Here is a 144,179-nt window from a genome sequence, read left to right on the forward strand (position 1 = left end):
TGGAAGCTGGCCGGCTGGTTTGGTCCTTGGCAGGATGTCCCATATACCTCTTTACTTACAATAAAAAGGATCATGATTTTGAACTATGAGAAAAGTAAAAATGACCAGATAGCTTCAGAGGACCAGCATTTCATGTCATAATCATGCATTGAAAAAGATAAATATGTGACCTCAAGATATATATATATATATATATATATATATATATATATTTTTTTTTTTCAAAAATCTGATGAAGATGAACCCACACAAGGAATCATCAAGGAGGACCTTGATGTTGGACGTGCCTTCTGCTTAAACTGTATGCTTAAGGAAGCAAATAAAAATGCATGTGTACAGAGATTCAGCATCGCTGATAACCGCATAACTCCTTGGGGTGATGTAGACATACAGCCTCTCTGTTTTATAGGCCCTGGATTTTTTTTCACCTCTGCCTCGTGCTAGTACAGGAGGTTTGCATTAGCAGCACTGTTTGGGGAAGTGGTGGAAGGGCTGCAGATGCCAGAATCTCAGTAAAATTGTAGCCATACCAACAGATAAATGTGCAGGCACAGAAACACAAACACTAGAAGGCCACATCTTCATGAAGCAAAATATTAAGTATCAATTAGACAGATATAAATTAAATTCTTCATACAAAACCAGCTGTAACTACTTTATTAAAATTATGTACAGCTTTACAAGATGTTACTTACATACAAGATTATCGAACTACAGAAAGAAAAGCTTACAAACTGTGTTCATTTTACAGAATTTACATATCATACAATTTTAACAGGTATTCAGAACTCCAAAGGTACCAAGCCCCCCCCCCCCAAACATGTGGATCTAAACCACATGCTGCTGAACTAACATACAGGTCTACCTCAGAAACATCAAAGCAGTGAATATTGAATAAAGACAGGAAGATTTCCTAGTATACTGTGAAATTCATATCTGGAAGAAGCCAGTGAAGAGTGTGCATTAAACAAAACTGAACTCATTCTGCAAAATGAATTGCAACTGAATAGCAATATCAAAAACACATTTTTATTATAGTATCTTGCTATATCAAAAGATGCAGACTCTCATGGACAGCCTCTTGATGGACACAGCAGGGGATGCAAAAAAGAATGCATACTGTTGTTATGCAAGTGCTAATGCTGTTTGGCTTCGAAATGGTATCCCAAGAGTACTTCATCAAGTAAAAAAAACATGCATACACAATCTGTGCATGTGTGTGCTTGCATATATTCTCGCACATACATACACATTCAAAAGCTGGCAATTAAATACTGCACATATAAAGAGATGTTTTTAGTTCAGACTGGCCAGTTTTTTTGAGCTCTGTGCTAGATGTCAATGAAGAAAAGGATGATTCAGAATGGGTTCTTTGCATTCCACAAGCACTGTTGACTTCTGGCAAGGTAACTGGTGCACTTTGGCACCTCAGATGGTTGTATTTACTTGAAGATGGTAAGACATAACAGCCATGAAAGCATCCTGAATCTGTCCTGACGGGGAGGGTAGATGAACAATGTGCACAGCAAACAGGTACTGCATAGCTACTGTCCAGAAGCAAGACGACACCATAGCCAGTACTGCCAGACTCCATTCTAGTCTTCGGAGTGTCAGAGCTCACACAAACGTTAGGTTCCAAAGGAGGTGGGTTACATATGGGGGAGATATGCATCCATGTCATATTAACTGCACCCGAACTAGTCTTAAAGTGGGGATTATCTAGTCCAGCACCACCTACAGTCAGCTGGGAGCCGCTGGCCACCACTGAGGGTGACCGTGCAATGGCATGCTTCCCAAAATTAAGACCAACTGCTTCAGGGCTCTCAGAATGGAAGACACTAGTCCGTGGACACTGTAGGAAAGACAAAAAAAAGAGAGAGAGAACAGGAATCATTAATAAACTGAGCTCAAATCATATGACATCCCATTTAACATGTCACTTGATCACAAAATCTCTACTAGAAACAAAGAATCAATATATTTACCACTATTTTCCTACAATCAGGACTACAGACTGGATAGATAAATACCAAACATTTGAGACTATGGTAAGTGATGAAAATTTCAATAATGCCCAACTGCTTAATGCCAGTAGGAAAAGATGGTGGAGTCCTATTGACTGCTAAATGGTTTCTTAAGTCATAAAGTGCCTTGCTTGAAGATCTGCTGTCTTTTGCTTAAAGTAAGATTACCACCAACTGGTACAGCACAAACTCCAATGACTAATCTTGACACATAATGCTGGGTCTAATAAAATAAATTAATTTAAAACCTTGCATGAGGTTTAAACTGTTATGCACAAGCACGATAGTCATCTTATAATCAAAGCATTTCATTCCTAATGATGCAAGTGTGCTCACTGCTGCAAAATAAGCACTTCACTACTACACAATTTATGATTACATCTACTACTGTGGTTACACTTTCAGTCCTCAGTTATTTAGCATACGTGTTTGTCCACTATAGAGATGCTACTTTTTCTAAAATTATGGTTCCCTCTGAGACTCTGGCCCGCTCCTGACATACTAAACTCAAGGATCATTACAAACAGCTCTTACTCTAGGCTGTTTTTAATTGGTTGTACTACATATATGCCAGAAAAAGATATGGGTGTATTTACTGTAAAGCAGGATCTGTAGAAAGAGTTCAGGCTACAGGAACAAGTAGCTCTTAAGCCACAGGATATTAAGACCACTCAGCACACGACTTTGCATATGCAGCTTCTAGCCTCATAATTTACTGTTCTAAACTACTTTCCAAGTTCTGCACCAAGCGAAGGCCATGGAATAGAGGATGAGATTCTTCCTGCAGGAGACGCTCTAGTGAGGGATCCAGTTTTATGGCAAGGAACAGTACCCTATTTTTAAACTAGCACTATACAGCTTTGGAAGTAGAAACAAGACAGAGTTCCCAGCTCAGTATGAAGTGGTTTGTCCTACGGAAGCATCTCCTTGACAACAGTCAACTAAAATGAAGACCTTGGCCTAGAGATCATGTGCAGCTTGTAAAGCTTCATAAAAGCAGTAAGGAAAACTCAGGATGCAACTGCACAAATGCATTTGCATAATGCTTCCTTAGATGGCGTTTATGAAAGCATTACAGAAGTCAGTTGTGGATAGAGAATTCTGACAGAATGCGATTTAGGGAAACCTCTGCAAACTTCTGCTAAACTGTTAAAATGCAAGACAATGCAAACAGAAAGCCACATGGAAAGGCAATAAGCAAACTGACACATATGAAACAACCAATTAAATACTGTACAAAGTAAATACTGTACATTTCATTCTGCCCTTTTTACCTGAATATGTGTTAAAACTGCTTTATTCTCTACTGTATATAACTTTAACTTAAGTTTGTAAATAGGTATTTTTTTCTCTTGTTGGGATTCATTCTATTCACATGGGCTGTGTCGGAAATTGTTCTACTGAAATTAGTGCACTACCTCAGAGGAGAACGTCCTTAAATAAATAAATACTTCTCCTTAGCAATGGGAACAGAGTTTATTATCACTGGCTTTACTGTGTTTATGTATTACCTGTGGATAGTGGATTCTGTTTCCTGGGAGGGAAATTACTACAAAATGCACTATGACTCAAATTAGCCTCTCTAGCTAACTTTGGCATGAAGTGAAACTCTGTGAACGACAAAGGCAGGGACAGAAAAACTCTTTCCAGGCAATCATTTTACTTCCACAGAAGTAGCAAACTGAAAAGGAGGCAGAATTAATTTCTTCCAATATAAAATAAACATCCCATTCAGGAATAGAATCCCCAAGAGGAAGCTGAATAATATGTCATGGAGAAACTCATTATAGACTTTATGACAACCTAAGGATATACCTTGGTCTGTCAGAAACAGCAGCTATGTGCAATCTGATGAAGCAAGTGCTGTATCCAGAATCTCATAACTGAAAAGTTGCTGAAGGACCAGAGACAGAGAGGAAAAAGGGCATCACACCCCCATAAGTCTTCTCAGTGGGAGGACATTCAGAAGCAAAAATGATGGACACCATAATATCCAAACTGTCATCTCAAGAGAGAGGAACTCCAGATAAACTCTCCTGAAGGAGCAAGCCAACAAATATCTGTTAAACAAGAACTAGAGGAGTTAAGATAAATGAAAGAAACATGGGGAAATGTTCAGAAATCAAATTTATTGGAGCAAGTAACGAGCCACTAGAATTACAGCCATCTTCACAACGCCTCCAAAATAAACTTCACTGTTCACAGAAATGGAAGAAAAACATGCAACAGGCCTTTGGGCCAATTCTCCATTGAGGGTTTTTGTTGTCGTCATGTGGGGCAGTACCTCTGCATCTTGTGTTTGTGGAAGAAACAAAACAGATCACAGACTGGTGATCCCACCTCTAAAATACAATTTTGGTTTTCATTGGACTCTGCCACAATTCTGAAGCATAAGGATTAGACCAAATGGAAGCACTTCGCTTCCCCAGGAAATCTGAAATGTACAGTGCAATGAAAAAGTATTTGCCCCCTTCCTGATTTCTTATTTCTTTGCATGTTTGTCGCACTTTGTTTCAGATCATCAAACAAATTTAAATATTAGACAAAGATAACTCAAATAAACACAAAATGCAGTTTTTAAGTGATGACTTTATTTATTCAGGAAAAACAAACTATCCAAACCTACATGGTCCTATGAAAAAAGTAATTGCCCCCCTTGTTAAATCATGAAGTAACTGTGGTTAATCACATTTTTGGGAAAGCTGAGTTCAGTTTCACTAGCCACACCCAGGCCTGATTACTGCCAGACCTGTTGAATCAAGAGATCACTTAACAGAACCTGTCAGCCAACGTAAAGTAGGCTAAAAGATCCCAAAAAGGAAGACATCATGCCACGATCTAAAGAAATTCCGGAACAAATGAGAAACAAAGTAATCGACATCTATCACTCTGAAAAAGGTTACAAGGCCATTTCTAAAGCTTTGGGACTCCAGCGAACCATGGTGAGAGCCATTATCCACAAATGGAGAAAACATGGAACAGTGGTGAACCTTCCCAGGAGTAGCCGTCCTACAAAATTACCCCAAGAGCACAGCGATGACTCATCCAAGAGGTCACAAAAGAACCTGGAACAACATCTACAGAAATACAGGCCTCACTTGCCTCAGTTAAGGTCAGTGTTCATGACTCAACCATAAGAAAGAGACTGGGCAAAAATGGTATGTATGGCAGAGTTCCAAGGCGAAAACCACTGCTGACCAAAAAGAACATAAAGGCTTGTCTCACTTTTGCCAAAAAAACATCTTGATAATCCCCAAGACATTTGGGAAAATATTCTGTGGACTGACAAAACAAAAGTTTAACTTTTTGAGAGGTGTGCGTCCCGTTACATCTGGCATAAAGGTAACAGGATTTCATAAAAAGAACATCATGCCAACAGTCAAACATGGTGGTGGTAGTGTGATGGTCTGCGGCTGCTTCTGGACCTGGACAACTTGCTGTGTTTGATGGAACCATGAATTCTGCTCTCTACCAAAAAATCCTGAAGGAGAATGTCCAGCCATCAGTTCGTGACCTCAAGCTGAAGCGCACTTGGGTTCTGCAGGACAATGATCAAAAAACACCCCAGCAAGTCCACCTCTGAATGGCTTAAAAAAAACAAAATGAAGGTTTTGGAGTGGCCTAGTCAAAGTCCGGACTTGAATCCAGTTGAGATGCTGTGGCATGACCTTAAAAAGGCAGTTAATGCTCAGAAACCCTCCAATATGACTGAATTAAAACAATTCTGCAAAGAAGAGTTGTCCAAAATTCCTCAACAGAGATGTGAAAGACTCATTGCCAGTTATCGCAAACGCCTGATTGCAGCTGTTGCTGCTAAGGGTGGCATACCCAGTTATTAGGTTTAGGGGGCAATTACTTTTTCATATAGTGCCATGTAGTTTGGACAGTTTTTTTTCATTAATAAATAAAATCATCACTTAAAAACTGCATTTTGTGTTTATTTGGGTTATCTGTCTAAAATTTATATTTGCTTGATGATCTGAAACAGTTAAGTGTGACAAACGTAAAAAAAATTAAGAAATCAGGAAGGGGGCAAATACTTTTCCATTGCACTGTAGGTAGAAATTCAGTTGGTCTTGAAGGTCCAGTTCCAGAATATTATGACTTCCTCCAACATGAAGGAATAAGTTCCTCCTTTCTTAGTACTGTGCCACTTTCCACTATGCTGTCCAAATGAATGAAGACATGGCCTGCTGGAATCCCCTCTTACAGAGAGTCATAGAACTACTATCCTTTCTAGGACACAGACGTAAAGTTTGGATTTCCAAGTGGAGCAGAAGTCCTTGGGTTTTATCCACACCAAGTCCTTCCCATCCCAGGAAAAGAAGCCTCTATTTTCAGCATGGCAACTGGAGGTGATGGATAAAAGGTCATGACTGTCAACAGAATGGTAAAAGGATTCCTCTAATCTACATGCTTCTTGTATGAAGCACAACTCTTGACAGATCCACTCTAAGGGTTTGAACTCTGGGACCCTTAAACTAGGGATCCACTGTAGGCCCAGCATGGGATACCTCACAAAAGGAACCATCAAAATTAAAGCCACGATGAGAATGAATATTACGAAGTGCAACAGGTGTCTCAAAAAGAATCTGTAGACAGCAGAGAAAACTGTTCATAATGTCTTGCATTCTCTCCTGGGATTAAAAAATGTACTGGACATAGAATTCTTCGGCGTTCACTGCAATTCTCAGAGTGAAAGATGAAAAAAAGTCTCATTTTGCAGGATAAGAAGATCTCTGTTGCAAGTCACTCGAGGGAACTATCTAAAAAGAACAGCAATCATGTTCCTAGTAAACGCATATGGGTGGCTACTACTGACATCTGTTCTGTGAACGTCATTGGGATAGAAATAATGCCAAAGGGAAGACTACAAAATGGTAATGACTGTCTGTTACTTGAAAGCATAAACTTGTTGACTGGTTTCTGATCCTCACATGCATGTAAATATATTGAAAATCCCAAAATTTCTTCTCTCTTCTGGATAACTAAAGATTTAGAATAAACTGTGAGGTTATCATATAAAAGTTCTTAGGATAAGAATGGAGAGACCTCTCAAATCTAGAATTGGTCTTGTTTTGTATTATTAAGAAATATGCAATAAGTTTCAGTCCTTATTGGTTTTGTGGGACTTCCTGGCTTCTCTTTTCTCAAACACATCTACACCTCCTTTCTTGACCTGGTCTTTTGTCGATGAGAAACATCTTGCAAGGGTAAAGACATAGTTGAAGGAGGGAGGGAGGGATAGGACAAGTAGTTTTTACAACAATGTTTGGTTATTAAGCTCCTTGTCCACATTTTGAAAGTAATGACAAACCAGGCCAAGATGATGAGAGAGAACATCTCTGGATTAGGAGACAAGACTTTTGCTTACTCCAAAACGGCTCTCCATGGCTACCCTAAAAGAATCAAGGGCTTTGGCTTCTGGGGCAGCATCCTTGTTAAGAACCAGAAGGAGAAGCCCACAGGGGCTCTCCACAGCTACCCTAAAAGAACAGAGGACCTTGGCCTCTGGGCCAGCATCTTTGTTAAAAACCAAAAGGAGAAGCCTGCTGAAGCACAACAGAATCTTAATGTGCGGGCTAGAAGTTTTTGTGGAATTCTGGAATCTTTTGATTATTTGTCCTGGTATAGGCACACCATAGAGGGCAAAATTTCAAACAAACAGTACTAAGAGTTTGCCCTTTTTCTTTTACAGCCTCAACCGAACCATTCAAAAGTCTACATGTTCCTAGGTTGTTACTAGGCAGGTGGTCTAGGAGACCACTGAAACATCTAACCAGTGTAACTCAACAAATTAGTAAATAAAAATAAAATTAAAATTAGCTTCCTGATCAAGGACTGCCCTGCTATGTACTACAGGACTGAATGTGCGAATAACCAGTCAGTCATTGAGGGTGCTTTTAAAGGCAGTTAAGAGGAAGTCTTTTTTCAAAGACAGGGTATCCTTTGGGTTAGATATAATTAGCCTGCCTACAGTTACTGTTTATGTTATGATGAAGACCGAAATCTCTGAATCAAGTACATGTAGTGCTTTCAGTTCTCTGAAGGTGAAGGAAGTCTAGTAGGGCAGGGTCTTTAACGGCACAGAAGGCTAAGTAAAGATGACTGCAAAGACACCTATAAGAGACTGTACAGAGATAGGGCTTTTAGCCTGGCAGACTAGCTTGGGGAGTGGAGTCACCTCTAGAGCTGACCATGTGTTTGAAGTGGTACATGTCAAAAGAGGTGCCATGTTTCATGATGGGCCTAATCAAGGCAATTGTGACTTCTTTAGATGTAGAGATTATGCTTTTAGTAATTATCTACGCTGTGTACAATTACTTCCTTACTACTGTTGATAAATGGTGTACAAAGGAAAGGTTTTTAGTCAGTGAATGTGTCTAATTTCTAGTGATTTTGTCACTTTTAAGAGGGGGATCTCATGAATGTGGTAAGCAGCTGGATACATGTTTGCAAAATTAAACTATATTAAGTTGTTTCTGCAATGAGCTTGAGTCTGTGGTTATTAAACCAGTGCTTGTATGGTGAAGCCCTTTTCTTGAAGGAACTCTGTGTATGTACGAGTGTTTATAAAAGTGTCCAGTTTACAGTCATCAGCAAGCCTTTTTAGCCACAAGCCATCAATGTCCACCTTCACATTCAATAAATAGATTCCAGGGAAGAGGGTGTCTAATGAGCCTTGTGGGACATACTGACAATATGTTGTATGGAAAAGTCACTATCTACCTTCAACATGTGCTCTGTGAGTAGGTGCCTGTCAAGTGTTGAAAGGGTTAAATGTTTACACAGGTAAATCATCAACAATACCAGCTTAAAGTACTGCATCAAAGGCCTTAGCAAAGTCTAGGTGGGCAATACAGACAGGCTGTTCTTAATCTAGCTGATTTCTCTGAATGACTTACCAATGCCATGGACAGAGTCCCCCAGGGCTCTGTGCTAGGTCTGCTCCTCTTTGGCATCTATTTATCGCACATCAAGATCAATCTCAAGGGCTACTGGCTTACCAAGTTTGCACATGATTGCAAACTTAAAGCAATCATAGAAACACTCTAAGATACTAACAATTTACAGAAAGGTCTAACTCAGACAAATGACCGGTGTCAAAGCCACTGCTTAAAATTCAATGCCAAGAAACAAATAATAGTACCTTTGGGAAGCTGGCAACCCTGGGAAACTATCTAATCAATAAAACACCCCTAAACGTAGACACAGTAGTCAGGGATTTAGGGATTCATGTAAATAGTAACCTGTGTTTCAGCAAACACATGTTTAAGTTACTAAGAAAATTATTGTGTGTCACTCAACTTATAAGTAAGGGCAGGGCATCTAGGTACAGAGGTGTCACTATACTCAGCCCTTTTCATATCCATCATTGAGTTTAGCACTCCCTTTGGCACATACCTGACCAGACACATGCAACAGCTGGAATGTCTACAGAAGTTCTTCCACAAAAAGAACACAAGGCATAAACAACACCCTGTGCAGATTGCCTCAAAGTCCTATCCCTACACTCTGATTCCTACAGACTGATGAGAAGAGATTTATGCTTGGCATACAAGGTATCCTTGGATACAGACCTGAAGGACCTTTTGCATAGCCACAAAAATGAACAGCATCAGAACTGCAAAATCTAAAGCCTTAAACTTTGCGATTTAAATTGGACATGTTGAAGGGACAGCTGGCAACCATTTGAAATGTTGGGACCTGCCAGAGTGAGTCCCAAAATATGGGGACTGAGTGACTGAAAGAACGGACTTTCATATACTAAGTACAAGATGCTATTCCTCGGAATATTCCCTTTTCTCAGATTTATGGTAATCTCAGAGTTGGTATATTTAAGTTCAGAAGTATAGGGGTTTTCGGCCCTCCCTCAGATTTTTGAAAGTAGCTTTTTTCCTGTGTTTTCGATTTTTTTTTTCTGGCTTGTCAGCACTCGACATTTCCAATTCCAAAATTTTAGTAAGGAGCAGGTATATATTTCAAAGAATTCCCATTCATGTGAAGCAGAGCTCTACTTTCTCCCTATTCAAGTGTAACCTGGATCAGTGGATGGGAAATCAAAAATCCACCTCTGCTCTGACACCCATGTCACTGACGGACAGGAGCAGTAGTGAAATTATGCCTTGCCATACACCCCTTAAAACAGTCTCCAAGGCAAAATAGTCCATGAGATACATTTGGTTTGCATGGCTAGGCTTATAAAGGCTCCAGTGGTCATTATCCTAGTATTTACTTTTCATGAATATGCATACTGGTTAAAGGTTTGTAGATTACATGTATAATTACTTATGAGTTTGACTACACACTCTATGACCTTACAAATGGCTCTAGTGAGACTGGTGGGTCTGCAGTTCACAGAGCCTGTGGTTGGGCGACCTTTGTCTACACTAATTATAGGGGGAGATGTGTTTGGGGTATGTGTGGGTGGGGTGAATTCAGAACTGAATTTTTCAGGACACTAGTGATGGTTTACTGATCTTGAATATGAGGTACCATCTAGCAAGGAAATACTAATGAATTTCCTGACACAGCTAAAACAACCTTATGATTATCCTTAGAATAGGTAGCAATTTTTAGTGCACTGCCAGCGTTATACTGCATAAAAATGCCTTTGAGGGCTTTACTGACTGTGAAAGAATGTGATTTTTTATGTTATGTGAAAAGGTTTTTTTCTGCTTTATTGTAAAGCCTACTTTATGCAAGAATTCTACTATATGGTAGATTTTTGAATTTCTCACTATACTGCTCACGGACAAGGTCAGATATCAAAATAGAGCAATTTAAATCCAAGTAAAATTCAGAGGGAACTGTAGTGACCAAGGTTGTTGATCAGTCACTGCTAGTGTCTCCTAAAGGAGGGACAGAAATTTTGATTTTCTGTAAGTTGAAGGATTCATTTTAACAGGGTGGTCATGGAGTGGTCTCTGAATGCAGTAGGGTTTGAAGATATGGCAGGACTTGATGTAAAGCAATATGTAATAGTCTAGTGGTTGGACTTGATCAGGGAAAAGGTGAGGCACTGTGAGGTATAAATTAGGGCAAGGTTTGTAAGGATGTAATTAGGAAAATTTGCTAATGCACTGGGACAGGAGACAAATTGGCCCAGGGAACAAGCATTAACAGTGGGCTTACTGGTTACTGGAATTATAGATTTGTTAGTTAATGGATAGGGGATTTAAGTTTCCTAGGATTGTTGTACTGGGTTAATAGGCATCATCTTTAGATCAATTATTTATCAAGGTCACCATGGTCCATGGAGGGGATATCTATTAGCAATGATGTGATAGTTTACCTTATTTGATGTTACAAAGGTTTTCCAGGAGTTGTAGCTTGGTATGTATTCAACAGGCCTTCAAACTCAGGTAATTTTTTTTTCTTTTTTTGTTCAGCCTCTAGTTTTTATTAGTGCCACAATGATACAGACCTGGTAAGAATTTGCTAAGCCGGTATGCCCAGAAGGCATGCTCTGCATAAAAAAGGAACTATGGGGGAAAGCATGCTTTGACCAGTATGTGGAAAACTTAAGGAGAAAGATGAAGGCCATGCCTGGCCAAATAAGCCAGCCTGTGCAACTGTTAAAGGAAATTATTTTATCTTTGAACTGTAGCATCATTCTCGGAGATGGCAAAACTCTGCACAAGATAAGTGCCTTTCCTGCCCTGGACATAAGAACAGAGAAGTGAGCCACGTCTGTCAAGGATCATTCACTCCCACATGGTCAACTACAAGGTTGCATACATACTTGGGGAAATGTGGAGATCTGAGGGTCCTCGTTACATGAAGCCTTGTGTCAGGCAGAAAGCTATCACCCTATTCCTGTTCAGCCTGTTAAGAGGAATATTATTGTGCCTAGCTATAATGTCAACTATTGTCAGTTCACAAGGCCATTAGTTTACAGAAGCCATGATTGCTGCAGGTCAGAAGCCAATAAAAAGCAGAGCTAATGCAAGATATAAAAAGGAAAAGAAAATAAAAAGAACAAAAAAATAGATCTACAGTGTCTGATTGAAACAAATTCTTTAAACTCGGCTACTCAGCTACAAATTCACAAAAATACAACCATGAAGGCAAAGCACACCTAAATACTTTATATTTGGATAGTTCTGTGCAACTGCAGTCACCAAATATTAAAACTGCCTCCCATGCATGCCCCGACCAAGTGGCAAACTCTGCCCTCCACCATGTTACTTGCATATTCTCATTCTAAAACTGCTGCAACTCTGAGAAAAGTAATCACTAAAAGAAAAACCCTTTAAAAATAATCCATTTCAAACTCACCGACATCACTATATGTAGAGCACAATTAAGAATAAAGAAATAATGTATCAAACTATCACACCTGACAAGCAAAATGACAGCAAAGAGGTATTAAACAGCTGACGGTTAACAGGTAAGACAAAATATCAAGACAGAAAAAAGGAATGAAGATGATTCATCTCAAAATAGCCTAACTCATACAATACAATACAAACATTTCTTTGCTACAAAGATCATGAGGCATGTTAAAACACTACACTATGCTGAGCATGGCTCTTGTCGCATGGGAAGACCAAGTGGGAACACTGTCTCAACCAAGCCCAGGTGCAGTGAGTGCCCACACACCAGCAGACAAGTGACAAACTGTACACAACAAATGAAGACAACAGGCATCCTGAAGTGCAGCCACAATCTGGTCTACAACTGCAGTCAAAGCATTTTATACAACTTGTGCAGCAAGCTCTCCCGTTTTCATTTGCCTGCAAACAGTCTAGAAGTCAAAGTGCTCCTGCAGTGTAATAGAAATTGTAGTCCTACTCCTAAACCCTTGTCCAGTAACACCACGGAGTAGTCTACATCTCCCACAGACACTCTGCTATAATGAGAACTGTGTGGGTCTTCACAAGAGAGTGAGGCTGGCAGAGCGTTACAAAGCAGTAGGTGGACTGGTACTTTAAGGAGTAAGGACTCAAGAATGAACGACTACGTTTTTTTTTTTTTTTTAAAACTTTGGCAGGTGACCAGATATGGGCTGTAGATGGCTGTGCAAGGAGTATGTTGCTGTGGCTGGCCAACAACTGTGAATTTGTGTAAAAGAAAGCTGAAATACATTACTTTTGCATTATTTTAATCATAATTGGACATTTGAAGTGTATATAGTCAAGAATGTGTTATGACTGCTGGGTGAAGGTTGGGTTTGTCTGTGGATGAAAGTAACCCTCCTGTTCCCAGTTTAAACAATCTGTCTTTTCAGGCTTAGTGTCCATGCTCATAGATTCATACTACACTAATGACCACTACGGTCTTTACAAGCCTAGCTGTGCAACCCAACCCAGTTATGTCCAAGAGTTCCCTGGGAGACTTTATATGGTGCAGTATGTTAAGTGAAGAGGTAGCTAAGGGTTATTGGGGGTGGGGTACTTTAGTTAGGGATTAATTTACTTACTAAAAACTTATGTACAGCAGAGGCATGGAGGCCAGTCCAGGAGGGAATTTATGATTTTTCCATTTTTATTCCGAACAGGGCCAGGGATGAACTCTGCTTCACACAGATGGGAAGTGGCGATCTTTTGAAATACATACCACATCACAATCAGACATCAGCATTGTACACACTAAGTAGCTATCTTTTTTTAGCTCCTTTATTAAATTATCACTTAATATATTTTATATTAATGTATGTTTGCCTATGTCTTAACATGTTTCCAGTCACATACATCAAGGTTCTTTTCTATAAGCATCATCAGTCCAACATTAAATTGCTCAATTCCTTTCTTCCCTTAAGGTTCTCTCCTCCTGCGGAACAGTATACTGCATGTATTTTCTCCACAATTTCCATTTATTTCTATGTAATTTGCGCTTTTCCTTTTCTTAAGATCCCACCTCTAGTTCTTTTACCTCTGTTACAATACTTGCTTCACATACAGTTGTTTTAGATTTGGATTTTGAGTTTCTAGTAATAGCTTTTTGGCAGCTACCAAAATTAAACTTAGCAAGACCTTACTATGTCTAGGCAATTCATATTATGTGTCCCATCTCAAAATAATAATTTCCGTAGCTACACCCATTTGCTCACCCAATATTTCTGACAGAATACTCTGTAGGGAATTTTTTAAATCTGCCAACTCATTACAATTCCAAAATAAATGTTTCCCATTACCTCTTTCTCCGGGTATAACAATACCTATGCAAACACTCCCAAACAAAAATCCTAGACCTTCAAGACTTTGTTGACTAAGTAGCTATCTTTGGTGGTCTGTGCAAGATGTGTGTAGAATAAACTGTTCGTTAGCTCAGTAACTATCACTGCCATCTCACAGTACTTAGCTCTCTAAATAAGATCTTGGCTGTGGCTCCTTCTGTGTGGATGCTACATGCCCCTCCTCATCTCTGTGTGTGTGTGTGTGTGTGTGTGTGTGTGTGTGTGTGTGTGTGTGTGTGTGTGTGTGTGTGTGTGTGTGTGTGTGTGTGTGCATTTATCAATGTGGTTTGGTTTGCTCCAACAATCCAAAGACATGCCATAGGTGAACTGCTGTTCTTCAATTTACCTACAGGAAAGCATGCAGGGTATCTTAGTGTACATGTGTGTGTGTGTCTTGTGCATCTTATGACAGGACTTGACTTGCCAAGAGCAGTGGCAGTATGTGTGTGCACATGTGAAAAGAAAATGGCACGTTTTGTGACAGGTCTGGTTTATAAGGACAGACTCAATATGTGTGTTTGTGCGTGTGTGTGTGTTAATATTACTGAATTTTTTGAACACAATTTTGTTAGGCACATGTACAACTCTTTGATAGAAGTAAAAGTAACAAGGTCATTATTGTTCAAAAATAAGGCATAAAATCAAATGCAGAGCATCTAGATTACAGTATCTGGGAGCCTGGTGGCCCTCATGCCATATGCTTTATAAGTGGATTTTACTGCTGGCTTAGTAGGAGCCTCTACCTTGGACCCCACATATTCTAAAACCAGCCCTGCTTACAAGTAAGTGGATTAGATTGTTGATAGAGTTTATGTGGGGATGTGTGGTTATTATTTCTTTAACTGTACTCATAACCAAACCTCAGGGGTGTGCACAGGAGGTCACTATAGTTTTGGGTGGGGGCTGGGGACAGTGTGGTCATTACTTCTTTAATCTTCCTCACAACCAAACATCAGAAGTATGTGAAGAAGGTCAGTCACTATATGGACAGTGTACTGTTTAGAAACAATTGGGTGGAATAAATCATTGTGACTGCTATGTTTTTTTCCCCACAAAAGACGTAAAATGTGTATACAGGTGGCAATCCTTTGGGGGTGAAAAGGCATGCTGTATATACATGTCTGACAACATTACTTCACTATCATCTCAGTTTGACATCACATAAGGTGGCAGTATTTGGGGGGGGGGTTAAGGAGTGAGAAGGCATCCTATACTAATTTTCATTGTGCATATACAACCTATACCATTTCTTAGAGGGACTGTGACTGACAAAGATGAACTACTACCTCCTGTAGTGTGTATTAAAACAAATGGGACTTTGTGACAGACAGGACAGTACTTATCTGCTATCATAGTCATACCACAATTACATACAAAACATTAAAACTTGTTAAAAGTCTCCTCCTCAAAGTACAACTGAATTCAGTTTTATATAAAAAATACAACTAAAATCAAGCTGTCATTAAATATGTTTTACTGTGACCATTTTTACTTGATCACAATCAGATATCTCATGTATGCATAGATGCATTGTGGGAGTAAGTGGGGGGGGGGGGGGCAAATTAAGATATCTGTCCTGGGCCCCAAAATTCCTAGTTGCAGTCCTGTTAGGAAAAGGGGCACAGTTAACTGCCTGGGGAATTTTTATATGCGGAGCAGTCTAATATATGCAGAGCAAGTTGTACTGGTTTCCACAGCTAGAAATCTATGATACCACCTCAGCCTTTTCCACACTTACTGCTCCCTCTTGCCCCTACTAACACAAAGAAATAATACATACAGGAGTACACAAACAATCTTAATGCATCATCTCTTTATTCTGTTACTCAATTACATCTGTGGATTTCACTTAAAGCTGTGAAGGTGGTTATCTACTGCAAATAATATAATTCACAATGTTAAACCGCTGCTGATACAACATATTTTTGTATTATGGTAATGGGTCACTTTCTAGAAGCTGGTGGAGTGCCTTTGATGCTTTGCTCTCTGCTACTACAACTGCTTTCTTAGTATCTTTGTTAGCCAATCAGTAATCCTTCTTAGCCTGGTCTACCTTGTTTATCTTCTACTTTTTCCTGCACTCCTCCTTTTGATGACTTCCATGACTTCTGTATTCAACCACCAGGTTTCCTTATGTACCTTACTTCCATACATGGCTTGACCACATATCTGCTCTACAGTCCTCACACATGCTGTTTTGAGGCTCTGCGATTCTTCATCTCCATCTATTTCCTCTTTTTACTAAGGTGCTAAAGCCCTGAGTACTTCCTTTAACATGTGTGAAATATTACCAGGAAAAACGTTTGGGTAAGTACCTCTATTAAATGAGTTCTGAGATATTTACTCAGACTGTTTGAATATTACAGCATACGATGAAGTATCAACCAAATGTGATGTTAACAACAGGCTAAACTGTACTATACCCAAGTGTCACAGCAACACTAAATTATGGTTTTTACTGAAACAGTTTGAATATTATAAAATATAGAGAAGCTTCACCATATGAACCTGTTAATATCAGGTCTGAATTGCAAAATGGTGAACTATTAACCAAATGATTAAACAATTAATATCATTATGTGACTGAATAATTATAGTAATTGTTTTATGCTTTAAAACTGTAAAAATCATATGAAAATTTTCAGAGGCATAGCTAGGATGGGGTGAAAGAGGCAGCCGCCCCTCGCATCAGGTGTTATGGAGTACAATCAGCAAAAACAGATATTGCTGTAGTGCAATACCAGCATTCAGAAATGAATGCCAATTGTACATCTGAGGTCACAGCTTTGTGTGTGGTATCTTAACTGTAGCTTGTTACACATGTAGTAAATTCTTTGTTACAGTTTCGGAGCAGAAGAATTTTTTTTTAATTATGCTTCTCAAGTTAGAGGTGGGGGTGGGACATAGCAGGGAACTGTACAGGGCACCAGATAACCTAGCTGTGGTTACAACAATGTTCAGACCTGACCTGAAATGTAATGAGGAGTATTAACCATACGATTACACAATTACTCATGAAGTATTACTTTTAGTGAAACTGTTCAGATATTGTTGAATATGCCATTGTTTTAAAAATATTTAAGTGTTAATATCAGTTTAGAAATGGAAGATGGTGATGCGATAACCGCATGATTAACCAATCCCTTAAATTCACTAAAACGTGTACCAAGCGTTAAACAAAAGTTTTCAAGTATGTTACAATTTTTGTTTTCTGTTAGGCGGTGTTCAAAGCTAATGGGCCTTGCGCCTATTAACTATTAATCTGCTTAGAAATTTTAAAATATGTCGAGATAGTAATCATACTGAACTGTCATAATCTGTCTGAGAAATGATAAGTGTATCCATTATATGATGGAGCAAATTTGAGACCTAACAAATTGTCAAACTATTATTAAGAATTAGCCACATGGGAATGATACAAATTATAAAAACATTCGGGATTACATAAAATAAAAGTTTGTACATGTTTTCTTTCTGAATGAAGACAGTATATCCTGAAAAAAAAAAACCATCTGACAGAACTTTTTGATGTGAAATCTAAATAATAATGAGATAGTATAGAGTACAGTCCACAAGCTACATATAATGGAAGTAATGAGGTGACTGTTTATTCTGAACTGTAGGTATAAGCTAAATTTAAAACAAAATGTTGAATTTGTCTAAGAAAATTAACAGTTAAGCTGTTCCAATTGTGCTTAAAAGTAAAGAATGAAAAGTGGATAAGGGAACAGTGGAAGGAAAACTAGTTGAAGATATTTAATAGTCTTAGGATTTCTTTCAGTAATACAGAAATTGAACGAAGGTTTGGTTGCCCTGACATGGGAAAACTTTTTTTAGCCACAGTCTGTATATGATGGCAAAAATGTGGAACATATAGTAATAATATTTACACTGGTTATGCCAAGTATATTTACTTGACTGGGCAGGAGATCAAAATGGAAGTTTTACAGAATATGAATTTTGAAACTGCAGACATGACAATAGGCTCCTTATCCTCTGCTGGCTGGCCTGATGGGTGGACAACATTATGCCTTGGTTAAAGTAAAGTGTGATACAGACTAGATGAGTGTGTCAAGTACAAACTAGAAGTGAGGAGTGGAAAGTATCGGAGACGCACAATGATTATATTAGTCATGCTGACTATTTTATGTGACTAGACAAAACAGCCATGTGAGATGTTTAACAAATACTGGTGGCAAAAGGAATGGAAAATGCTTTCCCCTTCTCCTTTGTTGAGTAACGTGAGCAACTGAAAGCAGTGTATTGAAAAAAAAAATGTTCTTGAGACTATGTAAAAAAAGTGTGCAACACAAAAAATGCAAGGCATTTGGACATTGGTGTAAGTAGCAAGGAATAAATAAAGTAAGATGTAGAAGGGAGAAAGAGGAAGGAAATGTATACAACAGAAGAGCAATCTGGGAGGTTAAGTGGAGATTTCAACAGTAAGCTACCATAACCATTTGAGAGACTAAAGAGCACCACACTCATGACTGGAAACCTATAGTGAACAGTATTAAGATACCCAGAAAACTAGAAAAAAGAGAACTTTAAATGAAGGCGTGGTACTTTAAAGGAAGATGGGCACAAAGGAATTTTATGAAGGTTTTTGAAAATGTAGGTGGTTAATGGGATTTAAGTGGAAGCATGGTGCATCCAACTTTCTCTCCTACACTCAACTGGAATCCCATCCAAACCTAGTGTTTTTGCCCTCTGCCTGTCTTCTTATTGCTTCTAACAAATTCTTTAGTTCAGTGGGGCTAGTCATCCGATTGCCTGTTTGGTGTGTTAATTTTGGAAGTGAAATATGTTGCAGACAGCTGACTATTTGCTTGTCAGTAACTAGGTCCCCCACCATGGTATACAGCCCTATGAAAATTGCCTAAGTAACCTGAGTATCTCTCCCAGGATTAATTATCTCTTGTTCCTCTATTAAAGATTGATTTTGAAAGATGAGTTACGTGTTTTACATTAATCACCAGAAACCACATGGAGTTAAACGAGTAAGCAAAGCAAAATCATTTATTCCTATTTTCTTAAAATTTGTTCCTCTTCCCAGATATTTTGTCATCTTTCTTCTCTTGGTCAGCTGCTCTAATTCCCCTGGTGTCCAGTTACCTCTCCTTTGCAGTAGCTGCTTGATTCCTTCTTTACCTTCTGAAATAGTTTTCTATCTCCTGCTCCGGACTTCAGCTGAGTACTGCCTTCTTTTGGTTCTTAATGCCTACTTCACTAAATCCTATTCTTATCTGGCTCTTCCCCCATACTCACCACTACTTTGCCCCACAGCACTTCCCTACCAATTGCTTATACTTCACAATTTCTACACACATCTCAACTGTCCAAATTTTTGCATAGTGTCCAGATTTTTACCTCATATTTTTGGTCTGTTCCTCATAAACTTTGCTGGCAAATCACTGATGGTCAAAGCCACTAAACAATACCATATATTTAAGTTTAAGACTTCATATTATTCAAAAAATGCATGCCAACACAAATCCTGTTATTCTAGCAACTGCCTTAGTTTATACGAGCAATATTTAAAATCTGTCCCTATTTTTGGGCATTTAAAACCCATTTTTTTAGGCTTGGTCCAGATATCTTGGGCTAAAAAGTTGATTTTCTAATAGGTGCCATGAAATTGACAGTGCTCAGCTACACTAATTAATCTCTGTCCTTGGATATATACATGCATGACATGACAAAGCTAGTGTATCAACCAGACAATGCCTACCCTGAATGAGTGCTCTTCTACTATATGGACTCTGCTGAGTCGCAACCATACTCTGCATCTGGATGAACAGCATGCTTTTATTTAGGCTCAGACCTGTGTCTGCTAAACAAAGTATTGTAAAAGTAACCAAAGAACTTTCAACATGGGGTAATCATTGCCCTTCACAGCCCTGATTTGCATCTTCCACCTCTGTTACAATGTTTCAGTCCCCTATCATAAACATCACACCTTGGCTAAATACCATTATTTGTGTCAAAGTAGCCCTTGATATTTTTAGCTCCATTCTGGGAGGTATGCACACTACTACAAACGCGACAATCTCATTCTGACACAAAACTTTTATCATCATCCATCCCCCTTCTTTATCAATCAACTCTTTCTCCACTTTCAGTGCCATCACACTAGAAGCATTACCCCTCCAGGTCCAGAACCCAAGTAACGAGTCAAAGCCCTCAGAGTACTTACATTTTCCTAATTCAGCATGCTCCTCTACCTCTAAATTTGTCTTCTGTAATTTGTCTAAGGATGGGTTATGTTTTTTAAGCATATTTCATCACTTTCCCCCTTTACAGAGTTGATCAGAAAATTCACATTCCAACTTAATATGTTTACTCCTATCTCCATTCTTCAGATTCACATGTAACCTAACTATCATCTTCCCAACTCATTCAAGGGCCCAACCCCCTATCATCCCCACATCAACAATCACCTCCTTGATAAGCCAGTTAACCACAGCAAAGCGATTATTAGTACTGCCCTAGTTGCTTCATAAATCTACATCCTTGGTGGTACAAATAATGTTAACAATTCATATGCTGTACAAAAGCAGTAACTAAGAATTTTAAAATTAAGAGCAAAATGAATTAATCGAATTAAACATACGTACACTTCACACATTTCTCCACCCACGGCAAAAACCTCATCTCTATGTTAGATGCTACTGCTTTGTCTCAAGACATCAATTGTCAGACGCCCAAAGAATCGATTTGCTCAGCAAGAGGAAGACTCCATGCCAAACCTTTCCTCAGACCACCAAAGATGCTCATAACAAGTCTCTGGGAAGAACACCACGGTACCATTTACAGTGAAGGATTAAGGCTATGAGGTGCCAATAAGCTGCTTCCTGCAAACCAAGGCTGGGTTTACTCAGTTTGCTGAATGAGGACATTTTTGAGAGAAAGCCTAAAGTGCTGCAAATGATGAATTAGAAGCGGAAATAACTACTGTAGATGAGAGATAAGATAAAGATAACAAAATAGTACAAATGGAAGCTCAATCGGTTCTATGTGGATTTCAAATGTTTTATTTTGAATATCATGTATACTAAGGCAATTTATTAAATATAAATATAGTTCTGAAGGGGTTCATGGCGGTGTGTTATAATTTTTGTTTGTTAAAAATAAAAACCTTTTAACTAAGAGTAAGTTTCCACAGGCTGCTGAACTGGTAAACCCTCATAAGTCTTTCAGAAATATTCAAATAAGTGTACAACCTCTAAGCTTTAGGGCATCACAGAGAGAGTCTCCTGGATCTGCTAGCTAAAGTGATTTTATCTGGACTAATCCTTTATATCTGTCAGTCCTCTCACCCACTGGGTCACAGATGGGATACAAGACCTGACTCAAGCTTTCTGGATTACCTCTGTTTTTTGTTTGTCCTTGGCACCCGCAAGGAGTTATCCACTTGAGAGAATCACTATAAGTAGTTGACCAGCAATATGGAAACAGTTAATTCAAGACTTAAAAACCTTCTGAAGACACTACCTAAGCAAATGTAACCCAGCACACACTGGTCTTACACATGGCTCACCAAGAGACAAAAACCAACAAGATCCTACAGACAAGTTTCTCCTCCTTGAGGAACAAATAAAAAGACTGAAAGGACTATACTGGAAAGAGATTTACCTCGAGAAGAGTATTGAAAAAGAACAGATTCCTAGGGGAATAAAGCTGTTCAAGAAAGACAATGTGGAACAACATGAAGGAGGACTTAAATCAGAGAGTGGGACACAATTTTAAAGGATGCTAGTCCCAAGCTGATTGGAATCCTTCTTAGGCATAACAAAACCCAGCAGGATTCCACCATCAGCAACATCCTAAACCTGGAGAATGCATGCAAGGACAGCCCTGACTCCCCTTCCACATTTTTGGATCTTGAAAATAGAGCCACTGACTTTGGAAACAAAGTTAATGAGAAGACAATGGAAAAATCAACAGAGACGTAAGAGATGAGCAGGTACCATAAAACCATTACACTGCAACCAGAAGAAAAAGATATCCACCTAGGCATAATAGTGGGGAACACTTTGCTGGTAACTGAAGGCACGACAAATCCAACCACCACCCCAAGTATGAGGATGGAACACAAAGGACACTGGCAATACCTACTGCTGACCAGTGAGATGTAGAAGACAATAGGCAGAATTTTCACCAAGGCCACCAGTTCCCAGGACGAAACCTAAGCGTGCCCACCACTAGGATGAGGCAACAGGTCATGAGGATAATCCCACAGAGGGAGACACCCACAAGCTGGAACTAGCAGATCCCAAAAGAGAGGCACACAATGGACCAGCCTTTCACTCTGACTCAAAGGTCTCCACAAAGGACACCAACAGAGGTGTAGGCACTGGAAATGGGCCAGGGAGCTGAGGGACTTGGAGAAATGAACACAGCAGAAGGGACCCACCAGAACCAACAACAAAACAAGGACTAAGATCTTGCTCTAGTTGACTCAGCTAGAGCAAGAAATCTTAGATAATGATCTGAACTTTTACAGGGATAACTTAAGATAGTACAAATGGAAGATCAAACAGTTCTATGTAGATTTCACGTTTTACTTTGAAAACTATGTACAGTAAGACAGTTTATTAAATATAGTTCTAAATAGATAGCTCATGGTGGATGGCTTTTGAATACTGGCCAAGGCACTGGCCACCCTCATAGTGCCTTTTTTAACAGACGTATCTTGGTAGAAACTGTGAAAAAAGATAAACTGTACGTGAGGAAAATGAATGTTAAAAAGTATTTTTCCATGACGAAAATAAAGATGGAAGCAGCCCTGATAGAAATGACAATGGTACAAAAAAGGAAAAAACAGTGACTTTTACCCCCCTATGCACCCTATCTAGAGTGAGTATGAAAGCAAATGTGAGGCTGATATCCACAGTGCCATTAGTAAACCACCTAGGAAGAAGCTATACAACATTAGCAAAAATGAAATGTCTGCTATAAAAAATACGAACAGAGAGAAGACTCAGAGTTGTGAAGGCAAATAAGGGGGGGAAGACATCCTAAATCACAGATACAGACAGTTATAACTACAAGACTGACTCCACGCAGTTATAACTGCAAGACTGAGGTCATGTTTGGTGAATAACAGGTTTTACAGTAAATGCGATTTTAACACTGTGAATATTGCTTACAATAATTTGAGAGAGCAATTAAGAATGCTGTGGGAGGATGCTGTACAAAATGCCAAGCTTTTTGACTTTTTGGTCACCCCCCCCCCCACCACCACCAAAAATATCAAGTTTCTTTATGATCCCAAAGCCCTACAAGAATATCTATGATCCTCCTTACAGACTAGTAGTGGCAAGTGTTGGTTCCATAACTGAGAACATCCATCTGCCTTGATGCCCAGAAAAAAATAATGACAGAGGCCAAAAAATCTTTAATTTTAGACTCTCTGGATATTACGGGTAAAATTAGATTTACTCCAATCAGCAATTCCAGAATACTGGTCACAATAGCTGTGAAGCACTTTATATTAGTGTTTCCACACAGCTACAGTATTAAAGCTTTAACAGAGGCATATGAAAAGGACAGGAATGTGTTATCAAAAAGAACTTCTAGGAAGGTTATTGTATCTAAACCTTAGGAACGACTACTTCATGTTTAACAACAGGTTTTGTAAGCATACTACTGAAATAGCTATGGGGTAGGCCATGGCCCCACAGCCTGGTCAATCTAGGTCTTGGATAATGGGAGGAGGAGACAGTGTACCAAATCAAGAAGTTATGTACTCACCATAACGTTCGATGTATGTAGTCCATCTCGCCTCACATTCTTACCCGTTGGTTCGGAGCCGAATATCGGCTCCGACTCGGCCGATTTTACTAGCTCGAAGTCTTTCATTGGCTGGGCTAAGCAGGTATCCCATGGTGCACTGCTCCATATCCCCAGATCTAGTTTGCTGCGAAACTCATTTGTACTCCCAGCACACATCACATCCAGATAAAGAATAAGCTAAGCAAGGGAACTCTGCAGATAACAACCTAACCTCCAAATCCTCCAGGAAGGGGTAAGGTGGGAGGGTAAGTAAGAATGTGAGGCGAGATGGACTACATACATTGAACGTTATGGTGAGTACATAACTTCTTGATGTTATCTAGTCCTATCTCGCCTACATTCTTACCCGTGGGGCAGCGTCCCTAGCACCTACATCCTGGGTGGCTCATAGGAAAATACTCCTGAGAACTGTGGAGCCAAAGGAAGACCTGCCCCTGGAGACCACGTTCAATTTGTAATGAGAAACAAATGTGTGAGGAGAAGCCCAAGTAGCTGCAGCACATATATCATCCATTGACAATCTGGCTTGATAGGCTGTAGATGTGGAAACAGCCCGAGTAGAGTGAGCCTTGACTGGAAATGGCAGATCTTTACCTCCTGCTTGATAAGACGAAAGAGATACAATTAGATATCCATCTAGATAGGGTGGCCCTGGAGACCGGGGACCCCATTCGGTTTTCCGAAAAGTTGGTCAGACTTCCTGATATCTTTTGTTCGGTGCAGATAGAAGAAGCGTAACTGTCTGTGTACATCCAAATGGTGAAACCTAAATTCTGCCTTGTTAGAAAAGTGGGGAAAGAAGACAGGCAACTCAATGGATTGATTTAGATTAGACACTGAAGCCACTTTAGGAAGGAACGAAGGGTTTGGTCTAAGACAGACCCTGTCCTTATGGAAGATTAAGTATGGGGGTTTGATAGAGAGGGCTTGAATTTCTGAAACTCGCCTTGCTGAAGTGACTGCTGTTAAGAAAGCTGTTTTCCAGGTCAAGAATTTCAATTCGCAGGTAGCTGCAGGCTCAAAAGGTGGTACAGTAAGGGCTTGTAGAACAAAATTGAGATCCCAGGGCATGATTGATTCGGACACCGGGGGACAGAGCAACAGAGTACCCTTCAGGAATGCCTTGCATAGTCTATGCGCCATGAGACTAGGCTCATTCGCTACATGAAAATTAGAGATCGCTGCCAGTTGAACTTTGATGGTGGCTGATGCGGAACCCTGATGGAAAAGCATAGACAAAAACTCCAGGACTGAAGCGATTGGAGCTGTGTAAGGATCAATGCCTCTGGTATGTGCCCAGATAGAAAACCTTTTCCATTTACTAGAATAAATCTTTCTAGTGGATGGTTTATGAGAGGACAATAATATATGAACCACTTCTGGTGAGAAATTATGAAGTCTGACTAACGATGGAAGTGGAGTAGCCAGGCTGTGAACCGGAGAGTCATCAGGGAGGGGTGGAACTGTCCCGACGTGTGTCAGTAAATCTGGTTGAGGATCCAGAGTCCAAGGAATGTTCAGAATGAATTGCTGAAGAAAGGGGAACCAGACTTGGCGAGGCCAGTGTGGAGCAATCAGAATCATTCTGCTTCCCAAGGATTGCGCTTTCTGAATCACCTTTGACAGCAAGGGAAACGGAGGGAAAACATAAAACAGACCGGAGGGCCAATCGTGAAACAGAGCGCCCATGGGTGACTCCCCCCATGGGGGGTACAACGTGAAGTAGTTGCTGCATTTCGCATTGAGGGGGCTAACAAAAAGGTCGCAGCAAGGCTGACCCCATCTGCTGAAGATTCGCTCTGCAACCAGGCAATTCAGGGACCACTTGTAAGGCATCAGAATAGCTCTGCTTAGCCTGTCCGCAATCACGTTGGACTTCCCCGGAATGTGCATTGCCACCAGAAACAGTTGGGAAGTTACTGCCCAATGCCACACTCGCATGGCCTCTCTGCACAGAGGGTAAGACCTGGTTCCCCCTTGCTTGTTTAGATACCACACTACTGACATGTTGTCTGAGTGTATTGCAATCGCCCCTAGAGGAAGAACACTCTGAAGTGCCTGCAATGCAAGTAGCACTGCTCTCATATCTAGGACATTTACATACAGATGTATCTTGTGTTCTTGCCACGTGCCTTGGACTGTACTGCCAAGATAATACCCCCCCCCCCACCCCATCTGGGAGGTGTCCATGGTCACCGTGGCAATCGGGATGGGTGGAACGAAGGGTCTTCCCCCGTCCAAATTGTTGGTGCACAGCCACCAACCGAGGTCCTGCTTGCATCTTTCCGTGAGCAAGATGGGGTGAGACAGTGGAAGTCTTTGGAGAGACCATTGAACAAAGAGGAGCCATTGGAGAATTCTCATGTGCAATCTCGCTAGAGGGACCAACATGATTGTTGCTGCCATGGACCCTAGGAGCTGGAGAACCCATCTTGCCTTCGCTTGTCTATCTGTTGTTGTAAGACTCTGATCCTTTCCTGCGGTAAAAATGCTCGCATTCGAATGGTGTCTAATTCTGCTCCTATAAAGGTGACACACTGCAAGGGCAACAAAGCAGATTTTTCCCAATTTATTGTTATACCCAACTGGTGACATAGAGTGATGGTAGCGTCCCTGGTCTGAACTAGTTGATGCCTGGTGGGGGCGGTAAGGAGCCAGTCGTGCAGATACGGAAACACTTGCAATCCCCGACGTCTCAAGTGCGCCGTCACCACCGCCATACACTTGGTGAACACCCTGGGGGCTGAATTGAGACCAAAGGGCAGGGCTCCAAACTGGAAATGACTGGCTCCCAGCCAGAAGTGTAGGTGACTCCTGGATGCCCTGTCCATTTTCACATGGTAGTAAGCATCCTTGAGGTTGATGGAGCACATCCATACCTCCTCTCCCAACAATGGGAGAATCGATTGTAGTGTGACCATGCAGAACTTGGACTTGTGTACGTAGTTGTTCAGTTGGCTGAGATCTAGTATGGGTCTCAGGTACCCTGTTCTTTTCGGCACCAAAAAGAATCTTGAGTAAGTCCCTAATCCGATTTGGTCTGAGGGGACATGCTAGATGGCTCCTTTTTCTAGCAGCTTTGAGACCTCTGAGGCTGCTTGATCCCTTTAACTGGGTGCAGCGTCTGGGATTTTTCTGTTTGGTGGGGGGTCTGATGCAAGTGGAATGAGATAACCTCCAGAAATTATCCGCAATACCCATCGGTCCTGGGTAATGCTTTCCCAGGCTTCCAGATATAACGAAGTTCGACCCCCGACTGGCTCTGGATAAGCACAGCCGGGCACACCCCCAGGAAAGAGAGTAGGGAGAGCCACAAAAGGAATCGCGGTCTCCCGAATTGCGGGGGCCTCCTCTGCTTCTGGGGCGACGTCTCCCTGAATAACCTCCCCCTCCACTGCCTCTGGAGGGGGGTTCACCTTGTGCGGAAGGAAAAAAACCTCTGATTTCCTGAACCACATCTCCCCCCCCCACTGCGCCTTGGGATAAGGCCTAGAAGGAAGGGAAAAACGGAGCCCTACGGCAGACAAGATCTTTCCCTCTTGCTCACACCTGGTGAGGGTGTCTTTCACTTTGGTCCCAAACAAAGAGGAACCATCAAAGTCAGTAAAGGAAGACTTGAAGACCTCCGCAAAGTGACAGAGGCGCAGCCACGCTTGCCTTCTGAGGACGACCCCTGAATTTGCTGCCCTACTCACTCCCTCGGCTGCATACAAAATGAACCGCATGGATGAGTTAACAATGGAGTTGAGGGTAGAGACCTGGGCGTTAACCAGTCTGAGCCACCGCCTCAGGAACGTTACCCGCAAGAGTATCTCCTAACTCCTTGAGGAGATCTCTCTGGAGCCAAGTGAAGTGAGACAGGTAATTCAGCGACCATAAGGTAAAGGTTGCTGACAAGAGGGTACGCTTCCCGTACCGATCCATGGTCCTAGACTCCTTGTTAGGAGGATGGACGGATGAAGAAGACTCTGCTACTTCCTTCTGAGTGGCTGCCGCCACCACCATGGCATCTACAGGGACTCCTTTAGACAGAAACTCTTTGACCTGGGGGGCAGAAAGAAACTTGTTGGAACGCCTGGGTATGGGCTCCACAGAATCTGAGTTTTCCCACACTCTTCGATAAATCAGATCAAGGAGTTTGTCGAAGGGTAGAGACACCCAGGAGCTGAGCACTAAAGGCCTTAAGGAATACTGACTCCTCCTCGGAAGGGGCTTTGGACGACCAGTCACCTCTTTGTTTCAGTATCTCCAGGATATCGGAGAAGGAAACATCATCATAGGATGACTTGGGGGATCCCTCCAATTCCTCGAGGTCAGTATCAGAGGTGAGGGACTCATCCTGGGAGTCTATGTGCTTCCTCTTGCACATTTTCTTTCTGGGGGGCTCCTCAGGCCCGAACTCTGAGGGACCCTCAGACATTTGGGGACCACTCGTGGGGGTATCCCTAGGCCCTGGTGCTCTGCTGTCCATGGATGGGTGGTGATCAGAAGCTCTCACCGGAGTGGTGGGGGACAGAGTGACTGACCCGCCTGATGTAGCTGATGATCTGGCCAGCGCAGTCTGCATAGCCTCGAAGGATGAGCGACCAGTCTCCAAGGCCATGACAGGGGTTGGAGTTCCCCGAGCCGATGCACCGAGAGGGAGGCTCGGGACCGAAATAAGCCCCGAGATGTCCCCCTCGGGCTCGACCAAAGAATCCTGAGTCCCGAACCCCGAGGACGGAGCTGTCGCCAGTACCGATGGAGCCGAATGGGGAATCGGAGCCAGCCTAGGAACATCACACAGCGTGGAACACTCCGGTTCTGAAGACAGAGATGCGCTCGGAGGAGGAATGATCGAAGACGGGGTCGGGATGGGCTCCGGAGCAGACTGGGACAGAGCTGAAAACAATTTTGCCAAAACCGGTGACTGGAGGAGCCTCTGAACTACCCTATCAACATCCACATCCGAAAGGGTCCTGGAGGATTTGGAAGACAGGGATGGCGAATGAGATCTCCTCTCAGGAGAAGCTGGTCTGAGACTGGGCGATCGGCTCTTAAGATGATTGGAGCCGACGCCGGTTCCGTCAATACCGACACTTCCTGCGGCCCCGAGGACAGTGGAGCTGAGGAGGTCGATGCAGTTTCTGAGGGCTCCGATGAAGCTGACGGAGCCGGAGATCTCGTTTTTGACTTGCCAGATTTTGATTTTCCACTGGAAGACGAATCCATAGCCTCTTCAAAAGAGGGTTTTAAGAGTCCCTTTAAAATTAGCTTATTCTTTCTCTCTTGGAGAATTCTGTGACTGAACGCATGACAAAAACTGCAAGATTCTTGCAGATGGATGGCTCTCAGGCAATAGACACAAATGGAATGCCCATCGGTAATGGACATTTTGTACCCACATTTAGAGCACTTTGTGCTCCTTGGGGTCTTTAGACATCTTAACTACTACGCCAACAAGGCAAAAACTCAAGTCTGAGAACAATACACAGGTGCTCACACTACAAAAAGCGGGAATTACACTAAACAGTGAACCACACTAAACAGTGACCAAACACACACTAAGGAGCAATTACAAACTCTCAACAAGGGATGAAAACCACAACGAAAGGGAAAGCCTAAACCTCTAACTTAAACGGTCTACACCATACTCACACAGAAGGCAAAAAGAGGGGAACTAGGCCCTCTAACTGAAACGGGCCTAGCCCGAGGGAACAGTCAGTGGGATACTATACAACAATCACACGATCACACGATCACGACTCTTAACAAACCTAGACAAAGTTAGACAAATAGCTATGAAAATAGCTTTTGATATGAATCAAAACTTTTCTTAAGACAAGAAAAAAGAGGGTACTTAGCCACAACCAAGCGAGACCACGTCCAAGCTACATGAGCAGCAAATGAGATCTGGGGATATGGAGCAGTGCACCATGGGATACCTGCTTAGCTCAGCCAATGAAAGACTTTGAGCTAGTAAAATCGGCAGTCGGAGCTGATTTTCAGCTCTGAACCCACGGGTAAGAATGTAGGCGAGATAGGACTACATAACATCCCCTATTCTGCATCAATGAAATGCTATCTACATTTCACTGATGACATCTTTATCATCTGGGAGGTGTTAAAGATACACTGAATAACTTTTGCAATCATATCAGTAATTCCACTAGTTTCCTCAGATTCACAACATCTCATACCAAGTCCTCAGTCAGCTTTTTACACATAACCATACCCCATACCCAAACACAATGAAAACAAACGGCTCTCCAATAACCTGGTCAGAAAATCAACCAGGGTTAATATGTTGCTGCACAGTAAAAGCATGCATCCCAAGATCAATAAGAAAGATGTTACAAAATTTCAGGGGATGAGAACTGCACATGTCTCTAAAGACTTTACTGATTTCATCACAAATCTAATCAGCCTGCACCACAACTTCTTGGCTAGGGGGTACAGCAACAGATTACTGAACTCCATCCTCAAACCCATCAAAAGGAGGCAGAGGACCCCATTCTGATAGATGCCCCTGAAGACTCTTAAGGATCAACAGAAACCAACACCAGGACCCACAGGAGCACAAAAGAAAAAGAAGCATGGCTCATACTTTTACAGCAGATTACAAAACAAGTAGAAAGATTATGAACAACAACTTGTTGGTGATTACAGACATATACTAGAAAAACCTCTAGGACTCCATCCTTGTTTTGTTTTCAAGACAGCCAGGAACATTAGGGACTGACTAGAGTGCAAATTCAAACCTGAGGCGGACAACAGAGGAACGTACTCCTGTGGCCCCCATTTCTGCACTTACTGCAACTGCATGAGCAGGAAGGACTTCTTTGTTTGCCCAGTACTCAGGAGAAAAATCAACAGTACTTGTTCTGGGAACTGCAACACTGCTTATGTGACATACTCCGCACAGTGTAATGGGTGCAGTTGTTTTTACATGGGGAAAACTGTGAACAAGTTAAAAATCAGGGTGGCATACCACCTGTTTGACATGATTTCCCAGAACATGAAAGTTTCCACGTCTACAACCTGACAAGCTGACATGGAAAGGAAACAAAAATGGTATCCTTGAAAAAAATGAAGTTAAGCTGGCAGGTCAGGCATGACACAACCATCTTGGCCAAAACTCAAGCATTTCCATCAAACGTGTGCTTGCACTCAGGAAACTAAAAAATAAACCATACAGCTAAAACACTTGCACTACTTAATCTGGGATATGGACATAAACTGTCAATTAACTGTGTTCACTGGTGTTAGCTCAATTCTTCAGAGCTGCTCTTGGTTAGGCTACATTGCCTGAGAGTTACAGACAATCTGCTGCATCTGAAGCCATCCACTGCTAAAATAATGAAAATAACTTTCACTCTAAAGGACAAACAGTGTTCAGATACATGACGTCTGAATACCCATGGCTTTTTATTTTTTTTAATTCTTTATTGGTACATTCAGGCCAATAAAGCCAAACCCCACTAGCTGTGGACATGCATGTTTCAGCCTTTTAGTGACCTCATCAGCACAGCTGAAGTAGACAGCTTGAATTCAATTTAGAAGCAAAGAGTTTAAAGCTTGATGTCCATAAACATTAAAGTGCCTGCAAAATATCCCAACTAACATCCAAACCAAAGAGAGAAAAGATCACACAACAAACATTCAGTAAAAACTGCAAGAAAGATTCTGCAAAGCTAGTGTATTCACTGTGCGATACCTTAAACTTCCTATTAATGAAGACCCATGGGGTACATGTAAATGAACCCTTAAGGACATAGCTTTTCAGCTACATATATGTGGAAAAAACCCACATAGTCTGACGTTCATAACAAATGTCTAACACCAGCCGGACTGACTGAATAACTGTATGACTGCAGAACGACGGCATTACTTAATGGGAGGCTGTGGTACAGAGGCAAATGGAAACTTGCCTTTTCCCCACTCTTGTGCTATCTCTGTGTTGGTATATATAATTTGCAGGGATTATAGGGGAGTGAGGGGCTTGCCCCTTTCAAAAAAAATTGTTTTTCAATGTACTGAGTTTTAATTCTTTGGATTAGAGCTTTTGATGTTCGTTGTGTTGTTGTATACATAACTATACATGTATGTGTATAGTTATGTATAGTTATGTATAACTATACATGTATGTGTAATTATATATATATATATATATATATATATATATATATATATAAATATATACATATATAAATATATATATATATATATATATATATATATATGTGTGTGTGTGTGTATGTATACATTATATATATATATTTATATATATGTATCTACACACACACACACTTGTACATGCATATTTTCTTTCGGCTTTTCCCAGTTAGAGGTCGTCACAGCAGAACAACAGTAATCATCCCATATGGAATACTCTACTATTACCCACACTTTTCACTTCCTTTACAAAAAATAATTAAAAAAAGTCACTTATGTTCACAACCACTATCATGAACACATAATTAAAGGTTTGCTCATACCTCAGATTTTTTTTCACCATTTTTGTCCATGTGTTAACCAAAAAATCTATCCAGTTATTTTTTAAAACTGATTAAGATCATTTGCCTGTTCTAAAAGCATGAATACTGTAGGGGAAAAAAAAGAGCGTACTTAAAAAAAAATCAAGTTAACAAACTGCATATCAGCACCTTGCCTCAAGATTTGAAAATATGCAGCTATTGTACTCATTCCTCATAGTTAAATCACAAACTTTACTCTACCAACCCCTTTCCCTGCTTTTTCATACATCCAAAGACCCAGAAAAATCATCTGCAAATCATCTCAGGCAACTCGTCTAGTACTACAGCTGTATATCGGACAGACACCATAGGCGGAGGAAAAGTCACAGCAGAACCAATGCTCTACTGAACTTCAGTGACCACATTTACAGACATGCACATTTTGGCTAACTTATATGTGCTTGTGTATGTGGAACTAACAACGACTTCTGACTCAGTACCACAAAGGAGGAACCTATATGATGAGTGTACAGCATGGCATTTACCATCATTTATAAAACAGCTTTACAATTACTGGGATATTTGGAACTTAAAAGATGAGTATTAATATTAATCCAGGAATTCCACAGGGATTATTAGTACTCTGTCCTCTTCTCTTTTGGACACTATTATATATCAACATGTTAATATATACATATTGTAGTTTGGATCTCTAACAAGGACATCAGAAATACTGAAAAAACCCTTACCACTGCTATATCACAAGTATTCTCTGGCTGCAGGAAAACAGACTCATTGTACATTTATAAAACTAAATCTATGCTCTTGGGTGCCCAACAAAGGATGGAAGATCCAGAGTGCTGAATGGATTTTTATATGTTTTTCCCAAGCAAAAGCAACATACAATACAGTCAGTTTCTCTGCCTAAACAGCTCAATATATAGCTTTATACATTTTTGCCATTCAGTACACATAACATGACAGTTTTAAAAACAAATATTTAAGTACCTGTAATTCAGTCTTCAGTTCCTTATCAAATAAAGGGCAAACTGCTAACTGGATGGGAGTTTTCATCTATATCTTCAAAATGGACAACCTCTAAATAAAATGTGCTACTTCAGTACCTATTTGCCTGCAAGCAAGCACTGCCTTTCCACGAAGAAAGCACACAGACTTATCATCCCCCTCAAGGTTAAACTACTAGAAGTCTCTTCAGTTTTTAAACTGCTCTGCTTACATTACTGTCCTTCCCTTTGCAGGATACTGACTCCGTGCTCTTCCACTTCATCATACTGTGTCCTTAAATGTCCCAGGTTATCCCTCACAAGCACAAGTGCTGCCTTTTCACCAAATGGTCCAAATATACGCAACCTAATTTCCCTCCATTAAGGCAACAAAGCCGCACCAGATCTTTTCTGCTCCAATGAAGTCAGAGACCACAAGTGTATGTTAAACTGCAGTTATGTGAAGCTCTGTCTTTGTACAGAGACCTCATATGCTAGCCCCAGTCAAGACAGATGCATACTTTGCAACAATTTTGATTATGCATTGCCACTCATTCTTACTGTCATATATTTTCTCTTCTCTTGGACTGAAGCTGTTAATCGGCTTTGGGTCTGGCCTACTAAAGTATCAATAATATCAATCAATCCTTCTCTTGTAAAAATTTGGGTCCTTGAATCATAATCTTCCTTAAAACCAAAGCAATGGTCTCAATTCAGTACCAAAATACCACTAGTTCATCCTTTCTCTCTCTATTCAGCACTCAAAATAAATTGCTCTCATCAGAAGTTCTCTTTTCAGAACCTGCTCTTTCCATAGCAACTAATTCTCTACCCTGTCAGTTACATTAACTATGTATCACTTCTCTCCAGATCTTTGTCTTCACTAAGTCAGTTTCCCCTTCCTGTTCCATCCCCTCCAGTCTTAACTGTGTTATGATAATCTCAAACAATCCTTTCTCACTTGGTCTAGTTTATAGTATAGAGGGATAGTATTCTGACTGCAGCCACAGTCAACCAAGTTCAGTTAATGAGCTTGGCTGCTAAAGAAGTTGGTCAGAAGTGATGCAAAAGGGTTGTCAAGGTTGGCTCACCTATCCTGGGGGTAATGGGGTGGTTTGCCCACTGTACGTCTCCCATCTGATGGAGGACAAGTGTCAAGATAATATTTCAAGGGCTGTGACAGACACTCAGGTCTGCCAAGCACTGCACAATACTGTAGTCAGATGTGTACCATATGTGGAAGTACACAAGCACCACTGAGCCACTATCAGACAGGCCCTGCCTACCTGCTTTGATAGTATGTCTAACGGCCACCATTAGGTGAAAGGCAGAAGGGAATGTTATGAAACACACACACACTCTTGTGCTCTGGCAGGTGATGGATAGATCACTGAATCTCACTTTCCTCTCCTAAAAGAGGAAAATAAATAGGACAATAGAGAATGACACCTAGATGGCCACTGTGATTGTAAGAGAAAAGGAAGGAACTACAAAATACTTTCTCACATTTTCAACATCTTAATAACAAGAACTGCAAATCTCATGTTCTGAATAGCTGCCACTACATCTCCACATTCACATTTCCCCAAATTTAGTAATCCAGTGTCAAAGACTGTAGCCAGTACTCTTAATCCTTGAAATGTCTTGTAGGTATAACACTATATAACTTTTTTAACTCTCACATTATATATCATAACTAAGCCATTTCAGTGGCATAGATGGATAAAGCCTTAACTATGACCCAGGTGACCAGAGTTTGATTAGTGGCTTGGGCAATTAGTTGGCAGGAAGAATTGGGCATTCCTATCCTGGGGAGGATACATACAGGCTCCAATGGAGTTCTACTGATGGCTGGAACTCTGGGAAGGTTGAAGTCATGTTGGGAGATGGGATAGACAAAATTTTGCTCGCCCCCTTAGGGCGGCCAGAGGGGGTGCACACCACAGTTTCCTATGCTCAGCCAGTCACAGCATAGTGATAGGTACATAGGAGTGGGATGATAGGCCAAGCAAAAATCCCCAGACCCCTCGGATGATGGTAGCACTCCCAATGCTTGGTCACTGAGTGAAAACATAAGTTGAGCCCTCTGCAGAAGATGGATGGGCTTATTAGGCGGGGAGAAAAAAATGAATGACCAGGGGTACTGGAAGAAAAGTATCATCACTAAGTGAGAATTCCTCATTACAAGTCCCACCAAGTTTCCCTCTGTACTAAAAAAGGACCCTCTGAGTTTCAGTTTTCTAAGTGTCTTGGTAAAATTCCCCTACTTTCCCTGATCAACAAAGGTGGCACACTGGGTTGGGTCTCCCTTGTAAAACATACATAGGCAATATATTCGACAAAGTAAAAAAAAAATGAAAATAATTTCAAACACATCTCATTACAGACTTCAAATTCCACTAACTTACACGAAAATGAAAAGATTGTTTACATCCTGCTCAAATTTATTTGATAAATTCACTAACAATGTTATTTTCAAAGACAGAAAGGAATGTATACATGCTGTATTACTTAGATATACTTGAAAATTAAGTTGCTGTAGTTCTTAGCTTGCTGTAGAACCTTGTGCAAGGACTTGCTTATAGATAAAATCAGCAATTCCAATAAACTCAACATTATAAAATTCAATACCTTGGCTTTATGGTGCTCAAAGTCCTCTATGCTGGTATCTTGTGACAGTTTTGTCTTTAAGGACACTTTAGGAAACCACAACTTCAACATCATCTCAATCTGAAGCAATGTTCTAAGATAGCGTTCCCTGTAACCAAAAACAATAAAAATTATTTACAGAAATTACATGTGAGATTATCATTACATTGAATCTGTGAAAAAATGTTCTGGCTGCAGGATAGGCATGACTTGCACCTCTAGCACTATGATCACTTGGTACTTAGAGCTTCCTTGGGCTGTTAACTTCACACTAGGAACATCTCATGGCCTCCCATTAGGCAATTCTTGTGGAATCCTTCAGTTTTTGCTGCCCTTCCTTGCAGGAAACAAGCCCTGAAAGGGTTAGACACCACTCATTTAAATCAAGGAAGCTGTAAAACTGCATTGATGGGTAATAACCAACAAAATTTAAAAGCATGCAAGATTTGTCCTGTAGCCAAGTGTCTTAACACATTTCCAGATTTAATCGCGTACACAACTTCTGTATTTAAAAACTATGGCTGCAGAAAAAAATCCCCAACAGAACCATTCTGGGTAGAAGCACTGGTGAAATTAATCCTGATCGATGCAGCACAACATTAATCAGGAGGTCATAACCAATTTACAGATGGTTGACAGTTTTTGCACTAATTTATCCAGAAAGGTGCTGCAGAAAAAGTTCAGTGAAAATTCCAAAACTCTAGAATGATTCTTAAGGACAGGAGGAATGGGTTTTCATGCTTCTTAAACCAATCACTGCAATCTGAAAGCTACTTAGAAAATGCTTTCTGACTTTCCTGTCTTCTATTCCTTTGGCAAAGAAAAGAAGCACCTGATCATCTTTTTTTAACTGTTATGTTTTTACAGTACAACATCTCAAATGTTTAAGGACACTTGGTCTGGAAGCAGACGCTCGTCCTAAATGGAACAATGGGGAAGAACAAGAAGGGAATGCTTCAATACACACTTCATGGCATCTCAGGCAGAAGGACATTCTGGTATGATGGCACCCCCTATCTCTATGAAACACCAGATTTGGTAGAGAAATAGACAAGGCCTGTTGCTCAGACACAGCTACCAAAAATTATCCTCTATGACACATTTGCAAACTTTGCTGGTTCTGTAACAGACCATTTACTAGGTACATTACTAGCCACAGTTCTGGATCTATATTGCTTTATTTAATTTTACATCTACCCTTTGACAATTTATAACCACCTATTTTAATTTTTTTTTGTTTTATGTTTTTGTTTACCAAGTTTATATTCTTGTTTTATGTATTTTATTACACTTATTCATTTGTACAGTACTTGGATACGGACACTTAAAACTGAAGCTGAAGTTACCTTAATGTCCTCAATAAAGGGTGCAAAGCAGCAGGTGTTTTGTCAAATCACTACTGGTGACTCAGCAATCCAGGATGCCTCATCCACAGCAGCATATGAAAAACAGACCTGTTGTGAAGACAGTGCTTGCTCTCTTCTAGACATCTTGGGTAAAGACTTATGCATACCCCTAACCTTTGGCTCCTCCAACTTTACTTTCCTGCCCTGTCTTGCTTCCTTTCTTCTGATGAGAGCAGTCCCTTTAATATCAACTTATTTTTGGCTGCTGCAGGGTTCTGGAGCCAAAGTGTGAGTAAATTTCTCAATGTGTTTTAAGTGATCCACCCCCAGGCACACTATGCATAAATGGTGGCGATCCTGAGGGGGATGTTGTGTCTGCATCTGGAGCACTTCCTGTAGTCAGCAGCCTTAATCATCCATCCACACGATTTCAATAACACTCTAGCCTCTAGAAAACCAGTAAACTGTAACCACTGTAGTCAAACAGTGCATACAGCAATAGCAATCACCAATTTGGTCAGTATTTATTTTTAATTTATCTATATTTACTGGGAAAGTCTGATTGGAATAAAACCCTTTTTCAGTGCAGGCCCGTGGAGAAAAGCTCCACATCTAACACCAGTTTTGATATACACAGAAAACATCCTTACTTTACATCATTAGGAATACAAGATACAAGTAAGAATCCGTGCATGAGAGGAAATAAATACAACAGCATACATAAACATAATTGAAAAAAGAGTATTCACATAACTTTGATAGGTATATACGGTGTTGAACATATACTAGAAATAGACACAGGCTTGTATACAGCACAGTGAGTGAGATATAAATCTGAAAAAGATACCAGAATACTGTCTACAATTTCTGGCAGTTAAAATAATGAAAAGAGGAGGCAATTTAACTACTGAAATATTAGAAAGACGGAAGGTGGCTGATAATAAAATACAGTAGGATAGGTCAGTAGTAAAGCAACTATAAAAATAGTGTTACATTTAAGATTAAGAAGGGAAGTAATTAGGAAAATAAGAATGGTTGGGGCTACCTGACTGCTATAAGGAGTAATTCATTTTGGATAGACAAGGGACAGTGAGATACTGGTTGATCTAATTAAGAGAAAAGTTGTGGAGATTGAGTACTGTCAACTAAGACACTGTGACTAACATAATTTGTGTAAACAAGTTACTTCTTGTGGTTAAGGGAGTATCTTTATGGTCTGATGCAGAAAAGGGGAAGTGGGAAAAAAGTATTTGGAGAAAAGGTAGCAGACGTAGCCAAAAAAAGTATTCTAGCTGGGAGCCGAGTAGTAACGGAGCCATTTTTTTGTTTATATTGTTTTAGTGGCAACTTGAAGGTATGTATCTTGTCTGTTTTATTTGCAGAGGGATAGAGTTCTATTTAGTGACTCTCTGGTAGTACAGAGAAACCCCAGGTGAGTTGCTTGTTTTGGACATGGAGAAGAGTGATTTACTACTTGACAACAGTAGTCTAGAACTGGAGTATGGTCAGACCACATTTTTCAATGGTGGGCATTTTTCATGAAAATGAAAAAAGTTGTGGACTGTCTTGAGTTCTGAGTATATAAGGTAGTGGGAAAGGTCTAGCCAGTGTAAATCTGTAAGGGGTATGCAGTGGTAGGCTTCTAGTGGGGTATTTGGTGCAGATTTGGCTATTTTATTGTAACATATGTCAAGTTAGTTTTAAGGCTGGTAGTAAGATTTGTAAAGATTGGGGATGCATACAGAAGGGATGAAAGTACGACAAACAGTAACAGTATAACACGAAAAAGCTAGGGGAATCAGCATAAACCTTGAGTTGCTATAAAAAAAGTGGATGGCAAAGAGCAGTCTGCTGAGACCTAATACAAGAGTGGGGAAAAAATCTGAGTTCTGACAAGAAATTTCTTAAAAATAACCATTAGTGAAGAGAAATTTGAAATTATTACTGTTTTGACAAGTCTTGAGCTGAGAGATCTGAATCTGTAGCTGCTGAGTGGACAATTACCTCTAGAAGAGAAAGGTATAAAGCTGCATTATACCATGACCCCCCATTAATATTCCAAAACATGCACGCTGATTGGCCAGCGTGCACGTTGTAAATCAACTTATACTAATGGAAAAAGGTCCGGTCGCCCGGACTTTTTCCATTAGTATAAGTCTCTTTTAAAACACTGTCTCGCTATGTTAAAAGAGTTTAACATAGCGACACAGGTTTAAAAAAAGCAACGGAGATCTCCGTTGCTTTTTTTAAAGCTGTCTCGCTATGTTAAACTCCTTTAACATAGCGACACAGTGTGTAAAAAGCAACGGAGATCTTGCTTTCTCCGTTGCTTTTTTTTTTTCAAACCTGTCTCGCTATGTTAAATGGGTTCAACATAGCGAGACAGCTTTAAAATAAGCAACGAATTCTCCGTTGCTTATTTTAAAGCTGTCTCGCTATGTTAAACCCATTTAACATAGCGAGACAGGTTTGAAAAAAAAAAAGCAACTGAGAAAGCATCTCCGTTGCTTATTTTAAAGCTGTCTCGCTATGTTAAACCCATTTAACATTGCGAAACAGTAAAAAGCAACGGAGATCTTGCTTTCTCCGTTGCTTTTGGCCACAGCTCTGATGTACTGCGTAGGCATGCGCAGTACATCAGAACTGCCGCGGATGCCAGACAGCTGCGGAAGGGCAGCAAAGAGGCATTATACAATGCCATTATTTAAGAAAAGTAATTATTTCTTTTCTTAAATAATGTCATAGATAATAATAACCCACTTCTGGGTGTGGGTAATGTGGGATTTACTCACGGTTGTCTTTGTTTGGTCCCTCGGGCTTCGCCCTCGGGACCAAACCACGCCAACCGTGGGTAAATCCCGCATTACCCACACCCAGAAGTGGGTTATTGCTATATTGTAGGAGTTAGGGGTGGAGTTTGAGTTTTGGAAAAGTGATGCCAAAGACAGTTTGGCCTGCAGCAACTGATCCTTCAGTTTGAAATGTACAAACTGGATCAGGAGACAAAATATTATGTAATAAATCCAAGGCTAAATAACAGGTATAAACAGTACAGGTGTTAGAAAGATGAACTAGAAGATTAAAAATAACAAAATGCTAACAAATTAAAACTTCCAGTAAAATCTAAAATGAAGTACAAAGTGAGAAATGAAAGATAATACAGAGAAAGGAGAGTGTAATGTTAAAAAGCTGTGAAATATTTTTCAGTGTTTAAGAGTAAAAATGGGTTTAGGGGAAAATGCTCCAGTTTTAATTTATGGAATTCTAAAATGGTAAAGGAATATACCTTTTATGACAATCTAAGCCAAGGAGGACAGTGTAGATACAATTGTAGTAATCATCTGGGAAAATATACCAAGGAAGAGGTCAAGAAGCATTACATAATAAAACATGGATCGTGGCTGTAAAAATAGAGAATATTAACATCTCCATTGTGTACTAAATAAGAAGTAAAATAAAAGAAAATCTGCATGTTTTATTATAAAAAGTATATAAATTTACTTTGTATTTTATTTATTTTGGTAAAAAGAATATATTGGGTTTTGAAGTAAATGACTGAAAAAATAAAGAAAATGGAGTGTTTCACAATGTGCTCCTGATGTAATAAAGCTTTAATTATTTGCACTCTTTCCATTTCTCATGCTGAAATATTCAGCAATAATGCAATTGCAGAGGCCAAAATGTGTTGAGATACTGAAGGACAAAAATGAAGCCATGGAGATGGACAACTGAGAAATCAAAATACTTTCTCACAAGATGCACTGCTGAAACCCTAAGTCAGCCAAATCCCCCAAGTAGACAGACCATATCAGACATTCACTAAGAAAGACTCTGCTGTTATCAGAAAAGCTTCTGAAATAATTGAGGAGGTTGTTAATTTCGGATCTATATTACATTATCGAAAAGTAATTTAATAGAATGGGATTTTACATCGAAATGCTGTTCATCGAGCTGTTTATAGTGAGATGACGTTACAGTGAAGATCTGAAAATTTGCCCTTTCCTCACTGTAGTGTGACCCTGGAGTTGGTATATATAATTAGTGGGGGTATGGGGGGAACAGCCCCCCACAAGAGCAATTTCAATAAACAGCACTTTCGATGTAAGTGCCGTTCGATTAAATTAAGTTTTGATTATGTAATATAGACCCGTTAATTCCAACCAAACAATGTCAGAACTAAGCAACTCAAAGAGGTGACAGTTGATGGAAGGCACAGGACAGCATCAAATGCAGACACGTGTAACTGCAGAAAAGCTAAACAGCTATTATTGTACATACATGTGGCCAGAAAGGAACAGAGAATGTGCGAGTGCTCCAAACACACCTTGTTAAAAAGTACTTTGTAGATGAACTTTACCATTAAAGAAAAGGTATAAAGTAAATCGGAAGGTAATCTATGGACTAGAGCATCCATGGCATAACCACACCCAGAGAGGGAAAATCAGTGAGAACTAAATGGGATACTTACTGCTGGACAGACAGGCTAAGATGCTACACACTGATTTGCCTACTAGACAAAAATTCTGGTTACTGTAAGGCTCAGAGACCATTCACTGGGCATTAAAAAGCAGTGGCAGAGGACTGTCTGCTAAGGAATTAAGGCTCCCCAGAAATGTAACTAGCACCAAAAATCAGACTTGATGGTCCAACATCAATTTTCAAAGCTTCTTAAAAAAAGAAGTGGGTAGGATTATGTTACCATTGCTTGCTGATGGATGACAGTCACGTTGTCCGAGTGGACAGCTATGACTCCGCAATGCAAGACGTCTTAAAAGTCAACAATGCCAGAAGAACAGCTCTTATATCTAAAATATTTATGTGCAGACAAAGCTCCTATGGAGACTTGGCACATGGACCATCTACTTACTGTAGCGTTCACCCCACCCCAGTGTAGGCACATCCACTGTGACTGAAGCCTGAGGAGTCTGCAACTGTAATTGCCTTCCAGACACTACAGGAGTGGGATCCAACCACTACTAAAATGTGGTCTGTATTTACTGGATATATTGATTGATAAAGGAGAAAAAGACTGAAACACAGACTACTGAATCCAGAAGGTCCAACTATGTAATCTCATGTGAATCTGGGAAGGGCGGTATTTCAAACGTTGAAGCTGCTATAAGGCTTAAAGTTTTGATCCAAGTCTTTGCTGAACAGACAGAAATGAGAGCATCAATTTCACCACTCTGTATACAGAATGTAACCTGTCCTAGAAAAGGAAGGCCACGCTATGGGTTGTATCTAGACAGCAATCACTAAAGAACAGGGTTTCAAACGGAAGAAGATATATACTGTTGTGAAGCTCACAGTGATCTACAAGGAATGAAACAATAAAAACAGAGACTTCCATTTCTAGATCATCAAAATTAAAATGCCTCCACCTAGCAAACCATATTCTATAAAATTTGCCAGTTCATTACTAATTCGGTGAAAAAAAAATGGTTCTGGCACCAATCCTAATAAAAACTTGAAAACTTTTAATAAAAATAAAACAATGATAAAATAAAACACACTGGCTCATAAACCGGATAAGTTCTTTCAGTGTAATACCTTTTTCAAATGAGGATTTCAAAAAGGTATTACACCAAAAGTGCTTATCCGGTTTATGAGCCAGTGTGTTTTTTCTCTGAATTTTGTACTTTGATGTGCTCTGCCTTTGGTGACACTACCTACTTTTTCTTTTTTTGTTAACATTACTAATTCCACGGTGGTGCAGCGGTAGCGTTGTTGCCTCACAGCAAGAGGTTCTCCCGTTTGATTCTCGGCTTGGGTTGGGAGTGCCTTCTGTGTGAAGTCTGCATGTCCTCCCAGCGGTCGAGTGGGCGTTCGAAAGACATGCGTTGAATGGGCGTGTCTTCATTGAAGGTTGGGCTGGCAACTCGCCACCATAAAAACCAACTGCCAATCATTAGCAGACCGGAGTTCCGCTATGGCTACCCCTAACCGGGAAAAGCCGAAAGACAAACAACTAATTCCTCCACTAATGAACACCACTGCCTAACTCTTGCAAAAACAGCTAAATGGCTTCCAGTACATTTGAGAGCTAGCCTCCTATTGGGAAAAGTCCTTTCTCCTGAGACATTTCCCCTATCATTCATAAACTTTTCACTAAAACTCCTACATATATTCTCAGGGGTCTCGCTCCATCTCAACCTACCCTACTAACTCCAAAAACTAAACTTCATTGCACTTATCATACGTTTTCCATTCTAGCACCTAAACTAAAGGACTCCACTCCTCTCTCAATCAGGGACTTCCAGAAGTACTCAGACCTCAGACAACAGCTCAAGGAATACAGGACCTTCCAAGATGGCTGCACACCAACTGACAGCTTAATTTTAGCTCTCCCACTGTGAAAAGAAACTCAGAAAAGAGAGCCAGTTAATTTGTCTTTCTGGGTAAATTTCAGTAACTTGCTAGTAAATGCACTGCCTGGATACCAGCAAAAAAGAAATTCAGAGAACTTGAAGGGTGAGGAGAAAACACTGGCTGGGAAAAATACTGCAGCTGTTCAGCAAAAAGACGTTCAAGCTCCAGCTTTCATAGAAAGACATGACGTCCGGTATGCTAGAGATAAAATGTGCTCAGAGCTGACTAAAGTAAATGAAACACGGAAGGAGTGTATCAATTTGAAACTGGAAAAAAATGGATAAAGCTTTAAACAGGTACTCAGATGAGCTGACAAAACATTAAAAATCAGATGTCGAAATGGAGAAAAGGATGGCTGAGTATGAGATTGTTCAAGAAAAGATATTTAAAAAAATGGTAGAACTAGAGGCCACACTGCGTAGAGAAAATCTCAAATTCTTCTGTATCAGAAAAGCTGGAGGGAATAGACTATTAATTTTATGAAAGCACAAATAAGCAACTGGGCTAATATAGGACATCAGGAGTAGTTAATTGTAAGGGTACATTGTGTATATGCTCCAAATCTGGCCAGGAAAAAGCAACCAGACCTTTAACAGTAAAAATGCAATCTTACCAGCTGAAAGAGTGTATTCTGATAAACCTGTGGCAGAAGGACAACGTACTAAAAGTGGGAGACGGTAGTGTGTTTGTGGAAAATGATTACTCACTGTACACCAGGCAGAAGAAGAGTAAATTTATACCAGCAATCAGAGAATGTCAAGAGGCAAGTGTGAGATTCAAGCTGCTGTATTCTTTATGGATTTGTTTACGAAGGTCAGATCCAGGATTGGCCTCAGGTCCCCTGTCTTTTTTGGCACTAAAAAGAACCTTGAGTAGATTCCAGATCCTGTTTGGTCTGCTGGAACCTTCTGGACGACTCTTGTTTAACAGCTTTACGATTTCTTGTGCTGCTGACTCCCTCTGACTTGGTGGAACACTGGGAAGATTTTCTTTGGAATGGGAGTTTTGAAAAAGGAAATTGGATATGAAGCTTTGCACCCAATGGTCATTTGTAATGGCTAGCCAGGCACTTAGGTGCAAGGATACGCATCTCCCAATTGCCTCCGGAAAGGGACAGTCAGGCAACTGTTCAGGAGCGCTGAAAGGATCTGTCCAAGAAGGAATCTCGAGATCCTTGGTTCTGTGGCCCTCCTCTGCCACGTGAGCAGTGTCCACCATAATGGTTATTTCCCCCTCTGCCTCTAGGGGAAAACTCTCCCTTTGAATCATGGAAAGGCCCTGGCCCTTGTGATTTCTTGAACCACAATTTCTTAACACCACATTGGTTCTGGGAAATGGTCTTTGTGGAGTAGAGAACAGGATTGCAAGGGCAGACAAGGTTTTCTCATCTTTTGCACATCAGGAGAGAGTATTTTTCAAAGCTGGTCCAAACGGTGATGATCCAAAGGCAGCATTGATGAATGACACCTAGAATGGTTCCACAAAATCACAAAGTCACATCCAGGCATGTCTCCTTATGGCAATGCCTGAACCGGCAGCCCCTGAAGAACCTTCAGCAGCATGTGATATTAACTTCATGGACACGTTCAAGCTGGAGTGTAGGGTTCTGTGCCTCTTGAGACATGGGCCTCTCTCTGCAACCTGGTAAAAAGTGAGCCAAGTAATTTAGCGATCATAGTGTGAAGGTTGCTGATGCATACACCCGCTTCCAAATCTGTCCAAAGCCCTAAACTCCATGTTAGGGAGAAGGATAATGGAGCTCTGTTTGGCTAGCACCTTCTTTGTGGCTGCCTCAATAACCACGGCATCTACAGGGATACCTTTTGTCAAGTGTGGCTTATCTAAAGGAGCTTTGAGGATTTTGTCAGCCCTTTTTGGTATGGGGTCCACAGTGTCTGGCTCCTTCCAAGCCCTACAGGAAACAAGGTCTATAAGGTCATCCGCAGGTGGAGGTCACCCAAGATGTAGATGGGCCAGATCTAAAGGCTTCCCGGAACACAGACTCCTCCAAGAAAGGGCTTTTGGTAGACCAACCATCTCTTTGGCGTAGGATTTCAAGGAAGTCTCCGTCCGAAGAAAACATCATTAGGTGGAGTTCTTGGGGACCCTTCCCCTTCACCAAAGTCTGTGTCTTCTGTCAAAAATTCCTAAGGGGAATTTAGGTGCCTCCTTTTACACAATTTCTTTCAATGGACCTCCTCTGCGGGATGTTCTGGGGCGGTGTCAGACCACAAGGGCCTTTTTAAGCCTAGTCAAACATCCCAAATCTCTGACAAGTTCTGATACCATGGATAAGTGTAAGCAGGTGGGGGAAGGAGCAGTCAAAATCCCCATCTGCATCCTGAGGAATCTCCTCATCATCCTGTCCACCTCCACTTCAGAAAGACTCTGGGAAGATCTAACGGAGGATGAAGTGGAGTGAGGTTTTGAAGGTTTCTTTGGGGTCCCCTGAAGAAAAGGAGACCTTAAAGTTGGAGACATGACTTCCAGGGAGGAATTAGGAGTTCGGTGTTGTGGAACAGTCAAAGTCTGTACCAGATCTGAAGGCTTCGGATCTGACAATTTCAATGTTTTGGGAGGTGGCTCAGTTGTAGCCCTTTTCAGATACTGGGCAAGAGAACTTTTCTGTGCTCCCTGGGCTCCTTTTGCTTTTTAGCTGGGGTTTGAGCCCCTGATTCCTTTGAAGATCCAGTGATGAAGGAAGAAGTACTCTGAGGAAGAAGGCCCTTCAATATTAACTTGTTGTGATAGTAACTAATAATTCGAGCACTGAAACCCGCACAGATGTCAAAATGTATGTCTAACAGACTGGGGCCTAGAAAGTACACTTACTCCCTATGGACATCAGACTGTGGAATCTTGTACCCACAGGAAGTGCATTTTTTTAAATCCAGCTGGCTTATCAGAATTATCAGTTGTTGTACTACCATAAGCAATACTACAGGTATTTTTTTTTTTTTTTTTTTTAAGAGAAGAGGAAAAGGAGAGAAGAAAAAGAAAACTACCAGCAATAGTAGAGGAGACTTATACCAGCTAGTATACACAAAGTTTTTTTAGAGAATGCAGAAACCCAAAAATTAAAAACAAAAACTGTTTAGAGTGTAAGGAAGGGTGATAGAATAATACCAAGAAAAAAAAAATTGCAAATTTAAACTGTAAATTCACTTACGACCCACAAGGAGCTAAGAGAGAAGGAAATCCTGACTTGCTTGAAGCGTGGCAAGGGAGACCTGACGTAATCTGGAGGACAGGGCCATTATGGGTAAAGGAAGCCATTCTTATTTTGATTTTGATGTATGCTTCAGGTCATTGTCGTGTTGAAAGGTTAAATTCCTCTTCATCTTCAGCTTTCTAGCAGACGCCTGAAGGTTTTGGGCAAAAACTGACTGTTATTTGGAACTGTTCATAATTCCCTCCACCTTGACTAAAACCCCAGTTCCAGCTGAAGAAAAGCAATCCAAAAGCATTATTTTGCCACCACCATGCTTCACTGTGGGGATGGTATTCTTTTGGTGATGCGAAATGTTGTTTTTGCACCAAATGTACCTTTTGGAATTGTGGCCAAAAGGTTCATCCTTGGTCTCATCAGACCATATCACATTTTCCCACATGCTTTTGGGAGATTTGATATATTGTTTTGCAAATTTTAGCTGAGCCTGGATGTTTTTCTGTGTAAGAAAAGGCTTCCGTCTTGCAATCCTACCCCATAGTCCAGACATATGGAGAATATGGGAGATTGTTGTCACATGTAGTACACAACCAGTACTTGCCAGAAATTCCTGCTCCTCCTTCAGAGTTACTGTAGGTCTCTTGGCAGCCTCCCTGACCAGCTTTCGTCTTGTCTTTTCATCAGTTTTGGTGGGACACTCCAGTTTTTTGCAACATCACTGTTGTCCTATATTTTCTCCACTTTTTGATAACTGTCTTCACTGTGCTCCATGGTATATCCAATGCTGTGCAAATTTGTTTGTACCCTTCTCCTGACTGATACCTTTCAACAATGAGATCCCTTTGATGCTTTGTAAGCTCTCTACGAACCATGGCTTTTGGTGTAGCAGGCAACTGAGTAAATGTCAGGAAAATCCTACTATGAGAGCTGAACTTTATTTGGGGTAAATCAGAGTCTCTTTAATTGATGGTAGGTGTGTACCCAAGAAGACTGAATGTTGTAATTAAATCAAAAGGTGCTTCAACAAAATATTAGTTTAAGGGTGTGCACACTTATGCAACTAGCTTAGTGTACGTTTTTTATTTTCTACATTTTTCCCCTAACAGATTTTTTTTTTTCATTTGAATTGTACAGGTTGTAGGTCACATTAAAGGTGGGAAAAGTTTTGAAATGATTTATTGTGGTCGCATTTTTTTATATCACAAAATCTGGCATTTTAACAGGGGTGTGTACACTTTTTATATCCACTATATGTGATGTTGACAACATGAGGCACAGAGAGGCATTTTTACTTACTTGTGTAGCCCATGAGTGGTGGTGAGGGCAGAAATAATAACAGTTATGGCTACAGTTTCTATGATTATGGAAAGTGAAGCTCCTCTGACAAAATTCAAAGAAGCTTTGCTGGGACATCAAGATTTATTTCTCTTATACTAGACAGGTGGGTAGTACTATTTAGAACAAGACAGAAAATGTTGTTATGTAAGTGGTTTTCATGGTAAATTGTTATAGTATGTGAAATGAATGGGATTACTTAAAGATGGGGAATTAACAGCTAAAAGGCTGCAATTGGGTGAGGCAGGTCACGAGGTCAGGTGTTGGGAGAAGCAAGTAACTTATACTGGGGATGACAGGAATGGCAGTGGGTGGCTCCAATGTGGACACAAGTTCTATTAGTGTAGAGAACGGTATCATTATACTTCAAAATTACTACTATATACAGTTTAAGATTTAACTCCTCTCTATATTCAGTAAACAGCCCAAGTGCAGCGCTATACAGGCTGAGATAAAAAAAACAACATTACAAAGGCAGGACAGATCGGATGGGACTTGTTGTCACCACAGAAGGGCGGTCCAACTATGCAAAAATTACAGCAAGTACAACCAAAATCAAGGACGTACAAAGTAATAAATGAAGCAACGGTTTATGTTATGATCCATTTACCTGGTTATTTATATTAAAATAAATACTCTACTGCGGTAGCGTTGTCGCCTCACAGTGAGACGTTGTCCTGTTCGATTCTCAGCTAGAGCGTCTTCTGTGTGGAGACATGTGTGAATGGGCGTACCTTCGTTAAAAGTTGTGCGTCAGGGCCGGCAACTCGGCACATAAAAATCTACTGCCAATCATTAGTGGACCGGAGTTCCGCTGTGGCGACCCCTAACCCCTAAAAGCCGAAACACACAACAACTCTCCTTGAAAGCAGTACACTAAAGGACCTTTGCATAATCACAACACTAAAAGAGCTAAGAAACACTGCAATACAGATGTTATGACCTTTTACTGGAACAATCAAAATTTTAGCTACACTAGTTACCAGACTAACAGAAGCCCTTTTACAAGGAGTTATTAAAGCTACTACTGTTACATGCCGGCTTTAATTCTCATTTGTGTCTAGAAACAGAGAAGAGAATACAATACTTCACTCCCATTGTCTGCAAGACACAAAAATATGAATGCATAAATACAAAAATCTGAATGTGAAAAAAACTCCCTTACGTTCAAAGCTCAATCATATAAACCTCAGAAACAGAAGTAATATTTTGAGCGTATGTCGTACCTCTCAACCTCTTAGCACAAGAAATCTGGATAAAGTCTAAAATAATGCAGGGACAAAGGCCCAAAAAATAGGGACAGAGTTTAAATATTGCTCTTATAAACTCAGAAAATTGACAGAATAACAGGATTAATTTTAGTATGCATTTTTCTAAACGATATGAAGTCTAAAACTCAAATGTATGTCATTTTTAGTGAATTCAATCTTCACTGATTTGCCAGAAAACCTCAAATTTTATAAGGAACAGACTAAAAACAGGAGGTAAAAATCTGGACATTCTGTGAAAATCTGGACAGTTGAGAGGTATGGTGTGTGTGTGTCTGTGTGTAAACTTGACAACTTGAAATAATGGTTTATCACCTGTCATAAAAGTGGAGGTGCTCTCATGATACATTACCATCTATGCTCATTAGAGAGACACAATACATGTACAAATCATCTGTTCTTAACACTTAATGACAGCATAAATTGCAACAAATAGAAACGTGCTGGAAGATTAATTAAATACAGAAAAGGAAAGCAAAATATAATTTCCTTTACCCACTCCTTTCACTGACCAGAGATAACAACAAACGTGTTTACTCTCTCTTCCTAGACCTTTCAAAAGCTTTTGGCACTCTCTCTCATCCTATGCTCCTCTCCAAACTCTCAGACCTCAACCTGTCTACCATAACCCTTTCCTGGTTTTCTAGCTACCTCTCCAACAAACAACAATCTGTTTAACGGCTCTCCCCGCTATTCCCCTTCCTCCCATAAAGATAGGGGTTCCGCAAGGCTCTATTCTTGGTCCCTTACTGTTCAACATCTTCACTATTCAACTCTTTATGTCCTGTCCACAATCTACCCTCATTCAATATGTGGACGACTCCACTATCATCTCTACCTCTGATACCCTCTCTGCCCTGCACATCCTTAACCAAAACTCCTTCCACTCTATTGAAAAATGGCTCAGTAATTACTAACTAATTCTCAATCCCAAAAAGACCAAACTCCAAAAATCATTCACCGACCTCAAACCCACCTTCTCCATAGCATCACTTAACACTGTCATCAACGTTGAAACCCACACTAAGCTTCTAGGAGCCATTACAGATGATCAACTCATATTCGATCTACATGTCCACCATTGTATTCAGAAAACACAACAAAAACCTGGTTTACTCTACAGAAACAAAAACTACTTACAAAGTACTCTTGCATCTCTCTTGCCTATGCCTACCTTCTACCCAGCCTCCTCTATAGCTCACAAATCTTAACCAACTTACAGACAGGTCTACTAGCTAAACTCAAAGCCACCTACATAGTAGCCAGGTATCAGCAAACCAGACCTCTTTCTCTCATCACTGAATTCTCTCAAAGCTTTAAATTGGTTAGAGTTCCCGCATCAACTTCAATCCTCTCAACTACTTATCATTCAAACCATCCTTTATAAGCCCTCCTCCTGCCCTGACATCTCCTTGCTCAACTCTCCTCATACTCTGGCTAGAAACATCAGGAGCTCTGACCAACTACACAAACATATACAAATCTAAAAGATCAATAGGCCAAAACGTATATAGCTGCACTCCTGAACTTGTTTGGAACAAACTTCCCTTGACCATCCGTAAAATACCCCACACACAAGAATTCAAAAAAGTGCACCTTCTTAACTCCTGGATATGTCATTGTAAAAATCCTCCTTGAAATTCCTCCCTTAAAAACACCTCTGTTTCCCACTCTCTCCAACCTCTCTTACTTCTGCCTCTTCACTACCCCTCTCACTTTCACCCACAAATTGCTCTACTTCTCACCTCCTCACACATTTTCTTCTTCCTCCTGCTCTCCCTACCTCTATCCGTAAACTCCCTCTCACTGAACTTCATATCCCTCCCAGTGAACTTTCCCAGACTATGAATTCCATATCTCAACCATCACTTCCTTGATTATATATATTGTATCCTGTAAACAGTTTGCCAACTGCTCTCAATAGCTTCTGTATATTGATAACTAACAGCATTAGCTTTATTACTCACTTGTTAAACTAGAGTACTCCTTACTATATTTTCTCTGTAATGTAATCATTAATTGTTACTTCTGTAAATGTATGTACTCTTGTGGAGCTTTGGGCTCTGGCTCAGTCGGACATTCCAGTTCAATAAATAAAGAAATACATACATAAATAAACAGTCTGTCTTAATGTAACATACATGCAAGAGATTGTAGTTCAAAATAACACACACACATATATATATATATATATATATATATATATATATATATATATATATTATATTATATATATCTATTAAAAGAAAACAAGACATCTTAATTTATTAGTATTAAATTGACATAAAATACATGTGTGGTAGATGGTTTAGTTAAAAATACACATAATAAATGCCAATAATGTTAAGAACATAGTGTGGCGTTATGAAATAAATCAGAACTGCCAGGAAAATAAGGTGCTGCTTTAGAATCTATGATGCCTATAAACTGGTAATATAGACATGTGTCAACAAAACATGTCATAAAACAATAAAAGAGACATTATATGCCTGGCTAGTATGCCACACACAGCTGTGGTTAGCTAAGAGAAAGGAGTAAAGGACGGTAAACAGTCCGTTTAGCTGTTTTGGAAATAGAATATGTATTAGCTGACAGTTTGAAGTTCAGCACCACCAAGCACATGGTTTTGTGTTGCACTGACTACAAGAATCTGCATGACTTGTTAGTCCATCGTTATTATTATTCAGAGTACAATCTTAACCTTATATGACTTCTCTGCATGAATAAAATAAAGGTTTCCATATTACTCAACCATATATGTGAATGCTCTTTTGTTAAAATGTTTTTTTTTTTTTTAAACAAGGGACATAAAATTAAACCTTTACAATTCCTGCCAAACATTGGAATCTTAGAAATCCCAATGTCATGCATTAAAAGAACCAGAAGGATGTGCTTACATAGTTAAGCATCAGCTATGGTTAATTGTAATGTGCAAAGAACTGTAAAGCAATTGGTTAATTTAAATGAACGGTCTATTCTCTCCTACAGTTTAAAATCAACTGCACATCATTAAAAAAAAAAAAAAAAAAACAACTTTCCATATGATCTTTAATGGATGGTGCCCAAAAGCCATATAGATATATATATATATATATATATATATATATATATATATATATATATATATATATATATATATATATATATTTAAATCACATTATTTAAAAAATTCTTTGAAACTATATTCAAGGGCACATTAAAACTTTCTAGTGTTGCAAAGAAAGTACAGTTGTGTAAAATATTACCATAACACTAGATGTCCTTCTCTTCACTGTTGCAGTATTCTTCACCTTAGGGATCTCCTGCAAAGGATAGCTCAGCATCTGACCAGTATACTAAAGCCTTTATATCTTTTATGCGTCATATGTGACACATATCCTCCAGCAACAGGATGTAGGGCACAAAGGTGATGTACGGATGAAGATATCCAAAACTGAACTGCTCCAGTAGAGAACAGTCACCATAGGACAAAGGAGGCTATGCACATCCAGAAGAAAATGCAGATGGAAAAGGGCGACCCTCAGTCAGGAGGGTAACCATATCAAAGCCCAAAAGAAAAAGGGGGGGGCAGTGGAGGGAGGGACCAAATAATGCAAGAGTGAAGAGAATGACCTCTACTGTTACGGTAAGGTTTTACACAACGGTACTATATCTTAAATTACTGTTGCAGTATTCGTCATCATAGGGAGAGTACAAAAGCTCAGCAAAAGGAGTGGGAGATGGACGGCTAGGACAAGCCATTAACAAACCCATGCAGCACCTTTAACAAACTGTTTAACCTCAAAATAAGAATTCAATGGGGGGATGCAAGGGTAGACAGGCAGAAATAGCTGACAAATGTGTGTTTACAGAAGAATATGTCAAGCCAGACTGAAGCAACTCCCACAAATAAAGAACCTGAAGGACCCCCCCACTGAAAAAGAATCCTCGCTATGAGCATGGGATCGGACAGAAAATCTTTTCCATTTGGACATATAAGACTTTCTGGTTGCAGGTTTTCTTATCTCCTGTAAAACCCTCAGCACTCCCTCAGAAAAAAAAGGATCAAAACCCCATTACCCACAGTGTCAGCTGAAGAGTGAACAAGTGAGGATGGATGAATGACCCCTTGTCCTGTGTGAGGATGTCCAACTGTTGAGGTAACATGTGGTGATTGCCCCTGGCTAGATGCATTAAAAGGGGGAACACTTGCTGTCTTGGCCAAAAGGAATTCACTAGCAAGATTTTTGGGGAGTCCAGCTGAATTTTCTGCAGAACTCTTGGAAGTACAGGAAGGGTAGGGAAGGCACAGAGAAATCTCCTTCCAAGGAAAAGAAAAGGGTGTCAGTCTTCCATATCAGATGGCATGGCATTCTGGAACATAAAGAAGCTGTCTGTCCACAGGGGATGCAAAAAGAACTACCTAAGGAATACCCCACCAATGGACTACGTCCAGAAACATGTCTCAGTGACGCATCCATTTGTGAATCTAGGTTTTGTTTTGGACCTGTTCAAGAAGTCTGCCACTAGAATGTTGTTCTGAAGGAATATACACTTCCTGAAGAGTTAGCTAATAACGGACAGCCATATCCCAAGCCTGAAGAGCCAGCCTGCAAAGTAGGTAAGACTTTGCGCCCTCTGCTTGCTGACATACCGCATCACTGTGGTGTTGTCTGTGTAAACTTTCAGGGGGCCTGGAAAGAACATGAAGTGAAAAGCCTGAAGGGCCAGAATCAGAGCTCTCATCTCTTCAATGTCAACATGGTCCAACTTCTGATGGGAGTGTGTGTATGGGGGGGGGGCGCAGAAACCCTGAGCTTTCAGGTGACCACAGGAAGCCCCCCCCCACCCATGTCTGAAGTATCGGCGAACAGTTCTTGAGAATGAACCAGAGGCTGAAAGGGCAGGCCTGGGCTGAGGATATGTTGCTAAATCTACCACTCAAATTTCCGCTTGAGGCAAGGAAGGAGTGGCACTCTGAAATCCAGAGGGTGGCAATAATGAAGCCAAACTGACTTGAGGTACCATTGAAGCTTCTGCATATACAGACTGGCAAGAAGGAGCATTAGAAGAGACCATAAATCCTAGAGTCCAAGAAACTCTCTGGCTGGAATGGCAGGCGGAGGACGAAGAGACTGAAAGAAAGCTGTCAAGGACAAAACCTTTGGAAATGAAAAAGCGGCAAACATTGACACTGCCTGAACCCTGCAGCCCAGTTATATGTGATCCGAAGAGATAGTCAGGACAGACTTTTGTAAGTATATAGTGAATCCCACACTTTAAAGGAGAAATATGGTGAAATCAACAGCCTGTAACAATCAACTGGGAGAGGGTGTCTGAATCAACAAATCATCTAAATAAGAAAAATCTGAATGCTTTGTAGCCTGCAAAAGGCAATTACAGGAGCTAGACATTTTGTGAATACCTTTGAGGCATTTGAGAGGCCAAAGGGAAAAGCAGACAACTGAAAATGAGAGGAAGAAACAGAGAAACATAAAACATTCCTGAAAAGAGGATAAAAAGGAATATGAAGATAAGCATCCTTCAGATCCAAGAACACAGAAAAGCCAGGGGCAGCAACAGAGGAAAGGGTTTGAAGAGGAAGCATTAAAAAAGGAGGAACCTTAGGAAAGGTGTTGAGCAAAGAGAGATCCAGAATAGGCCTCCAAGTGCCCTCCATTCAAGGAACCAGGACCATTTTGGAGTAAAATCCCTTTCCTTCTTGGGAAGGAGGAACAGGGTGAATACTTCCCTGGTCCACAAGGGACCTACGAACCTCTGGGAAAAGAGGAAGCTGCTCTAGAGGAGGTTGAGGAATCCCTGAAAAAGGAGGGAGAGACTTCCACACCATGACGTTGCCCTGATGGAGGATGGACAGAACCCAGGAATCTGAGGTGATGAGTTGCTGTAGTTTGGAAGCCCGAGGGATGGGAGAGGGGGCAAAATTTCAGAGAAGCAGGTTTACCAGAAAAAGCCGGCTTCTGCGCCACAGCAGCCTGGGAAGACTTTGCAGGAGGAGCTTGCCTTCTACCCTTCCTACATTTAGTGGTCTGATGAGGCTGCCTGCAAACAAAAGTAGACTTGGTAAGACAGTTCCTCTGGAACTTTGGGATACGGGACACAAAAATAGGTTTAAGGTTCCGCAAAGCTTTATCTTTTTCTTGAAGAGACAAACCTACCGGCAGCAGCAGTAGTTCTAAAGAGATTATTATTATGCAAACCTGCATCCAGCAATTTGGCCGTAATGTCTTTAGGTAATGACTGTGGACAAAGCCAAGAGTAATGTCTCATGTCAGAACCAAAGGCAACAGCTCTGGAAGGGGCATCAGCAGCGTCATAGCTACACTTGATTTTGTGGCAAGCCACCTGAGAGATAAAACTCAAAACAGAAAAATCAGAAGACTTTCCTTCAGAATCAGGAAGGTCAGAAATAACCTATCAAGCCTGGCCAATTAAGGTCACGTCTGTCTGGTAACTGATGGCCCTAAAGTCCAAAATCAGACGTAGTATAGAACTTCTTACCAATCCTTTCCATTGCCCTACTATGCTCATCCAAAGGCAAAGGCTTGGAAAAGGGCAAAAGCTTATAAGACTTGTCACAGGAGACTGACACCATAGCAGGGTCAGCCGAAGGACACTTAAATTGGAGTCAACAATCCTCGGGAACCTTATAGAACCTATCAGGTTTTTTTTACAGCATGGGGCCGAGAATCAGGGGTCTTACAGGCAGCTATAAAGATGTCTAACAAAGCAGCCAACACAGAAGGTACTGCAGAAGATTTAACAGTGTCCACCTGAAACAAATCATACTTTTTCTGGATATCAGACACCTGAAAAGAATCCCACTTAAAATATTACATCATTCTGATAACTGTCTCCAAAGCACAACTCTTCCAAGACATCAGACTCTGAATCCTCATCCAAGGAATCAGATTCCCTAGGTCTTTTGGAAGAGGTCCCAATGGGGAGTAGGGATAGAAACCCTCTAGAGAGGTTTCGGGGCCATTAACTCTTGTCATTCCTTTTGAGGGTCCTTAGGACGTAGAGAACATTTAGTTCTTATGTTTATGTTTTTTGTTTTTTTTTTGGTAATGACATCAGCCCTAACAAACAATGGAGGTTCTGAACCCTGACAGGAATTGAGTAAGAGTACCTGGAACCTCTCCCCTGGCCAGAATCTGCGGAATCCCTCTACGGCCCTCCAAGATAATAAACAGTAGTTCCCCTTTGACATCCACTGCAGATGCCAGCAGAGCCTCAGAGGACGTGTGAAGGGAAGGATTCATGCCATCCTCCAATTGGCCTGTGGCAGAGGAATCCAAAGTCGACACCAGATGGCCTACAGAACTATCATCCGCTACTAGAGAGATGCCTGGTGGAAGATGGACAGCCAAAGAATCTGGCTGAGATTTCTTGGCTTTCTTCTTACTTAATGGAAGTATCTCAGGGTTAATTGATTCTGGCATGCTATCCTGGGCTAACTGTTTAAGCCTCTGGTTCTCTAGATAGATGGCCAGGGAAGACAGACAGTTTCTAAGAGTCTCAGGCAGAAACACCTTACAAATACTACAGGGGGTATGGTCGTGGGAAGCACCCAAACAAGAAAGACACTGTTCGTGATTATCCATATAGGTTCATAGGTAGGTACTAGGCTATCAGCCTGAGGGCCTACGTAAGCTTAGCCAACAAGGTTCCCTGGCTTACGCCACCCAAGAAAGTTATTTTCCTGTGCCACTGTCGAGAAGAGACACAAAAGTGATCCCCGGGTTGTATTTCTTATTTCCCATCCACTCAAGATTTTTCTTGAAGAGTGCTAATGAAGAACTTTGTTTGACATAGATGGGTAGCCCTTTCCAGAGTATGGGAAGTCTCTGGGACAGGAATCTATCCCTCCAGCGTGTCCTGTTTATTATGATGACAAGGTTTAGGTCCCTAGAGCGTGTAGCTCGGAGGAAATGGGATTTCTTTAGGTGTAGCATGTCCCAACAGCTCTGGGTTTGACACAGCTTTATATGTTAGACAGAGATCACCTCAGAGTAGGCGATATGCTACGGAGTAAAGCTGGAGTTTTTTGAGATGGTTAGTGTAGGGCATCTGTTTGAGGCCAGTAATCCTCTTTGTGAGGTACTTCTGTGACCTTTCCAGCTGCTGCAGATGTCTTGTGAGGTACATTCTAAAAGGGGCACTGTACTCTATAATGGGTCTATCAGTGTCGAGTAGAGGGGAACAATGACCTCTTTTTTTCTGAATGAGAACCCTTTTATGATGAGGTGTGCCACGTAGAACGACTTCCTGACTACTGTGGTGATGTGACTATCAAAGGAGAAACTACTGTCCACCTGGGTCCCCAAGGTCTCTTATCACACATTCGGTGTTTTAAGTAGACTGCTATCTATGTAGTAGTTCATGGGTACAGAGTTTTTACCAAAGGGGATGACAGTACACTTTTTGGCATTGAGCTTGAGGCCATGGCTCTGACACCAGGCATCTGTCTCAGCGAGGCCCTTCTGTAGGATTTCCACATCATTTGGGGACTCGACTATAGCTCCTAGTTTGCAGTCAGTCATCTGGTAACTTCGTTAGCCAGAGGCCTTTTGTGTTAGCCTGTACTTCAGAGAAGTAGATACCAAACAGGAGTGGTCCCAGGACTGAACCCTGTGGTACTCCACTTGTCACTGGTTTGAGGTCAGATTTGGAGTGTGCAACTTTTACAGTGTGGGTTCTGTCAGTGAGCCAGTTGGCAACTCATCTTGTGACGTAGGGATTTATATCTAGTTTAGTGAATTTAGCTATAACTCCAGAATGGGAGATGGTGCTGAAAGCCTTGGCGAGGTTATGGGGAACAAGCTTCCCAAACTGACACTTTCCCTTCTTGGATTACATGAACTCCAAGTAATCAAAAGAAAACAAGACCAAATGTAAAAAGAAAAAAGGACCCCAATGGGTCACTGATCTAACAGCTAGGTATTCATCACAGCAAAGGGCATTCAGACAGATGAACGATAATGGTGTTTGGAGTGCTGCAGGAATTTCTGGCAAGTACTGGTTGTGTACTACGTGACAACAATCTCCCGTATTCTCCATATGTCTGGACTATGGGATAGGGTTGCAAGACGGAAGCCTTTTCCTACACAGAAAAACATCCAGGCCCAGCTAAAATTTGCAAAACAATACATCAAGTCTCCCAAAGGCATGTGGGAAAATGTGTTATGGTCTGATGAGACCAATGTTGAACTTTCTGGCCACAATTCCAAAAGGTACATGTGGCGCAAAAACACTTTGCATCACCAAAAGAGCACCATCCCCATGGTGAAGCATGGTTGTGGCAGTGTCATGCTTTGGGGTTGCTTTTCTTTAGCTGGAACTGGGGCTTTAGTCAAGGTGGAGGGAATTATGAACAGTTCCAAATACCAGTCACTTTTGGCCCAAAACCTTCAGGCATCTGCTAGAAAGCTGAAGATGAAGAGGAATTTCACCTTTCTACACAACAATGACCCCAAGCATACATCCAAATCAACAAATGAATGGCTTCACCAGAAGAAAATTAAAGTTTTGGAATGTCCCAGCCAGAGCGCAGACCTAATAGGACATGCTGGAGGGACAGATTCATAACCCAGAGGCTCCCTTCACTCTGGAATAAAATCCCAGTCCAGGTTAGGCAGAGTCCCACATTGACTCTCTTCAAGAGGAATCTTGATGAGTGGATGGGAGATCATAGGTTTACCCCGGCTATCACTTGTGTCACTGTTAGACCGAGGCACAGTATACTAACCTCAAAAAAAGGCATAGCAAAATTAATTTAAAATGGGTGGCGAAAGCCAAACACACTCTGGCTAGGCTTATAAATGCCCTAGGGCAGATAGCCTAGTATGAACCTATGAACCTATGAACCTATGTGGGGTGACCTGAAGAGGGCTGTGCACAAGAGATGCCCTCGCACAGATTTGGAGCACTTTTACACGGAAGAGTTGGCAAATATTGCCAAGTCAAGGTGTGGCATGCTGACAGACTCCTACCCAAGAAGACTGAATGCTGTAATTAAATCAAAAGGTGCTTCAACAAAGTATTAGTTGAAGGGTGTGCATACTTATGCAACCAGCTTATTGTATGTTTTTTATTTTTTATATTTTTTCCCCTAATAGATTTGTTTGTTTTCCCATTGAATTGTATAGGTTATAAGTCACATTAAAGGTGGGAAGTCTTGAAAGTATTTATTGTGGTCTCATTTTTTATATCACAAAAACCTGGCATTTTAACAGGAGTGTGTACACTTTTTATAACCACTGTAGTCTGACAGAAAGACACCCCCCCCCCCATGCGGAGAATCAAAAACTGAACTCTGCTCTGAGTCTGAATCAGAAATCTGAAGAGAAAACCCTGTACCCTCCTGTCCAGATTCAGAATCTTGGACCTCTTTAAGAAAATAAGTATTTATCTTTCTTTTATTATAAACTACCTTAAAAAGCATCAGTAGTCTGAATTGAACCCTGAGCTAGGCTCAGAAAGTTACTCCTGTCCAAGGAAATTTGAGGAGTAGATACGCATTTAGTTTTCAATTTCTTTTTGACAAGAAAAATGGGGCCAACTGTGATATTAAAGGTAGCAGCAGCAGTTTCCCCACAGATGGGCACAAAATTCAGATAAAACAGTGAAGCATTCCCTATTCTCTCTTCCAGGGATGGCAAGAGTGTCTCTCCCTGCCAACTGAGGGGACCCCAACAGCTGCACAGGACGTGGCCAACACCCAGTCCATAGTGGTTGTAGGTGCTATCCTGGATAAAAGATGACAGGTCTGAGGTACAACAAATGGCCACAGCAGAGTCACCCACCTGTGGCAGAGGGAAATTAATAACCTGCTGTGGTGCAAAGGCTGTTTACTTAATTTTTCTTTTTGCAGCTGGAAGAAGGACCGACCATGAGACCAACAGATGGTTACATGCTGTAACCGAAAAGGATGTCTCTTTCCTGAAAAACAATCAAGAGTTGGTAAAACATTTTTAAAGTCTTTAAAAGTTTTTTCCACAAAAAACATAGCAAAAATGACTTTAAAACACTATGCCAACCCCAAAAAAGCAAAATGAACTCCGCTTCTCCACAGAAGGAATGTTTTTTTTTTTTTTTTAAATACTTTAAACAATTGTTAAACTGACAAGGTATAAAAAGAGCACTGTGTTTTAAAAGGCCTATACAGTCTTGTGACAGTCCATTAAAAACAAACTCCTAGTTTTAAAATTACTTTCCATAACAGGAAAGTGTTGTCAAGAAACATTTTTTTTTTTAAATAGGAAGGTTTTTTTTCCCCAAAGGGAACTTGTGTCCAGCAAAGGAACAGCACAAGCCGACCATCGCTCCTCAGAACAGTGTACTCCTCAGCGACAGGAAAGCTCTGAAGGGTTTGGTGCCCAAACCTATCATTCTGGTCAGCTCAGGTTGAGGAGAAGTTTAACAGTTTTCATGGGAAGAATGTGCCCTGAAGCTTTAGACTCTGGGCAGCTGTTATATCCTTGCAGGATATAACCCATACGGCTTTATTCTATTGCAACAGTGATCAATACGAAGAACATTTCCAGTTTACCATGCAGGAGACTCAATGCTAAGCTTCAAACTTAGTGGGAAAAAATGAAAATTAAACCATTAAACCAAACAATATAAATGAAAAAAAAAAAAAAGGCATTTAAATGAGTTTGACTTTCAGGGAAGGGCATGCAGTAAGAAAAGAATATATATATACTCTACCCCATCGCTGGCCTCTGTAGAACTCCCACGATCCTATGAATTCTGTCCATTGCAACGCTCTGCTGGAAGCTACTGAGACCTTGAAAACAAATAAGTGCACTGCTGAATGAACAAAAGTCACCAAGGAATCCCACTCCCAGCATCACAAGAACAAGATCATTACATCAACACATAAATAAGCAATTCTCTCAACAAAAAAGAAGGCGATAAAGTGTGTTGTAGCAATACTCATGTCTCATGAGAACAACTTCATATCAGGATCTTCTGCTGGCCAAGATGATGTGCTTACTAAAAATTCCACCTGAACCAAGATGGTGTGCCGACTAAAAAGAACATCCATCATGCAACTTCAAACTCAAACTATAAAGGCATGATACCCCCCTCCTCAACACACACATAAAAAATAAAACTAGTTAAGTAGAAAAGAACATGGAAACCCAACGGCTGAAGTTGCTACCACTGGCAGCAGTTCCACCCTGGTAAAGGATGAGTCCCTCAACTTTGTTCCTGCCAACAAACCACAGAAGTAGTTTTCAACTACCTTTAAAGTGGGGGGGGTGTGTGAAATACTGCAGAAAAAGCTAAACTTGCACAACAGTTATGAGGATAGTGAAAAAGTGCATGCTCACTACTTTTGGGGAGTGCATCACAAGAATGAATACGGTGCTACTCACAAGCCCAGGTAGCAATGCTAGTCATGCCTCAGCAGTAGGCAAGATCTGCAGGGTGGTGATGACCATGGGGCATGCAAAACATAAGGATTCTGAAAAATGTCCCTGCTAGTAAAATGTATGCTTGTACCATAGACAACTAACAATGACTACATAATAAATCAAACAACATTAATTGTAATAATGACATAATGCTACCACTAGTGGTCCGCACAAACAAAAAGCTTTTAAAACATAAAGCTTAATGCAGCTTTTTAACCTGAATGCAACATTTGAACTTTTTAAAAAAGCTACACAATGCAGCCTAACAAACTATTTTTGCACAGTTCACTATTACATTTGAAATAATTAATTCAAGTATGGCAAAAAATGCATTGAGTTTGGGAGGGATGACACTGGAAATTAGAGGAAGTTTACCTTTCTCGTATCGCCCCGTCTTCAGTCCATTGAGAAGCCCCATCAGAGGTCTGATAAAGACCCGAAGCTCTTTGCACTGCAAGAGGGAAACAAAAAGAATCTTTTTTTTTCCCTTCAATTTTTTTTCTGTTAGGGAGTGCTGACCAGGTAGGCCTTAGCTCTCTCTTTCAGGGAACCCCCATATACCCTGTGAGGCATGCTGCTCTCTCTGCCACCATCAATCCAGTGGTAAGACCCAAGGCAGAAAATTCTGCAGAGGTGTGGTTCAGCAGTTTATTACATATGGGTACCATACAGCCTGCTAGTACTCTGCAGTTTTTACTCCTCCTCTCCCCCTCCAAAAACACATTAGCAAATCAGAGTCTAACACCATTTTCCCATCAGCAACTTTCACATTTTGCAGTAAAAAGGGCCACTTGGCAAAACAGCAAAAGGAAAGCCAGCTTTTAGATGACTGATCCTTATGGACTGTCTTTATTGGTACTGCTGCAAATAATCTGTGTCACTCAAAACAGGCCATCAGTGTGGCAGCAAGCAGTTATAAGAGCAATGAAGTGAAGGTAACATTTACAAAGAAGGCAGCACAAGACTTGTTCTAAACCAACAAAAAACAGACTGCCTTAGCATTTTTTTGAAAAAAACAGTGACAACCTTGTTATTTTATAAACTGCTACTTTAGGGACTATCTGTTGGCAAAGACATGCAGAGGAACAGCACACTGGATGAAAGTGGCAGACAATGCACAATTACAATATATGCATAAAGACAAAAATCATCTCAAATAATACACTTTAGAAACATATCAAATCGCAACCTGCATGGCTCAACCTCCTAAACAAAATTCTTAACCGTACAGCATGCTCTTGGTTAAAAACGATTCACTTATTCAATTCACGAACATAAAAAAGATGCATGAAATACAGCAGTTTATAAGACTGCCAACTAGAGTGATCCAGCTCTTGTATGACAGCTATAAGGAAAACAGGAAACAGGATGCCAGCAACGAAGAACTCACTTTATTACAGGATTAGATTAAATGCTTTCGTCTACAAATGTCTGAGACTTCATCAGAATAAACAAAATGCACACCAACATTCCTTTTATACACAAAAACACTCCCCTTTTTCCCCAATCATGTGACCAGTTAATTAATCGATACATTTTTCACAAGATAACATCCACTTTAAAACTACATTCTAGAATTGTAAAAACACCACAAGTCCCACTCTCCATGGTCTACATGATCAATAATACTAAACTTAAAAAAGTGTGGGACACATTCTTTCTAACGTGCTTACACAGGGCATTGTTTTCATCATTTTTCTTGATACTGTATGTATGTGGATAGATTCTCTCCTTAAAACTCCTAATGGTCTTGCCAATGTAAAATCCTTCACGACTGATACTTCGCAATATAAACTACTCCTTTTGTACCACATTGATATTTACATGTGAACTTAATGTTGACCTCCTGGTTCACCCTAATACTGGTACTCTCCATTATAAATTTACACTGCCCATAATGCCCACATTTCACCATGCCACCTACAACGTGTTCAACTATCGGCCTTTCTATAAAAGTTTTAAGACACATGCCCTTCCTGTAAACTATAGTGGGTCTCTCCCCCCACCTTTTTGTAATTTTCCTGGTTGACCACAAATATATTCCAGTGTCTATTGATGACCGTTCTAATTTGCTCAAAATGTAAATTGTAGGGCAACACCGTGGCTTTATTGTACAAAGTAGGTTTCTCCCTCATCCGATTCCCATTCTTCACAGGTGCACTGTTTATAGTTCCTAACAAAGAGATAAAAATTCCCTGCTTCCTTTTGTTTCTAATTTCAAACTGTATTGTTGACAAACTCATTAGGATAACCCCTACCCCACAACATTTCTTTCAGCCTTTCACATTCCATTTCAAATAGTTGAGCGCTACTAACCATCCGTGCAGTATGACATACTGTCCCTTCACCAAAGATTTCTTTTGGTGTAGGGGGTGCCAGCTGTCAAAATGCAAGAGGTTGTTGGAATAAGTGGGCTTCCTAAATAATATTGAAACAAATCCCATCATCATCCTGTCCTTGGTAATCCTAGTCCAAAAAATTGATGGTTTCTAAATCAGAGTTCATAGAAAACTCAAGAAACCCAGTAGATTTACTAAGGAATTCAAAAAATTCTTCCAACTTTTCTTTTGTGTTATTCCAAAAACTGATAATATCCAGGGATCTACGATAAGATTCTAATGGACTGAAAATTCTAAAGGAAACACTACTATCTTCTCCCAGTACGCAACCACAGTATTAGCAAATATGGGGGCACATGCTGCCCTCATGGCCATCCTCATTCTTTGCTTAAATAACTGTTGTTCAAAAAAATATATAATTGTTTTCAAGAATACATTCCATCAAAAATCTGAGTTAAGGAACGAGTTTGATTCATGTCAGAAAATTGACTCAAAAAACCAAAGAACCAATCTAGACCTGTCTCGTGTGGGATCACCTAAAACAGATCCTTGATATCTATAGTTACAAAGATCAAATTTTCATCATAGAGGTCATTAGTCACTCTAGATAAAAAGTCCCATGAATCTTTTAAAATAAAAGGTTGGTTCTGAACTAAGTCCTTCACATGAAAATCAACATATGTAGCTAATGGGAAATTTTTTGATGACTTAGCTTCTACTACTGGGGAATCTTGAATATTTTTATGAATCTTTGGAATACAGAATATGGTGGGGGTCCTTGGGTGTGGAACAGATAGAAAATAGTGTTCCCTTTCCTCTAATTGCCTGTTAATTAACAAATCGTCTAACAACATATCAATTCGCCTGTAGACTATGTTCATCTCATTAACAGACACTTTTTCATATGTGTCAGAATACAGCAAGGTCAACATCTTATTGACATAATCGTCAGTGTTCATCACCACAAGGTGCCCACCCTTGTCTGGCTTCATAACCCTCACACGAGAGTTCCTTCTAATAGCCATAAGTAATGTTTCTTCTTAACTCGGGTTACAAAATTGATTGTTGCAAGACTGGAAAAGCTTTCTAATATCTAGTTCACATAACTTTTCCAACAACTGAACCACCGGCTGTAACGGTGGGTTGAAAATACTGGGTTTTCTACATATATTACCTAAATAAACTGGCCCTTGATCACTGACCTGAATCAAAAAATTAAAATTAATTTATTAATAAGATGTAATTATTTTCACATGTAAATATCATTATGGTACAAAAGGAGTAGTTTACATTGTGAAGTGTCAGTCATGTGAAGGATTTTACATTGGCAAGACCATTAGGAGTTTTAGGGAGAGAATCTATCAACATACATACAGTATCAAGAAAAAATATGAAAACAATGCCCTGTGTAAGCATGTTAGAAAGAATAAGTCCCACACTTTTAAATTTAGTATTATTGATCATGTGGACCTGGGAGCTAGGGGTGGACCTTCTGACATCTTTTTGGAATTCAAAGACATAAAAAAGCAATTAAGGCGCCAAGCATCTGAATTCCTGGGTCTTGACGTTATTTCTATCAGCGTGCCCTAAGGTTGAAAGCTATGTCCATGTTATAAAAAAGTGCGTACTATTTTTTTTAGTTTTAAAAAAACATTTAATGCTGTAAGTTGTGTGGACATTAACTGAATTGATGGGCTGTGAGTGAGACTTGTGGTGTTTTTACAATTCTAGAACATAGTTTTAAAGTGGGTGTAATTTGTTAACATTTTTTTTTTATCAATTAATTAACTGGTCACATGATTGGGGGGAAAAAGGAGAGTGTTTCTGTGTATAAAAGGAGTGTTGGTGTGAATTTTGTTTATTCTGATGAAGTCTCTGACATTTGTAGACAAAAGCGCTTAATCTAATTCTGTAATAAAGTGAGTTCTTCGTTGCTGGCAGCCTGTTTATTGTTTTTCCATTAGTTTGTGGAGTTTGTGCTTTTACCAGCTCCAAGGAATATCATTCTCGCCTGAAGCTCTATGGGAGAATGTCTCAGGAAGTCTTGCTACTCCATTAAATCCTGTACTAAGTAAATAGATCACCTGAAGATCTGCAGCATTACGTTTGTTAGGAACGGGTTATTTCTTGCAGAAAGAAGATTAGTTAAGGCATTATGTTAAAAACAATATTTTCCTTTGCTGACTAGCTACATTTTACAGTAAAACTTATAAAATGTCAAATTCAGCTACCGTGTTTTTAGACATTGCTCTTGCTATCAACTAAATCATTGTATTATTTTTTTCCATGAAACCAAAGGTGTGTTCAGGGAGGGTTCAAACTTTTAAAATAACATAATTATTTTTATTTAAAAGAGCTATGGCCTCTACCCACTTGCATTAAAAACAAAGATGATCAAATGCATTGTACATACATTTACTACTGACCTGTTATGTTCTACTATACGTTAGCACTTCTACATAGTGCAGACACAAAGTGATGCTCTGGGAAATCTGGCCAGGTCTCAAAAACAAAGGTTAACTTCACCAACAAATGCAGTGGGACTGTTTAGCCACTTGAACTATCACTAAGTCGAACAGATGGTGCCTTGGTTTAATGTCACACCCGATGACTAGTATCTCACGAATGTGGGTCCCCCCACATGTTGTTCTTTCAGTACTGGAACATGAGAAACTGAATACGTCTCTCCAATTACTACAAGTAAGCAGTGATGACACGTGACAGCTATAGTCATCGTAATCATCAACACTTAACTTATATATCCTGACTCTAGCTAGGATCACTCATTTTTAAATGATAAAAGAAATTAAACTAAGTTACAAAAACATGAAGCATATTAAAAATGCAAACAATCCTGTTGCACAATCTGCAGTCAGTCTCACATTTCAAGTTGAATATACAAACCATGCATATTTAAACTTACAGAGAACTATACAAACTTATTTGACAAACCTTTTCTGCAAATATCAGGTCTCCCTTTGTTTTGACTCGGGTTACTTCTTCTAGACTCTGTACTTTGTTTGTGCTGCTTTCTTCTCGCTTTCTTTTGACTCCATTGCTTAAAGCTCGTGTAGAAAAAGTGTTCAGTCTGCTCACAGCAACATCTGTAGCTTTTGCCCGAGAGTCTTGGATTTTTCCCATGTACTTCTGATGACAAACATTGTACATAGGAGGCTGAACATAGGCTGGAACATTGGGCTCTGCAGTCCTACACTTCTTGCCTAAACTAAGCGGGTTGGACTTTAACTCTGTAGTTACAGATGTAGAGAAAAGCTGTGTCCCATTATTTTGCAACAAATCATTAGCTGATTCTTCAGAGTTTGTTTCTACTTCTTCTTCACTTTCAGTTAAGAGATAATCCAAGTCATCATCATCATCACTGTCGCTGATGTCTTCAACAATGTAGCTACTGGTGCCGCTGAATGAGGAGGAAGAACAGTAAGATGACAAGCTTTTGGAATACTCCATGCCTTCAGATGGGAGGCTTCTGAAAGGAAAATGGTTGTCAAGTATCAGACAAACATACCTGCTCAAAGACATTCTACTACATACCTCTAAGAAAGCACAGCCTGAAGGTTAAATTACTGTAATAAAACGAACATAAAAACATGTGAGCAAGCCCAAACCTGCATATTTTTTTCAATAAAAAAAAAAAAACATTTTTCATTACAACTTTAATATTTTTTAGATGGTTAGTAAAACCTAGATGTTGAACCTCTCTCCACTTGCAAAACTATAATGCACCTTCAGCCATGCATGGTGTAACTAACAAAACAATATATATCAATAGTTAAAAAATACCTTAGGAATACTATAAAATGTATAACAGTACCATAAAAAGTGGAAGAACATATTCCAAAACTCTGACTGGCAAAAATGAAAACTTATTTATGCAGACAAACATCAACTCCAAATTAACAGTCTGAAAGTTCCAGAAAAAGAGATAACATTACATAACAGAAGACAATACCTATGACTCTCCACACATCCTACAGGAAATAAAGATGTAAAATGCCCATCCAGCAAAAACAAAGAGAACTCACCAAAAAGCAGTCACTGGGAATAAAGTCTTCAACAATTTTTTCAAAACAAAAAGGTAAATGTGCTTAAGAAACTACAAACCTAAAGCTGGTGCTTATCTGGATACACAGCAAGCAAAATCATCATCTTTGTACATGTAAAACACTCCTGCTGTACAATTTTCTTTCTAGTAAATCACACATTAAAACACAAATGGTTGGGGTCTCAACACCTACAAATGGAGTGTGTCACAGAGAAGTGTCGCCAACAACCAGATTTTTTTTGAATCACAAAAATTATATCCGTGAAGACCTGTAAATAACAGTGAAAATAGAAACTGGGCACTTAAATGACCAACTACATCAACCAACACTCATACTGCATGGAAAATAGTGATCAAGAGAAAGTACATTTACGTAAATAAATTTACCATAACAATAGATATTTGAATACTGAGTTAAGACCCTAGGTGTTATCCAGTAACAAGTTTATTACGAAGCATGTGAATGAAAAATAACACTGAATATTATAAGGCTTTTTTTTCTGGTAAACAAGGTACCCTGCAGTTTTGTGTCCGGTTTGCATGTCAATATTAGACAATCTGATAAAGAGAAATGGCTTGAAGAAAGTGTTTACTGAAAGCATTCAAGTGTTTTCTCAGCTGGGAGAGCTATACAGATAGGCAAAATGAAATAGCACTTAACTAAAAGCACAGGCTGTTCCATACATCTTAGCATGACTAACCTTTCTTTTTGGTTAACTCTAGCCTATCTGTGTGGCTATCAACTTAGAACTTTTGTTCTTATTAGGAAGCAAAAACTTCAATATTTGAAGCTGTACATAGTTTTGTGTACTATTATTAAGTTAATAGGTTTTATTTTTTTTTTTTGGGGGGGGGGTGTTCTGTTTGAGGGATTTCAAAAAACGTTATGTAAGATGTGGCATAGGCTCAAATGGATAATGACAAGAAACAACTGTATAAAATACCAACGTGCCAAACAGTAAATGCATGTAACATAAAAGTTAGAACTAGGCATTTAACAAAAAAGCAGTTATACATAAAAGGTGGTAATAATAATTCTATAAGAAAATGATACTTTCCGTAATGTCTTTCAATCTGAATGGCATTACAGATAAAAATAAAAAAGAAAGAGTAGTAAACTATATTAAAAAAATGTAGAGTGCAAATAGTTATGCTACAGGAGACACACTTGGAAAGAACTGAACATGTGAACATGTGAATTTGATAAAGGTTTTCAGGGTGGTCATTCAGCGGAATATCTGGGGCAAAGGAAAAGCGGAGTAATTATATTAATTGCAAGGGGAGCTCCAATAGTGACAGAAGAGGAAAAAAAGATAAGGAAAGATATATAGCACCAAGGGGCTACTGGCAACGGAAGAGAATTGTACTGGCATGCATTCACATTCCACCTAAAACTGCTATAATGGAGCTTAAGAAAATTCTGGGAGAAATTGTTAGCTTTCAGCAAGGAATATTACTTACAGGTGGGAACTGGAATTTGGTATGAGATAATGAAGATGTGTCTGGAGGGTCTAGAAGGGAAAATATAACAAAGGAGGGGAGATTTTTGAAGAAATTTATGAAAATGTTTGGCGTGGAAGATGCAAATTTAGTATTAGGAGACTGGAGTGAATTTACATATTATTCTCCAAGATACAAAACCTGGGCTAGGCTAGACAGAATTTATATCTCACAGGAACATGTGTGTTTGTTTAATTGAAGGTCTTATGCAAGGTAATGAAATAAAAATGAGACACTGGCTTTTTCCCACCTATCGGTTGAAAAGAGAGGAATTTAAGGAATGGGTTTTGGAATTAATTCAGGAGCTACTAGAGAAGATAGACACTTTTTCTGACAATACAGCTATGGAGTGGGATAAAATTAAAGTGGAGTTTAAAACTAGGGTGGAAATAAAGAAAAGGGAGCTATGGTTAAGAAGTAACAAGAATTATTTAGAGGGATTGGCAAATGTTAAAGTACTGCAAAATAGGGGGAATAGAAAAGAAGGGATTACCTCGCTAATATGCATGAGTTTAGAAAGACTGCTGTTAAGCAACTGTTTTTTGATAATTCTAGAGCACAAAAACTGTTTGTACAACCACTCAAGGCAATAGAAAGTGGAAAGGGCTATCACCAAGCTTAAGGAGTATATAACAAGGAAGAAAATGAGATCCTGTAGAAGTATTAGAAATACTTCGTAAATTTTATGAAAGTTTGTAAAAAGCAGAGAAATATAGAAATCACAAAAAGGTACAAATGGAAATGTTTATGAAAGAATTAAAAATGCCAAGGTTAGAGGTAGATGAGGTTGAATTACTGTTAGGACAGGAAGAGATGAAATAAAAATGGCTATGTTTTACCAATCTACAGGAAAGTCCCCAGGAATAGAGGATATTCCTGTGGAAGTTTGAAAGCTAGGAGGGAAAAAAAACTGATAAAAATCTGGAAGATTTGTTTAACAGTATTTTAAGAGGAGGAGAAGTACCAGCATCCTGGAAGAAGGTGGTGGTAACAGTAATACCTAAAGAGGGTAAGGATCCATCGGATCCAGCTTCATACAGGCCAATTTCAATACTAAACCATGATTATAAAGTGTTTATGTCTATAATGACTAAAAGAATGGCAAAAGTGATACCAAAATTGATAGATATGGATCAGTGTGGTTTTGTGGAGGGGAGGTAAACATTTGACAATATTAGCAGAACACTGATGTAGAATGTAAGAAAATAGCAGTGTCATTGGTAGGTCTTGATGCAGAGAAAGCATATGACAGAGTAGTCTGGGACTTCATGAGTAGGGCAACAGAAGCATTTGCTTTCCTTGATACAATTATAAAGTTGATTAGGAATATATATGAGAGATCGGAGGCAGAAACTAAAGTGGGTGGGGTCCTCTCTGATAACTTCTGCTTGAGTAGAGAAACCAGGCAGGGTTGTCTGCTTTCCCCTTTGTTGTTTGCATTACATTTAGAACCACTGGCAAAATAAATAAGGGATTCAGAACTTTAAGGATATAATTGGTATGGTAGTTAGGAAAAGCTAGCTCTATTTTCAGATGTATTATTTTATTCATGACAAAACCATAAAGGGTCACTGCATTGTTGTGGAACATTTTAAGACACTTTCAAATCTTCTTGGGATACAAAATTCTTCTTTCGGCTGCTCAGATTAGGGGTCGCCACAGCGGATCATCTGTTTCCATTTCTTCCTGTCCTCTGCATCTTGTTCCGTCACATCAACCACATGCATGTCCTCTCTCACCACATCCATAAACCTCATCTTAGGCCTTCCTCTTTTCCTGTTACCTGGCAGCTTCATCCTTATCTTTTTCCCAATATACTCTGCATCCCTCCTCAGCACATGTCCAAACCAACGTAATCTTGCCTCTCTGGCTTTGTTTCCAAACCTTCCAACCTGGGCGGACCCTCAAATATACTTGTTCCTAATCCTGTCCACCCTTGTCACACCCAGTGCAAATCTTAACATCTTTAACTCTGCCACGTCCAGCTCCGACTCCTGCCTTTTTGTCAATGCCACTGTCTCCAACCCATATAACATAGCTGGTCTTACTATCCTCTTGTAGACCTTCCCTTTCACTCTTACTGGTACTCATCTGTCACAAATCACTCCTGACACTCTTCTCCACCCACTCCATCCTGCCTGTACTCTCTTTGGATTTATTTTGTTTGTGCTGCTGTAGAAGTGAGTTGGATGTTGGATACTCTTGTATGTGAAACCATGTGTTGGCCACAATCAGGTAATTTACCAGACATAAGTCTAGATCTCCTTTATTACTGATGCCCCACTCACGTGGACCCAGGCAGTCCTCATATCCTATTCTGTCTGTCCCGATAAGTACATTCAGGTCCCCCATTATAACCACCAACTCACATTATCCTGCTTTATCTAGTAGGTCCTACAACTGCTGCCTGAATGCACTCTTTTCATCACTATCTCAACCCTGCTGTGGGGCATATATTGAAACTATGAATACTGATCTATCCCTACCTACACTGGAGTCAGTTGCCATGGGTTTGTCACTAATTCTAATGACATCCCTTAATGTATTCTGAAGCCTTCCCCTCACCACAACTTCCTCACTATTTCCTCGTCCGTCCTCCTTTTGAGTAGTAGACTCTGAATACCAAGCCAAATGGCTTTGCTGAATTGCCCTTCCAGCTAATTTTCCGGATACAGAGGATGTCCACCTTCCTTTAACATCATGTCATCCACTTCCAAGCTGTGTCCTGTCAGTGAGCCTATGATGAGTGTAGCAATCCGTAGTTCGTGTTTGGCACGTTGACTGTTTTTATGTTCAGCTTTTGCTCAACAGAACTATCACAGGTAACTCAATCTGGGCAACAGACAGCTAGCAGCTTACTCACCCATTGCTGCTGGGCTTCATACTGAGCACACAGTGGGCAACAGTGGCAAACATCTCCTAAATATCTTTGTACAAACTCTAAATACAGGATAGGTAAATGAAGAAAGAGAAAGCCAGACTAGTTCTCCCCCATAAGAGCAGCTCCTCCACTAACCTAGGTAAATTCACATCGCCTAACGTTCTCACTAGCCTCATCTATCAAGTCACGGAATGAATTAGTACACAAATAAGGGCACAGGAGATTTGTAGACTCTAGAACCCTCACAGGTTGGCTTTGTCAAGTGTAGATATGGTGTTACTAATCTTGTCAGCTTTACAAATCACCAAAACCCCACAGGAAGGGTTTATTGTCCCCAATGGACTTGGAAACTGATACTGTTTCCCACTCTGACATCATACAAAAGTTACCCTAGCTAAACAACCAGCACCTTTGCAGCTCACTGGATTGCTAACTGGTTACAAACACAACACATTATCAGACTAAAAAGTCTCTCTAAGAAGCAAAATGTAACTATTTATTTAACATTTGTTCACTGGGAAAGTCCGACTTGGAATGAGCCAGTTTTCAGTGAAGGCCTGGGGAGAAATGCTCCAGATGCATGTCTTTGTAATGTGGGAGGAAACCAGAGCACCTGGAAGAAGCCCACACAAATGCAGGGAGGATGTGCAGACTCTGCACAGAAGGCACCCCAGCCGAGAATCGAACCTGAGAACCTTGCTGTGAGGGGACAATGCAAACCACTGCACCAATGCGCTGTCCTAGTGGCATTCCTCAAGGTTCTCATCTAAACCCTCAACTCTTTGTAATTTATTTCTCTGAAGTGAAGGCAAATGCTGATAACCTTTAGCTAACTAAATTTGCAGACAACGGCAACCCAGGTTTCATCCTGAACTCCCACCTTCAGATTCACTAATACTACAACTGGTACTGTTGCTCTAATCCCAGTCTCGTCCTTAACTTAACGTAATACAGTAAAACTTTGGTAAAACCTAGTGCTCCTGCACAACGCATAAACAGAAGTCACCTTACAAATGACACAATGATCCACGATTTAAGAACATAGCATACATGAGCTTCCTTAGATCACCACAATTTCCGTACTGTCAGAAAATCCTTATGCCACTCTCATCTCATCTGTCAAGGAGTTCTTGCCCAGATCCCAAACTGTTCTAATTCCTCTTTTTCTGGCCTTACTAACCCCATCATAAAAATACAAATGCCCCATTGGTCAGCATTACAGCTCTCCCAGCTAGAAAGACCCTACAGTTCTATAGCCTAAAGAATGCAAGATTTAATTTACTGCACTTAGACTAAAACCTTTCCTTATTGTCTGCAAGGTGATCTGTGCCTTACCTTCTGATCAATATCAAAAACCTTCTCTAGGTTACTATATTTTCCTTGAAAAGAAAAACTCCTTGGTTAATAATCATTCCAAACACCTAGTTTTGCACCAAAAGTCCTGATTCATGAATAAATTCAAGACTCAGTACCTTCTTCACATACGGAAAAACCTTCCCCTATATATTACATGGAGTGTAAAACATTACCAATTAATATTTAAATTAGACAAATGGATGAGACTAAGTAAATTCATCCCAGGAATCACTGGTTATAAACTAAACAATAACAAACATCAATCCCCAATTCCTTCTCTATTTCTCCAATAAATAAAGCAATATGAGAAAACAGTAAACTTTTTAAATTCCTATATTAAACAGAATTTTGTATAACTAATTCTTCATTTTTTTTTATACCTTGCAAATAGAATGCAGTACACGGAGTGCAGGTTGCTACATAAACAGCTCCATCAGTTAAAAAAATTACCACTGCATGCTAAAACTTGTGGGAAATCAGCTATGTGATATGTGGACCATTATGCAAAAATCTACACTGCCTACAATGTCCACATTTATTCATTCTACCATTATACATATTTACTACCTTCCAAGATATCTATATTTTTCTTTCTTTCTTTATTCTTAAGAGAATTGTAAGGGGTGGCAATTGGGAAAGCCAATTACTAAATAAAGAACTAATATGACAGACTAGCCTTAGTACTAGTATAGGTCCTACTCCAAACAAAATGTTAGTGTTGGCTCTGCTCTCAGAAAGAAAGCAGATCAGCTACAACTGGCAATTTGTTCACATTACTTTACGGATTAATTTAATTAGTTTTAGGGATGATACCTGGATGTGTTATATTTTAAGCATAGATGCGTTAGTAGATCTATTCTGAAAAAAATCTGCAATACTGTACAGCGGAAAGCGCTCAATAAATTGTTAATCTGTGAGGAACTTCAGTTTGTTATATTTTTAAATCTTTTAACTTAAAGTCACACATTTTGTATCAACACCATGGATTTTCTGAACGACTGAAAGTATGAAACTCTAAAGTATGGCATTACTCATTAACTGGAATAGCTGAGAGATATGCTACTGCTAACCAATATGGAAATGCAAAATGGAATGAAACTTTTTCTTTTTTTTAATGTTTTTGCAGGATCCCACACTTCAGACTTGAAGAAAAATAGCCCTGCATCTTTCTAACAATACAAAGCCATTATAAAGACTCAATCTGACACTGAGCTTTTATCCCCCCTTACATAACAGCAATAGGAAAGTGACAATAATACATCTAAATAGTTTTTTTTTTTCAGGAACCTGCTTTCCAATACAGGAAGGGAAAGTACAGTTGTGTAAGCTGAACTTACGCTAACAGTAGACATTTGAATGATCACTGCTTCAGTAGCCTTAGCTATCCTGCCAAGGATATAACAGCTAGATAGCTTTGAAACCTTAAGGGCACCTTCCATGCACCCAAACTGTCTAGCAGCTCAAGTGGGGCAGACTAAAGACAAATTTAGCCACAAAGCCCTTCAGAGCTTTCCTGCCAACAGAGAGAGGGAAGCTGAGCCCTAAAAGGCCATTGCTAAGAGTAACAAAAAATAAATGCCCAAATCCTGGTATAAAAAATACACCAGGAAACAAAGTGGATGGAGGGAGGCAGCAGCTATCATTTGAACATATACTGTTATGAAAATTCGACCGTACATAACTGTACAATCACTGTTGCAGTAACCTCAGCTATATGTGTAGATTATCACAGCTAACTATATATGACAGGAGGAAGCAGAAGAGTGCAGAAGCCCCTGGAGAATGCTCCTAGCAAAGCGTGATCTAGACCTAGGGAAGGAATCAAGCTTATCCTGCTCTGTAAAAATATGTATAGAGAACCAAGGAGCAGTTTCTAGAATACTTACAGAATACAACCCTTTCCAAAAAATCATACATGGAGCCAAGGCCCTGGCACAGTAGGCCTTGACCCTACCTGGAATAGATTTGTCATGGTGAGTAAAATAAATATAATAGCCTTAGACAACCACTTAGAAATAGCCTGTCTTGACACAGGTTGTACCTTCTTGCTTTCACAAGAAATGAACAACTAACTTAAAGATCTGAAAGATTTAGTTTTTCCAACATACTACCAGAGTTGTCTGTGGTTATCCAAGGTATGCAGTATTCTTTCTCCCTCAAATTTAGGAGCAAGAAAGAAAACAGAGAGATGGTGGAAGGCTTGAATTAAGTAAATTCAGATATTACTTAAGGCATAAAAGAAGGATTAGTTCTCAAAGAAATCGTGTTCCTAAGGAAAACGAGTTAAGGTTGACTCACCATAAGAGCCTGCAACTCACATATCCTTCTTGCACAGGTCAGAAAAATCAGTAAAAATGTTTTCCATATTAAAAACCTCAAGACAGCCAGATTAGCTGGTTCAAATGGAGCAAATGTTTGCTTCTCGAACACAAAATTAAGATCCCAAGATGGGGCCACCAGTTTACTTGGAGGCCTCTTATGCAAAACCTCTTTCACGAACATTCTGACATAAGAATATCTTGAAAGAGGATGGGCAGACAAGCTAAAATGGCTGAGAAATGAACCTTGACAGAGGAGAAAGGCTACAGGATAATAACTCACATAAATATTGTAAAACTAGAAAACAACAAGCCCTGAATGGGTGCTGGTTATATATGTGGAAAACCTTTTCCATTTGCTAATATGTTATTTTCTAATGCCAAGCTTCCTTGCCTCTGTTAGTACTTGAAGCACAACATAAAAAACAGATGCTTAAAAGGAATTAAGAACCTATAGCAGTCAATTGAAGATGACTGATGTTGGGGTGTATCAAACACCCCTCCCTGTTTTTGTGTGACTAGATCCATTGTGTGAGTAAGCTTTTGGCAATTCCCCCTGGGCATTTCCAAAAGAAGGGAGAACCACGGTTGCCTGGACCAGAATGGAGCCACCACAATGAAACTGGCAGATTTCTTCTGGATCTTACCAAGTACTCTGGATATTAGCAGAAAGGCACACAGGAACATTCCTGTCCAAAGAAAAGAAAAGGCATCTGTTTCCCCATGTCTTCCTGCATGGAGTCCTGGAACAGAATGTTGCCAGTTGTTTGTTCAGACAAAAGGAAAAGGGTCTACTTGAGGAACTCCCCACAGACCTTGGAATACCTCTGATTCAGTTTCTATTTGTGAGGGTCTGCCTTGGTTCTGCTCAGCTTGTCTGGCACACAACTGTGCTCTGACAGAATGCAGGATTACTGTAGAATGAGACTGTGCTGTGAAGTTACATCCCAAGCTAACAAGACTAGTCTGCAAAAGGGTACAACCTGGTTCCCTTGCTTGCTGAAGTACCACATCACTGTGGTATTGTCTGTAACTACTTGAAAAGGTCCAAGGGACAACAGATGGTTCAAAGAATTAAGTGACTTGATCAGTATGTACACAGTACTTTACAACCCCATCCTAATGTTATGCTTTAAATTGCTTTTGCAGGGGGCAAGCCCCACTGCACCCTGCTCACCTTTCTTACTGAACATGGAAGTCAGTAAATAATGACACACATTTTAGTTTCACAGTTTGCATTATTTTGAAACGTATGCTAACATAAAACTTGTAAAGCTAGCAACTTTCTAAGTTTATAAACGCAGTACTTAAATTCTCTTCCTGTGTTTGGTAGTTTGTCCCCCCAGTCTATTAGGCTTAGTTCAGATTTTGGGCGTTAAAAGATTGAGAGGTATGTGTCAATGTTAACAACTGGAACTGTACTTTAAACGTTACGGTTCCATGTTTATACCTCTCTTATCTTAGTTACCGCAATCCACTGTCCCCGAAATAAATGCAGTCAGACTTTACAAATAAAAAATAAATCACATTTTAAAAAATACATCTCTGCAGACCAACAGAATGACATTGAAAATTCTTGGTCATATAGGGAGTGGCACCGCAAATAAATACTGAATGTCAAACAGCTAAGAAACAGTAATAATTAAAACAATACAAGTAAAGAGATCTGCCATGGGCGTTCCTGCACAGATGACTACAAATAGTTTAGGTGTATGTTGTTATATAGAATAGATGACGCACAGTTGCAGCAACGGGTACATTCAACTACAGTTTTCCATATTCTATTTGGTGACGTTGGGTAACTCATGTTTATTCACAGTAAAACTGGCAATTACAGGGAAACATACAGTAGTGGGTGGGGTTTGGGCGGTCCTTGCTACTGCGCATCTGGTCGGGTAATGTTCTAATACAAAACCAAACTAGCAGCTCGCGACAGGGAAGCGTACCTTTCAACCTCTTAGAGCACGAAATCTGGACAAAGCCATACATAAAGTGTTACGTTACAAAGGCCCAAAAACGGGGCGTTTTTTTAAATATTGCTCTTACAAAATCAGAAAGTTGACAGAATAACAGGTTTGCATTAATATAAATTTTCTTAAGGATATGAGGTATGAAACTCATATGTATGTCATTATTTTCAAATCTTTAATAATTTGCCACTAACCACAATTTTAAGAAAAACGGACCAAAATCTGGACATTCTGCGAAAATGTATACAGTTGAGAGGTATGCAGGGAAATTACACTATGTATACCAGTGTACGTTTAAGTGCTTCAATCAAGACCTTATGGACCAAACTATTATTAAACGTGCTGTAAGACCGTATGATGCAGCCCACACAAAAAATGGTAACGTTTTATAACACCTAGCACTACCTTAACTGCTTTGAGAATAACATCGTCACGCAACCTACGTGACTTTTACAACGGCGTGGTGTATCCAAGTCAGGTGCATACCTCAACCTCTTATAGCAAGAAATCTGGACAAAGCCATAAATAAAAGTGGAAAAAAATGGGTACATTTTTTTTAAATACTGTCCTTGCAAAGTTAGAAAGTTGATAGAATAAACAGGTTCTGCATTAGCATGAATTTTCTGATGGGTATGAAGTCTGAAACATAAATGTCTGTTCTAATTTCAGTCTTAATGATTTGCCACTAATTAGCCAAAAACGACAATTTTATGAAAAACGGACCAAAAATATGAGGCAAAAATCTGTAGAGCTGAGAGGTATGGTCAGGTGTCCCCAATCAACTACAATAATTTGTATTTCCGTTTCTAAGTGGGGTCCCCTTCAGCTGCAGGTTTGTGGGTACAGTAAAATAACATTTAAAGGCTAACTTAATTTGCTTTGTACATGCGACCACCTTTTACTCACAAAAATGAAACGCCAGGCTACTACAACACACAACCCAACACTGTCTGTACTTTCCCTACCGCCTGAACTGTGGTAGTCACCTCTGACAAATAAAAGCCGTGTGCAATCAGCGTGGCAAGAAAATACCGACCCCTCCAGCCCACAAGATCAGCAACAGCAATAAATAATCAACACAGGACATGAACTGATCCAAGCCACTGCCGCACACAGACGTGAAGCTCTTCTTAGAAAAGTGAACACTGCACAACTAGGTATACAAAAATTCGACCAGTTCCACAAATTAAACAATTTCACAGAATTCAATTTCCACACAATGTAATCAAAATACAAGACAAACCTCCACCTTAGATAATGTAACAAGTTAACAGATTACATAGAGTTGAAAAAACGACTATTTACATAAAAGGAATGTAATATACAAAATGTCCACTTTACGTAAACACCTTAATGGTATGCAGTCAGACAGCTGCTGACAGATATTTTAGACATTTAATTTTTATAATGAGCGATTTTTTTATATATTTAATGTTTATGTTTGTCCTTACCTGTAGTCCTTAACTAGTTTCGTATCTCCCTCAGATGTCAAACTACACAGACTGTCCGTCCTAAAGTATCTACGAATAACGTCGCTCTAAATTATGAAGATAAGCACAACAAAATATGGATATGGAGCGTCATCCAAAATGTAGCTAAACTGTATTTTTGTCCGCTACAAAATATACAACCTGTTCTTCGCATCAGTCAGACCTTCTCCTTCTTCCCTTCACTAGTTTATTTATTACTCCGCACACCAGCTCATTGAAAGCAACATACAAACACGTGCTTTCCACACACGTGCCATTGCCACTGCCCAGGGGTGGTGATTCCTCATTGGCTCGCGCAGACATGTTTTTGTGTAAAAGGGGTTGTACCCTCTACTGTTACAGTGACTGTACCAATAAAAACTGAGGCTTTCGCTTATTGGGTTGATGTAGCAACTGGCAGGGCCCGCCTGAGCACGCGGTTCTCAGCGTGCGGATCAGAGCTGTATTGGTTGAAGAAGGGAAGGGCGTTGGGGTGGAAGCTAAGGTTTCTTATTAAGGAGCTGCACGTTGTTTTGTGCGTGCTGAATGAAGCGACTACTGTTTTGAGTAAAGCCTTATTAGTTTACTATAGGCTTACTGGGCGTGACACATGGACTCACTTGTGCGTTTTATGAGTTTATGGAGCTGCGCTTGTCTATTCACATTGCGTAAGAGTGTGGTAATAGTGAGGCGGGGCTGTAAATGAAAAGGCTTATGTAGTCGTGTTAAGATGCATACCGCACAGGTTTTGCCAAAGCATTTTATGCATCATTGCATTTAGCTTTAATCGTAGTGCTGACAATCCTTCAAGAACTGGGAATAAACAAATGGTCATGGACGCTAAATAGCTGTTTTTACACCACCCTTAGAAATGATCATGGAGGCTAAAATAGCTGTTTTTATATCACACTTTTCAGTATACCTTATTATGAGGAAGTTTTGTCATCCATACCTCTCAGATGTGTGAAGTAAAAGTATGGACATTATGTCCTCCTCCTGACTCTTAAAAATCACATGATCCTTGCAGTCCTACATTTAAAGGGTTTGTCACAGATTAATTTTTAATAATTTAGTAGTGCGTGAACACCGTGAGTATGCTAAAAACGGTTAAATAAAATCCTGGTTATGCGTTACTACAGAGCGAGACCCGACCTTTAACAACGCTTAGAGGATTGCTAAGCACCCCACTGGCACTGTTAACATAGAGTCTGCACTAAAACAGACTGTGCTGACCAGACTATAGCAGCAGCGTGGCCTGAAACTGCTTTGTTTTAACTGTCGTTTCTGCCCACTGTATGCTTAAGTACGACCGTGTACTTTGATTAAAACTGATTCACTTACACTGGGAATGCGGAAGAAGTTAATTACTTTCCCACTGTTTTACCAGCTTTCAAAACTGGTACAACCCATCATGTTTTTTATTTATTTTTATTCAAATTTTCACTAACTAGTAGTATATGGGAAAGATAAATTTCCATGCACTACAAAGAATTATGGTCGAATCTCTGATCATAATAATAAAAAAATATTGCTCTCGATATGGATGCCATGAGTCACCTTGAGAGAGAAGCTCTCAATGAATTTCTTGACATCCATGTCTGGAATACATAATAATCCATTAAATTATGGTGACCCAATCATAATCCTCTTCGTTAACTAATATTCTTGATAAGTAATACTAAATCAGTTTAATTCATCAAAAGAACATTTTGTAAGCATAATGTAACATGTTTTAACTGTCTTAAGAACTTTCTAGTTTTTGTTCACATTTTTCCCATTTGATCCACATTATTTTATTTATTTTTTGTTGACCGGGTTAGCCCCAGTAGAATGGTAGCCTCTTTTCAGGTGAGACCTGAGGTGGTATTTACTTTACTAATGATGACAGGTAATGTTCCAGAGAGAACATTGGATAAGGCCTTCTGTTTCTCCTTTTTCCCTTTCCAAAAAAAAAAAAAATTTTTTTGCCTGAATCTCCTTGTGTTCTGACTGTGCTTCTCAAACATTTTGGAAATATAGAGTATATTTCAGAGCATTTATTATAACTGTAATTGCCTTAATATTGCTACAACTCAAGTGCTCTAGGTTGCACTGCATCTGAAGTGTTTGTGTGTGTTAGCTGCTTTTCTGTAAATATAGACTTCTCTGTTTCTTTAACTAAATAAGCTCTGCAAAGTTGTTTTATTGCATTCCTGCCTGTATTTCTGAGTTTTTTGCACTTTTAAAGTTTATTTTTGCTTAGTTTAACTGGTAGGCTACACACTCTAGTGTGCTAGCCGAATTAAAGCATTTACTGTGTTTCTGTACCTAATTTCTGCTACTTTGTAAAAAAAGAAAAAAACAAAAAAATATCCTTGTTTCCCGCCTTTACTGAACTAGAATAGTCCAGTCTTCAGGTATTGCTGATCTCTGGGCTGTGTCATAGTTCCTGTGTTGCCCATATCCTTATTTGAATAGGAGGAAGCTTCTTTGTTCACCAGTGAGAGTGGGGAGCTCTGAGCAGCCTATCTGTCCCTTGAGGAGTGGCTCCAGCCCCGTGACTTATAGCTTATTGGCCATTTTGGGCCATTTCCTATCTTTTTATAACCCCCTGCCTTAAAGCCAGGGAGAAAAGCTCCACAATTAATACAGTCAAATAAAAAATATAGACAGTTGACAACATTTTTTTTAAAAACAGAAATATGCAAAAATTTTAAACAAATTATAAAAGTAGAATACATAGACAATACAAAACTTATCAGTATGTATCAGAACTTATATAAACTTAGATAATAGTTGGCAGTATAGTACAAAGCTTGAGTTGTTTCTTTTTGGCATTGCATGAAAAAAAACATGGCCGTTCTTGCCAAACAGTTATAGCAGTAATAGAGCAGTGTTGCTGTCAGGGTAAAAGTTATTTTGAACTATGGAACTGGGTTTTATTGTGGTTTGTTTGATTTGCATTGGCATTTGAGGTTATGTAGGAAGTATGTTTTTAGTGCTACTTTATATTGTGATGCCCACGCACTGGCCAAGTAATCAAGGAGCCTCAATCATCACCACTAGCACCAGTGAGGGGTGTGCACATTGGGGGGATAACAAGTAGACACACACACAGTAAAAGTACAATTTTCCTTAAGAGCACACAGAGATCACAGTCAGTTTGAGGCTGGTTTCTCACTTTCTCTCCAGATCCCCAATACGACTCTCCACTGGCACAGCTTTAGGGTTCAGATTTCAGCTGAGTAGTCAAGCTAAAACCTCCAGTACCCTCTCTGTCCAACCAGTGCTTTGTGTCCCTGCCCAAGTAGCTGACACACACACACACACACACACACACACACACACACACACACACACACACACACACACTTCAAGATTTGGTTTATATACAAACACACAGACACTCCTGGGGAAGGCTGAGACAGGTTCTCCAGCTATGCCCCCACCTGCCGGGCTATAAGGTAGTAATCACTGCCACCAACTACTCTCATTAGCTGCTAATAAGGCCCTTCCCAAAGGGTGACCAATTTCACTGTGTAATATTACTGTTATCCAAATAGTGTGACTGAGCAGCAAGATTATTGAAGTGACTTGGACAGTATCACCAAATACATGCAAGTACTCTAGAACTTAAATTATCTCTATAAAACAGCCACAGTTAAAATATTTAAACATATTTAATAATAAACAAGATCACAAGACAGTACTTGTTACTTCAAAGCAATGGCATAATAGAGTTCAGAGATCACAGGAAACTTTAAAACAATATTGTAGGATAGCCTGACATAAACAGCTAGACTAATCTGGATAAATTCCTATCTAACTCTAAGAGAAATACTAAATTTTAAATATCTTTACTTACATACAAAGCAAAGCAAGTGCTGGTGAGCTGATGTCAGCTTCAGACAAAATTCAAAATGCTCAATCTTTCTCTTTGAGAAAGTCTTAAATTGATATACACATTACTGCTGAGTCATTTCACATTACATAATTTTTGACACCTTTGCTGAAGTTTTTCAGGCTCACAGAACTTAAAATTTAACATCTGTTTGTAATCTTGCACCTGCCAGGAAACCACAACAGTAAAAGACACTTTACAGATAAAACCCAGTACTTAAGTCTTGTCCTAAGACAATAGAAAGAATTTCTTAGTCCAGACATCCTGTCTCCGAGCTTGAGATCAAACAGTCACAAAATGCTTCACTTATCACCAGCAGGGTGCACTGTGGTTACATTTTTGAAGATCAGAACATATAACACAGTTTTTCTTACATTTACTTTTCTTACATTTGTAAAAACAATCATGTGGATTATATTAATATTTACAATGACGTAGAATTATCTACAAAATTCTATCTAGCTTGGCTAGCAGCCTTCACATATATGTCTTTATATAGTCTATTTGGGTAATATGGGAGGGTAAGGAGTTCCATTTTAGCAATGCTATAGGAGAACAAGCATTGTCCAGTTCTTTTGTTGGGATTGGTTACACTTAGTAGCAATTTGTTGGAGGATCTTAGGGTACATGAAGGAATATAAGTTTGTAGTATTGCTGAGAGTGCTGGGCAGGTATTTGGTTTATAAATTAGTTTATGGGCTAGCATTAGTTGAGTATAGTAAAGATAGTTTGGGAAATCCAACCAGTTCAGAGATTGCTTGGCAGTGGTATGAGCGGTTAGGCTTTCCTGAACTGAATTTAGCTATTTTATAGTAACAAGACTAAAGTCTATTGCTGAGGAATGAGTGAAGGTTAGTAAAGATGGCACTACCATAAAGTAGTGCAGGGATGAGTAAGGTACTTGCCAATTTTGTTTTGGTGTTTTTGTCCATATACAGTTTATGATGATAAAGTTTGCCAAGTTTAAAGTGTGTTTTTCTTATTGTGTTGAGAATGTGTGTTTCAAAGGTGAGTTTGTCGTCAATTGTAATGCCTAGTAGTTTGGCAGATTTTACTATTTCTATTTCAGTTCCATCTTTAGATAAGATTTTGAAGTCTATATCTGGTGGTTTTGAAACGAATAATAGAAGTTTTGTTTTTTTGGCATTTAGTAGCAGTCGCGAATTGTTTAGCCATGATTCAATCTCTGTAAAAGCATTTTGTGTAACTGTGAGGAGGTCAGAGAAATTATTTGAAGTAGAGATTATTGTCGAATCGTTGGTGTATTTGATAATTTAACTTAGTTGAGAGACTTTGTGGAGGTCATTAATAAAGATGTTGAAGAGCAATGGTCCCAGAATGAAACCCTGTGAGGCTCCTATGTTGTTTGACAGATAATCAGATTGGGCGTTATGTCACTTTACAGATTGTTGTCTATTATTTAGGTATGATGTAAACCAGTTGAGGGATTTGGGGGCGCAGCCAAATTTTGTTAATTGGATCAGAAGTTTAGTATGTGATACTGTGTCAAAAGCCTTAGATAGATCTAATAGGATTACTGAATTGGGGTGATTTGTATCTAAGGCTTTGTTGACAGTATCAGTGAATGAGAGCAGGGCTGTAATAGTGCTATTCTCTGGGCAGATGCCATGTTGAGTGGGAGACAAAAGATTATTATCAATGAGGTACTTGATTAATTTTGTGTACACACTTCTCAAGGATTTTGGATAGTGGGGAAAGCATAGATATAGTTTGAGAGGTTGTAAGAGTTTCCACCTTGATGTAGTGGACTAATAATAGATTTTTTCAATAGATGTGGAATGTATCCTTCTGCAAGAGAGCAGTTTATAAGAATACTAACTGTATATGCAATTGCATTTGTTGCTAGTTGTAAATATTCTGGGGAAAGGTTGTCTGCGGAAAGAGAGCATTGTTTGAGTTTTTTTAATAGCTTACATATGAGAGATGTGGGTGCTGGTTGAATAGAACATTAGTGAGTTGTGGAAGGATTGGAATTCTTGTCAAGAATGAGTGGTGCATTGTCATTTTGTATGAGATTATTAGTATTCTGGGAGTATTGGTTTGGGCTTGTTGAGGAGTCTTTGACTAATTTTTGGATGGTGGTAATAAAATGGGTATTAAAGTAATGGGAAATTTGATTAAGGGTCTTATCAGGTTCAGGAGAGTGATTCTCTAGAGTTCCAGGGTTGAGAAGGGTGGAGACTGACTTCCACAATTTCTTTGGATTATTTTGTAAGGTTGTTACCTTAGAGGAGATATATATTTTTTTTATCTTGTATTACTAGCTTCTTGGCTCTGTTTCTTAGTTGTTTGAAATTAATTTCATTTTGTTATGTTCTATCTTTTTGCTAAGTTTTCCATGCATTGTCTCTATGAAGGATGCTTTGTTTGGTCAGTTTTGTTAGCCATGGGGCATGATTCATTTTGTTTGCTTGATACGTATGGGGGCTAAGCGAGTATCCAAGAAGAGCTTATTAAAGTAATTAACTACCTCGTCTAGGGGGAGAGTTTTTAGTGGGAGCCAGTTATAGGTTTTTAGACTGCTTGAGAGTTTATTTTGGTCAAAGTGGGTGAGATTTCTGGATGTTTTATAGGAGTGTGTATTGACTATATGAGGGTGAGTCCTGTGGGTGTATGCTGGGAGGTGGTCCCAGTATGTTGGGTAGGGGGCCAGAGTTTGAATAATTGTAGGGGTGGGTAACTAATATCCAATCTAAGATAGATTCTGATCCTGTAGATAGGCCATGGGTAGGAGTTTTGATAAGCTGAGTAAAGCTGTGTAAATATATGCTGTTGGCTGGGGAGTTGGAGGTTGTTCCCTTTGGCGATGTCAGTCCTCTCCTGGAGGTCAGGGAATTACAGTGGCAACTAAGACTTCAAGCTGACACGTCCCAGGGCTCAATGGAACTTTAAATATTAAATGTTTATCAAGATGGTTAAGATAATTGATTACACCCATCTAGTGGTGGGGTTCTATTTATAATTTCTTGAATGTAGAACTGTTACTGTAGTTTTACACTTTCACATGTTGTTTGCACTGCCTAGAGTGTACATTTAAATGAAGTTTATGATGAAGTCCGTGTTTTAAAATAGTAAATGAACGAAAGCACTTAATTTTTAGTCTATGGTCTGATTTCTTCTGATTGAGGTTTTTATTGTTTTCTGTAGTTGCTGTGTTTTCCTAATTTGACAGTTTTTTCTAGTAAACCTTAAAAGCTTCATGAAGTCACAGTGATTAATGGTGTCAAATGTCATAGTGAGAGCCAGCAGGACAGAATGATGGAATAATCCTGATCTCTAGCCATCAGAAAATCATTCTCCACCATACTTTTCAACTGTCCAGATTTTAATCTCATATTTTTGTTCTGTTCTTCATAAAATTTGGGGTTTTCTGGCAATTCATTGAGGACTAATGTCACTAAATAATGACATACATTTGAGTTTCAGACTTCATATCTTTCAGAAAATGCATGCTAACACAAAAGTAATATTGAAAATCTTTACCTGTCTTTAAGCCTTTCATCTTCCCATTGTTTAAGGCTTTGTCCAGATTTCTTACACTAAGAAGTTGACAGGTATGTTCACCACTGTGATGACAATGATCTTAGTACTATGGCAATTGGCAAGAGTAAAACCCAGACTAGTGTGTGCTCACAAGCCCAATGATGCTATGCTAAAACTCAAGGTGTGTATGGAATACTTTCTCAATAACCTTAAATAAAAAAGGGAAAGCTTGAGAATGGATGGAAGTTGTCAAAGATACCAGGATTCAGAGATGGTTTCTTGAGGGTTTGGGCTAACAAAGATACTTTCATAGCAGATGGAAAGACGCCAGAAATCAAGGAGGACTCTACTATGTGATAAATCTTTGGGTCCCGTGCATGTAAGCTAGCTAAAACCAGTCTACAGGGACAGGGGACCCAACTCATCATCCATGGGGTGCATACTTAAAATCCAAGTCAAAAGTACATTATAACTGAAAATGTCATGATAAACAAACCCCACAAGACTGGAATTCCCATTGAGAGAGTTGGAAATCGTATAATGGCAACCTTTTGTGTGAAAAACTGAGCAGTCACCTCACACTGATGTGAAGATAAGGCTCATTAGATTGTGAGGGGGTGGGTTGCTGCCAGCACCTGAAACCCCATTTAAGTACCCTTGTCACTAATTATCCTGTTGTGTTTGTGAAGAATGAAGGAAGAATAAGGAATGGCATTTAGCTGCAAATTAATATTCAGTAATAAAGAAGTGGGAAAGTTTCTAAGCCAAGATTTTATCTATCAGCCAGAATCTCTGCTGCTTAAAGTCTAATCAAGAAGAAGCTTGAGAAAGCTATTACATGACAGAACAAAATCCATAAAAGGGAAGTCACCCCTGATCATTATCATTATTAGTAAAAAAATACGAGCACTCATAAAATCAACTAAGGCCAATTTTGAGAGAAAAATTGCCATGGATTCAAAGGACAATCATAAAGCCTTTTTCAGCTATGTTAGGAACCTGGGTGGAAACTCCCAGATATGCTCAGAATTAGTCCAAAATGATACAAAAATCACTGAACCCACAGACATTGCCAACATACTGGCAGACAGGTTCAGTGCAAACTTCACCCCCCCTAAAGGAGAGATAACTATCCCAGCCGAGTGTAGCCTCCCGGACATCTCAAATGCGCAGGTGAAAGCTGCTCTCTCTAAAGCTAAAAACACAGCATCAATGGGACCGGATGGTGTCCCCGGCTGTGTGCTACACGAGCTAAATGAGGAATTAAACCCGCACATAAGGCAGCTGTTTAATCTCAGCCTTACCACAGGATAAGTGCCCAAGGAGTGGCGTACGGCAACTGTGGTCCCACTCCATAAAGGCGGCGCCTCTACAGACCCTGGTAATTACCACCCCATAAGCTTAACAAGTCTAGTCTGCAAAGCTATGGAGAGGATCATAATGGAGCTCATAAACAAAAATATAGGGGACTTGCAGACATTGGACCCGACCCAGTTTGGCTTTGTCAAGGGAAGATCATGCCTTTTGAACTTGGTCGACTTCTTCGAAACAGTCACCAAGGCCATTGATGTGGGAAAGGCAGTCCATATAGCCTACCTTGACCTTGCAAAGGCTTTCGACACAATACCCCACTCGGGTATTGTAGAAAAACTTACCAGCTTAAATGTAAACCCATATGTCACAAGATGGGTTGCAAACTGGCTTAAGGACAGAACCCACAGGGTTAGAGTTGCTGGCGCTGTGTCAGACTCCAAGCCGGTCACAAGTGGTGTCCCACAGGGCTCGGTCCTTGGCCCCCTATTGTTTGGCATCTACTTCTCAGAAGTACAGGCCAACATGGGAGAACTTTGGCTGACAAAGTTTGCAGACGACTGCAAACTGGGCGCCATAGTGGAAAGTGCATCGGACACGGATATCCTTCAGAAGGGACTCACGGAAACAGATAGCTGGTGCCAGAGCCATGGCCTAAAGTTAAACGCCAAAAAATGTATAGTCATACCCTTCGGGAAAAACAAGGTAACCCCAAGCTACCATATAGGTGGCAATCCACTAAGCACAGAAGAGGTTATCAGGGACCTGGGGACCCAGGTTGACAGTGGCCTTTCTTTTGACACTCACGTTGCTAAAGTGGTTAGAAAGACCTTCTACATTGCCCACCTGATCATGAAGGGATTCACATCCAGATCTAGTGAGGTCATTGTTCCCCTGTACTCTTCACTTATCAGACCAATGATCGAGTACAATGCCCCATTCGGGATGTATCTCACCCGACATCTGCAGCAATTGGAGAGACCCCAAAAGTTCCTCACCAAAAGGATAAAGGGACTCCAAAATCTGTCATATGCTGCCAGATTGAAGAAACTCCAGCTCTATTCAGTCGCATACCGTCTGCTCAGAGGTGACATGTGCCTGACATACAAGGCCATGTCCAACCCGGAATTAATGGACATGCTCCACCTCAAAAAATCCAAATCCACCAAAACCACTAGAGCAAGCGACTTAAACCTTAGCACGGATATAAATAGGACGTGCTGGAGGGATAGATTTATCACTCAGAGACTCCCTATGCTGTGGAATAAAATCCCGGTCCATGTGAGGCAGAGCACCTCGCTGACTCTGTTCAAGAGAAATCTAGACCTGTGGATGGGAGATCGTAGGTTTACCCCGGGAATCATCTCTGTGTCACTGCTGGACAGAGGCACAACAAACTAATGGGCACAGTATTTTTCATATAAGGGGTGGCGTAAGCCACAAAATTTTGGGCTAGGCTTATAAATGCCTTAGAGCAGATAGCCTAGTATAAACCTATGAACCTATGAACCTATGAACCTATAAGATTGACACTGTGACAGGTGCATATACTAAGTGAAGATACCACTTCAGTAACCTATGGTAATTTACAGTCATTGTTTTTATACACACAAAGGAAACAGAACAGAAAACACTTAGCAGCAGCTTTTATAAAAGCTTTGAATAAATATAGGAAAGTTATTTTATTAGTTGCTAGTTGTTAGACTAAGGTGCTTTAAAATATAAATTTTTTTCCCAAGGTCCTGATTGTTCCACCTGTCATACTATGATGTGTCTTACCACCTTTGCATCCACTCCCACATAAGTTCCTGCTCACTTTGGGAATTGTTTTATAATACAGAACACAAGGGAGCATTACTAAAGAGCCATATCAAAGAGAAAAGGTAGATCTATGTTGACAATAAAATAGAAACAAAAATAAAACATCTTGCACTTTGCCATGAAAACATTTGCTGACCTGAGGACAGCCTTTATACATTAAGAGACCTCAGAAATGGAAACTCTTGCAACTCCCTTCAAATATTCAATTTTTTTTTACTTAGTGCACCTTTGTATGCAGAATTGTATGTGAGTTAATTGTCTAATAGTTTTATGTACAGTGCCCAAGCGAAAACAGTTAAATACTAAATAAGTAAGTAAAGCAACTGTTCAACCAACTTAGTAATGTAATGTTTATGTTTAGTTTAGACAGTTTATTACCTTCGTTATGCAATATAGTGTCAAATCCTTAGCAAAGTCCTTGTAAAATGTATGCTTTCTAAGGACTGTGTGTCATGCAGGTGGAAGCACCTCAGAAATTATACAAACTTTAATATATCTGCATTCAGCAGTCCCATTCTGGTGAAAGTCAAGAAGAAGCAAATCTTCGGGATCAATTTGAATTAGCTGTATTTCTCATAGCTACATAATTTTGCAAAATATGCACTGTAAGACAGATCTACTAGAAGTCAGCTCCAAAGCCAGTGAATGTAAATCCATCAGTTTAAGGGGATCAAAAAATCTGTGCAGAATATATCAAGTGTGAAATATAATTAGCATCTGTTTTTACAGGGGCAAGTTGCACTATATCTTCCACAAACCTCTTTTTTAAATATGCTAACTTCAAAGAAAGTTGCACAACGTAAGGAAAACAGAAATACCCTGCAAAGGTGTAAACATCAACTGCACAAACTGTGAACTTGCACTTAATTCATTTAATAGAAAATATCATCAGAGAAAGGTAAAATCAAGGACTAGTAAGTTGTCGACCACATGCAGGATAACACTTGTAAGGCTTATAGCTCTATATTTTTTTCTTTTCTTTTGTCCCTATCCCTGCCAACCATCAAGCCTCTAAGGGGTTGTCATTCAGCAGCCAAGAGGATACTTTGTGCTCTCTCTGGCATCCCAGCAATGGCATATTTTTTTCCCCAAATGAGGATGTGAGCATATGCATCACAATATGTGTAATTCATGCCCCTCAGTCCAAGAATGCATGGTCCCCTACATGCACTGACAGGGTCTACTATCACAGACTTGGGTAGCCATAACCATATCCTTCCACTCTGACCCCCCGCACCATATTGCATCCCCCACTGATATAGATATCCTTCAGGAAGGCCTAAGCCAGACAAATGATTGGTGCCAGAACCATGGACTGAAACTAAACACGAAGAAATGCATTATCATACCCTTTGGGAAAACAATTATCCCTGCTAACTACAACATTAACAGCACACCCCTAAGAGTTGACTCAGAGGTAAGGAATCTTGGTATCAAGGTAGATAGTAGCCTGAACTTCCACCATCACATATCCACAGTGGTAAGGAAGTCATTCTGTGTAGCACAACTTACAAGTAAAAGTATGGCATCCAGATCCAGGGAGATTGTAGTCCCACTGTACACAGCCTTCATTAGACCAATAATTGAGTGAAGTACGCTACTTGAAATGTACTTGACGAGACACCTTCAACAGCTGGAGTGACCTCAAAGATTCCTCACAAAGAAAATACAGGGTGCAAACAATATATTCTAAGTGGATAGACTGAAAGACCTTTCCCTTTTCTCTGCCTCCTATTGACTGTTAAGGGGCGACTTGTGCCTGACCTACAAAATGCTCACAAATCCAGCACCTGATGCAGCTGTTGCATATCCACAAGACAAACGACACAAGGGTCACCTGTTCCAGGGATCTGAATCTAGTCAGTGTGTCAAACAGAACATGCTGGAGAGTCAGATATGTGTCACAGAGATTGCCACTTCTTTGGAATAGGCTTCCTATTCAAGTGAAGCAGAGTCCTTCCCTTGCCCTCTTCAAGGCCAGTCTGGATCAATGGATGGGAAACCATAAATTCACACCCAGGGTGGTGCCTACATCTCTTATGGATAGGAGCAATCTGTAAAAATACCTAAGGCATAGGCACAAACCCATGCCTTCCTTCTGCCCCTAGTGGATATATGCCAGGCAAATTGGGTTATATTGGCTAGGCTTGTAAAGGCTCTTGAGCCATTAGCCTAGTAATCTCATATGAACCTCTGAACCTATGCATGATGAGCGCCCTGTCATTTGGAGTGGTAGGGAAAACTCATTCCCATTCCCTTCCCCCAAGTCTCTGGATCTGAGGTAACTCCTCACTTTGTGCAGCTGGATCACTCTCAGATAGATAGATAGATAGATAGATTAGTACTAAGCTAATTGCTTGTGTGCCATTTTAAGCCTAGCCAATTACCCCATGTGAGAATCAAACCCTGCACCTTGTGTCTGCTAGGTAAACACCTTAACCATTCTGCCATCCTCCCACACAAATTTGTAGTCAAGCTGAGGAATATGTCTTTTTTTGTAAGAAACTGATTAAAGACTATCAGTAATGGTTTAATGAGTCAGTCCTTGCCTCTGTGTAGGAACATGCCAAGACCTATACAATTAGTGTTTTTAATTTTACTTAGGGTTGTTATCACATCCTGCTGGTTTCTTTTAGCCAGAGGAGTATTTTCTACATTTTGGGTATTTTAAAGTGCCAGTATATCTCTTATTTGTTTAACTTTAGAAAACATTTTGATGCTTATTCTTAAAAATGTTGCATCAATTAGTTTTTTTTAATTCTAACACAACTACAGAAACTATTATTGGCTTTTATTTTTATGACAAGACTAATTTCATAGCTAGCTCTTGATCTTTTATGAGACTAGTGATCACCTTTGAATTGTGTTTAGCCTTCATTTATTTTTGGATTCTTTCTAAATACCATATTTTACTTCCTTTTTAATGTAAGTTATTAATTGCATAGCCCACCAATTGGGGTTTACCTTTAAATTCCCTTTATAAGTATGCAGCATTTACGGCTTTGTTCTTTAAACAAAAATTAAGAATATTGTAAAGGGCTGATGACATCTCTTCTGCAGCTTTACTTAAGATAATATTCTCATTTTTCGTCTTGATTTTCATTGATGGTGGTGTAATAGCCATTACAAAAGTTCGAAAATGTTAACTTACTTTTATTTTGTTTCTCTCATTTTGGTCTGACACAGATGATTTCAAGGACAGAGTTAAATGACAGTGAATGACTTCTAGATGGCAGGGTAAGGATCACACATTTGTAGTATGATGGTAAGGATTTTACCAGTTCTTAATGGGATTTTTACAGTTTGCTCCATATTGCTCCTTTAAGTTAGTGAGTCATAATTTGTGTATGTTTACTGTGTCAACAACAGCTAATGCAGTCACAAGATAGTTAGCAAGTAATATGTTATTTTGCCTTGCAAGGCCATTCATATACTTTCAGAAGCAGCTTTATTGAATTCAAGATAGCAATGAACCAGAGTCTATACTGCTAAGCAACAACCATAGCACAAAATCCAGTCCTGCATGGGAAATCAGTCCACAGTCATGGCAAAATGTTTTATAAATAACTTAGGAAGACAAAAGATGTGGTCTAACTTCCATGAAATTTATATTCAGATCACATTCTGTAGAGCCTCTGAGTACGAAATGGCATACTAATCACTGTAGCTAGCTCATTAGCATTTAAAGAAATATTCCCCATATGTCTGTCATCCCCATTTTATGAAAAAAAAGAATATATATGTATAATGTTTGTATATATTCATAAATGTACAGCTATATTTATTATATATCTGTGTGTGCATGCATGTGTGACAATATGAATTACAAAAAAAACAAGTAATCTCTGTGGTATCCCCAAAGTCTCAAAACAACCCACTAAACAAGTATAGTGGGTACAAAAACAAAACAGTGTAAGAAACATCTCTGTGTGGAAAATTTTCAGTCCATATATCTCTAGTTAATCACTGTATATTAATCTGATCAGACAACAGTAGTAGAAGTAGCGAACTTAGACTTGTCTTAAGTAAAAAAAAAAAAAATAAAAAATATATAATTGTACAGAATTACTAAGTATTCGAAAGTAATCCAAGCAAGGCAGGCAGTCTGTTTCCAGTCGAAAATCCTTTATTAAGTACACAGACAAGCGATCCAAGTAAAACAAAACTAGAGTAATAGTTTCCTCACAAGCTTTCTATACATATATATATATATATATATATATATATATATATATATATATATATATATATATATATTATCATGCAAGGGAGTGGTTTATTGTGCTGTAAAACAAAATGTTGTTGGTACACATGTTAAATTCACATCCCTTCCCTCATCAGTTTGACATTCGAGCTGTTCCTGCCCTACTTAGTAGCTGTCATAATAATATAACCTTATGTACTTTAAATGAAATTTATAATGATGGGGTACCTCTTATTTAACCAGATTACTGCGGTGGTGGTGCTGCGGTAGCGTTGTCGCCTCACAGTAAGACGCTGTCCGGTTCGATTTACAGCTAGAGCGTCTTCTGCGTGGAGACATGCGTGAATGGGCGTACCTTTGTTGAAGGTTGTGCGTCAGGCCTGGCAAGCCGGTATGTAAAAAGCAACTGCCAATCACTAGCGGACCGGAGTTCCGCTGTGGCGATCCCTAATCGGGAAAAGCCGAAAGACACAAACAAACAATTAAGTAGATTATTAAGTCTGTGATTTTATCCAAGACAATATACTACATGGCTGGAAATATATCAACCTTAGTCCATTTGGCAATCAAAAAAAATATATAAATATATACATATACACTTTGCATGGAAAAAAATGAATTGTAAAAATCTTATTCTGTTTTCATAACCTATTGTTAACAAAGATTGGTTTCGTGCTTCTAGTCATACACTTTGGATTATCACAGTATCAAAAATGTTATTGAAGAAAGCTGGGACATTGTCACAGGAAACCCTTTTCTGATTGACATCTTAGTTGAAGCCCTATCCTTTGTTTATAGGAAGGCCAAGAATATTAGAAGTTTTGTTGAATTGAAACCTAGACCATATGAGAGAAACACTAAAAGATGAGAAACTAATTGTACATTTTGTATATTTATACAGCAAGGTGATAGTTTTTATTGCCCTTATTTAAAGAAAATCATTAAGACCAGTGCAGGGGGAGACTGTAACACTACAAAAGTAATTTAAAGGGCACAGTGCAATGAATGTGATGCATTCTATGTGGGCAAGACTGTAAATAAACTCAAAAGTAGGATTTCATGTCATCTGTCAGAAATTCGCTCTGGATGTAAAAATAATGCACTAGCCAAACACCTTTCTCTTCATAAAAGACACACAGGTTTTAAGTTCCAGATCCTGTATCGCATAGACATGGGTGATCTTGAAGGAGACATCCCGAATATTCTGGAGAAACATGAATTCATGTGGCAATTAAAGCTGAACTCTTTTTGGAAGCCTGGACTAAACTACTACTGTTCAATTAAAAGTGTACTGGAACTTAGAAAATTGCCACATTGTTTACATGACTAATTTTATTTTATTTTATTCTACCAGTTGGTTTTAAATACCATTTTAAATCAGTTGTAATTTAAGTGTATATTCTGATTCCATCATCATACTTTTTTTCTTATTATTTTTTCTTATTCTGGTTCTGTTTTTTACACTTTATTCAAAATGACGTGTAATAACAATACTAACTAATTATGCAATAATATTTTTATAGATAGTTTTTAGGGTTCTTGTACACAGACCTGAAGAAATCTAGAATGATGAAAGTGATCCTTGTTAACAATAGGTTATGAAAATAGAGTATGATTTTTACAATTGATTTTTTACATGCAAAGTGTATATGTATATATTTTTATATATTTTTTGATTGCCAAATGAACTAAGGCTGATATATTTCCAGCCATGTAGTATATTGTCTTGGATAAAATCACAGACTTAATAATCTACTTAATAATCTGGTTAGATAAGAGGTACCACATCATTATAAATTTTATTTAAAGTACATAAGGGTTATATTAGTCCACGGTGGTGCAGTAGTTAGCGTTGTCACCTCACAGCAAGAGGTTCTCGATTTCGATTCTCGGCTGGAGTGCATTCTGTGTGGAGTCTGCATGTCCTCCCCATGGTCGAGTGACATTAAAGACATGCAGGTAGGTGCGTGCATGAATGGGTGGGCCTTCTTTGAAGGTTGGGTGCCGGGCTGGCAACTCGGCACCGTAAAAATCCACTGCCAATCATTAGTGGACCAGAGTTCCACTGTGGTGGCCCCTAACCGGGAAAAGCCGAAAGACATCCATCCACATAAGGGTTATATTATTATGACAGCTACTAAGTAGGGCAGGACGAGCTCGAATGTCACACTGATGGGGGAAGGAAGGAATGTGAATTTAACATGTGTACCAATAATACTTTGTTTTACAGCACAATGAACCACTCGTTTGCCTGATAAAAAGTATATATATATATATATATATATATATATATATATATATATATATATATTTAGAAAGCTTGTGAGGAAACTATTACTCTATTTTTGTTTTACTTGGATCGCTTGTCTGTGTACTTAATAAAGGATTTTTGACTGGCAACAGACTGCCTTCCTTGCTTGGATTACTTTCGAATACTTGGTAATTCTGTACAACTATATATTTTTTATTATTTTTTTTTTTACTTAAGATGAGTTTGAGTTTGCTACTTCTACTATTGTTGCCTGATCAGATTAATATACAGTGATTAGCTAGAGATATATGGACTGAAAATCTTCCACACAGAGAAGTTTCTTACAGTGTTCTGTAATATGAATTACAAAGATATCTGTAAATGAACCATAACACTATACTAAACTTGCCATGGACTACGTATAGTAAAATCAAATTTATTACACATCCAAAAGAAATTTTAATACGCAAACTTTTCAGTTCTTAAAATCATTTTTAACTTCATAGCAGTCCATGTATCTGTCTGGTATCTTCAACTGTCCTTCGTATCTTATGAATTTAACACAATTGCTTATATTGGGCATCTTTACTAGGAAAGTCTGACTAGGCAGGAGCCCATTTTCAGCTAAGGCTCAGGAAGAAAAGCTCCAAAGTATAACAAAATATTTTAAGAACAATAATTTTACACTCTTTAAAAATAATACAAAAACATTTGTTCATTTTAGGACATTTCTAACAGTACAATAACTTCACTTGGAGACATGGCTTTAGAAGTCTTTCTCTCTCTCAAACTATTTTTAATATAACAGTTGTTGTAGTCTGTTTTCTTGTAACATGACTGACACTCCTGTTTATTCTTCATTCTGGACATTTGACTTCAGTGTATTTATCCTGTGCAGTGTCTGCAGTTTATTAGGGTGGCCATGGTGGTGCAGCGGTTAGCGTTGCCACCTCACAACAAGAGGTTCTCTGGTTCGATCCTCGGCTGGGGTGCCTTCTGTGCAGAGTCAGCATGTCCTCCCTGTGGTCGTGTGGGTTTTCTCCGGGTGCTCCGGTTTCTTCCCACATCCCAAAGACATGCTGTAGGTGGATTGGACACTCTAAATTGGCCCTAGGTGTGAGTGTGTGTGGGTGTGTGCCTTCTGTGGAAGGTTGGGCGCCGGGCTGGCAACTCGACACCGTAAAACTCCACTGCCAATCATGAGTGGACAAGTGATCTGCTGTGGTGACCCCTAACCGGGAAAAGCCGAAAGAAGAAGAAGAAGTGTCTGTAGTTTCTTCTGTAGTGCTTACCATTCTGTCCACGAACTACACAGGATTTTCAGATGGAATGCTTTAACTATGTTAGCTTCAGGCAGTGCCCCTGGATTTTGGATTCTTATTTTGTTGCCAATCTGTAAAGCTGGTGAACTTAAAAATATTATGTATATTAAAAAAGAAACACATGCATTCCAAGCTTACAGTCAATTAGAAGAATGAACAAAACAATAGAACAAGAATCATAATTGTGACTAGTGCACTCTCAGCCTGGTTTTAACATTGCTTTACAGCTATTAAATTCAACAATGTAATAAATCATCTTTTAAACAGTGGTGTTTATATAAACTCACTCTGGCTTGCATTGATAGTGCAGATACTCTAAAATAGTACAATAAATCTGAAAAATGGAACGAAATTTATTTTTTTATCAAGAAACATCTTTATTAAATTATTATATATGACATTGGCAATCATACATTTATATAAATGAAAACAAACCACTTTGTTCCTTCTCTGCATGTATTGTTCCCACAGTTCACATTTTTCTGTGTAATTTGCTCCTACCCTTTTCAGAAGATCCCATTTCCAGTTGTTTTGTCTATATTATATTCACTATTTCTAGTAAAGTTGGTTTAGACTTTGATTTCCATTTTCTAGTAATTGCATTTTTGTCAGCAACCATAATTAGATTGAGCAAGGCCTTCTTAGGTCTAGGGAATTCAAATTCTGTACCATAGTTAAAAAAAAAAAATCCTTAGTTACACCAATATGCTCAACTAGTATCTCTGATAGAGCAGTCTGCAGGGAATCTTTAAAGTCTGCCAACTTTATTACATTTTCAGAAAATATGTTCCCAATTACCTCTTTCTTGCTCATCATACCTCCAGCATTTTCTGTCGACTTGAGGAAGAATTCTTTGGAGTCTTCTTGGGGTATAAAAATACCTGTGTAAACACTTTCAGGCAAATATCCTAAATCTTCTAGACTTTGTTGCATATTTGGCAGACATACATATAATCCCCCACTGTTTCTTTGTGATTTGCTTATCCAGTCTCTCTTCCCAATCCTTTCTAACCTCCTCTGACTGATTCTTATGGTTATCATGGAATATTTTATATACTCTATTAATTATTCCTTTTTTAACAGCAGCGTCTGTTCTAGATTCTACTAGAAACTCTACCAGTGCTGGTCTTTCACTTAGGATCCTCCTATTTATTTCTCTTTGTCTATACTCTGATATTAATCCTTGATAGGTAAGGCAATCTCTAACCTACAGCCCAAATAAATTCTCAGCCTCTACCCATTCTATTAATTTTCCCTCTCTAATTATTTGCTCCCAATATCTTAGTTCTTTTGCCAGTTTTCTCCAATAAATTCCAGCCACCTCTTGCTTGTTGTCTGTATCCCTAATTGCAGTCATCCCTATCGGCAGAATTTCCTTTCTCCATTCCTGTGTTGGCTTAGTTCTTAGAATACTTTCTGCCACTTCATGAATATAATATTCTGCATGGTTATTGTTATTCTCCTTAAGGATTTGTATCCAAAATCCCAGTCTCTCCTTGTTTCTTGAGCTTCCCCCTGTTTCATCATCATCCATTTCCACTTTGGATTATATTTTTCTGCTTTTGCTATGTATAGGAGCCTTAATTGTGTAGCCCTGAAATACCCCTTCAAAAATGGAACCAAATTTCAATCATGCATTTACTCCTGCACAAGTCAATATAATTATCACCACTGAGACTATACTTTAACAAACAATAAAATAATACAAACTCTGCAGTGATTATTCAATGACTGTAACTAGATAGGAAAACAATAATGCATTTCTATTGAGAGCCATACAAAAATTAGGTAATGCAACTATTTAAACCTGTCTCGTTTGTTCATTTCTTTAAAAGGGGAATCAAATATGCCAATTACAGGTCATATCTCTCATTGTAAAACCACTAATACCCAGCTGACAGACAAAACATTTATTGAACTGATACAGAGTGATAAGACAAATGCCAGTCACCCATTCTATCTTCTAGCTGTCCCCTAATCTTCAAACCTACCATCTGACTATAAACTATAGTATCATGCAATAATTACATATTTGCAAAGGTTTAATAATATTCTTGTTCTTTTTAAATTTATACTTTCATTAATAGAGCAATTGTGCAAAAGCTATCCAGTAGTACTCTCAGGCAACAAAATATAATTAACATACTATTCAGAACAATTTACTTTTTCTTTATACCCCTTAGATCACACTCTACTAACTCTAACTACATTATGAGAATGCTACCAGCAGAGGGATAAAAAATTATCTTTACAATAAATTTTCAACTTTGCCAGCAAATGCAATGACACCCCCTTCCTATCAAAAACATTTTAATACCACCTAGACTACATGACAGTATACTAAAAAACACCGTTAACCAGTTAAGCACAGTAGATGCAATCCATTTTCAAGTCTGACTCAGGAGCAGTGTCTGATTAAGTGACTTGGTCAGAGTCACACACTAAGTAAATGGAAGCTGTGGGGCTCAAACCTGAACTGCTGCAGAGTTTAGGTCTAGCACTATATAGTCTTATATCTTGGCATCAAACTGCCAGAAGGGCCTCGTGTAAGCTCATTTAATCGACCCTTTGTGTACCACTCAGGGTTACTGTCTAACTTCCAAGTGTTTAAATGTTCACGTTCTGTAATAGTCTCCACCATTAAAAGGAAATATTAAACTAATAATTAAGCCCCCAAAATATGTAGGATATTATACAATATAACTCTTATTGGTAGTATCCCATATTATCTTTAATATAAATCATTAATTGATCCTACATAACCACCTACTGAAAAATTTGCACTGTTTGTAAAGTTTGTAAAGTACAGCTGTCACAAGGAGTTGTTGTTGTTGTGTCTTTCGGCTTTTCCCGGTTAGGGGTCGCCACAGTTGTCACAAGGAGTACAGAATAATAAATAAAATAAATAAGTGAAAGTTATTTCTGTTAACTCCCTTTCTGACTGCAATAGAAGCCTCACACATTACGTAAAACTTTAATTTCCCTTCTTACAGTGGTTTCACTTTTGGTACTAACAACCTCTAGTTCTACTTGCATTTTGAAATATTCCAGCAGAGATACAGTACCTAGAACTGTGATCCAAAGTACCTATACAGATTACCAGCCCCTATGTCCATAACAGTTCAATGTTTACATATCGACATTTGGAAACACCAGTCAGTTGCTAAACTGCTCCACTAATGTTCACGAGGCTTCATTTTTCAACTATGGAAAAACATATACTGCAGATACTAAAGCAAACTGTATACTACAGTAATCCCCACTGAATTTGATATGGAAAAACACCAAGATTCCTGTGCGAAATGGAAAGAAAACGTAGAGAAACTCATCACCTGACTAGTCAGCACCACTAATGCTTCATAATATGCAGTGCATTCCTTCCCACTGCACCAATGCAGACACACACCAACAATTCTCAATCCATTTTCAATATCTGTTTAATTTTCTCAGTATAGTCCAACTGTGCATGCCTCTTTTCTTAATCGCAACTCAACTCATTTATAGGTTCATAGGTATACACTAGGGTAATCACCATTAGGCTCTTTATAAGACTTATTGTGCAACCCAACCCAGTTGTGTACCTATGCCTCATGGATGTTTATTAGGAGGGGGTATGTTAGTTAGGAACTTTCTAAAAGTTATGTGGGATGAGGAATATATTAGTTTGGGTATAGTTACTGTCTGCCTCTGACAATCAGAGACATGGGGGCTGGACCCAGAGTGCATTTCCAGTTTCTCATCCATTGGTCAAGGTTACACTTAAATAGGGTAAGGGATGGACTCTGCTTCACATGGATGGGGAGCCTGTTCCAGAACATGGGGATCCTCTGAGACACCTATCTGTCTTGCCAATATGTGCTATTTATGTCACAGGAAAATTTAAATACTTGGATCTAGTGGTTCTGATACTGTTCATTTTGTGGATGTGCAAAAGGTCCATCAGAGCTGGATCTGAGTATGCCTTGTATGCCATACATAGATCGCCTCTCACTAACATGTAGGAGACTGAGTATAGAGATAATACTGTAAAGTGATCCATATAGGCCTGTTTATACTCTGATTTCTCCTATTAAGGACCCTTTGTGGGCATTCCACCTTTGAATATGTTTGGTTAGGTACATGCCAAAGGGGAAATTATACTCAATAATGGGCCAAATAAGGGTTGACTAAAGTGCCACTATGACTTCCTTGGGCCTGGATGCCATGCCCTTACTTATAAGCTGGGTGACACAGAATGATTTTCTTACTACCTTTGCCACGTGATGGTCATAGGCAAGATTACAATCTACATATGTTCCTAGATCTCTGCAACTCTTAGGGGTGTCTTACTGATGGAGTAATTAGCTAGGGTGGCCATTTTTCCAAAAGGAACTCTACTGTATTTTGTGGCATTGAGTTTTAATTTGTGACTTTGGCACCAGTCATTTGAGTGTGTTATACCCACTTGTAAAATGTTTATGTCATTGAGGGAATATATGATAGATTCCAGTTTTCAGTCATCTGCAAACTTGGTCAGCCAAAGGCCCTTGACATTAGCCTTTACCTCTGAGAAGTAGATGACAAACAGAAGCCGTCCCAGCACAGAGTCCTGAGGTACCCCATGATGACTGTTTTTTCTTGGAGGTGGTCTGATCAGTCGTGACCTCCTGGGTCCTGTCTATGAGCCAGCTGGCAATTCAGTGATTTATGCAGGGGTTTATGCCCTGCTCAGTGAGTTTGTCAACTACACCCAAGTGGGATATTATATGCAACGCTTTAGCCAGGTCCAGTTAGGTGGTATATAATCACAGTTTGGGCTCTATTTACCTACCTATAAACTGCAAAAGCAATTTGAAGGACTTATGGAGGCCAAGTCATCATAGCAGTGCAATAACTGGCTAAGGAGGAGTCTAAACATGTTTCAGTAATAACTCACTAACCACTCAGTAAAAAGAATAGCATTTTCTTTCACTGAATGTCATTATGTCCATCATCTTGCATATAAACATAAAACAGATATGCTGCAAATATATATTATCAAACAAGTATATTATATGTGATAGAATATAATGAACTTTCAAAAATGTACAAAGCATAACATTTCTGGAGCCTTCGTGATAAAAGACCATTTATTTCTCCTGCCATTACATCTACCCAGATTAACTAACAAAGATAGGAAAAGACAGATAAAACTATTGCTGTGTAAGCTCTCCTAATACAGTGATTGTTCAGTTTACTACTGATATTGCATGTAACAGACTGTAATAAACTATCAATGAGCTTATCATCAGTTCTTAATCTTCAATGACTCTTACCACTACAACTTTTCACATTTAAAGAAAAAAAAATTCCTGAAAGCTCTTCCAAATATTACTAATATTCAGTATGCTGACCATCTTTCATTAATGTATGAAATCTGGAATTAGCCAAGTTTGAAGAATCTGACTCACTGTTTCTAACCACATTTCTGACTACAAAACTATAGAGACTACTCAGCACTCTCATCATATCTAAAGACACTACCCCAAGGAAAAAAATATTTACAACATTAGTATACATCAGTTCAAACTTCATTTTTCAAGATTAAATTCTCTCACAGTGCCAAAAATTATTTGCCATTGTTGGATTGTTTGTCCTCAAAAATTGCTGTCCACCCTAACTCAGAGGGAATAGTTAATATGCTTGTTGATAAATCTAGTGCAAATTTTACAACATCACTATAATTACTATGAAACAAGTTCTCTTAGCTCTCTTAAAGCTCTGTCCATGGACCCTAATAACATGCCAGGTTACCTGACTATCAGCACAACAATATGGACTAAAGTCTCTCTAGGTACAGTCCCAAAGCATGGAAGACAACCATAGCAATGCCATTATACAAGTGTTACCCAACCTGGACCCTGGTAACTACAGATCCATTAGTATTTTTAATTGCACATGTAAAGCTATGGAACATATTATCACAGACCTCATTAATCTGGGCATTGAAACTCTCTTAAGCCTGACTTGTCATCAATTTGGTTTTGTTAAAGTCAAGTCCTGCTTCTTTAACCTGTTAACTTATTTGAAGAAGTCACTAAAGCAGTGGATAGTGGCTATGGCATAGCTGGACCTGGCCAAGGCCTTTGAAAACACTCTCCATGCAGGCATTAGTGACAGACTTGTAAATCTGAATATAAATCCATATACCATGTAGTGACTAGCTAACTCATTACCTGTCAGAACCCATGTTGTTAGAATCACAGGTGCCACATCTGAAAACAAAAATGTTACTAGTGGTGTACCACAGGGCTCAGTGTTGGGCCCTCTCACTTCATATCTCTCAGGCCTTCAAGCCAACAATCCTGGCCTATGACAACTTAAACTGGGTGTTGTTATTCATTCCTCCACTGTCTCACAATTGCTACAATATGTTTATACTGTATTAACAGTTAGTGCTAGGGAAATGGTCTCAAACTAAATGTGAATAATGCAGTGTAATTCTTTTTAGTAAAAAAACATTTCCAGATTATACTGCATAGGTGACATAACATCCCTCCAGTCATAAGGGATGTAGGAACGTCTGTTGGTAGTTCCTAACCTTGTGACCACCATGTCTCCTTAGTAGTTAATACAGCCTTCTATCTGGCTAATCTAATTTCCAAAGTTTTAATTCAACTTTACTCATTTCTCATCAGATTAATTATTGAACATAATGCACTTTTTGCATATATTTGTTTAACTGTGTCACTCAACTTGAGAAATCTTGGATATTCCAAATCAAAAAGATAAATGGCTTCAAAATTCTCAGCTATAAAAATGGCAGCCCCCTATCTATACTTGGTTTCCTCTGTTGATTTGAGTCTAGGCCTTTTGAGCCATGAAAAAGCTGACCTTTCTTGACCTCCACTTCCTTTGCAGAACAAATGCTTCCTTAAAAGACCTACACTTTCAGCAACAGATAAGACATTAGCATGCTAGATTCATATCTCAACATATCCAACTCCTTTGAAAGAAACTTTTACATCTCAAGCAATGGAGATAAACCTAGATTAATTGCATGGGCAGCCTCAAATTCTTCTCTGGTCTACCTTATGTTGCTTTCACTTAGGTTGGGGAGAATGTCCAGAATACTTTACTGGTTAAACCTATAATGGTCTGTAGAGTGATTCCCTAGTACCATCTAGAAAAACAGTTGAAGTGAATGGGCTAGATCATGCAAGATTACAGTGTTATCAGCAGTATAGGCATGAATTAATAATTCTTCCCCAGCAATGCCAACTCTGTCAGTGCAGATCCTGGCTGGTGATCTGACAACCTCAAAAACACCTGAAAGATAACTTCTATTTGTTAGCTGCAGAAAATGAGTACTTTCCTATTATATATCCTAGGCTCAAGCTATGAATCACGGTCCAAGCAGATGGCACAGTAATGTGCTTTAGATAGCGGATTCAGGCAGATGGCCTATCAAGCCCACCAGATAGAAAATATGTGAATTGTATTCTAACAGACTGGTCTTGATGGAGGATAACCCAGCTGTTATCCCACTGCAGAGGGATCCCCTAAAGATAGATCAAAACCTTCTTTGATGCCTTATACAATAATTAGAACAATACAACTGAACTATGAATACCTCACAGACAGGGAAGGAGAGAGTAGGTGTACTCCCATATAGAATATCATGAGTGTACTAGGAAGCCTTGTATTGCACATGCTAATTAGCAGTCCTTTATTTAACAGGCAGATGGACTTTTCATAGGGTCTAGTTTAGCTGAGCAGCCAACCAGGCAGTACAAAGGAATTCACTTTAAAAAAAAACAGGTTATGGTAGAAATGAGACAAGAAGAAAGGACAGAGACAGGACAAGCTACAAATAGAACATTTTAGGGACAGTAAACACCTAATGCACAGCTTTTTAAACAGATATGACTGGTGGCACAGGCAAAGTCAACGGTGCCAAGACTGAACAGAAGAAGACAACGTCAAGGAGATTAAGACTAAAGGTCTAAAGGAAAATACTTGAGGAAAACATCAGGGAGATTAGACAAAGAAATGTGGCTGGAGCATTTCTCCCCAGGCCTCCGCTGAAAATTGGCTCGTTCCAAATCGGACTTTCCCTGGTAAATAAATAAATAAATAAAAATTAGGTCTGAAGGCCTACAGGAAAATACTTGGAAAATCAGTAAGGTCATAAGGGCATACCTAAAAGGATAAAATGTGGAACTCAGCTAAATTAAATAACTACTCTAAATGCATTTCCTTTCCGCAGAATATATTTTCTTTCTACAGAATAATCACTATACTTCTACTTAGGAAATAGCAGTTTCTTCCTGTCCATGGCATTTCTATTCTAGTTAGCATCTGTATGTAGGGAATGAATGAAATCATATGTTACTTTTGCTTGCTCTTATCTTACATAATTTCACTTTGATAGTTTGTTGTCAAGGAAAGCAATCAAAATAAGTTACTTGCAGCTTTTTTTTCATTCCACCCTCTCTAGAGTCACGAAGATGTGTGCTGTCATTTACAGATGCATTTTCCTTTCCTTGAGGCTAAAAATCTGCTGAGCCTTTTGTAATCTAAAGGTGAAAAAAGATGAAAAAGACTGATGGCAGTTTCACTAATTAGCTGAGTTGTACAAACCTGGAATTGATATTGTGGCTAACTAAAAGAAAGAAGGTGGGAGAAAGCCTGTTATCTCAGCTATTTCTTTACACTTCTACAGGAGCTTTTCACACTGTGTAAAAAATGTAGGGAAAAATATGAAAGCATCAGTGCACACCAGCCAATAACGGTTTACCTTTAAATGGACGAAAATCACTCGTGCGATTGCTCATATGAGCGAATCATAAGCATGAAACACAAAACCGCGACAGTTTCCAATGTTCGAAAATCAGCAAATCAAAAAGCAGATTCGCTGATTTTCAAACACAAAAGTCGAATACATAATGTAATGAAGTGTAATGCAGGGGGCAAGCCCCACTGCACCCCCCACACCCCTCTACTTTAATATACTAACTCCAAGATCGCACTACAGTGGGGAAATGGTCCATTTTCCGATTCCCACTATAGTGCAATCCGCCCCAAAATGCCGAATCTGCAACGAGCGAATGTCACTGTGCATTCGCTCATTGCACATTTGAAGCATTTTGTGTTCGTCGTTTGCAAACTTTGCAAACGTCCTTTTGAACATCTGTTGTTCGCCTGTGTGCAGAACGCACATATGAAGGTAAACCATCAATAACACTTTTGTTGAGGATTCTCAAATTTAACAGCAATGCTCACTGGAGTTGTGAACTGACAAATGAGACTAGGTGAATTAATCTCATCAGATTTGCCTTCAAGAGACATTATAAGCGAAAGGTAACCTTCCAAAAAAAAAAAAAAAACATATCAGGATGCCTGCTTCTATGGAGGCATTTGAGTTCAGGAAAAAAGACAAACATAGCAATAAGTTGTTATCATGCTTTAAAACTTAAAAACTTAACAACAAGATAATGACAAGATAAGGGATATATCTTTTTCAGTTTCTGCCCATAATTGTTCTTTAATTTAAAAAGTGGCAAGACAGAAATGTATCAAGTGAAAGCATGAGGCAAAAGAAAGGAACAGTGCAAGTTAAATGAAGAGGGAAATGGAACTGGGTGTTCAGGCTGAATGGCGGGATTGGTTTCCTTTAGAAAGATGGGAGGAAGAGGGTACGGATCAATTTGGTCTAAGGTGACATTTCAGAGAAGAATGTGGCAGCTAAAGAGAGGGGTAGACCATTTTGTCAAGGAGGGACTGGTGTGAATGGGAATGGAGAAAAGAGATTCTGTCAATAGGGATGACTGCAATTAGGGATACAGATAATAGGCAAGAGGGGGAGGGAATATATTGGAGAAATCTGGCAGAGGAAATAAGGTACTGGGAGCAAATAACTAGAGAGGGAAATGTAACAGAATGGTAAGATGCCAAGAACTTATTTGGACTGCAGGCTAAAGATTGACTTCCATATCAAGGAAGAATATAGGCAAAGAGAAAGAAATTGGGGGTCCTAAATGAAAAAACAGCACTAGTAGAGTTTTTAGTAGAATCTAGAACAGAAGTTGTCATTAAGAAATGAATAATTAGTAGGGCATATAAACTATTGCATGATAACTATAAGAATCAATCAGAGGAGGTTAGGATGGACTGTGAAGAGCGATTAGATACGCACATCACAAAGAAACAATGGGGGTATACGTATGTCTCTCAAATATACAACACAATCTAGAAGATTTTGAATCTTTTCCTAGAAGTGCTTACATAGGTATTTTACACCCTAAGCAGACTTCAAGGAATTTTTTCTCAGGTAGACAGCAAATGTATGGAGGTGTGGTGGGGCAGAAAGGGGTAACTGAGAACATATTTTCTGGGAGTGTAATGAGTTGGTAGACTTTAAAGATTCCCTGGAGACTGCTCTGTCAGAGATGCTGGGTGAGCAAGTTGGAGTGACTAGGGAAATACATTTTTTGAGCTATGATACAATCTCGGGATTGCCTAGACATATTAAGGCCTTGCTGAGTCTAATTATAATGGCTGCCAAAAAAGCAAATACAGGAAAATGGAAATCAAAGTCTAAACCAACTTTACTAGAAGTAGTGAAGATAGTAATAGAGTTAAACAACTTCGAAAAAACAGCCACCAGGTACCAAAAGAAACTAGTAAGACAATCCAAGTGGAAGTGGTGGAAACTATAGAGTTGAATTTTAAAAGAATTCCGGCTGATTCTTGGTCCTGTGGTGCCTTGGAGAGTTAAACAACTGGAACTGGGATCTTTAGAAAAGGGTAGGGGCTAATTACATAGCAAAGGTGGTATCATACATGCAGAGGAATAACGAGGTTTAAAAGAAGGCAGGATTTGATTGAGCTATGTAATGGTTGACTAACAGTGATTGGATATGTTAAACATGATGTATAATGTTTGCAGCTACAGTTGTGTTGCACAGTTTGGAATGTATAATGTTTGCCAATGAGAATGTGTCACTATGGTTTATTGTCATTTATATAAATGTTACATGGTCTATGTCATACATGATAATTTAATAAAGATGTTCCTTGTTTTAAAAAAAGGAGGGACTGGTATGCATGGTTTAGCAAAAGGAAGGCAGACAGGACCATGAATGGCATGAAGAAACAATTATGGAGATAAGACAGCAGGACTAGTCAACAAAAATTAAGCTGTGAAATAGAAGAAGATTCTGCTTCTTTTTCTTCTGGTAATAAATACCATACAGAGACTGTATCTATGAAACCTTATCCAATGTTGCAATGGAAAATGCTGGAGAGAAGGAAAGGAGCATGAGAGTTGACTAGAATTGAGGGCACATTGTAAATGAAGGAGAGGCAGGATTTGGGAGATGGAGATGAACAGGAATAAAACCAGTAACTTAAATTGGGTTTACAATGCAATAATTATATTTGTGAAATATGACAGAAGAAAATATGAAAATATTGGACTTTTTTCAGAATTTGTTGGACTTGTGGGGGACTCTAAAGCATATGCCCTACTTCACGTCATTAATGTTCAGAAAAGTGCTTTGGGAAGGGAAGAGGAGGGACAAAATTAACTCTATGAAAATATTTTTTTCTGAAATAGTACTATTTTTGTGGTGTGTTTCTCTTTACATGCTATAAAGTAAAGTTTTCTCAGTTTTAAGTGTAATAGGGATTGTAAACAGGTGCTGCTGCTGTTTTTTTTTCTTTTCTTTCTCCCTTCTCCCTTTCTTCTTGTTCAGTTTTGGGAAATGTAGCTACTGCAATGTAAACAAAAAAGCTGGTTAAAAAAGCATGACAAGAGAATAATGAATGTGCCTTTTCTCATTCTTGCATAGGGGAATGACTGGATTAAGGGCATTAGATTGATTTGGTAACAAGTTTTAAGAGACAGCAAGTAAATGAAAAAAGAATATCAAATATTATGAGGCTTTTTTCTAGCAAATACATGTTTGCTTAGTAGCAATTTTGCAGCTGGTCTTCATGTTTCCTTGGAAACAATCTGATAAAAAGAAACTGTCTGGTTCTCATGTCTCCATGGAGACAATCAGATAAAGAGAAACTGGCTACAGTCTGGTGGAGAGTGATTGGCTGAGGAAAAAAAAAGAAAAGAGAAACTGGCTAGGATATAAGATTCTCTGAAAACATTCAGTGGTTTTGCCAGCTAGGAAAGCTATAAAGCTAATACAAAACCAATTAGCACGTAGTAGAAGCACAGGCTGTACCATGTGTTTTATCATACTCAGCCTTTCTTTTAGGTTAACTCAAGTCTGTGAGTGTGGCTGTCAGTCTGGGACTTTTGTTCCTATTAGGAGGGTAAAAATTCAATATTTGAAGATATACAGTTGATATAAAAAGAGTACACACCCCTGTTAAAATGCCATGTTTTTGTGTTATAAAAAATGAGACCACAATAAATCATTTCAAAACTTTTCCCACCTTTAAATTGACCTATAACCTGTACAATTCAATTGAAAAACAAATTTGTTAGGGGAAAATATATAAAATAAAAAATGTACAATAAGCTGGTTGCATAAGTGTGCACACCCTTGAACTAATACTTTGTTGAAGAACCTTTTGATTTAATTACAGCATTCAGTCTCCTTGGGTAGGAGTCTATCAGCATGGCACATCTTGACTTGCCAATATTTGCCTACTATTCCTTGCAAAAGTGCTCCAAATCTTTCAGATTGTGAGGGCATCTCTTGTCCACAGCCCTCTTCAGGTCACCTTTTGACTTTACTAGACTGAGGTTAACCTCCTGTATCACAGTTTCCACTGTTAAAATATATACATTTAAACAGTTACAATAGTGCATGTACATTTCTGTTCTCTTCCAGTAGGGCACACTGTGGATACATTTTAAATACAACACTTTTACAAATACTTTTTCAACACAAACATCTGTACGGAGCAGTTTGATATAGACATGACATACATTTCTAATACATTTGTAACACAAACATCTTATATAAATTATTTAGATATTCACCAATGACATATAATTATTTACAAAATTCCAGCTAGCTGTGCTGGCAGTATCTCCTTTTGTCACAACGGTAATCCAGAAAAGCTGACTCTATTTGCAGATGATATTATTTTATACCTGACAAAACCATTACAGTGTTGTAGAACATTTTCAGACAGTTTCAAATCAGTTCGAGATACAAAATTCATGAAGCTAAAACATAGGCAATAGCGGTAAATTATGTACCCACACACAAATTGGTTTAGCAATATCCTTATTTATGGGGAAATGATAAGGTGAAGTATTTAGGAGTATGGATTAAAAATTATTCTGATGTGACAGCTAAGGATATGTGGGAAGAGACTAAACAAAAGATAATACAAAAACTGAGAAAATTTAATGTTTGTTATATAAATATGGATAGTAAGATACAAGTAGTCAAAATATTGTTTGTCCCTTTAGTCTTATACACAGGCCAGGCATATTTTTATCAGCCAGAGGAGAGATTGTGAATAGCAATTCATAAAAAGCTGAAGGACTTTATCTGGGAGGGGAAGACGGCAAGAGTCAAGTGGGATAAGCTGATTTTTCCAATATAACAGGGCGGATTGGGATTACCCAATTTGAAGGAGTATTTCAGAGCTACACAGTTAAGGCTGTTATACATAGCATGAGCAGAAAACTATAATTCAAAATGGAAAGGGATGATGTTGAAACAGAGGGGAAGCTCTAGAAACAACGAGAGACTGAGATTTTGGATTCAGGCCTTTAAGGAGAATAACAATAATCATACAGAATATTATATCCATAAAGTAGCAGAAAGTATTCTAAGAACTAAGCTAACATGGAAATGGAGAAAGGAGAGTCTGCTGATAGGGGTGAATGTAATTAGGGATATAGACAGTAGGCAAGAGGGGGCTAGAATTTATTGGAGAAAACTGGCAAAGGAACCAAGGTATTGGGAGCAAACAAATAGAGAGGGGAAAGGAAATAGACTAGGAAGAGGCCAAGTATTTATTTGGACTGCAGCTTAGAGATTGCCTTCCCTAGCAAGGATTGATATCAGAGTATAGGCAAAGAGAAAGAAATAGGGGGGTCCTAAACAAAAGTCCAGCACTGGTAGAGATTTTAGTATAATCTAGAACAGAAGCTGCCATTATAAAAGGAATAATTAGCAGGGCATGTAAAATATTGCATGATAACTCTAAGAATCAATCAGAGGAGCTTAGAAAGGATTGGGAAGAGAGATTTGATTAGTAATTCATAAATAAACAATGGGAGGATATATATATATATATATATATATATATATATATATATATATATATATATATATATATATATATATCTCCCAAATATGCAACTAAATCTAGAAGATTTAGGATTTTTGCTTGGAAATGTTTATGTAGATATTTTTATACCATAAGGAGACTCCAGAGAAGTTTTACTCACGTAGACAGCAAATGTTGGAGGTGTAACGGGTAGAAAGTGGTAATTGGGAACATATTCACTGGGAGTGCAGTGAGTTGGCAGACTTTAAGGACTCCCTGTGGGATGCATTGTTGGAGATGCTGGGCGGGCAGATTTGGTGTGACAAGGGAGATGATTTTTCTGAGGTATGATACAGAATCAGAATTGCCTAGACAGTGTAAGACCTTTCTGTCTCTAATTATGGTGGCTGCCAAAAAAGCAGTTGCTAGAAAATGGAAATCAAAATCTGAACCAACTATATTAGAAGTAGTGAATATAGTAAGAGAGATAAAACAACTGGAATTGAGATATTTAGAAAAAGGTAGGAGCAAACTACATAGGAAAACATGGGAATTGTGGGAACAATACATACAGGGAAGGAATGAGGTTTAAAAGAAGGCTGGACTTAAATGAGCTATGTAATATTTGACTGAAAATGATTGGGTAAATTATAAGTGATGTATAATGTTTGCAACTGGGAGTGTTTCAGTATGGTTTGTGATGTAAAATGTTTGCAACTAGGATTGTGTCGGTATGGTTTATTTTCATTTATATAAATGCATGATTGCTTATGTTATAAGTGATGGTTTAATAAAGATGTTTCTTGTTTACAAAAGGGTCAAGAATTGAATAATTTATGTAATATTGCTTAGGTTATATGATATATAGGATCTACCTGAAAAGAGCGAAAGCTGAAAACGCCAACAAGGAGAAGACCGACACCGGAAGACCGACAACGTAAATGATCGACAGTCCAGAATCCCAAAGCTGAAAACACCGACATGCGAAACGAGCATGACTGTGTAAGTATGCGATAGTGACGGACTTTAGGATTAGGGTGCAGGTAAGGTAAGTGTGCGATAATGACGGACTTTAGGGTTAGGGTTTGGGTTAAGGTTAGTGCATAGATAGTTGTGTATGTAAGGTTTAGTGTAGGTTTGTAAGGTTTTTGGTGTGCTTGTGTTGTGTATGTTTTTCAGAAGTGGATTTGTTTTGTTTTGTTGAGTTTCGGGATTGTGGTTTGTCAGGCATTTACAATTTCGGGTATTTCAACTTTCGTTCTTTTTGTGTCGGTGTTCTCGTTGTTGTGCTTTTAGCTTGTCTATCATTTCAGATAAATCTGATATATAGCAATATATGAGAAGCACAATGTTTGTTAATGTTAACTTGTTAATACAGTTTGATTACTTTTACATAAATGTGAACATGCCTATGTCACAAGTGATAATTCAATAAAGGTGTTTAAAAAAAGACAGCAAGACTAGTATAAGGACTCTTGGGAAGTAAAAAAAAGACAACAGGACTAGTATAAAAACTCTTGGGAAGTAGGGATGAAAGAGAAACTAGGTAAGAGGGAGAGAGCAGTGGAGCTAGAGGTAGGAAGATGTTGGCAGTTAAGAATCAGAACAGCAGTATGGGGAGTCAACATACTGCTGATGGCCAGCTGGTTAGGAAGAATAAAAATGTAGACAGAGGAAGAAAGAGAGGACAAGGTGGGTGAGCACAGAGGGTGACTAGCCAGGACAGAGCTTTAGGATGACAGCTGAATGTGAAGGAGGAAAAGAAAGTAGGGATATGGAATTTATTATAGGATTATGAGTATAAATCAAACATAAGGATCTCTGGTGGTGGATGAATTAGTTGCTGAAGTACTGTGTACAGAAGGAAAATGAAAAAGACAAGTTTGGTGGAAGGGAAAATTGTCATGAGCCTTACCATTCCCAGAATAGTCTGAATAGTGGAATAGTGGCCAAACTGTAACAACACCACTGGGTACTCTTTTCAAGTCATAGTCTAAGCACTGGCTTCATCCCAGCTGAATGGAAAACAGCCACCGTTATCCCCTTGCACAAAGGTGGTGCTTCCACTGACCTCAGGAACTATAGACCTATTAGCCTGACTAGCCTTGTCTGCAAGGCTATGAAGTGAATCATCATGGACCTTATCAAAAAAGATATAGGTCAGTGATGGCAAACCAATGACACACGTGTCAAAGGTGACACACCATAACGTTTTGGGTGACACACCAGTGTTCACCAACACCCAAGTTTATTTATTTGTTTGTTTATTTGTTTTATTTTATTTTACGTTTGTTAACCTGTATAGCCCTTCTGGGTGTGAGCCCATTTTCAGCGGAGGCCCGGGGAGAAAAGCTCCACAAAACAATACTTACACAGGCAATAATGTAATAGGAACAAATACAGTAATATTTTAAAGTAAGTATAAATATACATAAGCATCATTAGGTGTAACATCAAATCTATAAGATAAAGTAATGTTATACGTCAACAGAAAAGCATAATCAAATTGTTAGGAAGCAAGAGTTATTATTATAAAAAAGTTATATAAAGATATATATTAAGTTATATATTATAAAAGTTATATAAAGAGTTATTATAAGTTATCAAAGAAAATGAATGAACAAAAATACAAGAAATATGTGACCCTGTATTTATTAAAACTCAGCAACAAAAAAGTCATTAATTGATGTTAATCAAATGAAATGCAATGTGTTCCATATTTTTTCAGTTTAATTCAAAATTACTACTAAGTATGGTAATTTTTGGTGCACTATTTTAAGCCCAATTATCAGTGCACATATTGTTTTCTCTATTGTAAGTCAGTGATTTTTCTTTTTCTTTTATAAAACATAGCAGCACACGATTGGATTGTATATTTTAAATAAATGAATATGTAAAGAATTGTTTCTCTTTTGTTCAGGGGGATGGTGATACGCCAGCAGAGTCAAGATAGGCATTCTCCAAATTTTTGACGTGCCGAGCCTAAAAGGTTCACCATCACTGATATAAGTGATCTCCAAACATTGACCGTATTCATTTTGGAGTTGTCAAAGGGAGATTATGCCTGTTAAATCTGGTGGACTTCTTTGAGACAGACACCAAGACCCTGGATGACTGGACATCTGTGCATACAGCCTACCTAGAATTAGCCAAGGCTTTTAACACTATACCCCTCTCAGGCATCATTGACAAACTCACCCAGCTAAGTATCAACCCTTATATCATTAGGTGGGTCGCAAACTGGCTCACTGATTGAACCCATACAGTCAAAATAGGGGAATCCACCTCCAAAAGCAGACTCGTAACTAGTGGTGTTCCACAGGGATCAGTCCTGGGACTTCAACTGTTTGGAATCTATTTCTCAGATGTACAAGCAAAAACTAAAGGTCTGTGGCTGACAAAGTTTGCTGATGGTTGCAAACTGGGAGCGATCATAGAATCTCCAAACAATGTCAACATCCTACAAGAGGGTCTTATGCAAACAAATGATTGGTGCCAAAGTCACAGCATTAAACTCAATGCAAAAAAATGCACTATCATCCCTTTTAGGGCAATATTCCTGCTAACTACCACATCAATAGCAACACCCTATGGACGCAATCGGTAGATAGAGACCTGGATGCACAGGTTGACAACAACCTTACCTTTGATCACCATGTCTCCAGAGTGGTAAGAAGGGCATTCTATATTGCTCATCTCATAAGTAAGGGAATTGCCTCCAGAAAAAAAGAAGTTATAACCTCCCTGTTCTCTTCCCTCATCAGGCCAGTAATTGAGTACAATGCCCCTTTTGGTATATACCTTTCCAAGTACCAGCAACAATTGGAGAGACCACAAGGGTTACTCACAAGAAAAATTCAAGGTCTTCAACATCTGTCCTATGTGGATCGGCTGAAATCTCTGTCACCTTATTCTGTTTCATTCAGACTACTCAGAGGTGATCTCTGCCTTGCGTATAGGGCCATCTCTGACCTTACTTTATTGGCTATGATGTATATCAGCAAGTCAAATGGCACACAGGTTACTTGCTCTAAAGACCTTAACCTGGTATGTGGCACTAATAGTACCTGCTGGAGGGACATATTTGTCTCCCAGAGGTTACCATATCTTTGGAACAGACTCCCACTTCATGCCAAACAGAACACCTCATTGGCCCTCTTCAAATGCAATTTGGACGATTTGATGGATTACTGTAAATTCACCCAGTGGTTCTACCCGTGTCTCTCTTCGACAGGGGCAATAGGTGCTGATTGTGGAAAGAAGGGTAACTTGGCTAGGCTTGTAAGGGCCCTAGGGCCATCAGCCTAGTAACTTCCTGTTATCTTATGATCAAAAGAAAGAAGATGCTCATATACAGTGGTCCACATGGGAGCAAACTACCTGAAGAAGGAAACTGTGGAAGAGACAACAGGGAGGATCAATTAATTAGGGAGGAAAATGGCAGTCTCAGAATTGCTATCTGCATGGATGGCCAACATTCTCAAGAAACAGAAGATCAATCAATCCATTTGAATGCTCACTCAGATAATGCAGTAAACAGTAAGGGATTAATACAGTAGGTGACTGTCAGAGTACAGGGAATTATTCTAGCTGGAAGTAGTTCCTTTCAGTCAACTGGTAATGGTGCAATTGAAATTGGTTGGAAAGGTACATCAGGATGACTGTACAGGAAGATAACTGGTACAAACTGATGGGAAACTAGATAAAAGATATTGAGAACAAGGGAAGTTCAAGAAGAAATGGCAAACAAGAAGGCAACAGGAAAATATCAGCATGTATAGAAGAGAAACACCAAGGACAAGAAGAGATTATGTGATAGACAAAAATGTAAAAGAAGGAGGCAAGGATAATAAACAGCATTGGCATGGTGCACAGCAATACCAGAAGATGGCCAATACTGAAGTACCAATAGCTAACAGCACTGCAAATGTGTTAAGGGTAACCATGAAACAGGCATCAGCAACAAGAGGGACTGGAGATGAAAATCATAGGGTGGACATTTGTTTAGGAAGGGCATAGTAGGCAAGGATGGAAGGGGTACTGTAAGATATGTCAGGGAAGGATTATACTGAGAAGTAGAAAAATGAAAGAAGGGGAAAAGAAAGCTGAAGAAAAAAGACGGAGAGGAGTTCACCATCAGTTTTCTGTTATTAAAGTTGCTTAAGAGTAAAATAGAGAACTAGTGCACTGATATAATCTGCATTCTACCGAGTGAAACTGCCAATGAGGAGGAGCTGGTTAAGAATATAATTTGAAGGCATGGCAGATATGATGGAAGTAGTTATGATGAGAGACATCAATGTGTCAGAAGAAGGTTAGAGAGCTCCAGCATTTATGGCAGGTAGAGATTTCAGTGGTGGAGAAACAGTTGGTAGATGTCCTGTCATCAGGTTTCTTGTGATTCTTACAGCAGAACAGGCTGCTTAACAAATTCTAATATTCAGATTCAGATTCAGAGTAGGCAGCTCTTTATCATATTAACATGATTCGATGACTGGGGTTCTAGGGTAGTTAATAATGATAACTTTGTGGATGTGACACATATGAACAGTGGTAAACCCACTGATTTGGTTTAATCTCAGAATGCTATGTGGAAAAAAATGAGCAGGTTAGGAGTAGCCATCAAACTGTATAGATAGGTGATTAGAAAAAGATGCTGTTGACTAGAAAAAAGATGCTGGTTGAGTGGGTGGTCTCTGTGCAGAAACAGATTACAAAACAGTGTTCTATATGGATCAGTTTTGTAGTTATACCTTATTTAATTTGCTCATCTTTGATCTCACACAAGGTAGAGTAATTTGGATTAATCTGTTGGCAGAAGACACCAAGACTGTGAGGGAACAAATATCTGAGGTACTATCTTGGGACGAGAACTGAAGAGGCTACTAGCTTGGTCCAAGAGGTGGTAGCTCAATTTCATCCCCTCCAAGTGCATGGAAATGCATCTGGGGAAAACCCCACTGGGGCAATATTTATTCTTGGGGTCATTCTGAAAACCATGGAACAGAAGGACTGATTACAGAAGGCAAGAACGATCTAATGAAACAAGAAAAGGCTGCAGCTAGTGCAAATAAAATGTTAGGTGCACATCCAGGGTTGCAGTATCTAGAGAGAGGATGGTTATGATGGCTCTCTATTAGGCTGTTCTGACACCATGACTGGAGCAATTTGTACAGTTCTTCAGGCCTTTCAGGGAGAAGGTCATACTACTGGACAAAGGTACAGACAAAGGCAATAAGGATAGTGAGGAGGGATGGAGGAATGCCTTATGAAGAAAGACTTAAGGAACTAGATAGTCTTGTTTGATAACAGGAAAAATATAATGTAATTTACTACAAAAGGCAAAAATAACAATGTTTGATGTGATTAAGATAGAAAAAATGAAAAGATGGGTAGAATGGGGCTTAGTACCATAAGGGGAAAACCAATTTTAATCTGCACAATGGAAAGCATTTTGTAACTAAGTAAGTGACCTATAAAATTACATGCCAAAATGTGTATGCAAAGGATAATACAATTAGGACATTTAAAAATGGGATAGCATTACTGAGTAGACATCTTACCATAACTGGATATTGATGAGTGGCCCTTGATAATTCATGAGGAAACTCTGCTGCTGGTGAGGTCCTAATATCCAGAGAGACATTCACGGCTGAGCACCATTCCCCACCACCTCAGCTGGGCTAGTATCACCCTTCACTTGGGTGTCCACCTGTGCCCAGTATAAAGGTGGCATATATTTGGCTATTTTTGGTTCTTTATAACCCCCATATCTAATCTGGTTTGGCATGCATGCACAAGAAACAGTGTTACGTGCAAATACCCAGGGGAAAACCTACTTGCCTGTATTAGATGAAAGAAAAAGTGCAGCAGCAAAATAATGTATGGTCAAGGAATAATAGATGAAGGGACATAAACGTTTAGAGGGACTCAGTACTACAGTGATAATCATATGCAAACATCTATAATTACAATATAGATTCAGCCTGCTGTTCATCATTATAGTCATAACCTTAGGGAAGTTTAGTGGAGCTGGACATCCCTGCATATAAAGATGAGGGTAGCATGCCCATCAAGATTGAAAACAATGTCCAGGCCTTAGAATGCCTCCTAAGGACTGACCCCATAGCAGTAGGTTTGTATATTGCTCCTACAAGCAACATACCCACATTTTATAGCATGCTTTTCCAACTGTATCAAGGTGTCAACTTACTGGAGCATGGTAGGTTTCCTACTATTATTCTGCACTCCCTCACAATTTTCCAATAGTTGTTTCAGGACAAGCTCTTGATATTTAAGAATGTGGGTTTAGTAACTGAGAAACCTTTCATTTAATATCAAGCAAGCTACAACCAAGGAAGGTGGCATTTTGACTCTATATTGCATCCAGGAAGCATGAACGTATGCTTATTATGTTTATTCCACTAGGTATTTAAATCAAGTTTGAGTGGTTCCTCTAATGTTTCATTAATTTACTCTTCTCTTTGAAACTGAAGTTACAGCTATTAACTGAAGGCATTTTACTATTTGCACCACTTTCCAAGTGATTCTGTGCTGTGCCTGTCTATTTAAAATCATTGTTTGTGGATTCTGTCACATTTCTGCATTTTTATGTTTTGTTTTTTCTGAATTTGAAGCTATTGCTATTAATTGAATTAAGAGTTTGCACTGCTTTTTAATTGGTTTCTGTGCTAAGTGAATTAATCAGCGTAGCTGCAATTTTTTGATATGTCTTTGGTCACCTTTCAAACATATATGAAACAGCTGGTTTTGGCCATCATGTGTGTCATCTAGAGCCTGTGGTGGTTAAACCTGGTGAGAGTGGGGATGATTGCTGCAGTTCTGGGAAAATACCCACTACTGGTTAGAGCTTTAGTGTTTTTTTTATTGGTTCTTTCATTTTTTTCTGTATATTGTGATGAGATGCACTTAGTGCAGCAGGTCTGCAAAGTATACACCACAAATACATGTACCTTCAGTTGTAACTATATCTAATATAACCCCTGCTATGTTTAGGTGCAGCAAACTATACATAGCTGCATAATGTGCAGAGCTGTGCACCTATTACCTTAGAAGCACCTCATAGTAGCCCCTTGTGGCAATATATATTGCACAACTTAGCCCATAACAGCTACAAATAGCTCAATACTAATGTTAACTAAGGCTCCTGAGCTGTGCTATCACAGTCACATGTACATCCAAGTTATTCATTTACTTAAATAGGCATACCTGAAACATCCACCCCCTTAAATGACAATTGTCTTAATTGTAAATTTATGTTATTTAAACTCTGCAACTCTCTTTACTGATGGCGCACTGGTGCAGCAATTTGCATTGTCGCCTCACAGCAAGAGGTTCTCCAGTTCAATTCTCAGCTGGGGTGCCTTCTGTGTTGAGTCTGCATGTCCTCCATGCATTCGTGTAGGTTTCCTCTGGGTGCTCTGGTTTCCTCCCACATTACAAAGACATGTCTGGAGCATTTCTCCTCAGGCCTCTGCTGAAAATTGGCTCATTCCAAGTCAGACTTTCCCGGTAAACAAATGTTAAACAAATAAATACATAAATAAATAAATCCATCAAATGTAACTTCACACTGGACAATATGGAAGGTCATCTTATTTATTTCCATTCTTTTACCATCCTCATCACATTAGTTTTCCAAAAGTAGTGTAGCAACTGCATCAAGCTTGGCGATGAACTCATACTAAACACAAACAATTCTGTTAGTGATAGCAGCAAATATTTAGGAAATATGGAGGCATTACCCTCACAAAAATGCACAGATAGAGCATTGCACTAACACATCACATGCTATGCACCCATTCCTGGCAAATATTGCAATGATACATGCTGACACCGTAATGACCAAGTCTCAGCAAAAATCAAAATCTAACATTAGAGCACATATCTCACATTTAACAGTCGTCATGACAGAAAGGGTTTCCATTCCAGTATACCACACCACTCCACAAACAAAAATATTCTACTGATTGATGAATCCGTAGTGTTAGTCACAGAGTCCCTATTCACTATACTGGGCAACGTTAGGGTGACAGTGAGTTCTCTATCAGGTACCATGATCTCAGATGTCTCAAGGACCTTTAGGACCCTTACATCAAACAAATATAACTAAGACATGGTAGTCGTGCTTGTGGGAGTGAAAAACATTGAGGAAAATTTAGAGAAACTTGTCTCAGCTCTCTGAACAGAAATGCAGGCAAGGCCCTGACACTGACTGGAATCCTTCTTTCTCTCTGAATGATCTGCAAATGATGCCTAGGTACAAAAAAAGATGACTGGCTTCAACAACTGGCAAAAAAAATTGGTGTCATTTGGGAGGGGGGCAGTATCTGTCAGCATGGAGCATGATGCCTCCCTGTCCTACTAGCATTGCAAAGGATAGTCTGCACTTCCCATTCAAAGGCTATCACATATTGTATAATGCCTTTGCTGTCCAATAGTGCCTTTTTGTGAAAGCTCAGTTATGAGCATTCCAACATAGCAAATGTATCACTATCAAAACAGTAGCTGTTACTTTGGAGCAACAGTTCCTACTGGGAGGGCTAAACTTAATTTTTTGAAGATATAACTAGTTTTCATGTTTCTTCTAAGTTAATAGTGGATAGGGGTGTTCAGAATCTATATTCAGTTTTTGTTTGAGGGTTTTCATTAAAACAAAAAGTCTTGAAAATGTGGCATAGGTTCAGTTGGAGAGGAGAAACAACTGTATAAAAGATCAGCCTGCCAAACATTACAATGTATATGTAACATGAAAGTTGGAAAATCAGATTAAAAAAACTGACATATAGAATAGGTGGGAACAATAGCTTTTTACTGTAATCGTTATGCAAGTCATATTATCTTGGTATGTAAATGGCCTTACAGGTCAGACAAAAAGGAAAGAGCACAGAATTTATTACAAAATGAAGAGCAAATAGCAATGTGCAGGAAACACAATGGGAAAGAAATGAGCATGTGAATTTGGCAAGTAAAGGATTTCAGGATGGATATTCAGGAGACTTTCAGGGACCAATGAATATATGAGTAATAATAATTGGTAGAGGGGCTCCAATACTGATAGAAGAAGAAAGAAAAGACAGTAGTGGTAGATTTATGGTAGTAAGGGGCTACTGGCAAGGGAGAAGGATTACACTGGCATGTATTTATATTCATCCAAAAATTGCTATTATGGATTTTGAGAAAACTTTCGGAGAAATAATCAGCTTTCAGCAGAGAATATTACTTATAAGTGGGGAATGGAACTTGATTTGCAACAGTGAGGATGTATAAGGGGTACATAGAAGGGAAAATATAACAAAAGAGGGTAGATTTCTGAAGAAATTTATGAAAACATTTGGTATGAAACACATGAATTCAGTAGTTGGAACTTAGACAAAATGTACATATTACTCCCCAAGACACAATAACTGGGCTAGACTAGACAGAAATTATATTTCACAGGAACATGTGCATTTAATTAAAAGCTTTGACATACATTCTATAACTATTTCAGATCACGCACTGATAAAAATGCAGGGTATTTGAGTAAAAATGAGAATCTGGCACTTTCCCATCAACCTGTAACGAGAATGATTTTAAGGAATGGGAATTTTGCGGAGTGGAAATTATTCAAGAGTTATTGGGGAAGACAGAAATATCTTCAGAAGTTATAACTAGTTACTAGGATAAAATGAAAACAGAGTTTAAAATAGGTTAGAAATAAAAGAGAATAAAAAAGAAAGAGATGATTTAAGTTATAGAAATTACTTTGAGGGGCTGACAAAGGTTAAAGTATTTCAGAATAAGGGGAATCTCAATCAACAAATTGCCAATCTCAAAAGAGAAAATAAGGGAGTTTCTGGATAATATACATGAGTTTAGAAAGACTGCAGTTAAGCAATTATTTTTGATAACTTCAGAGCATTAACCTTTAGCACAATGACTTAGTAGAAAGGGTTATGCCATTAATAAGAAAAATAACCAGAGATTCTGCAAAGGTATTATAGATACTTATGAAATGTTATGAAAATTTCATAAAGCAGAAAAAGAAATGTGGAAATAAAGAAAGAGCACAAAAAGAAATATTTATCGAAGACTTAATTTATGCCAAGGTTATTGGTAGATGAGACTCAACAACTAACAAATGAGATAGGAAGAGATGAGATAGAAATGGTGATGTATTATCAATCTTCAGTAAACTCTCCAGGAAGAGATGGTATTCCTGCGGACATATAAAAGTTAGGAGAAAAGATAGCAATAAAGATCTAGAAGATTCTGTTTAGCAGTATTTTAAAAGGAAGGGAAGCCTCAACATCTTGGAAGAAAGCTGTGATGGCTGTATTACCTAAAGAACGTAAAGACCCATCAGACCCAGCTTCATAATGACCCATTTCATGATTATAAAGTGTATATGTTGATACTAGCTAAAAGAATGGCAAACATTTTGTCAAAATTGATAGATATGGATCTATATGGTTTTGTGGAAGGGTGACAAACGTTTGACAACATTAATATAATAATGATTCAGAAGGAAGCAGAATGCAAGAAAATACTGCTGTTGCTGGCGAGTCTTGATACAGAGAAAGAATTCAAAAGAGTAAGCTATGATTTTATGAGTAGGGCAGTGGAAGAATTTGCATTCCCTGACAGAATAATATGATTAATTAGGAGGAAAATTGAAGAATCAGAGGCAAGAATTAAAGCTGTATTTGAACAAAGGAACTAAACAGGGCCGTCCTCTTTCCCTTTGTTATTTGACTTGTATTTAGAGCCATTGACAAAGAAAATAAGCGTTTCAGAAATGCAAGGATATAATTGGCATATTGATTAAGAAAAGTTGGCTTTATTTGCAGATGATAATATTTAGTACCTGGTAAATCCAGAAAAAGATATATCAGTGCTGTTGACCATTTTTATGCAGTTTTAAGCCTTTTTGGGATATAAAATGAATGAAGGTAAAACAAGAACTATAGCCATAAATTATGTACCCACACATGAATTGGTTCAGCAATACCCATAGTTAGGGGGAGTTTATAAGAAAAAGAATTTAAGAGTAAGGAGTCTGTTGCGGCAGCTAAGGAAATGTGGGAACAGACTGAACAAAGAATAATACAAAACTGAGAAATGGGAAGCTCTCATTTATGGATATGGATTGTAAGATACAAGCAGTGAAAATGTTTTTCATCCCTTTAGTTTTATATACAGGTCAGGAATATTTTTATCAACCAGAGAAGTTGTCGACGATAATTATTAAAGAATTGAAGGAATTTATCTGAGAAGGGAAAAGGGCAAGAGTTATGTGGGATAAGTTGATCCTTCTAACAGAAAAAGGTGGTTTAGGATTATGTGATTTGAAGGGCTGTTTTAGAGCTACATAGTTAAGTTTCATATACCTAACACAAGCAGAAGGTTATAATTCAAAATGTAAGGGATGATGATGAAATGAGGGGAAGTTCAAGAAATAGAGAAAGGGATTTTGGATGTGGTTTCTTAAGGAGAATAAAAACAGCCATACAGAATACTGCATTCATAAAGTAGCAGAAATATTCTAAGAACTTAGCCAACAAGAGAATAGACAGAAAATGTTGCCAGTAGGGATGACTGCAAGTAGAAGTACAAAAAATAGGCAAGAGAAGTCTGGAATTTAGTGGAGGAAAGTGGCAAAGTAACAGTGTTATTGGGAGCAAATAACTAGAAAGGTAAAGGTAACAGAGTGGGATGACATCAAGACGACATCTGGACTGCTGCCTTCCCTACCAGAGATTGATATCAGAATATAGGCAAAGAGAAAGGGATGGTGGAATCATAACCAAAAGACCTGCTCTGGTAGAAATTTTAGTTGAATCTAAAATTAAACCTGTTGTTAAAAAAGGGATAATTAGTAGGGTATATAAAATATTGCCTGATAATTATAAGAATCTTTCAGAGGAGGTTAGAAAAGATTGGGAAGAGAGACTAGAAAAACAACTTACAAGATAACAATGGAAGGATATTTGCACATCTTCCAAGTATGTAACAAAGGTCAGAAGATTTAGGAAATTTCCTTGTGTTTGCGTAGATATCAAATAATTTTTCTTCAGGTGGGGTGTGATAGGGAAGAAAGAGATAACTGGGAACAGATGTTTTAGGACTGTAATGAGTTGGCAGATTTTAAAAATTGTCTGCAGAGTACTCTGAAAGAAACATTGGGTGAGCAAATGGCTGTAACTAAGGAATTCATTCTTTTAGATAGGACACAGGATCTGAATTGCTTAGATGTGGTAAAGCCTTATTACATTTAATTCTGTTGGCTGCCAAAAAGTAGTTATTAGAAAATGGAAATCAAAGTCTAACCCAACTGTATTTGAAGTATTGAATATTATAAAAGAGATAAAAGAATTGGAAGAGGGGATCTTTAAAAACAGAAAGGAGTAAATTACATAGAAACAAGTGGAAATTGCAGGAACAAAACATGCAGATAACATTCAGAAGGAGGAGCAAGGTTTAAAGGAAGGCAGAAATTCAGCAATTTATGTAATGTTGGATTGATGATTGTTGCAAAGAAGGAAAAGATATGTAATGTATATTTGTAAATGGGAAAAATGTTAGTAAGGTTTAATTTTCTTGGGAATAAACATAATTTAACGATATGGTCAAAAATGTCAGTCTTGGTTTGGGGATGAAAGAGAAACCTTTTTCAAAAAGACATAAAAAAATCTTTATTAATGTCCAAATGGCTATACTTGAAAATATTAAAACCACTAAAGGTTAAAAGTTTACCATTTTGAAGTGAAACTATGTCTTCCTGTGAATTTAATACAAATTTCTGTTCCTTGCTTTGTTGTTTTTTTGTCTTATGTTTCTTCCTCTGTAACACCCCATCTCACCGACCCTGTCTGTTTGGTGGTGGTTGTGGTGGGGTTGTGGTAGGGATAAAGGTCCTACTGGGTTTTCACTATGTTCCCTATCCTTTCTGAATTGTGGGGTAACGGAGGAAACTCTAAAGGGTCAATGAAGGCAATAAAGTGTTCGACTTGGGGGGGGGTCTGGGAATCAATGATTTCAGTTTGTAAAACAATGTTGTGTCCTGATTCATTCATTTACTCACTACAAAATTAAACTTAGCTATTTTACATAATGACCACTCTAACCCAACATTAGACATAATAAGGTTTAAAAAGAGATTTATTTAATTCCTCCTTAACATAATTGTTTTTGAAAAATGTTGAGAGAACGATTTCTATAATTCTGAGATATTCTGACATCTTAAGTTTTTGAATCTAATAATGAATGCAGTTTACTTTTAACTTTGAGTCATGATGATTCAATTAGAATCATAAGACCTGATAATGGAGTGGTATGGTCTTAACTGATAAGATAAATTGTGTGGGTAAGACTTTTGATATGCTTCAATATACAGACACATATCTACCAGTCTCAAAGAATGAGATTCATATCTCATATAAAAAGATCTATTTATTTTTAGATTATTCTTTTTCCCAAGGTTGTACTTCCCTGGATTGCTACAATTTTTTGGTCAGTAAATATCCTCGTATTCCAGCACTTTTTGGTATTCTCAAGGTCCATAAAGACATTGTGGGTCCTCCCTAGAGTTTGATTGCAGTAGCCCAGGGTTCAAAAACCTAATCCCTCACAGATTTTGTTGATAGAACTCTTAAGGACACTCTTCTAAGTCCCCAGCACATTTTAAGAGACACATGGGATTTTTAAGCAATCTTACACAATGGAAGAACAAGAACATGTGATTTTAACAACTGATGTGACAGACTTTTTTCACTTGTATTCCTCATGAGACTGGCTTGAAAGTTTTTCATTCAGCACTTTTGGATTTTGAACATTTTGATAACACCACTTCAAGGATTTTGATGCAATTAATGGAAATAATTTTATGTAATAATTTTATTTATTTCAAAGGAGTGTGCTACAGGCAAGTTTTTGGTGTGGCCATGGGTACTGCTTGCTTCCCCATTTATGTGAATTTAGTGATGTTTATTTGGGAGAATAATTTTGTCCTTAAATTCTGTACACAGAGCTGGTGTTGTTATTTATGTTATTTGGATGGCATATTAATCCTCTGGACAGCACTCAAAGCCAATATTCCCCATTTTATTCAGTACATTAACAACAGTACTCACTTCCTTAGGTTCACACACTCATTTACCAACGATAAGGTCAACTACCTCGACATAACCAGCTATAAAACTGGAGTTCATCTAGAATCCATTATTTGCCAAAAATCCACTTATTCTAACACTTACATTTCAACAGTTGCCACCCTTTCTTTTTAAAAAAAGAATACAATTAAAGAACAACTGGTTAGATTGGTTAGGATGTGTTCCTTATGTGATTGTTTTATCTCCATGACTGACAAAACTGTCAATATGTTTTTAGAAAGGTGTTACCCCTATAATTTAGTTATAAAATATAGTTCAGAAATTATATCAGAATTGAGTAAAAATATGTACCCCTATTATGTTCCAGTTCCAGTTTTAACCAAGAGAATAGTCCAGTTCAGGTACGGACATTAACAAAACTACTAATCCAGACTTTGCTAGATCTGTGGTGTTAAAATTCAACTGTGACTCTAACCATATAAAAACAATAGTGAAAAATAACTGGAAATGTTTAAAAGATTAAAAAATACTCAACATCCTGGGTAATGAACCCAGTTTTGTTTTCAAAATGAGTAAGAAGTTAAAAGGTATTTTTGAATCATAGGAAGTGCACCAGAAAATATAGTTCCTTTCCACAGTGTCCACACATTTTTGAACAAGACGACATAGATCTTAACAACTACTGTTCATCTAGGCTGTACTTTGTAAAAGGGAACTGTTTGACTTCGGGGTGATTTATTTGGCTAGGTTTTCTTTTTATGTCAGAAAGACCACACCAACAAAGAATCTAAGACCACTGTTATGACATTCAACATTGAAATAGTAACAATGCATTTTGTACACATTCTATATGATGTATCAATTTTAAACTTTTCAAATAATGTTGCATGATGAGAGGGGGGCATTCCAAAAATCGTACATAATATAGAAAACTGTTGTGGCAGTTTAAATTCAATGCCTCAGCTGTGCCAGGGCTTAATGAACATATTTCAATCAGCTCTGTTTCAAAACTGAGGGCAGTAACATTGCAATCCCAGTATGTATCTTGATTTCATGTAACTACATCACATTCCTATCTGTAGCCACACTGCCAATCTTTTGTTTATTCATATTTGTCAAGTCTGTTGATGTTTTTAATATTATGGTGTGAATGGTTGATGTTAAGTTGTCAATCTCGCCTTCATTCTTGCTGGATGGGGTTCGGAGCCGACCTTCGGCTCCGACTCGGCCTATACTAAAGCTCGAGAGCTATTTATACCGGCTCGAGGCTACCCTATATCCCATAATGCTAGGCGCTAACTACCCCGATCTCGTTTGCCGCTTACAGCTGCGAGGTGCGTTTATTACCGGCTCTTCAGGTTAGAAGTTTTCATTTAAAGAAATTGCTATCTTTTAGTCTGGGTTTTTCTTAGTTTTAGTTAGCGACCTTCCCATTAGCTTCCCATTCATAGCTAATCCCCCTTCTGGTCCCTTTTTAATCCCTTTTAAGACCTTTTTTAATCCCTTAGTTATAAGGTTAGGCCTTTGGGCCTATTCTGCCTTGTCAGTTTATTGTTTTGTGTGACTGACTTTACTGTTAATAGGGTGTCTGTGTGTGTGTGTGTTTAATTTTTTGTTCTTAAGATGTCAAAAGACACCAGGGTCTCAGGCTTCAAGAAGTGTGACTCGTGCTGTCAGAAAATGTCGCTGACAGACTGTCACACTTCTTGTGTTTATTGCCTGGGCCCTCTGCACCTGCAGGACTCTTGTTCAGTCTGTCATGCGTTCAGCCCAAGAGTCCTGCAGGAACGCAGAAATAAGTTGATTTTGAGGGGCTTGTTAAAGCCTGAAGGTTCCCCGACCAAGTCTTCATCGGGGAAGCCTTCGAAGCTATCTAAGCCGTCGGCTCCGAGCTCAGAGCCTTCGACTGGTGGTTCTCGAACTGCTGTCTCATCGGCTCCGGCTGGAGCCGATGTTTCCAAGACACAGTCTTCATCATCGGTTCTGGCTGGAGTCGATGTTCCTCAGATTCAGGCTTCTACATCGGCTCGAACCGGAGCCGATGATTCCGGGACGCAGTCGGTGCCAATAGTGGTGTCGGCGCCATCTGCCAGCCGTAAAAGGTCCAGATCTCCATTCTTAGAGTCTGTTCACTCGGCTCCGAGGTCTCCCTTACTCTTGGAGCGGAGTCATCGAACCCATTCCTCCAGGTCTTCCAGGATCTCGGACCACGACCTCGAGAGGGTGGTTAGTAGACTTCTTAAGTCTCAGGCACTAGCCCAAATGCTTCATAGCCCTTCTCAACAGACAGTGGCTATCCCCACCCCCATCTTCGATTCCTCCTCTGACTCTTCCTCTGAGTTCGGAGCCGGAGCTTGTGGGAGCCGTGGCCATCGACACGTCGGTGCCGATACCTCACATTTCGGCTCCGGTCTCTTCCATGGTCCCATCCTTGGAGGGATCCAGGCGCATGGACTTCCTCGTTGGCTCCGAGGGGGCGAGTGGCATCGGACCCTTGTCCGACCCCATTCTCCCTCTCGCAGCTTCGGCGCTGGTAAGTTCGGCCCCGACATCGGCTTCGGAGCCGTCCCTCTCAGTGCTGGGAGGGGTCCTTATCTCTTCGGAGTGGGGACCCTCTACCCTGCCTGATAGGGGCACCTTCGAAGTCATGAGGAGCGTGCTGGCCCCTGTGCCTGCCCCATGGTCGGCTCCCTCAGCTCCTCCCTCTGTAGTGCCTGCTGCGGTCTCTACCCACCCTCTCATTCCTGACCGTAGAGATCCAACGCCTCAGGTTTCCCCATTGGGAATATCCTCCTCTTCCGAGGTTTCCCCTGATCCATCAGGGGAACCCCCTCGGAAGAGGAAATGTAAGAGGAAGCATGTGGACTCTCCTGAGTCCATCACATCGGATACCGACTTGGATGAGTCGGAAGGGTCCCCACGGTCCCCCTCTGAGGATGTCTCCTTTTCAGACATCCTTGAAATCCTGAAGCAGAGGGGGAACTGTCTACCCTTAACCCTTCCGAGGACGAGTCGGTTTACCTAGAGGCTTTTGGCTCTCGCCCTTCCACCTCCTGGGTGTCTCCGCCTTTCGACCCCCTCATGGAAGTGGTGGCGCGGAAGGCATGGACGGCCCCTGACACGATGGAACCTACCTCGCGGAGGCCTTCCAAATTTATAACAGCCCCTTCAGACAAGCAGTTTTTAGCCAAGGGTGTCCTGGTTGATGCCATGGTGGTGGCTGCAGCCACTAAGAAGGAACTGGCTGATCCTTCAGTACCTGTCCATCCTCCTAACAAGGAGTATAGGACTATGGATAGGTACGGCAAGCGGATGTTTTCTTCAGCGACCTTTGTCATACGTTCGCTGAATTATTTGTGCCACTTCACCTGCCTTCAAAGAGACATGCTCAAGGAAGTGGGTGAGGTTTTACAGGATCCAACAGCTGCGGGGTCTCAAGACAAAATAAATTCCCAGCTGGCAACCCTGAATTCCATTGTCAACTCCTCCATGTGGCTTATTTCCTATGCGTTCGATGGGGCGAGTAGGGCTGCAGGCACAGGCGTGGCCTTAAGGCGTCACGCCTGGATGCGGCTTTGTAACTTTGCAGACCCCTTTAAGGCGTCCTTCACTAACTCCCCCTTTGACGGTTCAGCTTTGTTTGGACCTCAGGTGAAGGATACTTTGACCCAATGCGAGCAAGACTCTCTCTGCCATGGGAGTCCGTTTTTCCACCCCGTCTAGACCATACCCTAAGGGTCAGAAGGGTGGGAATATGTGGTTCCGTAAACCACAAGAGGTCGCGCCTGACGCAAGAGGTCAGTTTCCCCTCTAGAGGCAGGGGGGGAACAATAACAGATGCCACCCCAGGGGCAGAGGAGGTCTGCAGAATCAGGGTAGCAGAGAGTCTCTTTCTGACAAACCCTTCCATCATCCCTGAGAAGCTGCCCAACTGTCCGACTTCGGAGGCAGTCGGGGGAAGGTTATCACTGTACCCAGAAGCCTGGCTTTCACTCACCCAAGACAAATGGGTACATCGATCATATCCGAGGGTTACAAAATTCCATTTATCCACACCCCAACTCAGCCAAAAGGACCCCTTCCAGACGTTCCACCCAGTCTAAGGGAACAAGCAGTACTAGAAATATCAAAACTGCTAGCAAAAAGAGCCATCCAGCCAGTCCCAGCAGACCAACAAGGATCCGGACTCTACTCCAAGTTCTTTTTGGTACCAAAAAAGACAGGGGACTGGAGACCCATTTTGGATCTCAGCAGACTAAACAGGTCTGTAAGAAGGATGAAGTTCCGGATGGTCACGCTACAGTCCATTCTACCCTTTCTGGGTCAGGACGATTGGATGTGCTCAGTAGACCTTCAGGATGCGTACTACCACATCAAGATGCACAGGCACTCCAGGAGGTTTCTCCGCTTCCGGCTGGGAACCAGTCATTATCAGTTCAGAGCCCTGCCCTTTGGTCTCACTACAGCCCCCCGAGTGTTCACCAAATGTATGGCAGTGGTTACGGCTCATCTGAGATGTCAAGGATTCCAGGTGTTTCCATATCTAGATGACTGGCTCCTCACTGCCACCACCAGGCATCAACTTCTCCGCTCCAGAGATTACACCATTCATACTTACAAAGGGCTAGGTATCTCCATAAATTTCGAAACGTCTGCCTTGTCGCCTTGTCAGTCTATTACCTTCATAGGCGCCACCTTGGACACAGTCCGGCTTTCCGCAAAACTGACTGAACAAAGAGTTCTAGATATTCGCAGGCATGTTCACATCCTTCTTCAGAACAACAAAATACAAGCCAGGTTTGTCTTGAAGGTATTAGGTATGGCGGCAGCCATTACTCTACTTCCCCTAGCTTGCTTTCATATGCGGATCCTTCAATGGATGCTTTTTTCCCAGTGGTCCTTTCAACAGCTTCCAATGGCACACAACATTTTAATAACCCTGTCTTGCAAGAAACACCTTTCTTGGTGGATGGTCTCCCCTCAAGTCCTTCAGGGCAGACCATTTGTTCCTTCTCCCCCAGTCGCCACGGTGACAACGGATGCCTCCCTGATCAGGTGGGGGGGGCATTTTCAGGGCAGGACAGTCCAGGGCACATGGCAACCTTTCGAGTGCCACCTGCACATAAATGTCTTGGAGATGAGAGCAGTACTTTTAGCGTTGCAAGCCCTTCAGGACTCTCTTCCCATCGGGACTATTGTAGTTCAGACGGGCAATATGTCCGTAGTGTGGTACATCAACAAGCAGGGCGGAACCAAGTCCTATCCCTTGTGTCGGGAGGCTCTCAGATTTTGGAAGTGGGTGATCTCCTCTCAGCGGTTTCTGATAGCAACGCACATCCCCGGGAAGTCCAACATCATAGCGGACAGGTTGAGCAGAGCCATTCTCATGCCTCATGAGTGGTCTCTCAAACAAACAATAGTGGAAGAAATTTTTCAGAAATGGGTCGACCTTGCTGCAACCTTTTTGCAACACCTCAAAACAGCAAGTGCCACAACTTCTTCACTCTCTTCCCGGCCACCCCCCCAGAGATGCTCTAGTCCACGATTGGCCCCGGGGACTTCTATATGCCTTTCCCCCCTTTCCATTAATCACTCAATTGATTCAGAAAGCTACCGCCATGAGAGCCACCATGATCCTCATTGCTCCTTATTGGCCTCGTCAGACATGGTTCCCGTTCCTGCATCGTTACCTCTTGGGGCAGCCCTGGCATCTGGACCCAGTGCCAGATCTTTTGACCCATCAGTCGGGACAGCTGCATCACTCCCTCCAATCTCTCAACCTCACAGCTTGGTTGCTCCAATTCCAACCCTAGCCAGGCTTCCCCTTATTTCCCATTCTGTGCGTGACATACTTATAGCTTCCTTAAAGTCATCCACCAGGAGGATTTACGCCAGCAAATGGAAGCGTTTTTCCTTCTGGGCAGGAGCTAGAAATATAGATCCTTTTACTGCTCCTATCCAATCAGTCCTAGACTTCCTAGCCAAATTGTTTCACTCAGGGTCTTCTTCCTCCACCATCAGAGTACAGTTAGTGGCTATTTCGAACTTTCATGCAGGCTTTTCGGACTCCAGTATCATGTCCCATAAGCTTTGTAAAACCTTTCTCAAAGGTATCTTTTTGCTTAAGCCCCCAATCAGGGACCCCCCACCGCAGTGGGACTTAAACGTGGTTCTAACCTCCTTGATTCTTCCCCCCTTTGAACCTGCGGCTTCTTGCTCCCTGAAATTGCTATCTTGGAAAACTCTCTTTCTGGTCGCCATAACATCTGTGAGAAGAGTGTCAGAACTTCAGGCCCTTTGCATTCGTCCACCTTATCTAGTTTTCCATAAAGACAGTGTGTCCCTCAGGACTAATCCGTCCTTTTTACCCAAGGTTTCTTCTGAAGCGAACCTAAACCAGACTATTGATCTTCCAGTTTTCTTCCCCAACTACTCCAACAGAGCGGAACAAAAACTGCACTTTCTGGACATTCATCGTCAACTCCGTTACTATTTGGATAGAACCAAGCAAACTAGGAAATCAGAGCAGCTCTTCCTTTCTTATGCAGCAGGTAAGAAAGGCCTTCCAGTTTCCAAAGTAACCCTTTCTAGATGGCTGGCATCTGTGATCACTTTCATCTATCAGCTCAAATGCCAAAAGCTACCAGGGCTCACTCAACCAGAGCATTAGCCACCTCAATAGCTTTTCAGGCTAGATTACCAATAGATTCCATTTGTGCGGCAGCCACTTGGGCCTCTCCTCATACCTTTATCTCTCATTACAAATTAGACATGGCCTCCAGAAGCCGGGCTAATTTTGGTTCCACCATTCTCAAGAGTCTGTTCTGATGAGCCACCCAGGGTGAAGGTGCTAGGGACGTGGTCCCATCCAGCAAGAATGAAGGCGAGATTGACAACTTAACATTGAGAAGTTATGTACCTACCATAACGTTCCATGTTAGTTGTCTTCTCGCCTTCTTTCTTGCATCCCACTCCCCATCCCCCTAGCCTGGACAGACCTAAAGGCTCCTTGGGGATCTTCTTCTTGCCTCAGCTTGACCCCTAGGCTATCCCTTCTGGTAGCTATAGGTCTAGGTGACTTTCTAGTGAGGTTCCTCTCCTCCTTTTGTTGGAGAGCTAAACTGCTATGGTTTTCAGCTATCAAACGAGATCTGGGTAGTTAGCGCCTAGCATTATGGGATATAGAGTAGCCTCGAGCCGGTATAAATAGCTCTCGAGCTTTAGTATAGGCCGAGTTGGAGCCGAAGGTCGGCTCCGAACCCCATCCAGCAAGAAAGAAGGCGAGAAGAAGACAACTAACATGGAACATTATGGTAGGTACATAACTTCTCATTTTTTTTCATCTCTTAAGCAAGAGAGTACACATTTTATATTTTCTGAAAAATGTAATACTCATTTTTATGGTAACAGAGTACTTTTTAAAATAAAAAACAAAAAGAAAATGTTTTCCATTACATTTTATAAGACACTGGCACTTTAAGTCTTTATAAGTACATAGCCACATGTTTTACAAAAGTGAGGTATTTGTTTTAGTCTATGGTTCTGATGAAGACCTACTCTTGTAAAAAGGACAACACTTGGCCTTTTCTTTGTTTTATTCTCAATAAACTTTGATATTTAATTGAGTTATCACAATCCTCATCTGTCTCTTTAACTGATTTGCTGGACACTATGCGAGTTTTGATCCAGTTTTTGGTTCTTCTTTCAAGCTGCACGGTCACAGACTATTCTTCGAGGTTACCACCTTGATACACCTCCTGTTACTTTATCACGTGCATACATTAATACAAATATTGCATTTTTTACTTGGGTGTCTGTTAAGCCTATTGGTAATGGGTCAATCCTTTTTAAGGCCCTTACATCTTAATATTTTTCAAAACACAACATTCTTTAACATGACTATGTTTGCAGTGTACTTAGTTTTATACAAAGGTTTAACTCATCATTTTTGTATAATGTCTGCACTGTCACCCTCATCTCATAATTCCTATTCTTTTCCAGTTCTTTACTTAGATTTTAGTAACTCCTTTTAACCATTTATAGTCCCTTATGTTTGGTGTGTGGAGTCTGATCCTGGAGAAATCAGGAGGGGATCCCTTCACTTATTTTCCACTCCTCTGGTGGTCTCCTTTTTTTGTGTGTTTCTATGCTCACTCCTTATTTATCTTTGCCCTTTAGGAGAATTTGTGTGTTTCTTGTTTTCCTTCCTACATCTATTCCTTTTAATTTCTTGTATTTCCCACCAACCTACAATCGGTTGTCTCATTCTAAGTATTTCTTCCATTTCCTTATATATGCTCTTCATTTTCCTCTGAAGCGTGCTTTCTTCTCCTGACCTGTTAGCTAAGCTACTACGTTTACTACTTCTAGTATTTCAGGGGGGTTCTGTCTTTTTCAGTCTACTTGTTATTGCCTTTTTCATCATTACTGTTATTATTCATACCATGCTTTGATACCGCTTGTCTACTTGCTGTGTCTTCCTTGGTAGATATATCCCTTTTAGTAACTTCTAAATGCTCATATATTACTCTGCCAATCATGTTCTGCAAATCCTTTTTAAATCAGTCTATACTTTCACTTTCCCAAAATACGTGGGCCAAAGTCCTTCCATGCCACTGCGTGCACCTCCAGCAATTATCTTCTGCCATTGAAAACATTTTTTAATCCTTACTGGGGTACATAAGTACCTATACAAGCATTTCAGTATAAAGATACTTAATTTTCTACATTTAGTAACATGTTTCATGAGTTGGTTTATTTGTAAACATGTAGTTTTGTGAATCTCTAACTCTAATTCTTTTACACAGGGAGCTTTCATTTTCTTCCAGCTCTAAGGTTCATAGGTGTGTACTAAGCTATGGCCCTGGAGATTTACAAGCCTAGCCCATAGGATTACCCTGGCATCATGCCACTCGCCATTAGTTCCCAGTGCCTCTGTCAAGTAGAGGCACTGGAGTAATCCTGGGGTGAATTTTCTATTTCTCATCCACTCATCAAGATTTCTCTTGAAGAGGGCCAGTGAGGTGCTCTGTTTGACATGTATGGGAAGTCTATTTCATAGCATGGGCAGTCTCTGGGTTATGAACCTGTCCCTCCAGCATGTTCTGTTGATTGTGGTAATGAGGTTGAGGTCTCTGAAGAGTGTGGTGCAGAGGGATTGGGATTTCTTTAGATGTAGCATTTCTAACAGAGCTGGGTCAGACATGGCTTTGCAAGTCCAGCAGAGAGTGCCTCTAAGTAGACGATATGAGACAGATAATAGTGGTAGTTTTTTTCTCTATCCATATAGGACAAGTGTTTAAGGCCTAGGATCATCTTTGTAAGGTACTTTTGCAGCCTTTCCAGTTGTTGTAGGTGTCTAGTGAGGTACATGCCAAATGGGGTATTGTACTCAATGATTGGCCTAATGAGGGAAGAGTAGAGGGAGATAATGACCTATTTCTTCCTGGATGCAAAACCCTTAGTAATGAGATGTGCCACACAGAAGGACTTTCTGACCACAGTGGCAATGTGGTGGTCAAAAGAAGGGTGCTGTCAACCTGTGCTCCCATATCTCTTACAATGCCATCTGTGTTCAGTGGACTTTCATCGATGTGGTAATTCATGGGAACCAAGTTTTTCCCAAAGGGGATGACGACACATTTTTTGGCATTGAGCTTAAGCCCATGGTTCTGACACCAGTCGTTGGTCTCATTGAGGCCTTTCTGCAGGATGCCAACATCACTTGGGGGAGTTAATAATAGCTCCCAACTTGCAATCATCTGCGAACTTTGTCAGCCAGAGTCCCTTTGTGTTGGCCTGGACTTCAGAGAAGTAGATACCAAACAGGACAGGACCCATGACCTAACCCTGTGGGACTCCACTCATGACTGGTCATCAGTATGACTTGGAGTCAGCTACTTTCATACTTTGGGTTCTATCTGTGAGCCAGTTTGCAACCCACTTAGTGATATAAGGGTTGATGCCTAACTTAGTGAATCTTTCTGGGATTCCTGAGTGGGGAATGGTATCAAAGGCCTTGGCCAGATCAAGGTAGGCTGTATGAACCTCCTTGCCTTCATCCACAGCTCTTGTGACTGACTCAAAGAAGTCAACCAGGTTGAGCAGGCATGGTCTACCCTTCACAAAACCAACCCGTGTGGGATCCAGAGTTTGGAGATTCCCTTTATCCTTGTTTATTAGGTCCATGATGATGCATTCCATAGCTTTGCATATCAGACTAGTCAGGCTAATGGGGCGATAGTTCCCAGGGTCTGTAGTCGCTCCTCCTTTGTGGAGAGGGATGACTGTAGCAGTGCGCCATTCGGTAGGGACAAAGCTTGAGATGAGGCTGTGACTGAACAGGGCACACAGGTATGGTGCCAGTTCACTCTGTAGTTCATGTAGAACACAGCCAGGGATATTGTCAGGTCCCATAGAAGCTGTATTCTTGGCCTTGGACAGTGCCATTTTAACTTGTGCAGCAGTAATACTGGGTGCCTGGCAATCTACTGGTATTGTGATTGGTCCTTTGTGGGGGAGAGAGGGGTAAAGTTGGCACTGAATCTGTTGGCCAGTATATTGGCAATATCTGTTGGCTCGGTATAGGAGATACCATTGTGCAGTAGCTCAGAGCAAATCTGGGCATTGTCATGGAGATTCTTTACATAACTATAGAAGGCCTTGTGGTTGTCTTTACTATCTGCTGCAATTCTATTTTCATAGCTAGCTTTAGAAGATTTGATGAGGGATCTCAACTTTTTGTTGAGGCTGATAAGGGAGTTTTTTCAGTCTTGGGACTTCACCTTATTCCACATCAATTTCTTCCTTCTGTTGTAGAGTTTGTTTATGGCAGGGGACTACCAGATTGGCTTCCTTTTTTTGGAGGAGAGCGTCTTGGTTCTATTGGGTATGGCGAGATCCATGTATTTGTGTACATGTTCATACAGCACATTGGTGTATGATTCAGTGGTCTTACAACTATTATCCATTTGCATGGGTGTTGTGAAGTTAGCCACCTCTGTTTTTAGGAGCCCAAAGTTAGCTTTGGAGAAGTTTTTCATGGTGGTTACCTTTGCGGAGGGGGGGGTGTGGATTTCGAAGGTGATTAGTTTGTGGTTGGATCTAACCAGGGAGGAGTTGACTACTGATGTAGAGCAATGGTCGCCCATGTTAGTAATGACCAGGTCAAGGATGTTGCTACCTCTAGTGGGGGTAAGAACAAGCTGGTCCAGGGCATTGGAATTAATGAAGTCCAGGACACATTGGGCAAGTATATTGGTACATGAGTAGTTTTCCCAGTTAATGGGGGGTAGTTGAAGTCACCCAGTATGAGAGTGTTAGGTTAGACCCTAATATTCTCCAGGGTGCTTAGGAACGTGGAGTCCGAATCTTGGGACATGGTTGGGGACCTATAGCAGGCTACAACCTGAATCGCTGTCTTACCCAATGTTAGCTGCACCTGAAGTATCTCTGATGCTTTATATTGGGCTTCCAGTCTGGAGATGTGTGCATCCTTTATGAATATGGAAACACCACTGCCTTTGGAGCTTCGGTCCATGTTCTGGGGCTGAAAGGTGTGGAATGAGTTGTAGCCTGGTAGTGCAGGGGTGCTTTCTGCTGCTTTGAATCAGGTCTCTGTTAAAGCACAAATGTCGATGTTCTCCATTTTAAGGAGTGCTTCGATCAACTGCATTTTGAGATTTAGACTTCTAGCATTAAGCAGTATGACCCTCACATTGCATTTGTTTGTAGCTGTTACAGTAGTAATTTGGTCTTTGGAACACAGCCTAAAAAAGGCACTATAGGGGTGGCAAGAGCCTTGGCCAGTATCCAGAAGCCCAGGGGTGACAGATGCAGGCCATCTCTGGCAAAGCATTGAGGTCTGACAATCATATCATCCCAGGCAGACAGATACTGAATCCCCTTGGAATGACACCAAAAACTTAGCCAATTGTTGAAATCAATCATGCTGTACTGTGGTATTCTGGGTGATGGTAGGATGCTGCTCAGGGCTAGGGTCATATTCACCTGGGCTACATAATCAGAGAGCTCCTCCATGTCTCTCTTCATGTAGTCCAGGGATGTACGTCTCAGGTCATTCTCACCCACATGTACAATGACACAGTCATATTTGTACCTGTTGTTGAGAGACCTGAGTGCGTGCACTATGTGGTGGATCCTGGCACCTCACTGTTACTATCTCCTTATTCAAACTAGTGAGTGGAACATCAGTGTGCCTATCAAGTCACCTATGACTAGTGTGTTGGGCATTCTGTTTTGCCTGGCTTTGGTTGAGTGGCACGCTGTTTAGGAGAGTTGTGTCTCATGATTAGTGTTGTGTTGGTCGAGTGCATTTCTGCCTTGGACGCTTCTGCTTTTTGGGTAGATGGCACTTGGCTTTCAAGTCTGCTAATGCAATATATGTTGTTCTTTGCTCATTTTCCTTTTAACTTATCTTATAACCTTAACTTTCTTGGGGTTTCTACTTCACCCTCTGGTCCCCTATTAGCTCCAAGGCTGCCCTTCTCACTCCTACAAGCGTTCACCTTAGTCTATCCTCCAATCCATGCTCGCTCTGTATTTCTGCCCAAGTTTTTATCTGCCTTCCTATTTGTAGTTGTTCTCAATACTTTACCCAGTCTTGCTCTCTTGCTCACATTCTCTGCATTACCTGCAATTCTTTCACTCTTCTTTTACTTCCTGTTTTAGTTACCGTTTGTTGCCATCCCATTAATCCTTTCTTCTTTCTTTCTCTACCAAATGGTATTCTATTTAAGTAATATACAATTTTTGCACCCTGTTCTGTCTGATCTTATTCTATGAGTGTTGTAATTAAATCTTCCTCATCTATTATTCCCTCCCTCACATCTTCTATCATTTTTACTCATTCTTGCCTCCCCCTCCTTAGTTATACATCTTATAAGCATAGCTCTTTGGCAGGCTTGTATGTAAGTTTACATATCTATAACCCCCAATTCTCCTTTGTCCCTTGGTGTTGTCACTACTTCCCACTCCACTCTCAGCTGCTTGCCACCTCATAAATAATGGGGTATCATCTGTTTCCATTTTTTAAATGTCTTATCAGAGAGCCACCAGAATACTTGTCCTGGATGTATTAATTGTGATAACATACAGAGCTTTAATACCTATGCCCTCTGGTTTAACTTGTGGAATCACACTTCATTTCTATAATGTCTGCTTGGCGCTTTCTCATGCTTTCCTACCAGTCTAAGCAACTCCTGTACTGCACTGTACTCAGAAGCCAGATTACTAACTACTTAAGTTGGGCCTCCTGAAATCTCTCCTGCTGCTTCTCCTTCTCAAATTCCCAATGTCCTAACATTAACTCTTTTAATCAGAGTTTTTCCCTGTTAACCTTATATCATGACAGCCTACCAAAGCTTTCTACAATTTGCCATAGCAGCTCTTTATCATCATTATAATTCTCCATCATTAACAAAACTTCGTCTGAGTACATCAAAATTTTCCATTACTGTCCTTTCCAACTATATCTAACTTGTGACATTTGTATCACTATGGTTAATGGTTCTAAGTACAATGTGAAAAGTCATGGGGAGAGGGGGCAGCCTCACCTAGTTCCTCTCTCTAAAGTTAGCCTTTTTGATAGTCATACTCTTATCTTAACAGTTACTTCAGCTCTTCTGTAAATATTTGTAAGAACCTCCTCAATGTTCTTAGAATCCACTTATCTAATCAAAACCCACATAGGAAGCTCCACATAACCCTACCAAATGTTTTTTTCAGAATCTAAAGCTATCAAAGCTAATTCTTCCTTTTCCCTCTGTGCTTCCACTATGACTAAAAAAGTAGTTGTGTCATTATCTGCCATCCTATGTCCTCCCACAAACCCAAGTTGGTCTCCATGTATTATCCCAGGCAAGAGCTTTCCCAAATTTTTTTTGTAATTACTCCCATAAATACTTTATAATCATGGTTTAAAATGGAGATGGGACTGTCTACGATGAAGGCAGGTCTGTCTCTTTCTCCTACTTGTAGATGTTGTTGGCCTGTTTGTGGGAATTCTGTACTATTCCATCTTTCCTCTTCCCAATTTTCCATTTCTTCAGGGTCCTTTCATCCTTGTAGTGTCTCTTATTATTCTCCAAATACTTCCAATTTTTTTCTTAGGTTCTTTGTTTGCATCTGTGTGCTAGGTTCTTTAAGTCTATATATTCCCCTCTCAACCTGCCTTTGCCTGTACCTTGCCACTACTAAATTTATTGACTTAAGGGAACTACTGTACTATGGCTAGTCCAACTTTGAACAAAATTTTATCCTGCTTGTCTTGTAGTATTCTCCTTTTTTTCCCTCTATCTCTTCTCCCGTTCTGTCCATCCACTTCTTGTTTTCTGTAGTTCATCAAATTCTCTAAGTGATATTAATGCTGCCTGACCCTTCTTATTCATAATATACTTTATTATCCTATATCTCAGACTTTGCTTACTTTCATCCCATTCCTCATCTGACCATTCCCTAATCTTGTTTCTCCTCCCTTATTCTATTTTCTAGCCACCTCTTTTCTTTGGGGTTCTTCAACAAGGAGGTGCCCTCCCATGGCGTCTGATGCTGTATACCAGTGAATGATCTGTAAACAGTATTGGGTCTGCTTTAATACTTTTGATATTCTCTACACCTTTGATTTCTATGCGTGCATATTCTGTCCAATCTTGATCATGTGCTGTGCCACGGGGAACAATATGTATACATTTCACTAGCTGCCTCTCAGATTGCCCTCAACTATCTACCCATCCAACCTGCTTGTAAAAATGTGCTATTTTCCTTCTTTAGTTATGACTTCTTGGCCCTTCACTCACTTCACATTTTATTTTTTTTATTTATTCATGCTTTATTGACTGGGTTAGCCATGACCTCTCAAGAGAAGACCCAAGGTGGTATTTATACTATTAAGGAAATTGACCAGGGAATTGGGTAACTTTCCCTACTGTTTCCTTACTGTTTGAAAGCTAACCTAGTAATTAGCTAAGTTATGAAACCATGAATCTAAGAAAAGGGAAAAATGAAAATGTTGGAGTACTGTATGTAAATGTGAATAATACTAAGAATATAGTAAGAAGCACAGGGATTTTGGAGTGGTGTAATACGTGTGATGTTGATGTAATTATATTAAGAGAGAGAGGATTTTTAACAAATGAAGAAAGATTACCAACCGAGAAATTACGGGGAGAAAAGATAATCTGGAATTTGGGAAATTGGAGATATTCTGGAATAGCTATAGTCTGTAAAAATACAATAAATATATTAGATGTAACTTTGTCAAAAATGGGAAGACTAACTATTGTAGATATAAAATTGAAAGAATAGGTATATATAATTATAACATTATATGCTTATACTAATTGTAAGGAAAGTTAAAGCTTATTTCATCAGCTTTTGAACTCTGTAGTGATAAACATGAATATTATAAGAACAAGAGACTTTAACTGTGATTTAAGAAGCAAGTGTAATAGGGTATGGAGTGTATAAAAATGTAAGGAATTGGCAAAAAAAAAGTATTTTTAAAGATTTTGAGTGAATGGTTAAATGAAGGGCTGATGTATACAAATATATAATGGAATGCTTAAATTCATACAGAAGAAGGAAGAAGACAATTAAAAAAATGGATACTGATTGTATTCAGTAATAATGATCATAAAATCTTTAGGAAAATAATACAAAAGAGATTTGAAACTAAAATGGAAAATATTATGGAAAATAGTGCATACAGTATATAGGGGAAGGGAAGTCAAGAATTAATGACAGAGAAATTGTGGAAGATATCATAAAAGGAAAGGAAGTGAAAATCATGATAGGAGACCTTAAGGCATTTGATACAAATTGACATGAAATCTTATTGGTAATAATGAAATAATATAAATAACAAAGTTGGAAATTATGCATGTCAGCGTACAGTCTTAAAATAAAAATACTTGTAAATGGCTGGTTAAACCAAGAGGTACATATGAAGAGTGGTGTAAGACATTTGTCCAATGAGCTGCATACACTTTGCATTAGTTATGAATGTGACAGTATGAAATAAATCACAAAATGAAGGAGGGGGTATATAACACCTGAGGGGTTAAGAATTCCAGTTCTGTTAACATATGCAGATGACACTATAATAATTACAAAAAAATCAAAATTTGGGTAAAAGTAATTATTAGCACAAATGAGTTCAGATACAGATGGCTTTAAATAAAGAGAAAAGTAAAGGTTTAGGTAATGCAGTAAAGATGGGGGTATAGATTTTGCAATGAATGAAATCTCTGTGTTAGGTACACAATTTGGGAATAAAGATGCAAGTATAATTCAATGGGGAAAAACAAATGAAATAAAACAAAGATGTCTTTTCTGAAGAAAATATAAATCATTCAGGAAAAAGGGTTTAAAGTCAGTACTAATGGGAAAAATAGCACACTTAGCAAGTGTAGTTATGTTGGTAACAGTATTTGAAAAGGAATTATTGCAGATAACTTTTTTCGTTTATATGGCGTTATAGATTAAGCCCAGTAAAAACAGGAGTTCTGTATGTAAATAAAGAGGAAAGATGTTTAGGGCTAATTAACCCAGTAGCATGTGCTGCTTCATTAAATTTGTACAAACTGTTAAAGTGGATAAATTAAAAAGATGAGAGATT

The 144,179-nt window shown here is 39.4% G+C and overlaps 1 protein-coding gene across 1 annotated transcript; it reads right to left on the minus strand.

Moving 5' to 3' along the window:
• Nucleotides 1-641: 641 nt before the first annotated feature.
• Nucleotides 642-113,413, minus strand: CIART (circadian associated repressor of transcription). Its single transcript, XM_044079203.1, has 7 exons — nucleotides 113,306-113,413; nucleotides 79,906-79,991; nucleotides 67,319-67,784; nucleotides 62,403-62,478; nucleotides 61,315-61,393; nucleotides 36,095-36,221; nucleotides 642-1,852 (listed from the first exon to the last, which is right to left on the minus strand). The coding sequence occupies exons 1-7, from the start codon at nucleotides 113,411-113,413 to the stop codon at nucleotides 1,268-1,270; spliced, it is 1,527 nt and encodes a 508-aa protein (XP_043935138.1). The 3' UTR covers nucleotides 642-1,267.
• Between the last annotated feature and the right edge of the window lie 30,766 nt (nucleotides 113,414-144,179).

The sequence above is a fragment of the Protopterus annectens genome, chromosome 8.part0 (genome assembly GCF_019279795.1).
Source record: "Protopterus annectens isolate FY-2018-M chromosome 8.part0, PAN1.0, whole genome shotgun sequence".
Classification (NCBI taxonomy): domain Eukaryota; kingdom Metazoa; phylum Chordata; order Ceratodontiformes; family Protopteridae; genus Protopterus; species Protopterus annectens.

What these genes read in the sequence shown, in the direction of transcription:
- CIART (XM_044079203.1), bottom strand. Translation starts at nt 113,413, where the DNA reads ATGTCGGTGTTTTCAGCTTTGGGATTCTGGACTGTCGATCATTTACGT. An exon ending in ACCTGATATTTGCAGAAAAG is followed by an intron (nt 62,479 to 67,318) that starts GTTTGTCAAATA and finishes TCCCTCTTGCAG; the next exon opens with TGCAAAGAGCTTCGGGTCTT. An exon ending in GACGGGGCGATACGAGAAAG is followed by an intron (nt 61,394 to 62,402) that starts GTAAACTTCCTC and finishes TTTGTTTTCAAG; the next exon opens with GTCTCAGTAGCTTCCAGCAG.